The 143,478-nt window shown below is 52.6% G+C and overlaps 1 protein-coding gene across 1 annotated transcript; it reads right to left on the reverse strand.

The window, feature by feature from the left end:
- Nucleotides 1-6,743: 6,743 nt before the first annotated feature.
- On the reverse strand, nucleotides 6,744-92,765 carry VSTM4 (V-set and transmembrane domain containing 4). The gene is made up of 8 exons (XM_084904715.1): nucleotides 92,670-92,765; nucleotides 84,356-84,760; nucleotides 60,512-60,577; nucleotides 52,549-52,656; nucleotides 47,683-47,716; nucleotides 32,942-33,048; nucleotides 31,587-31,648; nucleotides 6,744-7,175 (listed from the first exon to the last, which is right to left on the reverse strand). The coding sequence occupies exons 1-8, from the start codon at nucleotides 92,722-92,724 to the stop codon at nucleotides 7,050-7,052; spliced, it is 963 nt and encodes a 320-aa protein (XP_084760841.1). The 5' UTR covers nucleotides 92,725-92,765; the 3' UTR covers nucleotides 6,744-7,049.
- Nucleotides 92,766-143,478: the final 50,713 nt, after the last annotated feature.

Below are 143,478 nucleotides of genomic sequence, written 5' to 3' on the forward strand. Positions count from 1 at the left end.
GGCTGCCCTCTAACTGCCTCGCTCTCCCAGCGCTGCTGGGGGGCTGCAATGAGAGAAGGCAGGGCCCGCAGGGCGGGGAAAGGTCTGTGTGCCAGGCCTGCCTGCCCGCGCTCAGGGGCCAAGCAAACACCAGTGGATGGTTCATCCCAGAGAGGCTGAGCACCAGCTCATGGCAGAGCCAGCCTGGGATGGCGCCTGGGCCAGTGGGTGGCTCCCCCTGAGGGCAGGCCCCTCTGGGAGCCCTCACATGCCTGCCCCTCCCCTACGGGCCCCCGAGGCCGGGGTCCAGGGCTGAGGCAGGAGCGCACCATCGCCCTCCAGGCCCAGGAGGACCTGCTCCTCCGAAGGTAGTTGGGTGTTGGCCAGGCCAAGCACATGAGGGCTGAGGCCAGAGCCCACCAGCTTCTCACAGACGCACAGCAACTGTAAGGCAGCCAGGGCTCGGTCAGATATTCTGACTAAATGCTTGTGTTCCTGAGCAAGAAGGGCCAGAACAGCAGCAAACAAGCCAAACTGAGAGCAAGGCTGCCAGCCCCTGACCCCGAGCCCAGCACCTGAGCCAGGGAGAAGCCGGTGTGCTTGCTCGGTTCACAGCCGCTTTTGGCACCTGCATAGATCATCACTTTATTTGCAAATGGAACAGAGGGACAGAGAGCACATAAGAAGAGAAGGGTGAGCTCGGATTAGGAGGAAAGTGGGAATGTGGAGGAGAGGCAGAGGGGATGGCTGTGGAGAAGGGCAGAGGGTCCCGGTGAAGCAGGATGAGCAGAAGCGAGGGGTCCTCATGTCCTCGGGGACGGCCACCAGGACCGTCAGCCAGGATGAGCGGAGCTGCTGCCAGTGCTGGCTGAGCGGGAAGGAGGTGGGAGGAGCCTGAGGAGGGCACCATGCCGGTGTCACACCTGTTCACTCAGGGAGACCACACCCGGGCGACACCCTCACAATGACCACTCTCACCAGTTCGATGTCGTCAGGCCCCACAGGAGTATGTAAATCAGCAGCCGGTCCCCTCTCTGCTCCCCTCTTTATTTTCGGGAATAGACCCGGGAACAGCAACTTGCACAAATCCCTGACCTATCCGAGTCAGGACACAGCAAAGCCAGAAGCAGCCAGGCCACCACGCTCCCCACCCTGGGGCTGGGAGTGGGAGAATTCCAGGGTTTCAGGAGCCTTAGGTCTGCCTCTATAATGTGCCACGCCCTGGGCTTACCACGTTACCTTCCCACCGCAGCTCTCCTCCCTTCCCGCAGCCCGTGCCCTCGTGGTGCCCGAGGGGTCCCCGGGGCCGGTCGTGAGGAAGAGCAGGGAGGCGGGCAGCCTCTGTATGTGTGCTGTTGCAGGGCCTGTGCCCACCTCCTTTCCCGGTGGCCTCTGTCCTCGGCCCTGCAGTCCCCGGGGAGGCTGAGGAGGGCCCAGCACCCTGCTCTCTGAGGCGCACCTCCCCCAGGCGATCTGCGCGGAGGGAGTGAGAGCCAGGGAGGCCTGACCTCTGCCTCCTGGCACATCCTGACCCTGCAGCCCGGCTGCTCAGATAGACTCCAAACTCTCCGGCCTGACCCTTCCCCTCCGGCTCCCGGCACTCTGGGATTGCTTCCTATCGGTTATTGTCGATCACAATAGGCAGTAGGACAGGCCTGAGATGGGCTGGGCATCCACAGGGCACCCTGAACTAGGACCCTGAGAACCAGAAACTCGAGGGTGGAGTCAGCACAGGCCTGCAAGAGGGGTTGATGTGGCCGGGGAGCAGCATGGAAACCAGGGGCACCCAGAGCAGAGCTGGACAGGGGCACGCAGTGTGGGAGGCATGGAGGCTGAGGCTGCACCCTGAGAGCCGGTTCCAGCTGGGCCCTGCCACCGACTCACCGCCTCCCTGGGAAGCAGGACCCTGCCTAGCTCCTCACTTTCCCAGGGGCAAAGTCGCAGACTTCATCATGCTGTTGCTGGGCCCTTGCAATGGGACCTGCCAGGGCCTCTGAGCACCATGCTCAGAGGGAGCCTCAGACGGGCGCACTCACGTGCTTCGGCACAGCAGTGCCTGTGTTGGCGGCGCTGAGGTTCCGTCACTCATAAATAGGAAGCAATGTGTCTGGCCTATCAGCAGTGGGGAAGCCAATAAAGGAGGCCAGAGGCGGGTCCTCCAGCAGCAGCCACGGCCCCACGCAGTCCGGCCGCTAATGAGTTTTCCTAGTGCGCTGATGGAGGACACTCGCAATAAAGTTTAATGTGGAAGAACAAGGTGCATTTAACCGAGGCTGTAAACATCTCTAATTCTATTTAAAGCTATAGGGTGCAGTACATTAACATTTAACAATCAGACACTGAGCTGGTGCGAAGCTAATCGAGCTGTGTTTATTAGAATGCAGGCGCCGAGGCGTCTTCCATCAATGACACAGAAGGAGGGGTGCTGGGGCCCCCGCAGGCTGCTGGGAGGAGGAGGGGACTCCCCAGGTCAGCGCCGCGGGACGGCGCTGGCTGCTGTGAAGGAAGGGCACCGAGCTGCGTGGTGGCAGCTCAGTGCCAAGGCGGATAGCTTGCCACCTTGGGAGTTACTTTCCCAGCAAAACCAAGTGGTTTTTAAAATGTGAAATGTGTGCCGAAACCAGTTTGGCTCAATGTATAGAGAGTCTGCTTGGGGACTGAAGGGTCCCGGGTTTGATTCCGGTCAAGGGCATGTACCTTGGTTGCGGGCATATCCCCAGTAGGGGGTGTGCAAGAGGCAGCTGATCAATAACTCTCTCTCATCGATGTTTCTAACTCTCTCTCTCTCCCTTCCTCTCTGTACAAAATCAATAAAATATATTTTTTTTTTAAAAAGAAGAAAAAACTGCAAAAAAAGAAAAATAAATAAAATGTGAAATGTGTAATTAATTCAGAATAAGCAGAGACTCACCCTCAGTTCTACCGGACGTCTGAAGAGTGCACACTGCCAGCGCGTCCTCCTCAGAGACACTCCAGTCCCGTCCCTCCCACCCTCCCGACCTGCCAGCAGGGCCTCCCCACCACCCAGACCTCCCCCAGGGGCTCAGGTGCACATTTCCAACAGCTTCCCTCCTGCCACTCACCGTGGGGCCGGGGACCTGAAGCACAGCCCTCCCTGGGAGCTTGTTAGGAGCACAGACCGCCAGGCCCAGACCTCCTGGACCAACACCCACTCCAAGGAGATCCGGGGTCACGCTGCGCTAGCCTAGGAGCGTTAGTCACCTGGCCCCAGGACTCCCCACCGCACCTGAGGCTCCCTGACCACCCTGAACCAGAGCCTCCTCCACCCATTTTCCATTTCAGGGAGCAGCTTGTGTCTAGTGTGTGGGGTGGGGGGGGTAATCAATATTCCCACCAAGAGAAGATCTGCAGAAAAGAGAAGGGGCTGAGCTAGAGGCTGGGAGCCAGGTCTGTGTGTCCAGGGCCTCCTCCCTGCTTCTCACTCAGCGTCTCCTTTCTTCTTCCGGGCTTCTCGCAGCTAAGACATTGCTGTGGGCAGATGTGATGGGTGGCATCCCAGCTTAGTGGCCCAAGGCGGGAGATCACTTCTTTCTCCCAGGACTGGCTAGCCAGGCCGCCTCAGGCATGCTCTGGACCCGTCGTGGCCCAGCTCAGGTTGTAGACATGCCTATAGGGCTGATGACGAACAGACCCCAGACAGCCCACAGAGCACCAGCGGGGTTAGTGTCCTCATCACAAGCGAGCACTGTGGCTTCTGGGTGTGTGGGTTGGTCCAGAGGCCTGCACACTGAAGAGTGTCCCATGCCGTGTCATTCTAACAGGGACCGGGACACCTGGCTGTTGCCTACCCTGTGAGCTAACAGTCATAGAGAGTTAAGGAAGTGGTGGCCCTACAGAAATCCCAGCCCTTTCCCAGCACGGCTTCTTCAGTTCAGGCTGGGGGTGCCTCTTCTCAGCCCCTTACTCCCCACGGTGTCTCCTGGCCACGGGTGGCGCAGGCCACAATTCACCACCTCGCCGGAGCGCACTCACTCTGCCTGCACGAACCACTGTGGTCTGAGCAATAGGCCCTTACTTGTTCTAACTTTGCTGACACGTGCAAGCAACCGTGCGTGTGCACACTTCTTATGCACAGCTGTTCCCACAGACGCCGTACAGTGAAAGCATGCCCAAGAACTCTCTAACTTCCCTTTGCATGAGTCACTTCTCATGTGTCCTCAGAAATGTCAGTGCGTGTTTGATGGCGAATTTAGTAGCAAATGAATGGGTAGAGCATTTTTTAAGTTTCCTGTGACAGTAACGTCAAGATCTTTCCCCCACAAAGGAGCACTAGCAGCACATCACGCCTTGCTCCCTGTCGGCCAGAGCGAGCTTGGAGTCTGGAGGTCAGAGCTGGCTCCTCAATCCCTTGGGAAGCCGGTCAGTAGGGGCCTTGGTCCCGCAGCTCCCTGGCTCCTCCGCCAGCAGCCCCTCGCACGCCTTAGCGTGCACCTGTGAGGCTGAGACGAGTTTGGGATAAAGAATCTGAACTGAATATATCCAATGGCTTTTAGACCAACTTGCAACTGCAGCTCTGAGAGCTGCTCTTCTCGGTGGGATGAGTTTACTTCCATGTGCGATGGCCCTACGCTCCCCGGAGTGTGAGGGCTTGCTCTGGGTGATTTAAGTTCAATCCAGTTCTGCAGGGGCCTGGGCTTCCTCCCCCATGGCCGCTCCCACCATCTCCTCTCCACATGCCCACTGCCCCTGGCACCCCCAGGGCCCATGTGGCTCTTCGTGCAAACTAGGAAATCCCTTATTTCCTCAAAACATTGAGTCCCCATGCCCTGCTGCTGCTGTGCTGTAGACACACGACATGCTGCCTGTGACACATGTGAGGCTGTCTAACTGCATACCCTCCTCCCCAGCCATGCTCTGCGAAGTTCCAGAGCGGCCTTCCAATGGTCTTTCTCCCTCAAACACTGGGGTGTGCTCCTGACCTTTGACACCTGGCAGAGAGGGAAGGGGTGAGATGCAGGTGTAGCCAGAGTGGCCTCCTCTTTGCAAAGTCAGGTTATTTTTGCTTCTGGAAAGTCATTATCTGCTCCAATTTGGACGCTTTCCAAGAAAGCACGAAGGGCTCAATTCTACTGGAGGCCTGCAGGGCACTCCTGGCCAGTGTACTCCTCAGAGAAACTCCGGCGCCTTTGGCTGCCCTCGGGCTCAGACACAAGCTAGCCGGGCCTTTGGGAGTGTCACTCAGAGTGCCACATCCTCCTTGTGGATGGAAATGAGGACTTAAATGAGATGATGTATGTAATGCTGACCTTGGAGAAGGTGCTGAATGAATAAATATTTTGGCATCATTACCTTCTTACTGAAAAATTGGTTAAAATACTATCCAATATTTGCTAAGTTCATGGGCAAATATTTACGTTTTCAAGTTACTGCAAGAGAGCCTTTGATGGTAATTTCATTTTGAAAAATGCAAACTGGCTTTAGCTTGAATGTTAACACAATGTATTTGTGTAGCAATTTACAGTGTCCAGAATATCACAACATCACTAACCTATTTCAAGAATTCTCCGAGAGGGTAAGTCACCTTTATATAAACATGAGTCTGAGACCATTAGGGGATGAGGCACTTGGCCAAGTGACATCCACATGGTTGCACAGGGGCACAGCTCACACACAAGGTTGTGTTTACAGTATGTAATTCATCACAGGTACATGGTCCCTACGTAACCAAACAATGTCTGTGGTGGGCGATAGTAACCACCAGGCGCACTCACACGGAAAGCCGTGTCCTTAACCACAAAGTTGGCAGGATGGCCCTCGCGAGAATGAGTGGGCCTCAGCGAGACCCTGGGCAACTTCCCCGCAGTGTCTACATCACAGGACCTTGCCGGACCCCCACCCAAACGCACAGGACCCTGCCAGACCCCCACCCAAACCCGCAGGATCCTGCCGGACCCCCACCCAAACCCACAGGATCCTGCTGACCCCCACCCAAACCCACAGGACCCTGCCATACCTCCACCCAAACCCACAGGACCCTGTCAACCCCCACCAAAACCCACAGGACCCTGCCAGACCCCCACCCAAACCCACAGGACCCTGCCATAACTCCACCCAAACCCACAGGACCCTGCCAACCCCCACCCAAACCCGCAGGACCCTGGCAGACCTCCACCCAAACCCAAGGACCCTGCAGGACCCCCGCCCAAACCCACAGGAAGTGCACGCACAGTTGAGGACCTGTGCCCGGTGTAGGACCGCCTTCCCTGTGGCGAGCGCTCCCACTCTTCCTGGACGTGTGAGCTCTGTCCACCACACGCCCTCCTCCCTAGACACGTGAAGCTCCACCCTGGGCGGGCAGCGCTGCTCTCCAGGATGCAGCCGTCGTCAGAGTGGTAGCCCAGGCCGTCCCGGAGGCCGCCTCCTCAGTGTGGTGATGCAGCCCCTGCGCCTCCATGAAAGATAAGCCTCCTTCGTGGAGGAAGCCCGTGTCTGTTCGAGGCTGGTACACGCTGCCGCAGGCCGGGGTCCTAGCAGAGCTCTGCTTGTCTGTGGGGGGCCTCGGAGGCAGCGCCTTGTCCGTTAGACCTCAGACTTCCCCCCACGTGCCTGTCTCCCCTTAAATCACAGGCCGGGGCATCAGTTTACAACAGGCGCTGTGTGGAGTGTCTGGCAATGAGCCTTCTGCTCTGCTCTGCTCTGCTCTCGGGCCCTGGCAACGCTCTCTGGTCTGAACACCCATCCGTCCATATGTACCGCTCAGCCTTGGCCTACAGTGGCATTTCCTCTAGTATCACAGACACAGGAAGAATACAAGATTAATATTCAGATTTAAAAGAATTAAAATCCAGAGGAAAAAGCTGAGACCGGGAAGGGGCTTGGCTCAGCAGAGCATCTCCTTGGATACCCAGAGAACACTGTCCAGAAGACTTGTCCCAGCCCATGGCCCCGCTCTGGAGCTGAGGAGCCCGGCACCGCTACAGGCACCCGGGACGCCCTAAGACAGGGACCCCACCTCACAGAAGGCACACGTGAAGATACAAAACGAGGACTTGGCTTCCCAGGTTCATAAATAACGGTGGCAGGCTGACACAGGGCCACGGGAGGAGGAGCTACAGCGAGTTCTCCTGGAAGAGGATCTGGGCGTAGACAGTGCTGGTGGGAGCACCCTTGGCCGCCCGCGGGGGCTTGGTCAGCTCCAGCTCGGCATAGGTCAGGTTCTCCTCGGCGATCCGCGGCTGAAAGACAACACAACATGGCCTTGTGTGACAGCCCGGCTCCGCCACGCTCCCTCACAGGTGCGCTCTCGTGGCACACAAAGGGAGCAAGTGCACAAACATGTACAAGGACATATAAAACCTGAGCAAAGTACACACATCTCATTCTCATGCACAGACCACTGCGCCCTGCAAAGAGACACGATGATTTAATTTCAAGTCAACACAGAACACTGGCAAAAACTAATTAACCAGGAGGCCAAAATAAACTTTAATTCTGAAAAGTAAAAATGATATCACTAGCAGTCTCTGATCCAAAGGAAAAAAGACAGGAACAAAAATCTTAGAAATTAATAGCAAAACTAGAATGCTACTATCTAGAAATTCTCTGAAATGACTTAACCCATATAAAACTAAAATTTCAGGATATCTTAAAATAATGATAAATAAAATAATACTTGCCAGAACCTAAAAAACACAGTACTCAGAGAAAAATCAGTCTTAAGTATTTATATTAAACAATATGAATTAAATGAAGCATCCAACTGAAGAAGTTAGAAAAAGAACAAAATAATTTAAATAAAAACAAAGAACCAGTAACATTAAAACCAGGCAGTGTGAATCAGAAAACAAAAAGACAGTCGAGGTAGTAGAAACATCAAAAAACTTGTGCTTTGAAAACAATAAAATAAATAAACTGAAAATAGCCCTAGCTGGTTTTGGCTCAGTGGATAGAGCACTGGCCTGCGGACTGAAGAGTCCCAGGATTGATTCCGGTCTAGGGCACATACCAGGTTATGGGCTCGATCCCCAGTGGGGGCGTGCAGTGGCAGCTGATCGATGATTCTCTCTCATCACTGGTATTTCTATCTCTCTTCTCTCCCTTTCCCTCCTCTCTGAAATCAATAAAAATATATTTAAAATAAATAAAAATAAACTGAAAATATATAAAAGGAAAAAAACAAATAAAATATGAAATAAGAAAGGAAACATAATGTAAATGAAGAAAAATTTTGAAATTAAAAAACTACTTTGCTCAACTTATTGCAAAAAATTGGAAATATGAGATAAAATGGGTAATGTCCTGGAAAATATAAATTAGAAGCATTAAGTCCAAAAAATATATGAATGTACTAACTATCATAAACAAAATAAAAGAAAGTGATAAAAGGAAGAGAGAATAAAGGAGGAGAAAGGAGAAAGAAAACATATTGTCAAAAGCTCTCTCTCACAAACAGGCAGTTCTATATGAGGATTTCTAAGAAAAAACTTTCTTTAGGGAACAGATAATTCCAATATAATTAAAATTATCCAGTACATAAAAAAATAAAAATTTGCATATTTTAGAACAATTTCATTTATTAATATAAATTTTAAATCAAATTTACTCAGTGAAAATGAAGAAGTATATTAAAAGTTGGATAATCATGTTGATTTTCTTTCTGTAATGCAAAGAGAAATCTATTACTATAATTCATAATAGTAATAGATGAAAAACCATTTTGTTATCTTTATAGATACTGGAAATTCATCTAATAAATTTTAAAAACCCTTTCAAAATTTTTGAATAAAATAGACATAAATATGTATATATTTACCATGTTTAAGGAATATCATTGAAATAAATACGTGGTGATCCAATTCCAATAATTTTAGAAGTATAAACTGCAATCATTAAAATACTGTGGTGCTGGCAAGTGAATAGACAAATGGGACTGACAAGAAAATCCAGAAATTACCCAAATATTATTTTTCAATAAATGGTGGCAGTATACTTGGGTAGCCATTTGAAAATGTATTATATCCCTGTACCAGTCTTTATACCAGAGAAGTTCCAGATGAATTTAACATTTAATGCGGAAAATAAACTCATAAAAGTGCTAGAAGAATGTATGAACAAATTAAAAATGATTTCAGCATATGAAGTGTTTTTTTTTAAAGTATGATACAAAAATTGGAAGCAATAGAGAAAAGATAAGGACATTTTCATGCTATATATGGCAAAATAGTCTCTAAATAAAGTCAAAGGCCATTAAAAAAAGGAGGAAAATATGTGTAACTCATATCAAAGGACTTTGCAATCCAACAAAGAAAAAATAACGGGCTCACAGGAGCAGAGACACACATGACTGACAGCGAAGTGAAGCAGCTTTCCCCCTAACAAGAGAACTGGGACTTCCTATCACACTTTCACCTCAGCGTCTTTCAGGAGAAGAAGCTGATGGCTGCCTGAGGGAAGGAGGGAGATGGTGAAAAAGCTGAAGGGAATTAAGAAGCACAACCTCTAGTTATAAAATAAGCAAGTGACGGGATGTAACCCACAGCACAGGGAACATATCGCAATAACTCCGTGCTGGACAGATGGGCACTAGACTTTGCACGGTGATCACATCATGAGGACTACAAACGTCAAACCATGTACACCTGAAACTGATATAGCATTGTATGTTATTGTACTTGAATCCATTTTAAAGAAAGACTGCCACAAGAAATAAAGGGAAGCAGACCCTCTTGCACATTGCTGCTGAGGGTGTGTACTGGCGCAGCAAAACCTGAGACAGTTCAGTGAGCATCCACAGAGACATTCTACATGGAGCCATGCCACAGCCTCGCCAAGCAATGACAGCACTATATATATATGAGTACCGTGTGCTTTACTGTCCTTGTGTGAATGTGTGTGAGGAAACAGACCTGCATACATGTATATGCTCAGAAAACCCTCAGAACCTGCTGGAAACACCAGAACCTGGTGCCCATCGCGCCCCCCCTTCCACACACACATACACACACACACACACACACACCCCGGGCCAGGGAGGCTCCCTCCACCTCCATCGCATACTTTGTTTCTTCTTCCTGAATTTTGTGGTAGGCGCATGTATTTAAACAATGTGCTAATTAATTCTAATTCATAATTAGAAAAATTGGCTAATTTACAGTCCTGAAAGACACATGATTTCCCATAAGCAGCCACAGGGCTGCTTTTTGTTTTCTGGCTTTGGTTGTGCTGTTGTTTTGGTTTGATTTCTGCTCCTTTGTGCTATGTCTTGGTTACCTCACAAAAATTCTGGGCAAATGAACCATCTTTGAAGCTTCTTAAAAGCACGCCCAAAGCAGAAAGCCCCCTTTCTTCTGAGTGAAACATCATAATAGGGACAGGGAGCGGGAGACAGAGAGCAGGGCAGAACTTGCGGGGCCGACTGCTGAGCCACCTCCACAGACTGGCCACGCTGACATTTCCTCGTTCAGGACATTTACAGGGATGAGAGCCCCCGTTTGTCTTCTGACACCCAAACCCTACCCTGCTTCTCAGTCGTCATCTCTCACCAGCCAACAAAAAGCCCGTCCCGTCCTGCCGTCGGTTTAATTACATTTCCCATTACGGTTCCATTTAGAAATGCCATGTGTCCTCAGATCAGCACTCAAAACCCAACTCATGTAAATTTTAGAGCCAAGATTTATGAAATCATATTGTCCAGGTGTTTTATTACATTACCGTGAAATCGCATTGTTTTCCAGTGTAGATTATCTGTTTATTCTTAAGTTATCCCATTACGTTTGGATATGAAAAATAACACTAGCTCTCTCCACGCAGGTCGCCAGGCTGGCGTGGCTGGTGTGTTGTATTCATACATTTTCATGATGTTCCTATAGTAAACATAATCTAATAAAGCCAAAGCACACTAAATAAATAATTGCATCTAGAAAAGCAATAAAAACAAATAAAATTAGTACTTTCATAAGTGGGAAGGTACTTCAATTACCGCCACAAGTGCCAACCCCCGCCCCTATAGAGCGTGTCGAATCATTTCCCTTATGCATATTTCTAGGTATAATAATTTGATTGAAGATATGAGGCAGCACGCAGGAGGCTCCAAATTGTGAAGTGTATATACAGTTTCCAACAGAAGATGCATGATGTCAGTCCCTGGCACCCTTAAAGAGCCTCTTGTTTCTGGCATGCTCCCTTGGCTGGCACAACCAACCACGTGCTAATTACCTTTCCCAGCGTGCTTCACTGGAAATGAACTCCCAAAGGCCAGGCCAGGGGGCCAGTGGAGACTCCGCACAGTGGTCACCATACTGCCCTCTTGTGCACCCAGGTTCGGGGAGGGAGGGTCAGGTGCATTGAGAAGTAGCTCAGAGAAAAGCCTCCCCGACAGTACGACGAGGAAGACTCCAGGGAAGGCAGTACACCCAGGAGCAGGTGCAGACGTAAGGTAAGTAGCTGCACGGGCGGACCAGGGGAGGACCTGCCGCGGAGCCCTGCTGGTATGGCAGGTGACGACTGTAACCTTGGCAACACGAGCGGGCCCTGAGCTTAGGCTAAAGCGTCACTCCTCCTGCCTGAGGCAAGGGGTTTCAGCAGATGGATCAAGAAGTTCCCTGGCATCTGCTGGCCCTCAGAACAACTCCCTTGGACCCCCTTCCGCTTGGCATTGCAGGAAGTGCAGTGCATGGGCCATTGGCACGCAAGCTGCAAATGGAAATGCTCTTCAACTGGCTATTTGCAAATGCTCTAGGTCCGTGGTCGGCAAATTGCGGCTTGCGAGTCACATGCGGCTCTTTGGCCTCTTGAGTGTGGCTCTTCCACAAAATACCACGGTCTAGGCGAGTCTATTTTGAAGAAGTAGCCTTAGAAGAAGTTTAAGTTTTAAAAACTTGGCTCCCAAAAGAAATTTCAATCATTGTACTGTCGATATTTGGCTCTGTTGACTAATGAGTTTGCCGATCATTGCTCTAGGTCCTGCTGAGACGCCAAGGAAAGTACTGGAAGCAGGGTTTCCAGGCCTCAGGCCTGAGCCTGACTCTTGAGCCCAATGTTGCCATCTTTACTGGCCGGCAGGTGCGGGGAGGGGCAGGCAGCAGATGTGGACCAACTGCTGGACCCCCAGGGGGGTTCTTTAGAAAAAGCCTGGAACTTTCTGAACCTGTGAGCAGCAGGTCGTTTCCTCTTTCCCAGGACTCTTTGGCTTTACTTGTTTCCTTTATATCAGCCAGAGGCTCCTGGGCAGCTTCCCTTTCTGTCCTTCCATTTGTGTTCACCTGCCTGGCATCTTGTATGCTCTGAGCCCCACTGTGTACTGTATCTTTAACCTCACTTTTCACACGTTCTCTCCGGGCCAGGTAGAACCTGCTCCTTTGTCTGCAGGGGATTCTGTGAGCAAGAGGGATTCCTCTGCAGGGGATTCTGTGAGCAAGGGGGAAGCGGTTCCGATAGAGACGCGTGGCGATGCATCCGAGGAGGAAGGGAAAAGAAAGGTCTCGGAACTCTCAGGTCAGGGGGAGTGGCCACCACCAGGTGAGCGGAGAGGCCCTGAGCCGTCACCCTGCGGCTGACCACAGCGTGCAGGTACGAGAGGAACCTGGACCTCCATGCAAACGTCAGTGGGGTGACCTTGGCCCAGTTCAATCTCAGGCCTTCAGGGATCCTCCTTGTGGATGTAAAAGAGGACTTAAATGAGATGATGTATGCAACGCTGACCTCGGAGAAGATGTTGAATGAATAAATGCGTTGGGCGTCATCACCTTCTTACTGGAGAATCGGTTATAATAATATCCATCTGTCTTTGTTCTCAATTATTTATGTTACAAAGAACTACCTAAAATATCCCTGGAAATGTTTTGACAGATAAGAAGGCAATTCTATGGGCTCAATTGTGTTCCTGCAAAATTCATAGAGGAAACCTAACCCCCGGCACCTCAGAATATGACTTCATCTGGAGACAGGTAATTAGGTAAAACATGGTCATTGGAGTGGGCCCTAGTCTAACGTGACTGACGCTGTGTAAGAAAAGGACATTAGGACACAGACACACACATCAGGAAGGTCACGTGATGACACAAGGAGAGGAAAGCCACCCACAGGCCACGGCGAAGGATCAGAAGACAACCTCTAACGCCCGGGCTCAGACGCCTGGCCCCCAGGCCTGTGAGGAGTGACGCCCGGCTGCTCCGCTGCCCCGTCTGCGATACTTGGCTGTGGGGCCTGAGCACACTGAGGCGTCAGAGAGGGCAGGAGCAGGACCGCCTCCCTCCCGGAGAGGAGAGGGCTCCTGCTCAGGGTGGTGTCTACAGCACTCAGCATCTTGTGTGGACCCAGAGGAGGGGCTGGTGCACTCACCCGTGTTCACTGGGAAACAAGCCCAGAGCAGAGAGGCGGGGGCCCTCGCAGGCAGAACCCCCGCCACAGCCCCACCCTTGCAGTGCCCCACAGCTGGGCTTGCCACTGGACACCCAGCCCTACGACTGCACTTCTCCTCGACGTGCCTCTTGCTACATCTTCCCGTGGCACCAAGAGGACTTTTAACAAGTTTTCAATTTAATTTCCTGAAGTGACATGCGGTAAACATGTTTTCCAGGTGGACATATCTACACTGTAACACGCGTACAGATGAGTGCCACCTCCATGCAGTCACACAGCAGCTCCGTCCCCCCTCACGCTACCCCTGTGGCCACGTCTTCTCTCCAACTCTGCCCCGGAGCCCCCGTCGGTTTGCTGTCACTGCGGTCAGTCTTGTCTCTTAGAGAACATCACAGGAAAGGACTCATACTGTGTGTAGCCTTTTGAGATTGGCTTTCCCCCCTCATTATCATCCCAAGTGTCGCCTATATGAACTATCTCTTCCTTTTGAGCACATTGCATGTGCTCATCCACTCGCATGCTGAGGACATTTGGGTTGTTTCAGGTTTGGGGCAGTTATGAACAGAGTTGCTATGAATCTTCACATGTAGGTTTTTTAATATGTGGCGTTTTCACTGCTCGGAATAAACACCGTGAGTGAGTTTGTTGGGTGAGGTGAACGGTATGTTTAACTACAAGAGACCACCAAAGTGCTTGTCCAGGAACCGCCTTCCTCCCCTCCTGCCAGCAGGTCTCAGAGTGCCATTCGCTCTCCTACTCGCGCACATTTGGTGCATCAGGATTTCTTCTTCGGGATTCTAGTAGGTGCCAGCGGTGTTTCCTTGAGGACCTCGCTGACCCAGACAGGAACCCCCTGCTCACCGACACTGAGTCACATTCGGTCCCTACCCAACACAGCATCGCCTCAGGAGGACCAGGAGCATGGTCACAGAGTCCTTCCTACCGCGGCGAAGGCCTCTGGCCTCCTCACAAGTGCCCGGGTCTGGAAGGCATGTCTCCCATCCCCGTCCACCTGCCCCGCGGTGCTGAGGGAGGCAGCAGCAGATGGCAGCCCGCAAGCTGGGCCTCCGCCTCTAATGTGAGCCCTTCCCCCAGTTCCAGGGAATGGGGAGGGTGTCTACAGGAGAACTGACTCATGGGCCTAAAAGTAGGAGGTAGATCCAAAGACTCCGGAGCGGTGCACTTCCGCAGAGGCTGTCTTCGAGCCCCTCACTGGTAGTTTTGAGTGTTTCATTTTGTGGATGTGTTTCCAGGATTCAAGCCAAAGATGAACATTCCTACCGGAGAGAGAGATTTCAAATTCTGTGCAGACTCCAGCAAAACCACCCTTTGTCGTAGGGACCACAGCTGAACGCGCAGGTGGAATTAAGATGCAGGAATAGAAGAAAAATGCAATTGCAGCCCCTGCTAGTGCTCCGATGTCAGAAGCTCAGTGGTAACACCATTATCCCAGCTCCGATCGATACCCAGGACATGGACGCTTATGCTGACGGCACCTCGAGTTAAAATGTGATTGCAGTGCTCCTGGAGCTGACTATCAGGAATCCATTTACCCAAGAGAGAATTACATAGTGCCCGGGCAGACTTCCTCTTCCCCCTCGGAGATAAGTGCTCATTTTTTATTCAGCAGAGTAGTACCTGGTAAAACAACTTTCCTCATCATGCGAGGACGCGGAGAGTCTGGCCACTGAGGGGCTGTGCGCTCAGTGAAGCTCCGTTTGATGAAGGGCCCTCGATGGGTCCACTCAGGAGGGGAGAGGTTGCTGTGGTCCCTGGCGGTCCTGTTGGAATCAGTGTGTCTTGGATATGAATGTGACTTAATTTTGAGTTCCACAAGCCTGCCGACTGGCGTATTTATTTATGCTTTAACATATTATGAAGAGAAGTTGAGTTCCTTGAGATGCAAGTTAAGTGAAAGAAAATCAGAATGAACAAAAGACACATCTTCCCCAGGCAGAGATGTTAAACAATGACATAAAGGACACGATCCAAAAGGGGCTTGGGAAGTGACAGAGTGGTGGTTGAGAATCAGAACTCAGCAAATGTTAACTAACCTTCACCGTCTCATTTGGCCCTCACTCCAGCCTTGTGGGGTGGCCCAATGGTCATGCCCACTTCAAAGATGAGCAAACAGGCTGGAAAGGGCAGGTAACTGTCCTGCCAGCGTGGTTCAGTTGGTTTGAGCATCATCCTGTGTACTAAAAGGTTGTGGGTTCGTTTCCCGGTCAGGCCACATGTAGGAGGCAACCACTAATGTTCTCTGTCTCTCTCTCTCTGTCTCTCTCTCTCTCTCTCTCTCTCTCTCTCTCTCTTCCCCCTTCTGCTTTTTCCCCTCTCTAAAATCAATAAAAGTAAAATGAAATAAGATACAGGCAGGTGACCTGCTCAAGGTCATGCAGCATCACTGGCTGGTGTCTGGATTCTTACACGTGACCAGGACTCTGTGGTGAATGCCTGGACCCAGGCGAGCCAGCCAGGCAGACACAATCCCCAAGATTCCAGGGGGAAAAGGCGACCTTCCAAAGACAACAGGAAAGCTTTAAGGGCACAAACCCTCACCGTGGAGAGTGGGTTCCAGACGGGCCTCCACTGCTCTGTGGGTGGCTAAGCGTCAGCTCACCGGCTGCGGAGGAAGGCAGCTGACCCGCCCCGCAGAGGCGGGGGCCTGGGGTGGGGTCGGGGCCGAGGGCCTAGGAGTGCAGCCCTGAAGACCCTCTGAGGGCAGACACAGGAGGCGCTGATGGAGCGGACAGTGGGGAGCAGGAGAGACACTCACGGAAATGCCTGCAGGTGACCCCAGCTTCCCGCCAGGTTCTTCGCCTCCGAGGAAGGAACAGATACCTCCGGGCAGTGCAGCTGGTCGGGGTGCAGCTCCGAGTGGAAGGCTGGGGGTGAGGTGCCCACCGACTCCTGATTAGAGGTGACCGCTGGTCAGGTGGAAGCGCGAAGCAGAGACAGGTTGATGGCATAACGGAGACGTTCTGTGAGTGACCATGGAGCCACACCCAGGTCCACGCATGCGTCTCCTCGAGGGGAGCTCCGTGCCCCGAGTGGACCTCCGGCTCCAGCAACGTAAACTGATCCCAGCTGCGCCCTCAGAGCCGAGGGCTAGGACTGCTGCCCCATGTCCAGCACCTGGTGGCTGCGGCCCAGGCTTCCCTTAACACGCTGAGCCAGGGGCCAGGACCTTGGTCACTGCACGTGGAGACACAGGTGCCTCAGAGAACCAAATGCAACTTCCTCTGCTGCTTCAGAAATCTGCATCCGAATCCATACCCGGGGTTCTGTCTGCAGACTCCCGCCCCACATCCAGCCTTCACAGGGTTACCCAGCGACTGACAGCCAGGAAGTAACAGTGTTCTCTGGGATTGCATAGACTGGAAGGAAGGATCTGACGCTCGGAGAGGTCCCAGATGGAGATGAAGATTTGAAATTCCTATCTAGGCTTGTTGGCACCTGAGGCTGGACAAAGTCACTCAGAAATCTTGAGCAGATCAAGTTCACATCACGCTCTTGAGTCTGTAGCAGTCAAAGGCTGCTTAGCAAAGGGTGTTCCCTTTGCTAAGGAATTGGCAGGACAGACGGTCACGTGCCCCTGGCTTAGGGCTCAGAGGTGACCGAGTGACCAGGCACAGAAAGGCCGAGGCTCTGCAAGTCGTTGGAGAGATGAATGTCCCTAGAGCTAAGCCACGCGTGTTTGGGAAGCGAAAATGTCATTATAGCTAATGCTCTCGGGAGGTCCCGATACATGAGACCTGCTGATGGCACAGGGCCCGCTTCGGATCGAACAGTCGAGCTCTCATTTCCTCTCCCCCCGGGAGCAGAGATGAATGCTTCCCAGCTGCCTTCCCAGCGCCTTCCTGGCAGTGCTGCTGAGAACGCCTGTGCGCAGAGAATGTGCGTGTCTGGGCATCGGCTCTGTGCCGGCTGCACTGCCACTCCGGCCTGGAACACTCTCGGTCCTCCAGTCGCCTGTGGCGTGACGCTCTCCGATCATCGGACTGTGCCAGGCCGTCCAGGTCACCAGAGAGCATGGCTCTCGGACACAGGACTTTCACGTATGAGCTGTGTGACCTTGGGCCAGTCACTGAGCCTTTCTGTGCCTCCACTTCCACACCTGTAAGGTCAGATTCAAAGTATGCCTATCTCACAGGGTTATTTTGAGGATTAAATGCATTGATAAATGTAATATAATTAGAAAATGACCTAATAAGTAAATGGTAATGTTACCTAAGTATGAAATTATTATTCCTATGATAATTATTATAAAGTAAATGTCGCTTTAATAGTTGGTCTCTTTGCAATGTTTAGAGGCAGAGAGAAGAAGACACTCAGAGATCGTTTGGAAAATGTCACGTAACAGACTGATGGAGGCCGCTGGCCTCGGGCCGGTGCCGAAAGGTCCCTTGGTATTTTTTAATAGCAGGAGAGGTAATCCTTCTTAACAGACAGACCACGCCGTGCTGCTCACGGCTCTGCGCAAACCCTCCAGCGGTTTCTCATGGCACCAAGAATGAACCCCCGAGTCCCGGTCAGGCCCCAGCCTGCCGCGATCCTGCGTGGCACTCTGGCCTCGCCCCCACACAGAGCTGCAGCCGTAGGTCGCCTGTGTCTTGGACACACCAGGACGGCACCGCTGGGTGTTGGCCAGGCCGTGCTCTCTGCCTGGAATGTTCTTCCCACGCAGCAGAGTGGCTTTGCTGCTGTGAATAACCAGCCAGGCCTCTGCACCAAGGAGACCCCTCCCCACAAACACCACCCTCTGTGGCTCCCTTGCTCCCCTCCATTGCCCCGCAGAGCACGTATCACCTCAGCATTACAGCATCCTGTCCCCTGGGATACCTCCTGCCTTCTCCCACCAGATGTAACTGTAGCCCCTAATATCTACTTAGCCCACGGACAACTCTACGCAGAAGGTACTCCTGCATCTCACTGGACACACGTGGCAACGGAGGCACAGAAAGAACACGCCTTGGCCAACAGTGGGGACGTGGCCGCGCCGGTGCTGCAGAGGGGCAGCCACCGCGGGCAGGGGCTGGGCCGCTGCTCACTGCTGCAGCTGGCGGTGCTGGGAACTGCTGAGGAACCTGCTCTCCGAGAAAAATGGCTCTAACTTTCCACGTTTGGTGATTCCACGTGGAAATCCCCCCACAAGGGCTGCTTTCAAGATGCCGATAGACTTGCCCCTCCTGGATAGGAGTGGGCTGGAGCACGCCGCTGACATCACTGAGCTCTTAGGGAGACATGCTCAGTGCCACCTGGCACATAGGAAACAGACATTTAAACAAGGAATGCTGCCCGCCGGCCACAGTTTGACATTCTTGGAGGGTTTCCTGAGCATTTCTGCTGAGACACAGCAGAGCCCAGAGCCCAGTGGGGGAGAACAGGGACCTAAAGCCAGGTGTCTGGCCAGACCAACTCTGGCACTTCCTGTTGCAGCAGCTTGTGCTGTGCTCTTACCTCCCTGTGCCTCCCACTTCATTTATGAGACGGAGATAATAACAATGCAGAGATGCACCGATGTCAGCACTGGGGTCGTGCCTGCTTTGGGAGGTAGCATCATCACCATCACTACCTTCATCAGCATCATCACCACCATCATCACCACCACTGCAATCACCATCTATCATCATCATCATCTTCATCACCATCACCACCACCACTGCAATTCCCATCTATCATTACCACCACCTTCATCAGCATCATCACCATCACCACCTTCATCACCATCATCACCACCATCACCATCACCACCACCACCATCATCATCACCACCTTCATTACCATCACTACCACCATCACCACCTTCATCACCATCATCTCACCACCACTACAATCACTATCACCATCATCATCTTTATCACCATTACCACCACCATCACCTTCATCACTATCATCACCACCACTGCAATCACCATATCATCTTCATCATCACCACTACCATCACCACCATCATCATCGTCATCAGCATCATCACCACCATCATCATCATCTTCATCACTATCACCACCATCATCGTCATCAGCATCATCACCACCATCACCACCATCATCACCATCACCACCACCACTACAATTCCCATCTATCATTACCACCAGCATCATCACCATCACCACCTTCATCACTATCATCACCATCACCACCACTGCAATCACCATCTGTCACTATTACCACCTTCATCACCATCATCATCACCATCACCATCACCACCACCATCACCATCACCACCTTCATTATCATCACTACCACCATCACCACCTTCATTACTATCATCTCACCACCACTGCAATCACTATCACCATCATCATCTTCATCACCATCACCACCACCATCACCTTCATCACTATCATCACCACCACTGCAATCACCACATCACCTTCATCACCATCACTACCATCACCACCTTCATCAGCATCACTACCATCACCACCACCATCATCGTCATCACCACCATCATCATCTTCATCACCATCACCACCACCATCACCACCATCACCACCACCACTGCAATCACCACCTATCTTCACCACCACCTTCATCAGCATCATCACCATCACCACCACTTGCATTATGTCATGGACACAAAGTACAGGGCATAAACCAAGCATTAAGAAGAGATATAAACAGCAGTAGGTATGTGAGCTCATTCATCGAGTTCATATGTAATGTGGGCAATGGGTGCATACGAGTGAATTCATGTTTGTATTCGTATCTCTATGCACGCTCTAATCAGAAATTCACTAGGCTGCTGCCTTGGGCATCCCACGTTGCGTTCATAAATTCAGCTTCAGAAAGTTATGATAATAAATTAGAATTGAATCAGCCAGAGAAACAAAATCCTCTTAAAGGTAATGCTACTTTGTCATGAATTCAGAATTTCACAGATTTCCTTCTTGATATAAGTTCCTCGCTGGATTTAACACATACAATGATAATGTTTTCCTTTTTTTCTGAAATGGCTCTTCATTTCTAGCATTCTCAATCTAAGATTGAAAAAGTCTTTTAATATCCACTCTGAAGTGCTCTGCATTCAAAACTGAGGTTTTAAATGAAATAAGTTTTTTTTTTAAATATCAAATGTGAGCACAAATGATATTGTTCCATGAGATTACAGAAATAAAATAGAGTGGAAAAGTTAAGAAACAATTTCCCAGTAGGGCAATGCCTGCGGCAATGAGGTGCCCAATTAAGGCAGCAGATCCGCTGAGCGGAGAGGGAAGCACGCTAGCACTCTGCAGGGACGCTGCCTGCAGACACTTGGCCGTCCCAGGCCGGCGCCCTGGCCCCAGGGAGGCCTCCCGGCCAGGTGGGGAAGCCTGAGCGGCCAGGGGGGATGTCTGAGCGGCCGGGGGGCAGGCCTGAGCGGCCAGGGGGGATGTCTGAGCGGCCGGGGGGCAGGCCTGAGCGGCCGGGGGGCAGGCCTGAGCGGCCAGGGGGCAGGCCTGAGCAGCCAGGTGGGGGGAGGTCTGAGAGGCGGGTACGTTCATGGGCGAGGTCCGCTGGACCTTGGGCCTGGTGCACCTCTCTGCCACCTGTTTGCCTTCACCGGGTGCTGCGAGGGCCATGCTCCCGTCCCCACGGCACCGTGCACACTGCCTTCAGGGCACTCAGTAACCGCCTGGACGGGCGGTGGGCTGCAGTGGCCACGTGAGTCAGTGGTGTAGGACGGGGACACGGCCAAGGCGGTCAGCCCAGAGTCACCTGTCCCTCCCCCCCAGCACAAACCACCCAGCGGGCGGTTCCTCACAGCACTTTTGGGGGAGGGCCCTGTGTTCTCTGGAGTCCTCAGGACTACTGAGGCATCAGTCTGAAGGGCTGCCTGGAGTCACAGCATGGTGGCCAGTCGTTAATAAAAGCAGCCTCCACCAGCCTCCGAGTGGCTGAGGAGCCCCACCTGGTGGCTGTCTGTGGACGGGGTCGGGGCAGGGCTGGTAGGGCGGGGGGCTCACAGCAGCCTCGTGCTGCCAGGAAATGCCAGCCTAGGTCAGTGCCAACAGCCCTTCATAGATGCTCCCACTTCTGCTCCGGGAGGCCTGGTCCCTTCTCCCTGACGTCGCATTCCACACATGGAAGGGCCCCCACTCTCTCCGATTGCAAGAAGCCCGGGGACCAATGACTTCGTTCCCCCGGGTCCTCCCTGCGGTCCACGCGCTCCGGCCCTGGACACCGCGGGTGCAGGCCCGAGGGAGCGGGAACGCCGTCTCCGAAACGGCAGCAGCGCGGCGCGGCGGAGCTCTTACTCGGGTAATACACTGTACGTGTGGTTGTGGGTTTCTTCCTTTTTAATTTTAAAGCGAGATTATGAACATATTTTATGCAGGTTAATATATCCTTTTCATGCGCATCTAACTGAAAGCAGTTCTATCGAGCAAATGAACGACAAGAGGGATTCCCGGGCTTATTATAAACATCCCTCAGAACCTGAGGCGCGTCCTCCGGAACGTGTTGCTGGGATTTGGGTTATTACTGCAACCCTCCCCAGCTCTCATGGTGCCGAGTGCCTCAAAGTCCTCTCCGCTCCCGCTCAGAGCCGCCCTGTCCTGGCCGTGTGCTCTCCGCCGTGAGGACCGACGGCGAAGGGGCTCCTTCCTGACCCGGGCCAGCGCTGACCGGCGGGGGGCTGGTTCCCAGGCAGGTTTCCTCTCCAGGGTCATGCAGTGCGCGCTTCTGTTCCGCCCGCTGCGTGCCCTGGCTGTGCGGTGGGTTTGCCACAGACTTTACACCCGACAGACAAGCAGGTCAGATTCCACCTGTGAAAGGCCCTGACCACTGGGCGGCTGCCCCGCTGAAGAGGGGACACGCTCTCCAGGAAGGGTCTCAGGATGACGGAGCCACGGTGCCCTTTGGGAGCAGATCCTCAGGTTTACATTTCTTTGCGGCTTAAATAAGAAAAGCCCACGGCTCCCTGGGGCTCACCTCCCTTCTGACAAGGTCAGCGGGTCCTGTCTGGAGGCAGCTGCCGCGATGTGTCTGCTCTTTGATGGTCCTCGCATTTATCTGGGGTCGTTTGGCGTGCTGGTGCAGATGTGAGTTCAATAGATCCAGGATGGGACTTACACCATGCGGGGGACTCCCAGGCTGCTGGCCCACGGACTTCACACGGGGTAGTGAAGAGTTAGAGCTCCAGTCTCAGACACCTACCCTCACTCATCCCTTCATTTCATGCACACGAGCCAGGTTCTCTATTGGGGACACAGGAGTGGGAAGACAGGTCCTTGGTGCCTTTAAAACTAGCACTAATGAAAATGGAACACGTGCATCAAAGGACAATCAAGAGAGGGAAAAGCAATGGACAGAATGGTGAAAATACTCGCAAATTATGTGTCTGATAAGAGTTGAATATCCAAATATCCTATATAATAAAAGGCTAATATGCAAATGATCAAATGGTGGAATGACCATTTGATCATTTGCATATGATGAACACTGACCACCAGGGGACACTCAATGCAGGAGCTGCCCCCTGGTGGTCAGTGTGCTCCCAAAAAGGGACAACCACTCAGCCAGAAGCCAGGCTCAGGGCTGGCAAGCACAGCAACAGTGGTGGGAGCCTCTCCTGCCTCCAGGGCAATCTAAGGATGTCTGACTGGTGGCTTATGCCCAGTAAGCTAGTCAGACATCCCCCCAGGAATCCCGGACTGCGAGAGGGTGCAGGCCAGGCTAAGGGACAACCCCCACGTGCATGAATTTGGTGTACTGGGCCTCTAGTATATATATATAAACAACTCCTACAATTCAACAACAAAAAGAGCACCGCTGATCATCAAGGAAACAACAATGAAAACCACAGTGAGATGCCACCTCACGGCCATCACGTGGCTTTTATAAAAAAGCTAAGTACTTAGTGTTGGAGAGGCTGTAGGAAAATCAGAACCTTACGCACCAACATTCCCTTGGTGGGAATGGAAACTAGTACAGCAGCTATGGAAAACAGTATCGTTTCATTTCCTCAAAACATTAAACAGAATTACCGTATGATTTTACTTCAGTGATTGCACTTCTAGGTATATATACCAAAGGATTGAAAGCAGGTACTCAGAGAGGCTTGCACATCCATATTCACAGAAGCACTATTCCCAGTAGCAACCCAAGAGCCCACTGACAGATGGGTGAGCAGAATGAGGCGTGGACACACAATGCAGTATCCCTCCTCCTTGGAAAGAAGGAAATTCAGACACATGTTGCAACATGAATGATCCTTGATGACATCGGACCAAGTGAAATAAGCCATCACGGACATACACTGAGGGAGGCCACTCACGTGGGACGCCTAGAGGAGCAGTCAGAGTGAAGGAAGTGGAGGGTGGTTTGCGGGCTGCGGAGGAGAGAGAGCTGGATGAGCACAGATCGGCAGGATGAAAGATTTCTGGAGATAGTTGGCACAACAACGTGAATGTCCTAACACTACTCGACGTCCACTTACAACAGGACGGCAGATCTTAGGCTACTATTGCAGCACAATTAAAGAACAGTTCCTGCGTCTGTACTGCTACATGCATCTGGCCTGCGCAGAGTAAGAAAGGGAGGGTCACATGGTTCCCGCAAGGAGAAAGTGAGGTCAGGCGGGTGAACGCGTCAAGGTGGAGGGGGAAGCACTGAAGTACGGGTGAGTCCAGGTGCTGTGGGCCCAGGAGAGGCCCTGGCGGAAGGTGGACAGGGAGGTGGTGAGCGTGTGAGCCAGCTGGGCAGTGACAGGAGGAAAGGGTTGAGGCTGGGCACCCCAAAACGTAACAGGCAGGCTGGGTCCTCAGGAACAGGGCTGAGGGAGGAGGCAGCTAGACCCGGGACAGGACAGCCACTCCGAGGAGGGCTGCAGGCGCTGCAGGCGGCAGTGAGGAGGTGCAGTGTGCTAGGCCACTGTAGCCGTGTGACAGCTCCCAGGGGAGAGTCCCACAACCAGTCAGAACCAGTTTGGAAGTATCTCGCAGACCCAGGTTGGAGAGAAAACGGGCTGCATAGGTTGTGCATTCAAGGGGAAAGGAACTGAGCCGCCAGCACTGTCGAAGTAGGGAAGGCAGCAGCCTGCCCGCCTGGGAGTGGCCACCGGCCGGAGGAGTGCCGGTAGCTGGGCGATGGCCGGGAGCCATGTTGCCTCCAGGGACAGGGCATTGGTGCATCCAGGAAGCAGAGAGAACAGATGAACTGAGACGTGTCACCAGGGCTGGTGGTGGGAAGGGCGTGGCCCACACGGCCATTAATTCTGACCTCTGGGCTAACCTAGGTTTGTGGGAAAGTGGCCTGAGGGGCGGGAGGCCTCACACAGCACGTGGTGAGTGAACAATCTTGCAGGGGAGTTGCCAGCCCTGTGGGTGGGCAGGACACAGGCCTTGGGGCCACTGGGAAGAGGACCTGGGCCAATGGGGTGCCAGGCAGAGCAGGAGACAGATGCAGGCCTGTGTGCCCTGCCTTCACAGCAAGCCACGCCTCCTCCTGGAGGGGGAATGACATGGACAGAGCTGGGATGCAGGCAAACCCCTAGGCAGCCACGTTGGGGAGGGACGGGAACAAGAGAGATAGGATGCAGGAGGACCCTGGGAAACAGACGGGACCACAGCCCAGGAAGTTCCAACTTTCTGTCTCCGTCTTTGCTCACAAGAATCACCTTCTCCTGCAGCAGGAGTGCGGCCTCCCTGCACCCAGGGCTGAGGGCGCCAGGATGCCTTCCCTGCACCAGCAGGCAGGGCCACCTCCGTGAGGAGGGCAGAAAAGTGATTTAGCCCCGAGGTGACAGCTCTCCCCTCCCGATCAGCTTTGGTGTCTTAAAGTGATGTGTCCTTGGCTGCTGGCGGCTGGAGGCTGAGGTCTGCCTCTCTCCCCTGGGGTCTCTCCCCCAGCCCGGCCCATGAGAGTGAATAAACAGGGCCCGGCCTTTCTCAGCTCTCTCCCAGACCGGAGGCAGGGACAGCCTTTCCTGACACGTGGGAATCAGGGGGAATCAGCACCAAGGGTGCTGGGATCTGGAGTGCGGGGACACCCACCAAGGGGAGGGAAGGCGTCCCAGGAGGCTCCCAGGGGCTCCCCAGGGTCCCTCCCCCGATGAAGGGAACACTACACGTGTGAACTGTGTGGAAGCGCTCCCTGCCCGGAGGATGAGGAACACGGCACTGGGACGAGAACTCCTGCTGCACAGGCGCGGACCAGCTGAGGGCCTCAGGCCAGCTGACCGGCAAAGCGCCTGCGCGGCCAGTGGCCTCAGCACCTGCTGGCCAGCTGTGGAGGCAGGTGCTGTGTTTGGCTGTTTTGTTAGAAATGTGGAGGGCAGTTTCCACACCTTGATGATAAAATGTTTACAATGCCTTTCTTGCCTCTCTTTGCTTCTCAAGTCCTCTCATTTTAACTTGCAGCCACGGTCAGTCGCTGATGCATATGCTCCTCCCCAGCCCCACTCTGCCGTGGACCTTACGCAGGGCTGCCGCTCGCTAGCGCTTTGTGGGTGACACACAAGGCCCAGCTCCTCGAGTCTGCCTGGACACGGAGCTCCACCAAGAGCTGATGTGCACACTGAGATGGGAAATGGGCCATAAAGGCCCTGGCAGAGGAGCTGGCACCCAGTAGGTGCTCAGTGAACTGAGCTTCTCCCTCCCCGTCAATGGGTCCGTGGAGGCAGCGGGCAGGCTGGTCTCTCCTGTCAGGTCAGCCCGTATCACCATCATGCCAGGCCAAAGGACTACTGGGCTCAGGCCTGGCCGCTCCTGGAAGATTGTGGAAAAATGAAAAACTACAGAATTAAATGCCTAAAGTGGCACCAAAGGCCCCCCAAAAAGATGCCTCCAAGCTATTTTCTGAATTACCCACCAAAGTCTGCGTGAGTCAAGTAACTATTGACTTTAGTCTCAGTGGCATCAAGCCTTATTGATCTGAGAGGCAAACATTGACCAGCGTGAGCCGGGTCGATGCTGCCTCCTGGGAAAATAAATCTTAGTTTAACTAAAACCTGCAGGCAAGGCCTGGACCACTGCTCAGACAGCGGCATCTCCCATCAGCGCCTCCCGACTGTGCTTTGTAGTAACTGAAAACCAGTTCCCAAATTCACTTGTTTCTTGTTGGTAAAGAAAATGTTAAGTCTTTTTATATCTTGGAATTTAAAACACTATTCTTGGGAGCACTTCCATAAAACAAAGACTCTGAAGTGCTGAAGTGCAACAGAACTGCCCAGGACTTACTTCCCGTGAAAAATCTCAAACACACACACACACACACACACACACACACAAAAAAAAAAAAAAAAAAAAAAAAAGTCAACATGGAAACCAGTAGTCAGGACCAGCATCAGCTCTGAAAACACTGTGGAGGCCACGGTTTTAAAATGGCTGGAACTGCTGAGGCAGCATCCCAGGCCCAACAGGCAGGTGCACAGCTGGTGTCTATGTAACGGATCAATGAACGTGGGGACCCCCTGGCAGTGGACAGCAGAAAGTGACCCATTCATGACTGAGGACACCGCAAAGGGCCGTCCACGGGCGGCACTGTGGCCCCAAGAGGGGTCCTGCCCTGGGAGTCGCAGGAACTCCCTTTCCTTACACTAGGGGTGTCGAACTCAATCAGAGAAGGGGCCAAAATCTAAAATCCAGCCTAAATCGCGGGCCGAATGGTTTACTGAACAGTCATAAACTGACAATGTCATAAACTGACAGCGGAATGCAGTGATGACAGCGCGGTGCGGGCCACATTGCAAGGCCTGGCGGGCTGGATTTGGCCCGCGGGCCTTGTGTTTGAACATGTGCCTTACACTGTGTCCTCACACGCAAACCCAGGGCGGGCGGGGCTCACTGCGGGGTTAATGTGATGCCATTAAAAAGTATCTCTGCGTCTCCATGAGCCAGTGAGGGGACTCATTTGCACGAGCGTATGGTATGTGCACCTCTTCTTTATGACGTGCACGTTTCTGACTCTCCCGTGTTTTATGACGCTGTCACTTCTTGCTTCATTGGTGTCGTGTATTCTAGTGGTGAGAGTAAGGGCGTGAAAAGGTACGGCGGCAGACATCAGCAGTAGCTGCTCCTGTTGTTGCCGTGGTGAGAGCTGGATAGAAACAGCAGGTCTTTAGGCTCCTTAGAGAGGATGGAAGGCGCGACATTTACAAGGCACAGCCACTCATGAGACTAATAAATATCCGAATTAAAAATGAAAGAGCTGAGAGATACGTGCAGGCCCATCCTAACCTGCCGTGGCCTGCACAGTTGAGAGGCGGTGGGCTCAGCCTGTCCATCTCAGGGAGACTGTGTCTCAGGGTGGGACGCTGGGTGCTCACAGGCAGAGGGAGGACTGGCACAGGAGAGGTGCTCCTTGTGTTCAGCCTGGCCCCGAAGGCCGACTGTGTGCCTGAGATCTGCTGGAACCGGCGAGACCTCTGCCGCCGCACTCAGGAATGAGTGTCCACAGAGCAGAACTGGTGAAGAATGTCTGATGAACTCACACTGAGCCCACAATGCACGGCGGGCCAAAGGCTGCCTTTGGAAAACAGGTGAGCCAGCTTCTCCAACAGAAGGGGGGACCGGGGCCCAGAGAGGCAAGGGTGGGCAAGGCTGGACCACTAAAGACATCAGCCGAACACAGAGACCCGGATTCCACTCCGAGGCCAATCCTCCAGGGAGCAGGTTCGCACTTTACATTCCGGTTCAGAAGGACCCAGGTTCAAGTCTGCCTGCCACCCATAGCTGCTGACCTTCCATAAGTCACCGCCTCTCACCGTCCCCACGGGCAAAAGCAGAAGGCAGAGCTGGCATCAGCATCACCGACACTTCCACCTGCTGGCCATTGTGCTGGGCATGGGCACCAGCCCCGGCCACAGGCGAGCTCCCTGCCTGCGCAGACTGCATTCTGGCAGGAGAGCGGAAGTGAACAGGTAAACATACGTTTGTGAGGGCGCCTCTGAGGGGCGAGCCATCAGCAGTGCCGTGTTTGAATCAGGATCTTCAAAAGCTTCTGCACTGAGTGTATGTGAATAGAGACCAGGGGCGGGGGGTGGGGGAGAGTGGTAAGCCACAGGCGGAGGGTGGGCAGGAAGAGTGGACAGCGGCTGCAAAGGCCCTGGCAGACCTTTTGGGTGTTTAAGGACTAGCAGGAAGGCCAGTGTGGCCGGAGGGGAAGGGGAAAGGGGAGGGGGAGACAGTAAAAATTGTGTCCGAGAGGTAATGGGGTCCAGACCGCGTAGGGCTGTGCTGACTGACACGGCAGCCTCCAGCCACATGCGGCTCCTGAGCACCTGAAGGGTGGCCCTGCCCTGAGGTGCTGCACGTGGAGCACGCACACTGGGTTCTGGAGATTCAGCAGAACAAAAGCTGTCAAACGTTTCACTATAACTTTATATTGATTGTATGTTTGAGTGATGATATCTTTGAGATAATGGGTTAAATAAGCCATATTATTAAAATTGGTTTCATCTATTTCTTTTCACGTCCTTACTGTCACCACTAAGAACATATGACTTACATATGTGGCTTACATGACACAGGGGTTGTAGGTCAGGTAGGAGTTGGGCGTTTATTTTGAGTGGAATGTGATATAAATGGGTGTGCACATATCACACTTAGCACGTTTCCAGAGCACAGTGGGAACATTTGTGATCTGGATTTCCCTCCAGACAAACTCCTCAACTGTAACAGGCAGATGGTGATGAAGGGGAAGACACTGAACTCCAGAAAGTAAAGGCTAAGTTTAAACAGTTGTTTACAAGGTAGTGCTAAGACCAATGAAACTAGCAAGCAAAGATTACTGAAATCTAAAACAAAGAAAATAAAAAAGAATCTGACAAACAGAACTGGTTCGTTCCTAAATTCCAAATGGCTCAGAGAAAAACAGACATAAAAGTGCAAGTATTCTGTGTTAGCCCCCTGGTGGAGTGAACTGCTCCGTGCCTTCCACCTGTGTCTCCATGATGCCAGTGAGGGGAACCATTTTCATGAACTTATGGTATGTGCACCTCTTCTTTATGATGTGCACGTTTCTGACTCTCCCCTTTTTGTGACGCTGTCACTTCTTGCTTCACTGGTGTCCTGTACTCTAGACTGTCCTTTGTCAGACATTCTCTGGCCTGTCTTTTCATTCATGTATTCACAGCTTTAATCAGAACAGACCTTCTAAATTCCAACATAACCCAAATGCTCCCATCTTTTCTTTTATGTCTAACAAACCTGTGCCTACCCCGGCGTTCGGGAGACATGCTATCTTTAGGAAACTGTTTTTTCCTTGTTCCTTCAGTCTCTGCTCCTTCTTTAGTCCGTGTGTGGTGTGAGGTAGGGGCTCTGCTACTCCGTGGCTTAGATGGTCCAAGAGGCCCATTACCTCACCCCACACTGTGATGCCACTTCTGTAGTCAATCAATGAGGACAGACATGTAGATCGGTTTGGAGTTGTTGATTCTGTTCGTTGGTCTATTTGTCTACCTCTGTGCTAGCACCATACTGAATTATTGTGCTTCAATGTAATCCTTTGGAGTTGGTATTAACTTCTGGGTCCTTTTCCTTCAAGAGCAGCTTGGCCCTTGGCAGCTCGTATAAATTTCAGAATAGCTTTGCCAGTTTCTCTCCCTCTCTCTCCTGCACAACCGATGAACAATAATAAGCAACAGTATGATTAGAAACGAAGACCATAAAATACCCAACACGAACACTGATATAAAGAAATTAGTGAATAAATAGATAAGGGAAGGGGTCCATCTGCTCCTTTGAAAAGAATTTCAAATAGTAAATGCGGACAGATTGAGGAAAATAGCAAATCACCATTAACACACCGTAACAACTTCCACCGATGAATGCTAAGGTAGTGGACCAAGAATATCTGCATAGCCTTGATGGATCTCCCCTAAAATATTTACTTATTTTAAATTTTTATTGATTGATTGATTTTAGAGACAGAGAAAAAGAGCGAGAGAAACATCGATTTGTTGTCCCAGTTGTTTATGCATTCATTGGTTGCTTCTTGTATGTGCCCTGACCAGGGATTGAACCCACAACTTTGCACATCAAGATCTGGACTACCCAGACAGGACAAAATATTAACTACTGTGGTGGTTTTGACAGGTCTACAAATTCTTTGCAACTGCTCCCTCAGGAGGTGGAGCTTAACTCCCCTCCTTTTGTAGGGGTGTCGAACTCAATCAGAGAAAGGGCCAAAATCTAAAATCCAGCCTAAATCGCGGGCCGAATGGTTTACTGAACAGTTATAAACTGACAATGTCATAAACTGACAGCGGAGTGCAGTGATGACAGCGCGGTGCGGGCCACATTGCAAGGCTTGGCGGGCTGGATTTGGCCCGCGGGCCTTGTGTTTGACACATGTGTTTTAGAGTGTGAACTCCAAGAGTGGATTCTAATAGACCCTGGACCAAGAAAACAGTAACTTGACACTGAAGAGGCCTGCAGACAGCACCGCAAGCGGGTGATGAGGAGTGACACAACTCCCCCCCCAACCCCCCACCCCCCCACCCCTACCCTCCCGCCGGGAGTAAGTTGCAGTGGCATCATGCTCCTCTGGGCTGTTCTTCCCCAGATCTACAACCCATTAACCCATTCCAGTCATCAGAGGAGCTCAGAGGAACACAAATCAAGGACATTCTGAGCAGTGTTAACTGGCTACTGCTCTTCAGAACTCTGAGGCCTGGGCGGACAGGACAGGGCAGGGACTCCTGAGGAAGGCGAGGGGTGTGGCACCGACTGCAGGGCCTCTCCGGCTCCGGTCCAGGGAGACAGCAGTGAGGGACTGCTGGCCTCGGTCAGATCTGAGGTGGTGAGGGACAGATCTGAGGTGGTGGACATGATGAGCAGGGGAGTGCCTAGCTCTGAGGGCGCCCTGCGGCTGGGGAAGGCGCTCCCACAGGGGAGTGGGGCTGGGGGACAGACACGGACTAGCTCACCTCCTCTGTAATCTACAATTATTTCAGAATATAAGTGACACCATCATTTAAGTTCTTCACTGTGGTTACGGGTACATTTATACAAGCAGGTCCACTTCCTACTTACATATTCGTGAGGGTGACTTCTTCCTTCTCCTGAGGAAAGCAGCCCTTAGGGTAAGGACTGCACTTGGATTGCAGAGAAGCCGGGAGGAGACTAGGCAGGTAGAGGAGCGGTGCCAGGGCTGGTGAGCAGGCACAGCGCCCCCACCTGGGCACAGCAACCACACTGGGCATAGTGCCCCCTGCCCAGGCACAGCAACCACTCCTGGGCATAGTGCCCCCCGCCCAGGCACAGCACCAGGAGTCGCCACAGGCTTCGGGTCAACAAGGGACCACTGGGCCTGAAGTGTGTGCAAGGCTCGGGGACAAGGAGCCACACTGGTTCACTCACCAAGGCGTCTCTCCTTTGTGGCTTCAGCAGCTTCAGCTTGTGGGGCGTGGCGGTGGTGGGCGCTGTGGGAGTCAGTCAGCGTTCAGCTCGGGATTCCTCCCGGGCTCCCCACACCCACACACCAGGAGCACCACAGATACCCTCTGTGCACTCCTGGACTCCTCCCGCCCCGTGGAGAACTCTGGGCTGGGATCGGGGTACCGGGGGTGGCCCTTCTAGGCTTTGGACATGCCCATCCCTCCCGTCATCCAGTCCCGTCAAACACTGCTTCTGCAGGCGGTCAGGTGGTCAGGCGGTCAGGCAGTCAGGGAGAAGGAGGAGGGCAGGTCGAGGCCGTGTGGTACCGTCCTGCGGGCCTGCTGCACACCAACGCGGACAGCAGTTCTCACTGGTCACCAGGGAGGGCGGAAACTGAGGGAGACACTGAGGCCTTCCCCACGTAACTAGTTTATGGATGATCTGAGGCTTGAACTTGGCCTTGAAAGTCAGGCACGCTTCACTTCAAAGCCAGGCTCTACTACATGGCTCTTGGGTCACTTCAGCCCGGCCTGCACCCTCTCACACTCCGGGACCCCTCAGGGAGGGCACCCACTGCGCTGACTGAATGGGACATGCAGCAGCTCACTGTCGCCGAGGCAGGGCTCTGCCCCTCCCCTATCCTCACTCCTGTGCCTCGCAGGCACAAGCCCCTCCGGGGACAGCTCAGACCCAGCCCAGGGCTCCGAGTGTCCCTGGAGGACACCCTGGGATCCCAACTGAGGGACAAAATGCATCGTGCCTCATTTTTAAATGGTTCACTGGGCAATCCTGGTCCTTCCAACTACACTTCCAATTCCCTGAAGTCTGGACTTCTCTTGCATTGGCCAGTTATTTTCTCTCCTCCAGAAACACCCATCCTCCTCGTTTATGTTCCTCTAAGTCACAACTGGAATCAAAGAATAACCTTCCTTTCATCCTCAGAACGAGTCCAAAGTAAGTTACCTACAGGGCTTACGTCTCTAAAACAATCAGAGGGCCCCCTTCCCCTGAGCGAACCAAGAAGATGGGCCCCCCTGCCCCTCCCCACTGTGTGCAGAGCGGGCTGGTAGTTGAAAGTGAAGTCCACTGCGGAGTCAGTCTGTGGATGTTAACCTCCCCTCCCAGCTAACGCCACGCTGGCCCAACGGACCTCCCCACCCACCCCGGGGATGGGGCTCGGCTGTGACCAGAATCTCGGTGGGGTTCTCTGGACCGTATGATCACAGATGTCATGTCCTCCACCGCCTCCTCTCCCGATCCTGACGCCATGTCACACGCCTGGCCCACTGCCGGGCCAGCCACGGTGCCTTCTGCCGGGAAGGCATGCCGCTGCCTACCTTTGGCGGGGACTTCGGGGGGAACGTCAGCCTTCTCCTTCCGCCGCTTGCCCTTCTTGGGCTGCAAGGGGGCCAGGCTGGTCACGCTGGTGACAGTCTCCCCTGAGCTGTGGAGGAAAAGGGTCCTGGTGAGGCAAAGGCGTTCTGTTCCAGGGAAAGGGAGGACGCAGTAGTGTCCAGGCTCCCAGTGTACCCCGTCCTCACGCTGAACTGGGACCGGCTCTGCTCATCTCAGGGATGTGTGCAGGTCTGCCCTGACCCTGGGCCAAGGTGGGACAATGAGATGAGAAAGTCCAGTGTCCCTGGAGACACTGGGGCCAGCCCGTCCACACTGTCTGGGGGCGGACAGCTGTGTGGCTTACACCTGGTCCCACTGGCTGCACAGTCTAGCGTGGCTAGTAGGATATGAGAATCCCTGTAAACTTCTGCCTGAGCGCCCAACTCACAGCTGTGTGGTTCATGAGATCAAACCCCAGCAGTTCCCGTCTCATGAGCAGGACCTGGGAGTGGTCTGGGAGCCCCGAGGGGCCCATCACTGTCCGTGCTCGCTCCTGCTGCCGCCACCCGGCCTTCAGGAGGCTAAGTGAGGTCACCCGAGAGCTGTCTTCAATCACAGAGCATCAGCTCCTTCCCAGGATCACCCAGAGTGGCGGCTGAGGAGCTGCTGACACCCCCACCCAGGGAAAGGCACTCAGCATCCGGCATCTTGGTTTTCTATGTAAAAAGGCAAGATGGTGGATGTCCCCACCCCTGAGCTGGCCCAGAGACATGAGGCTTGAGTCCCTGACCCCTATGCCAGCCCAGAGATATGAGGCTTTTTCCCCATCCCTGGACCCATGTGCCAACCAGGGGGCATGAGGCTTTTGTCCCTGCCCCCCTATCTATTTGGGGCAATCCACAGAGGAGCCCTGGGTGGGTGGGCATGGCCTACCTCTTTGGGGTGATGGATTGCAGGGCTCCCGCACTGTGACAGGGCGATGGCCAGGCTGGGGGATTCCCCCCCCACCCCTAGTGCACAAAATTTGTGCAAGAGGCTCAGCCCTCACAGCCCCGGCTTTGCCTGGAACATCATCCAGTCTAATTAGAATATTACGCTTTTATTATTATAGACTAGAGAACTAATGCACAAAATTTGTGCACAAGGGAGGAGTCCCTCAGCCCAGCCTAAAACCCTCTCACAATCTGGGACCCATTCAGGTCTGACTGCCAAATCCCTGTGGGATTGGGCCTAAACTGGCCATCAGACATCCTCTTGCAATCCAGGACCACTGGCTCCTAAGCACTCGCCTGCCTGCCTGCCTGCCTGCCTGCCTACCTGCCTGATTGCCCTTAACTGCTCACCTGCCTGCCTGATCATCCCTAACCCATCTGCCTTCCTGCCTGTCGGATCACCCCTTACCACTCGCCTGCCTACTTGATCACACCTAACCTCTCTGCCTGCCTACCTGATAGCCCCTAACCACTCGCCTGCCTGCCAGATCACCCCTAATCACTTAGCTGCCTCCCTGATCACCTGTGGCTGGGGCCCAAGACTCAGGGCCCACCCAGCCTGAGAGTGGGCAGCAAGGGAGAGTAGCATGCTCCTGTCCCTGGAATTTTCTGGAAGAAGGGGTGCCAGTGCCCAAATGGAGGCAGGCAAGGGAGAGTCCACCTCGCCCTTAGAGCTCAGGGCTGGGAATCAGAAAACGCAAGTGAGGCAGCATAAACCGAGCTGCCCTGTGAGAGAAGCCAAAGCCCAGCCACAACCCCTTCCTAACCGAAGGCGAGAGGCCTCACACTAGCTGCCTGGCTGTGCTCCGGCCCGGGTCAGCGCAGCCTCACTCTCTCAGGGTCGTCCTCACTCCCTCGGGCTCACCTGGGCTGCACAGCTGCTCTTGGAGGGGCCCTGGCCCTCATACATCTAACTGTCACCCCATTAGTCCAGGGCGATCTCTGGCCTCAGCACAGGAGCTCAGTCAGATGCTGCCTCAAGTGCTGTTCAATCTTCCTGCTGCTGCTGATGGGCACTCCTCATCCCTGGCACAGTGCCTGTCCCGGCTGCAGAGATTGGCGGGTCTGACCGGACGTTGGGATGCCAGGACCATCCCAGGAAGCCCGTGGGAAGCTGTGAGTGGGGCAGAGGGAGGTGAGCGCTCGTCCTGCCAGCATTGTCCAGACCGGCGTCCCGGACCTCCTCCGCCTGATCCTGCGACTCCACAAAGGCCTTCAAAGTCGTCCTTTAGCTGATCCCATTACCTTCCGGAGCGCCCCACGCCTCCTCCCTCCTGCCTGCACTCCAGGCCGCACCCGGGGACCCTGACCCGCGTCCCGGAGGGTTGGGCCCCTCAGTTCCTTTCCAAGCTCTCCGTGCTCCCTCTGCCAAGGCTGCATGCGGCTCGCTCACTACCCCACGGCCTTGAACCCCACACCGGAAAGTGCCAAATGTCCACGGAGGAAAGCTGGTCTCAGCAACTATGGTGGCAACTCACTGGCATCAACAATAACAGGTCTCCACCCCCAGGGCCGCTGCCATTGACCAAGGCCAAGGCTCAGACAAACAAGGCAGGCTTCCTGGCATCGCACCGGGCTCCCACGGCCCCTCCTGCCACTGGAATACACGAGGCCAACCGATGCCACCTGCCAGGAGCTGCTTAAAGGGGCAGAACCTCACTTTCGAGGTGGATGAATGGTGCCACTCACTCCTGTGACGCCCCTGAAATGTCTTACATAGTGAACTTTTAATGACATCTTACCAATAATATTGTTATTATGTCATTATCATCATTATTCTGGAATCTTCTCTGAGTCCTTGAATGCGGGGCCAGGCACAGGCAGCTCTGCACCCGCACCCACAGCCGAGCCCTTCCCACTGCTCTTTGTGCGGCCCGCCTTCCTACAGCACCTCCTCCTGGCTCCTGTGTGTGATGACTCACAGGGCGCCCAGCTTCCATGCGCACCTGGGGCCGCGTCAGCTCTGTGGCCAGGGGCCTGAGCGGGCATCATCCACTCTCCTGTCAGTTCTCATCTATCGAACAGGCCCAGCCCAGCACCCACTGACGGGCTTGTGGGAAGTGAAGGCGGTACATGTCCTTGCTGGGCCCTGTGGCCCGAACGTGGATGGGATAACAGTGAGGCTTGGTTACTGTTGTTAATAGACTGCCGTCCCGCTGGAACCGGTTTGGACGTTTCTAGCTCTCTATCTCTCTCCCTTCCTCTCTATAAAAAATCAATAATATATATATATATATATATATATATATATATATATATATATATATAATAGACTGCCGTCCCCAGGCACCCGCCTGCCCCCTCCCATCTCCTGCCTCCTGCTCTGCCCAAACCGCCAGGCTCTTTGCTCCAGGAGCCATCCCTTCAGCCCGGCCTTTTCCCTGCTTCTGCGCCTGCCCAAGCTAGTCCTCTTCTCCTGGGACACTCATCCTTCATGCTGGACCCACAGCTCACCTCCCCTGTCACCCAGGCCCCTATACTGTTAGGAAAACCTCCTCTGGGTGCCATGACAGCTCTGTGGGCCCCAAGGTGCTGCCATAACATTGCCTCTCTGGGTCTCCCATGTGACACAGGCCTCGAAAGTCTGGGCCGTGTTATTCCGACCTTGCTCTGCAGCCTTACAGGCGTCCTGTGCAGAAGACTCACTCATAAGTACTGACTGAATAACAGAGCCACCTGCATGGATCTCACCATTCACCAGGCACTAACTCATTTAATCCGCCCAGCAGCACTATGTGCTAGAGCAGTGGTCCGCAAATTCATTAGTCAACAGAGCCAAATATCAACAGTACAACGATTGACATTTCTTTTGAGAGCCGAAAACTGACTTCTGCGCATGGGCCACGAAGTTTCAATCACACTGTATGTGCACACCCCATGTGATATTTTGTGAAAGAGCCTCATTTAAGGGGCCAAAGAGCCACATGTGGCTCATAAACTGCAGTTTGCTGACCATGGTGCTAGGGCATCATCGTCGCATCTTATCAGAAACAGTGACAAACTGCTCAACGACACACAGCAACCGGATACAGCACAGGCAGCCCGGCCGCAGAACCCGGAGCTACCACAGCAGATGCCTGTCAGGGAAGGACAGTAACACTGCGTTACTCAGTCCTGCACCAACAGAGCGGGGCGTACACATCCACCTCCGGGCACACAGCTTCGGATTCTTTTGGAATTGTAAGCCTGCTTTCATTCCAAGATCCTGAGTGAATCATTTGTTAATTAGATCCCATACTTCGATTGTTGGGGTAGGTTTACAAATATGCCATGGCTCAGAAAATGCTTCAAACTGAGCTCAAAAGCAGAGAAGCTGTCCTGTGGCTCAACCAACACAGGGAGTCTCGCCCACGTGTGTGAGAAAGTGGGCACCAGAAGCATGCAGAAGGCTTGCCTGCTGCACCTGTAGCTGCCATCGGCACAGGTGACATCGTTTAATGTCTCCCGTTTGCAAATACTTTGTCATCTCAAACCCCGAAGAAGAGGTCAAACTAAGGGTCAGGAAATGCCCAGCTGGGGACCGCCTCTTCCGGGCCCTTGTCCATTCTCGCTCAACGGGCTTGCACATGACCTACAGGAAGGAAGACATCTGAACCCACTCGTGTGTGGAGGGTGGGGACCCATCACAGCTGCATGCACATGGTGCATGGCGTTTGAGCTGCTTCGCTGGGCGGCGGGACGTCAGGCTGTGATCAGAGCTGTGTCCCTGGGAGGCGGGTCCAAGGGGCAGGCTCTGCTCCAGGACACTGGCCGTGGGAAAAAGCGCTTCCCATCCTGAAGGTCAGGGCAACTTCCGACTTCATGGGTGACACAAACTCAGGATGAGACTTGTTTTCTTTCCGTTAACTTCTCTCAACAAGCCATAGAATTCTCTAGAGTCTCCGGGTTCTGGCCCAGGCACTTGACAAGGCCCCACCAGTGACTGCAGGCTCCGCCAGCATTTGGTCCCTTCCTGAGGATCCCTCCCCCGGCACCTAGCGCTGGTCCTGTGCTCGCTGCCATTCTCCCTTCAGAGGACTGGTTAGAGGACCGAGAAGGACATTTGTCTGGATCAAACCTGAGACACCTGGGTCCCCGCTGCCCACTGCCACAGCTCAGATGATGAAGCCAGGATCTGCAGCTGCTGGCCAGACAGGGTGGGAGCACACAGCCGAGGCACAGCCTGACTGTCACAGTGAGGTACAGTGACAAGCACCTGGGCTGCATCTAGTCAAATCGGCATGAGGTTCTAACCAGGCTCTAATCTACGCAGACAGTGGAAGTCAGTGCAGCCCATTTCCAGGTTTGGGGAGCAGGGCCAGCCCCTTAGGGTTCGGGGTGCAGTGGAGTACAGGCAGGCTTTCCAGAGGCATGTAGGCCTGTGGCTGGCCCAACAGAAGCCAGGACCACAGGGAGAGCTCAACACAGGCCCCCAACCAGTCCTGCTGACGGCACCCACTGGTCGAGGGGACAGCATTTAGGGACTGCGGTCAGACCTGACCTCTAGTAGGAATCCCAAACCCCAATGAGGGCAGGCTGGGATAATGCCCTCCCTGTACTTCCAGCCTCGGTCAGCACCAGCTCAGAACGGGGCAAGAGAAGGAGGAGGCCGGGAGGGGAAGGGAGCTGCCCGAGCCCCTGGCACCGCGTGGTAACGTGGAAAGGCAGACAGGAATCTCAGCATCCCCAGGAACTCTGCAGGCTGCTCTCCAGCCTCTGGCCACCCAGCCACAACCCCCCACATCTCCAATGACGGTCCTTGAGGCCCGATGGGGCATATGCTCTAATTAGAAACACGTAGATTTCTTGAGGTGTAATTTACTTACCATAAAGTTCACTACCCTAAGTATACAATGCAATCATTTAGTGTACTTATAAAGGTGGGCAACCGTCTCTACAATACAGTTTTAGGACCTGCGGTCATCCCCCAAAAGTTCCCTCTAATTTACAGTTAATCTTTATTCCTACCTTCACGCTAAGCAACTACTAATCTACTTTCTGTCTCCACAGAGTTACCTTTTCTGGGCATTTCAAACAAATAGAATCATACCATATGTAATTTTTTGCATTTGAGTTCTCTCAGTGAGCTTAATGTTTTTGAGACCCATGCAAGTTGTAGCATACATCAGCAGTTGTTCCTTTTTTATCAAATGGCATTTCCTTGGATGGATGTACTAAATTCTGTTTACCTCCACAACAGTGGATTCATATATTTAGGTTTTCCCAGCTCTGTTACTATGAATATGGCAGCTATGAGCAGCTATGGATGTCTATCTGTAGACACCTGCTTTTCTTTCTTTTGGGATAGATTCCTATGAGTGGGATTGCTGGGTTATTTGGTAAATTTATGTTTACTGTTTTATGAAACCACCAAACTGTTTGTCAAGTGGCTACACCACTTATCATTCCCACCATTTAGCAGTCCACAGGGTCCCAGCCTTCCCCATCCCTGCCAAGACGCGACACCGCTGACTTTTCTACGTCAGCCATTGCAGTGGGTGCACAGAGGCATCACATGTGGTTTGGTCTGCATTTCTCTGGTGGCTAATGATACTGAACGTATGTTCACAAACTTGTTAGTCATTTGTATACATCCTTCAGGGAAATATCTACTCAAATCTTTTGTCCATTTTTAAATGTACTTACCATCTTCTTACTGAGCTGTGAAGAGTGCTTTATTCATTTTGTCCCACACCATCTGCTTTCTCAAGTTTTCTCAAGGAGTTTGGGAAGGACTGGCATTCATTTTATTCTGTAATATTTAATATACTTCACCAGTAAAGCAATGTGGGTCTGGGCTTCTCTTGGTTGGAAAGTTTTAACTAACAAATCAATAACAATTCAATTTCTTGACTTATTACCGGTTTATTCAAATTATAGCTCTTTTTTAAAATTGGTTTTGGTAATTTGTCACTTTCTAGGATTTTTTTTTTTTATTTCATCTGTGTTGTCTACTTTGTTAGAATAAACTTGTTCATAATTTTTCCCTATGATCCTTGAAATTTCCATAGGGTCTTATTTGTTTTCCTTCCCAATTTTGGTAATTGTTTTGTTTTGCTTTTTCTCTCCTTGCTCTCTCTTATTTATTTATTTATTTTATTTTTCACAGACAGTCTAAGTTAAGGTTTATAAATTCTGTTAAACTTTTCAAAGAACCAACTTTTGTTTTCATTATATTTCTACTCGGGGCCCAGTGCACGAATTTGTGCACCTTGAAAGGAACTGTAGGCCACGAGGCTGTGGTAGGCACAGAGTAGGTCTCAGAACATCCCCTGCAGCCCTCGGCCACCTGTATGCCTGAAGCCCTGCTCCCACCACAGCCACTCCCACACGCTGATGGTGCTGGCCCTACTCTCACCCGCTGAAGGCACAAAGCAATTGGGACCAGTGCCGTCAGTGGGTGCAAGCTGCAGCTGCTGCCCAGATCACCCCTCAGGAGCAGGGGAGGTGGAGAAGCCCTGAGGAGCGACTGGGGCTGGAAGCTGCTGCTCACAACCGCTGATGGTGCCGAGCGATCAGGGCCCACACCAGGTGGCAGCAGTGGGTGTGATCAGCCACTTTGGAGCTGGCAGCAGGTGCAAGCGCCAGGTGGGACTGCAGCAGCAAGAGCAAAGAATTTTTAGTAACCACCAGAGGCTCACCCTGATGACAGTGACTGGTGGCCTGCCTTGGTCTGGCACTCCCACTTATCTACTCCACCATCCTGCCACGGCCGATGCCCACCATGCTCTTCGCATGCCCCCTAGTAGTCATAGCAACCGGTTATTTGTTTGTTCTGTTGTTCAGTCTATTTGCATATTAGCCTTTATAAGATGTATGTGTGTTTTCCATATCATTGATTACTGTGGGGGGGGGAGGGGTTCTCTTAATTGATTAGAGTACTGGAGATGACTGCATGTCCCTCCCCGCATTGTATGCTCCTCCCCATTCCCACACTGCCCCAGGCCTTCACCACCTTATTGTCTGTGTCCATAGGTAATGCATATGCCTATAAGATCTTTCTAATTTCTTCCCACCCTCTATCCCCCTTCCTTCTAAGATTCATCAGTCTGTTCCCTATTTCCATACCTCTGGTTCTATTTTATTCATCAGTTTATTTTGTCTATTAGATTCCTTGGCCACTTATTTTTATTTTTAGATTTAATTGTTCATAGGTGTGTATTTATTGGCAGCGGCTTTTTCTTCTTCTGCCTCCTCCTCCTCCTCTTCTTCTCCTCCTCTTCTTCTCCTTTCTTCTTCTTGAATACCCTTCAACATTTCATGTAATACTGGTTTGGTGGTGATGAATTCCTTTAGCTTTTTCTTGTCTGTGAATCTCTTTATCTGACCTTCAATTCTAAATGATAGCTTTACTGGGTAATCTTGGTTGTAAGTCCATGCTATTCATCACCTTGAATGTTTCTTACCACTCCCGTCTGGCCTGCGTAGTTTCTATTGAGAAATCAGCTGACAGTCTATGGGTACTCCCTTGTAGGTAACTAACTACTCTTTCTCCTGCTGCTTTTAAGATTCTTTGTCTTTAACCCTTGGCATTTTGATAATGATGTGTCTTGGTGTGAGACTCTTTGGGTTCCCCTTATTTGGGACTCTCTTTGCTTCCTGGACTTGTAAGTCTGTTTCTTCCACCAGGTATGGGAAGTTTTCTGTCATTATTACTTCAAATAGGTTTTCAATTTCTTGCTCTCTCTCTCTCTCTTTTTCTTCTGGCACCGCAATAATGTGAAATGTTGGTACATTTGAAATTGTCCCAGAGGCTCCTTACATTATTTTCATATTTTTGGATACTTTTTTCTTTTTGCTCTTCTCATTTTTACTTATTTTTTGCTTTCTCACATTAAAAATTGCTGATTTGAATCTCAGAATCCTCTACTCTCCATTTGAATCCCTGTAAATTACCCCTTATTTCAGTGTATGCTTAATTTCTGACTGGACCTTTTTCATGTCTTTGAAATTCTCACTAAGATCCTTGAAAGTCTCACTAAGTCCCTTGAAGCTCTCATAGAGATCCTTGAGCAACCTTATCAACCATGAGCAACCATGGTTTTGAACTCTGCATCCAATAGTTTGCTTGCTTCCATTTCATTTTGCTCTTTTCATTGAGATTTCTTCTATTCTTTCATTGGTGACATGTTTCTTTGTCTCCACATTTTGTCTGCTTTCCTGTTTTTGTTTCTATATATTAGATCTATGTCTCCTGGAATTGGTAGAGTGGCCTTGTGTAATAAGTGTCCTGTAGGGCCCTGTTGCTCAGCCTCCCCAGTCACCTGAGCTGGGCACTCTAGGTGAACACCTGTGTGGGCTGTGTGCACAGTCTTATTGTAGTTGAACCTTGATTGCTGTTGATATCACTAGGAGGAATTGACCTCCAGGCAAATGGTTATGAGGAACAGCTGTGACTACAGTTTAGGAGCTGATGCTATGCAAGAGACACCCCTACAGAACAGGATTTGCTTCAGTGTGACTTTGGTGCTCAGTCCACACCTTGAATGTGTCCTTTGTGGATGTATAGCATTCTAGTCTGGCATGATCTGAAACTGTCCACTGGGTGCACTGGCTCTGGGACCTCCCAGGAGTTGCAAAGTCAGCCACTGCCTTACTTTGTATCTAAGGCTCTTTTTTAGGTCCATATCCATCACAAAGAGCAATCTTCAGATGGCTGCTACTTATATTGGGCTTGGAAGTGCCCTAGCGAGGTCAAACTGTGAAGGAAGGAAGGCTGGTTCTATTGCTGGATCATGGACCTCTTATTGATAGGTAAAGGGCATTACCACTTGCTGCTTAGTTGAGAGATTTTAGGAAACTCTGAAGCCTGAGCCAGGGCAGACCATTTATATGGAAAAGCCAATGCAAACAGTTTAGTTGGAGCTGCAAATTGGATGGGACAGGATCTCAGGGGATCACCAGGGTGGAACAAACAGTGTGAGCCAGTTTGATGGAAACTCAGATATGGCTTCCCATCAGCTCTGCAATAGGGGAAGTCTCAACATAGGAACTATGACCCCTGTGAGCACCCCATATGTCCCTGGATCCCCCAAAACCACTGCCCAGTGCTGGAGCTCAGAGGGAGCTAGCCTGTACAAGTTTGTGTTTTGGCACTTTAAAAGGAACTGCCTGGGTCTCCAGCAGCCTCTATGTCACTGAGGCACAATCCCTGCTGGTTTTAACACTCCAAAGTTACAAGGATTCTCTTCCCAACTATGAAACTCTGGACTTGGGGGCTGGAGTGGGGCCAGAATCCTTTGCTTCTCATAGGAAGCCTCCACAGTGAAGATATTCTTCCTGATTTAAAAAAAAAAAAAAAATGCCATTTGTGTGTCAGACCAGCCTGTTCCACATCTCTACCCACTTCTACTAGTCTCAATGCACTTTCTTCTTTACTTCTATAGTTGTAGGACTTCCATTCAGCAGCATTTCACGCAGTTGGGAATAACGGTGATTCTGTATTTCAGTTGTAGTTTTGATGTGGTTGTGGGAAGCAATGAGTAGCCATGTTTATCTATGCCACTATCTTGGTTCTCCCTGAGTTCTGTTCTAATCTTTATCGTATCCTTTATGCTGCTTGTATTTTATTTCACTGCTCTTTTTTCCTAGTTTCTTATGGTGAAAGGTTAGGTTACTGATTTGAGACCTTTCCTCCTAGCTAATATAGCTATTTAAATCCATAACTGTTTTCTGTAAGCACTGCTTTTGTTGCATCCTATACTATACGTTTTGGTATACAGGGTTTTCATTTTAACCTGTTAACCGAGCGGGACCTATAAATACGTCAAAGGTAAACAATACTGGGAACTGGTAGGACGTATGAATTTTAAAGCGCCCTGAGAGGGATGATATATATTTTTTGTAATCTTTATAATTGTTTGTAAAATTTATAATCTTTTTTTTTAATATTGTTGATTTTTTACAGAGAGGAAGAAAGAGGGATAGTTAGAAACATCGACCAGCTGCCTCCTGCACATCAGGGATGTACCCGCAACCAAGGTACATGCCCTTGACCGGAACCGAACCTGGGACCCCTCAGTCCGCAGGCCGACGCTCTATCCACTGAGCCAAACCGCTTTTGGCAAATTTATAATTTTTTAATTCGATGTTTCCACTTTTTTGTTGGTATTCTTTTCTATTTGTTTGTAATTTTGTATTTTCCTTTGTGCTATATATATATATATATATAAAAATAATAATAATCATATGAACTTAGGTCCTCCAGGCGTGACGTACTGACACGTCTAGTGAAAGAGTGCGCGCCCGTTACAGGTTGCGTAATTAAAAAGGGAACTCCCCGGTTAACAGGTTAATTAATTCAAAATATTTTCTAATTCCTCTTGTGATTTCTTTTTTTGGCCCAGGTATTATTTAGAAACATGTTATTTTAAATTTTAAAGCATTTGGCAATTTCCCGGATCTCTTTCTGTCATTGATTTCTATTTAATTCTGCTGTTGTCAGAGAACAAACTTCATATGATTTCTAACATACCCTGGGGCTTGCATACCCTAGACATTCTTAGGAAGGATGGTATTGAGGAAATCTATTTCTAGACCCTCACCTTCCATGGTATTCTTTCTTAAGAATTCTTATTTTTTGTTTAATGGCCTAGCATTTGGCATATTCTGAAGAATGTTCCAAGGACACTTGAAAAGAATAATCCTGTTGTCACAGGGTAGAGTATTCTTATGTGTGGGGTCAAATTGCTTGATCTTCTGTGCCCTTATTAATTTTCCGTCTAGCTATTCTATCAATTATTAAGAATGGAACAATAAAATCAACTATTATTCTAGAATCATTTATTTTATCTTTCAAATGTCTGTGTTTGCTTCATGTATCTGAGGCTCTTCTTTAGATCCATATCCTATCTAGTAAAGAGGAAATATGCAAATTGACTGTCACACCATCACAAAGATGGTGGTGACCACAATGGAAGCAGGGTTTCTATAACACAAGATTGCTGCACCCACAGCAGAGGTGGGGTTTCCGTAACACAAGATGGCGACAACAGCGGAGGCCGAGTTCCCATAACAAACCTTAATGAGCAATCAGCAGGGACCTGAGGCTGCACCCCTGCCTGGCAGGGCTTGACAGGGGACCTCAGGCTGCCCCGCCCCCCCCTGACCCAGCACCAGGCCAAGGGACCTCAGGCCCCATCCCCTGCCTGGCAGGGATTGATGAGGGGCCACAGGCTGTCCCCCCTGCCCTAGGCCAGGGGATCTGAGGCTGTTCCCCCTACCCCAGCACTGGGGGACCTGAGGCTGAGCCTCCCACCAGGTGGGGCTTGACAGGGGCTCTGAAGCTGTGACCCCCACCTTGTGAGGCTTGACAAAAGTGGAGCTGACTGGGTCTGGATCCTACCTAATGTGGGTGGGGCTGGCTGGGGCTGAGTCTCCTGAGATTTTGAGGCACTGTAGGTGGGCGAGGACTTGACTCTGGGGCCCAAGGTGCCCCCCAGACTTTGACAGAAGGGAGATTTTCATATACATCTTACTAATTTTCTTTCATCTCTGACACTTTTATTATAGACAAAGGGCAAATAGCAATATTAAAATATTACCTCTTGCCTGACTGGTTTGGCTCAGTGGCTAGAGAATCGATCGGCCTGTGGACTGAAGGGTCCCAGGTTCAATTCCAGTCAAGGACATGTACCTTGGTTGGGGGCACAGCCCCAGTAGGGGATGTGCAGGAGGCAACTGATCGATGTTTCTCTCTCATGGATGTTTCTAACTCTCTATCTCTCTCCCTTCCTCTCTGTAACAAAAATCAATAAAAAATATATATTTAAAATATTACTTCTAATTAATCCTCTTTTAATGTGTACAAATTTCATGTACCAGGCCACTAGTAGATTTATAATGACTATATCTTCCTTATGTTTAGACCCATTGTAATTATGAAACTTTGTCTCTTGTAACATTTCTTGTCTTAAATTATCTATTATCTTAAATTAATTTAGCTATAACCTCTCTTATTATTAATATTACTGTTTGCATTGTCTATCTACTTCCATCCTTGGGATACTATCCATTTACTGCACATGCATGTTGCTTCATCCAGAAACTTGCTTGCCCCAACTGTGACCATGCAACACATGGTGTTGTTAACTCCAGCTCATGGGAACAAAGAGCACCCTAGGGGGAAAGGCAGTGCAAGGCCAGGGATGAGGACAGAGCAGCAGGAACACTACAAGAGAAGGAGGCTCGCCCTCTGGTGCTGGCTTCTGGGATGGCTTTCTTTATCTCAGGGTTCAATGGGGATCACATCAGGCCTAGGGACAGCTACTCTGATGTTCTCTTTCAGACTTAAGGAGTGGGATATTGAAGTCTCCTTATACCAATGTTCTATCACTTTCAGTGAAGTATAGAAACATTATTCTATTTAGGTCACTTGACCTTTCCCACTTTTAAATATCATAATGCTCTTCTTGAGTATCAGATGGCTTTATAATTTTTGTTTTAATCATCAAATATTATTTTTAAAACTTCTGAGGAAAAATTAGTCTACTTAACTACCCATATTTATGTTCCATTATTCCTTTTTCCTTTCTAATGCACCAAGATTTTCTCTTTTATTTCAAGAATTTCTTTAAAAGTAAGCTGATAGTGACAGGTTTCTTAGGTTTCCCTTAATCTGAAAATGCCCTTATTTCCCCTTTTTCCTAAAGGATAATTTTGCTGGATATCAAATTTGTGGTTAAAAGTAGTTTAAGAAAAAATTTTTTTGAAAAAAGTGATTCCATTTCTTTCTGTCCTCTATGAATTCCGATGAAAAATTTGCTGTCATTCATATTTGTGTTCCTTTAATAGGTAATACATTATTTCTCTCTGATTGCTTTTAAGATTTTTTTTCCTTTGTCTTTGGTTTTCATAGTTTTCCTTTAACCAACTTTCAGAGTCCTCCTTTGGTGTCTCATATTATTTGCAATATTTATGTTTATGCTTAGCAGGGAAGAACAGGGACAAATTGACCTATGCCATTTTGCCTGGATCACATTTTTGAACACTATAAGTTTGCAATATTTACTATAACTATTATGTTACCTATGAGGTTTGTCCAACCAGCTAAAGCTAGCATTTTAGCACATATATTACTAACTAGAGGCCCTGCACATGGTATAGTCCCAAGGCCTGACCTGCGATCAGGGCCATCTTCCTCAGGTGCCCACAGCTGGCCCTATCCCCCGTCATCACCCACCCCCAGTTCCCAATTCGCCATCGGGTGATCAGTGCCTAATGGTGGGGGAGAAGGGACCGAGAGGTTGGTTGTTCCCACCCGCTCGATGGCCCCACCCCTGCCGCAGGTGGCCATCAAGCAATCAGAGCCTGCCCAGCAGAGAAAGGAACCAAGAGGTGGTCAATGCACCTCATAGTGACTGGTCCAGCAGTTGTTCTGGTCATTCTGCTGTTAGGGTCAAGTTACATATTATCCTGTTATCATATAGGATGTCTGTGTTCTAAAGAGTGAGGCATACAAGCAGCAAGCATTATTGGGAAAAGATTAGGAGTGATTATGGTCAGAAGGCATCAAAGTGGGTCAGTCTAGTTCCCAGCCTCTTTCTAAATGAGGGACCGTCCTCCAGAGCAGGTGCTGGGCAGCATGAAACCACCTGTTTTCTGGATCCTCTGGGGATGACAACAGAGCATGGAGTCTGGAAATATGCAAATGCATGTGGGACACACATTTTTAGGCCAATTTGTAGGCTAATATGAAGACCTTTAAGTAAAGATACAAATGAAACCAATTTCTTGGTAATATCTAAAGAAAGTAAAAGCAAAAATATTCTTACCTGTTCTGAGGGCATTTCACCAAATATTTTCTCACTGTGAAAGGAAAAATAAATAAAAGATGGTAAGTAAATGCTACTTTAGATATACATATATACTCCAGGAATTAGGAGAGGTAGGCGCTCAGGTGTTGACCAGGCGTTGGTTCAGGCCACCTCTCAGGCTTTCACACTTCTCTTCGGATGAGTACAGCGGAGGCAGAACATGACACCAGTCACGTGATACTGTTCCACACCCGGATCAAGCCAGACAGGAAGCCATGCACTGCTGACTCCCTGATTACTCAACCCAAAGCATTCAGTTCTTTTGCTGGTTGAGTCTGGTTCTAACCTGAAGGGCCCAGGAGTAACAGCACCACCCAATGTCTAAGCTTTGCCTCAATGATGAAAAGACATTTTCGGGGCCACCTGTTTCCATGTAGACTCTACTCTCTATAAAGTGGTTTCTATTCTCCGACCAGTGCTTTTCCAGGGCTAACAGCATACCCATGGAAAGAGTCTTAGAGCAAGATATTCTACGAAGTAGGTCTTCTTGAGAAAAGCAAGTTCTGGCTGTAGAGGAGAAATAAGAACGCCCAGGCAGTTATCCTAACAAGTGTCCAATCTAAGCTCACAGTTGGGTTCACATCAAATAGAAGTAAGGCTGAGGCAGCCACAGGCGCTGGGGTTGTGCGGTGGCACCAATGGCCCCATGATCACACCTCCCTGTATCTATCCACACCCATGTGGCTTGGCCACAAGGCATGCTTTGGCCAATGAAACAGTAGCCAAGCAGAGACCTAAAAGAGGTTTGCACATGCATGCTCACTTGCTCTCCCCCTCTTTCCCCTTCTCCCGTCCTTCCCTTCCTCCCCTCCTTCCCTTCCTCCCTTCCCTTTCAGTCCTCCTCCTCCTCCTCTTTGACTTCCCTCCCTCCCTACCTCCCTCCCCCATCCTTCTAAGGAATTCTTCTGCTTCCACATGAGGAAGCCTAGCTAGCCCACTGGAAGTTGATACCACATGGAACAGATGCAAGTTACCTCAGCTGAGGCCCCAAAGCAGGACTGCAGCTGCTGATACCAGGGTGCTCAGCTGAGGCCCAGCCCAAACAGAGGTAAAGCTGAAGCCCACATAATTCGTGCCTCAGAAGGAGACTGTATTTGAAGGCAGGGCCTTTAAAAACGCTGGCCTGCAGTATTGTGAGCAAACAAAAGGCTGTTTGACCCTGCACGTATGGAGTATCTGTCAAGCAGGTGACCAGTTCAGGGTCCAGACCAAGACGATGGGACCAGCTTTAGAGGGGCCCCTTTAGGCCAATCTGGCCCGGCCTCTGCTACAGCTAGACTCTCTCTGCATTCCAGTTACTGTATAGATAAAGAAGTAATGAAGTCATAGTTAGCATGTAAGGGACACAACATGAACTCCTGGCACTGTTCCAAGCTTATTATGTAGATCAGTGGCTTGCATACCCTGGGGTTTGCATGTCCTCGGCATCTTAGGAAGGATGGTTTTAGGGAAATCTATTTCTAGATTCTCACCTTCCATGATATTCTTTCCTAAGAATTCTTCCTCCTGAAACACCCGAGATCAGACTGTACTCATTTCCTCCCTCCCTGTCACATTACCCTTTCTACTTCAGAAAATCTAGGCCACCCTCACCCGCCCTGACTTGAGCTATGAAGGCCTGTCCTGGGGGCAGAGACCAATGGGCACCAAACAAGAGATGATTTGAAATATTGATGCCAGTGTGGAGAAGGTGAATGACGAATGACGGGGCCACTAAACCTTTCATGGGGGAAGGTTTCCAATATTTTGCTTTCAACAAAGACTGAATGATGACCTAAGCCAGGAATCAGCTGGTGGAGTATTAAGTCATTTTCGATGATAGATTATTATATGACTTTGACTTATAACTGGGAAGCAGTTTAGAGTATTGAGTGGTATCAGAAAACTTGGTCCATCTCAGCCTCTGTGCCTATTGAGCACAGCATTTCAGAGCTTACAGCCATTAAAAACAGGACTAAAATTGATGCTAAAGTCTATCACTAACCAAATTTATACAAGGGCATGTGAAGTAAAGTAAAAATCCATTTCAATAAAATCCATTTCTAATAAAGTTTTACTTCTTGAGATTATTAATTATTTATCTAAATTTTGTATTTATGTGGTTTTGATTAATTTTAGTCATTTTCCAAATATTACTAATTGTGCAATATTGATAACTTAATCCAGAAAAAAATTAAAACCTAGAGAGTTATGGAATAAGGAAATGAAACTTTTAATTTTAATTTTTATACATATTATTTTATCGAAGTATAATATAATATGGAAATCAATAAATGATTTTCAAAACAATAATGTACTAAAAAGCAGGATAAAGTTTTGTTGGGTAAGTGATTGAAAATAAAACCCTGGGGGGGAGGGGGAGACACATAAAATTCCTGAAAGCTGAAACTTATTTATGAGCCTTTTTAAGTCGGCAGAGGTAGTTACTAAATTCTGGCATGTAGCTGTAACAGAGATTTAACCATTTCATTTTAAATGTCAGTATTTGTGATGCTGTGGGAATTACATCCTTTGCAACAATTTATATTTGTCAACAAAGCACATTCGAGGGTTGCATAGTTGAAATGATTTGGGAATGGTGTGAGCAGAGTGTTTGGGACCACCCTCTGTTCTCCCATCTCCTCAGTGACGTTGTCATCACATCTGTGTTATAGCAGGACTGAGGCACAGAGCGGTTAACAGCCTCGCCCAAGACCTTGCTCACTTCTCCTCCCCTTACCCCCTCTTCCCGTCCTCCCCTGCCCTCTGTCCTCCTCCTCCTCCTCCTCCTCTTTGTCCTTTCTTCCTCCCTCACGCCTCCATCCCTCTGAGGAATTCTTCTGATTCCACATGCAGAAGCCTAGCTAGCCCACTGGGAGAAGACACCACATGGAAGAGATGCAAGTCATCTCAGCTGACTTGAGACGTTACGGGCTAAGCTATGCACTTGCATAATTTGTACCTCAGAACTACGAAGGCCTTTAAAAGTGTGATTAAGTTCAAAAGAGGCCATGAGGACGGCCCCCATCCACCAAACCGGTGAGGAGGGAAGGAAGGCGCACGGCAGCCAGGCCACAGGGGAAGGCAGGCGGCCACCCACAGCTCTGCACTGGCAGCTGAGCACAGCCCGTGGGAGGGCAGAGCCTCTTGTAACCCCTCTGCGCTGCTCTGAGTCCGGGCATCGGGAGGCAGGGCTCCTGCAGGTGAAGAAACTGAGTCACAGGATAAACGCCGCCATTGGCCGCACTGGCTGGCCTGTGTCTGGGGAGTCCACTCCAGCCGCAGCAGCGAGGTGAGCAGCCTGGAGCCCAGGGAGCCAGGGGGCAGGAGGCAGAGGGGCTCCGTGAGCACGGACCTCCCGCACTTGTTTATGAGGCTGCACCCAGGTGAATGGGGCCTGTGTCCCTTTAACAAAAGAGCTGCCCCAGGGGCCAAACGTGACTCAGAACCCACAGGCCGGACCTCAGGGTCTGAGGGCTAGCCCTCACCCACCTGGCCTAGGGCAGCAAAGCACACTCAGTGCCGGCTGTGCCCCTGAGGGAGCTGTCTGAGCCTGGGCTCCCAGAAGCAGAGCCTGCAGACAGATCCCAGTGCAAACTCTCTGTGGGAGGAGGTCCTGGGAAGGCCCTGGGGAGGGGAGAGACTCGGCAGAGACCCGGGTTCGGGGAGATCCCGGAGGGCGACACCCTGCCATCTGGCCTCGCGCACTGGACCCCGAGGCCCGCGCCCAGAAAGGCCTCTGCTCCGCACGGAAAGAAAGGTGCAGGCGCAGTCCACCCGGTGTGGCTCAGACGTGGAGGAAGGACTCTGAAGGAAGGGCGGTTCTTCTCACCTCCTGGCCCGGAGATGGCTGTGAGCACCAGGCCTGGCGCCCTTTCTCCGCGGTGGCCGCACTGCTCCCAGCCCCACCTCATGGCCAGCTCTCCCGAGTGACGAGCCCAGGCCCCAGGCTTTCTCATCCCCACCGGGCTGTTCCTGACCTCACCATGCATGCCCTGGGGATGATTTCCATCCTATCAGACTCCCATCCTATCCCATCCTATCAGACTCCCATCCTATCAGACTCCCATCCTTTCAGACTCCCATCCTATCAGACTCCCATCCTATCAGACCCCCATCCTATAAGACCCCCATCCTATAAGACTCCCATCCTATCAGACCCCCATCCTATAAGACCCCCATCCTATAAGACTCCCATCCTATAAGACCCCCATCCTATCAGACCCCCATCCTATCAGACTCCCATCCTATCAGACTCCCATCCTGTCAGACTCCCATCCTGTCAGACTCCCATCCTATAAGACTCCCATCCTATCAGACCCCCATCCTATAAGACCCCCATCCTATCAGGCTCCCATCCTGTCAGACTCCCATCCTATCAGACCCCCATCCTATCAGACCCCCATCCTATCAGACTCCCATCCTATCTTGGAGCCCTGTTGGGGCCTCCCCTGGTGGCGGACCTTCCCATACCATCTCTCCAACCCGCTGCACCCTCTGCAGACTCCCAGGCCCCACAGTGACCCCTAGATGAGGCTGTGGGTGACCCTGCACTCGTGGGAGCACCTGGCAGCCCGCACAAGCCCTGGCGTTTGCATTCCCAGCATCCTCAGCTGCAGCACAGGCAGGAGCCCGGCAGCCGGACGCACCTTCCTGCCAGCCCTCCCCTTTGTCCAGCCGTGGTTCTTCCCGTGCCACCGCAGGAGCCAGTCCCTTCCCTTCGGGAGGCAGCCTGTCTCGGAAGTGATTCCTGCCTCAGGACGTCTTTTCCAGCCCGGGCGGCTCAGCCCGCACTCTCCGTGCCCGCTGGGCCAGTGCTCCCATCCCAGACCTGCGGTCTCTTACCTCTGGGTTTCCTCTTGCTGAGCACAGACTGCCAGGCGATGGCCAGGGTGAAGAGCAGCACGCTGAGGATGCCGACGCAGCACAGCAGCACGGCGCACACGTACAGGTCTGCGGGGAAGCACAGCGTCACCGCGGGGACCCAGCAAACAGGCCTCCCGTCACACCGAACCACAACCCCAGACGTAAACTAGAAACTGGAAAACGTTTAGAAAAAGGCAGGAGAAAAACCTGAGGGATCTAGGAGTAACAAAGCCTTTTGAGGCTTGACACCAAAAGGGCCATCCCTAGAAGGAAAAGTTAGCACATTTGTTGTAAGCAAACTAACACTCTTTGCTCTGTCAACACCCACGTGAATAGGATGAAAAGACGAGCCACAGACTGGGAGAAACCGCTTGCAAACCACAAATTGAGCAAAGGACTAACTAGTATCTAGAACACATGTGTCAAACACAAGGCCCGCGGGCCAAATCCAGCCCGCCAGGCCTTGCAATGTGGCCCGCACCGCGCTGTCATCACTGCACTCCGCTGTCAGTTTATGACACTGTCAGTTTATGACTGTTCAGTAAACCATTCGGCCCGTGATTTAGGCTGGATTTTAGATTTTGGCCCCTTCTCTGATTGAGTTCGACACCCCTAATCTAGAATGTAAAAGAACTCTCAAAACTCAACAGTCAAAAATAAACAACCCTATTCGAAAATGGACAGAAACGTAGACATTTAACCAAAAAGAACATGCAGGCGGCAAATAAGCACAAACAAAACAAGCACACAGCAGACGTTCTCCGTCCACAGCCACTGGGAAGATGCGCAGGCACGGCACAGTGAGCCGCCCACACCTAGCACCTCCGCTACAACACGGCAGCGGCAACACCAATGCGCCAGGACAGAGCGGGCCGGTCAGACTCCGCTGGTGAGGCTGGGACGCGATCCAGTGCAGTCTCTTACAAGGCACAGCTAGCTTCCGCCTGCATCACCGAGAGGTGGAGACCGCAGTTCACCCAGAAACGCGCACGTCTGTCCACAGCAGCTCTGCAGGCCACAGCCAAGCTGAGGACAGTGCAGACGCGCTGCCGGGCACGGGGGCAGCTGAGCTCCCCAGTGTGGGCACGCCTGGCAGCAAGGGGAGCAGATACTGAGCACACCAACCGGGAGGAGCCTCCAGCGGTCTGCGCTGCCTGAAAATACCCAAAAAGGTTACAGACGTGAAATTCTATTTTGCATGATGTTTACTTTGCATACCATTCTTGAGATGACAGCTCTACAGAAATAGAGAGCAGGGGAGGGTTGCCAGCGGTTACGGAGGGAGTCAGCGGGAAACGGGCTTGGCTATAAGGGACCCTGGTAGTGACGGAACGGTCGCCTCCTGGCGGTATCCGTGTCAGAATCTTGGCAGCGATCTTGCACTAGAGTTTTTCAAATGTCACCATGGAGAGAAATTAGGCAAAGAGTAAAAACCAATACCAAGAATCTATCTCTGTATTGCTTCTGAGAAATACAGGCTAATCTACAATTTTCTCAAAAATAAAGGTTGTTAAAATAGTTAAACCATGTTCATACTTGTCTTGGCCAGTTTGGGCTACTGTAACGAGATATACTGGGTGGGCTAAACAACACACATTTATTTCTAGAAGATGACGGTGCTGGCGGCGCTGGTGTCAGGGAGAGCCCTCCTCCTGGTGAGAAGCACCCTCTCCTTCCTCCCACGGGGGCCGAGCAGCAGGCAGGCCTCAGGGGCCGCCCCTGACAGGTGCCTAATGCCCCACGTGGGCCTCCATTCCCACCGCCTCATCACCGCACGGTTCTCCTCCTGACACCACCCCCTGAGGGGGTGGGATTGCCACATGAAAACGCGTCCATTTCTTAAAGTCCAGTAACCACCTTCAGCACCAGTCTGACAGGTCACGTGCTCAGAAAGGGAAGAGGAAGCCCAAAGCTTTATTATAATCTGCTCTTCAGCAAAATGCTGCAGATGGCTGGCTCCGGGAAACGTTTAAACTTAGCAGCAGTGTCCCTCTGCTGACTTAAATTTCTCTGGGACAGACAGACGCCACGGGCCACGCTCAGCACACTCCTGGGCGCTCGGACTGTAACCAGGAGCGTGCAGGCGCCCTCCCTGAGCCCGGAGGCTGCGGGGCACCTGCCACAGGAGGACTGAGTGCCAGGACCAGGCCAGCAGAGGAGGCGGGCCCAGAGGACGGGGACTCTGCTCCGAGTCGTCTCTGACATGACAAAGAGAATGCAAAACTATGTAGAGACACATGTATGGAGAGAGAGAAACCAAGTGCTCCGTCTCCCTCACCCTGAGAGCACTGCTAACATGCGGACACTTCCTGAGGCGAATGTGCACATGTGTGAGCTAAGATTGCGTCGCTTCATACCTTGCTTTTTGTTTATTCTCACTTTCTCTTTAAGCTCTCTTCAAAAAACGATTCTGGCCTAGCCAGAGTGGCTCAGGTGGTTGAGCATCATCCCACAAAACAAACGGTCACCGGTTTGATTCCAGGTTGGGCACATGCCTGGGCTCCATCCCCAGTTGGGAGGCATGCAGGAGGCAACTAACTGATGTTTCTCTCTCACATCCACGTTTCTCTCTCTCTCACTCCCTTCCCTTCTCCTTAAAATCAATAAACGTATTTTTAAAAAATGATTCTAAACTGCTTTTAAAAATGTGATAAAAGTTTCTCATACGTGACTTGATACCTTATTATTGGCTACTAAAAGTGTTTCTGACAGTTCTTTAAAGTAAACAATCTATGATGGACAGTTATAAACATAAATTATAATACATCTCTCTCTCTCTCACACATTATGCTCTTCAGATTAAGTTCCTGGAAGATAAAATGCTTAGTCAACAGAAGTTCGCCTTGGAAAGCCCTGGAGCCAGGAGTCGTCAGGGAAGGGCTTGCCCTGAAAAGGCAAGCGTGCTGGGCCGGCCTGGGGGGCAGTGAGGCTCATGGTCAATGCCACAGATGGCGGGAGAATCAGATGGACTCAGACTCCCGGCTTCCTCTTGGCTCTGCCTGGCAGCCGGCCCCAGGGAAGCCCAGTGCCGGTCTGGTCAGCCAGGAGCCCGTAGTGCCTGCAGGAGCAGCTCCCGGAGCTAGGGCCTGGGCACCAGCTCAAAAACCCAGCAGCAAGGTGGCAGGTGAAGGGAGCCGCGGACACCTCAGAAAGCAGGGGCAGCGGCACAGGCAGCGCCTCCAGGACAAGCGTAGGGGGGGTGCAGGGAGGGCAGCGGGGGCTGTTGAGAGCTCCCTCGGCCACGGACTCCTCAGAGCACTGGGTGCGCAGGAGAACGCCGCTGGTTTCTTTTCCGCACAGGAATCCACTCAGACCGACCAGCCCCAGATCCCGGGGACACCGTGCAGGGGATGGGGCGCAGGGCAGGCCACCGGGGTCAGGAGTTCAGATACGTGAGGAGTTTGAGACAAAACAGAGAAAACTCCCTCCTGGGACCAAAACTAAAGCAGCTTCCCATAGCCACGCCTGTGGTCCGATGGGCGGCTCTGTGGTTAATATGGGGGGGGGGGGGCATCGGGAGCGGCCATGGGGAGGGAGGCGTGGCCTCCATTTAAAATAACGAGGCCCAGAGGGACAGAAAGAGGCCCCGCAGGAAGCTGGACAGGATGCAGCGGGCCAGAGTGCGCGGTCATGTCACAGTCCTGGCTGGTTCTGGGTTGTTAATCCTCACTCTGGGTTTTAGAGAAGGAAGAAGGGAGGGAGGAAGAGGGAGGGAGGGAGGGAGGGAGGGAGGGAGGGAGGGAGGGAGGGAGGGAGGAAGACATCGAGAGATACATAGATCAGTTGCCTCTAATATGCCCAACGGAGCCACACTGGCCAGGGCGCAGTCCTGGACTCTCTGCCATGGAGCAAACTCGCCAGGAACAGGCTGCAGAGCCGAGCCTGGGACAAAGGGATGGGAACAGTGAGGGCCCAGTGCCCGGCAGACAGATGTGGGCCAGGTGGACACATCTGCCTTACAGGGATTCTGGAGAGGTGGCCCCTGGACCAAAAGGCAAGGAAAATGCGGCCTCGGTGTCATTCTTGGGTGGAGAGAAGCTGTCCTACTGTGTGCCGCTGGAGCAGGCACCATGACGCACAGCCAGCCTCTGCATCTGAACTCTGCGCTTGGTCCTGGGACTGCAGAAACCTCGGAAGGACAAGGCCAGGGTGAGACGCTGCCAGTGTCCCCAGAGCACGCTGCAGACGTCTGAGGCCACTCCGCCCGGGCAGGAGGCCAGGGGCTCCAAGGGCCCATGTCCGGGTTTCAGATAAGGGGGGCCCTCCACAGGCAGCCGCGGACACAGGTCATAAGCATCTGGCCCGCCTGGAAGGCTCCGCTACCACCAAGCACTCAGGCCCTCCAGCCAGCAGGCACCAGGCGCCACGTGGGCCTCACGGGCTCCGGTGGCCGCCCGCGCTCCGGGAGCCCTGAAGCTGTGCGCACCTTAAAACGTGCGGCCTCCGGAGGAGAGAAGCCAGAGCACTGAGCTTCCCCAGGCGGGGCAGCAACCGGCACCCCCAGGTCCTCATGTTTTCCTCCGTCCCAAGCGTTCCTCTCGCTGCAGAAAGACTGCCGGAAACAAATCAGTTTCACTAAAAGAGAGATGTTGACAGGAAGCCAGGAAGGCTGGTCAACAACCTTAATTGCTCTGACCACTCACCCTTTAGCTGAGGCATTGTTAGCTGAATCAGCCCCCATCTTGTTTGTCTCGTGTAAGTTTCTGTTATTTCCTGCCTGAGGGCTACGTGTAAATTTCTGTCTATGTTGTCTAAGATGTTTTCCCCGGAGCCTCAATAAAAGGGATGGCAGGCCCAGAGCAGGGAGTAGTTCTCCCACTAGAGCTGGATGGACTACCGCCTGGCCCCCCACATCGCCAAATTGAACTTCTTCAAGTCTCTTTTAATTTGTGTGCGGCCCTTCTCCAGAACTCGAACCCTAAATTGGAACCCTTTCCACGTGGGACGTGAAAGAGATTCCTACAAAGACTACGAGAACCAAGGTCCAGCCTTGAGCCTGGGAGCCAGGGCCACAGACGCCTCGGGACGCAGGGTCCCTGGAGCGAAGCTGTGGCCGGGCAAGCAGGCCGCTGGGTCCCCGACAGCGCGCTCAGACCGGCCTGTGGGCCCCACTCCTTCAACCCCGATGTAAAGGCCTACCCAGTTAGGATGCCGCTCCAAGGCTTTAGAGCAGGCCAGGCCAAACAATGCTGCTCCAGACGGAACCCCAGCCTTCAGCTCCAGACGAACAAACTGTCTGTGGCTCCACTAAATCTGGGACTTGCTTTCAAGATACCCCACTTATCTGCACATTCAAATAATCCCCAAAACCTTCTCACATCCCCAAATCCATCTGCACTTTTGTCTTTTGCCCTTGCACCTTTAAAGGCACCAATGCTGTTTTTAGGCTCAGTTGCCAGACACGGCCCCCAGCCTAGGCCTCCCTGAAGCAGATGGCGGGCGAGCAGGCAGGCGGGAGAGAGGGTCGCCCCGCAGGGAGGCTGAAGCGGTGCTCAGGGCTGCACGCCTCTCCCGCCCTCCCAGGAAGCAGGCCACACAGGCCCGCAGCGTGGCCCCGGATGGCAGGCAGCACCTGTTGCTGGGCAGCCCCACGATGACCTGGGTACGCAGAGCTGCTTTAAACCTGGCGAGACCAGCACCCCTCAGCTCAGGCAGGGAACCCAAGTCGCCCGAACCACCGAAGCTGGAAATCCGATGCCGGTCCTCCCACTTCCAGAGCCAGCGCCAGGCCTGGGAGATGGCAGCCCCGTGGAGGAAGCTGTGCGCGCCGCCATTGTTTACCCCACCTGTGAAATCTGAGCAACAGCGTCTCCTGAGAGGCTGACAATGCCTTTTTGTGCTGTGGGGGCACAGCCGGGCCCAGCCAACCCCGGAGGATGGATGGCCGCCGGCAGGCCCCACTGCAGCTCTCCCAGCCAGGAACAAAAGGGCAAAGGCCTGGGATCGAGGGCCAGGGAGCTGCCACTATACCCCTGACCTCACCAACGCAGCGCCTGGGTTAGAAAAGCAAAGCTCAGAGGAACGGCTGCCGGAATCCCCGGGAAAGGGTGCCATGGAAACAGCCGCCTGCGGCACTCCTCGGGGTGGGAAGACCAGGCTCCTTTCCAGTCGGGAAGAGAAGGCACGTTGGGCTGCCCGCACTGCGGAGAGCTAAGCAGAGAGTTGCCCTGATGCTCTGTGGCCACACACGAACTGCAAAGTGTTCCTCCTACTGAGTGCTTCAGAGCTGCCGATCGAGCTTCCAGGCTGTGGGGACCAAAGGCTACAATCCTCCCAAGCTCATCGTCTCCCCTGATGCACTCACATTCTTCCGTCCTCCCTAACTGTAATCATCAGGGTTTCCCTGGAGCGCGGAGTCTGCGTTACTACTCCCAGACCCCCTGGTGGTGGAGAGGGCTCCCTCTGTCTCCGCGGCCCGCCGCCCGCCTCAGGGCCTCCCGGTCCCCCATCCCAGTCCTGGCCATGGAGGCATGGGCGAAAATCCACCGCTCTTCCTGCCGCTAGGAGTCAAGTCGCTCTCATGTTTGCTAATGAGCAGACGTTCACTGAGGGAAAGACCCAGGGAGGAAACTGGAGATTAGTTGGCGAGAGGTCGTAAATAAAGACAAAGGCCGCTGCAAAGCATGCAGAAGCAAAGCGGGGCACAAAGAGTCACTGTTGGAGGGAAGTTCCACCTGAGAAATAGTGTCTGTGACTTCGGGAGGCAACTGTAAGCCCCAGTGGCCTACCTGAGTGACGCCTTATGATTCATAATTATGGCTGCGTTTTCCCAAAAGAAAAAATGCTTTAGAGAGAGAGGAAGAGAGAGAGAAACACCGGCCTGGCCCACTGCTTTTATCTAGCTCCCACTGCTGTCCCCTAGGCAAGCTCTGCTCCCATCACTCCGAGGAGTGACCTGAGGGGATGGTGCGGCCCCAGAGCACAATCTCCCGGGATCCTTGTGGCACGGTCACTCTCACCCGCCCCGCCTGCCCACCCTGGAGGTGGCCCCTCACCATGTCCCCATCACCTCTTAGTGGGACTCGGTTCAGTGCTGACCAGAGCCTGCCTGGGAGCTGGTGTTTATGGTCCACGTCCTCCACTCTGTGGGCATCTCCGTGGCCCCTTCCTGCGAGGCCAGGTGCCCTGGCCGCGGCAGACGTGGCATCGGGGGCCAGAAAATCTTTGCTGCAGGACGCCAGCCTGTGCACTGTAGTCCTTGGCCTCTACCTAAGAGATGCCAGTAGTACCAAAATGCTAGCGGTGGCAACCGAAACTATACCCACCTGTTGGCCACTGTCCCTGGGAGCCAAGCTGCCTCCTGCTGAGCTCCTCTCCCAGGCTCCGGGGAAGCCGCCTCGGAACCGCCCGAGTTTCTGGCTCTGAGCGAGGGCAGTGCCCACCACAGAGCACCCATGAGGGCTCCCGGGGCCCTGGTCTGTGTGCGGTGAGGGGAGGCCAGCCGGGGAGCCACTGCTGTGCGGGCAGCATCCGGGCTTCCCAGCCTTCTCACGCATCAGAACCTCTGCCAACGGGGCACAAGCACCAGGGCTTCTAGCGACCCCTGCCATCCAGACGGGTGGCAGGGGTCACTTTTCACACTTGCTTAAGATTTCAAGCTGTTTCCCGAATCCCAGACTCCCTGTGAATCTGAGGAGGAACAGTCACAGCGGACGCACTGGCCATTTTTGTGTCACTCAAGGTCCCTCCCTGAGAGCACATGAGCGAGGAATTCTGAAGCAAAGCAAAGCTCCAAAGGATGCAGATGGAGCGTTCACCTCTGTTTTCTAACCCCTTGGGCACCACCAGGAATCCCCCTCCTGCTCTGAGTGAGTTTAGGGCAAGGAAATAACTTGATATTGTGGCAAATCTAAGAAGGTCGGGTCCTTTCTTCCTGCTCTGTCCCTTTCCTGGCACCTCAAGGTGAGGTAGATCGGATAATAAAACAGAACGCACGCTTTACCTGCAAAAAACGCCCACGTCCCCGTCTTCCCAAAGGATGCATCCTCAGCAGCTTTGAGAGGAATCACTGCAAGACAAAACGGCATGGCACAGCGTGAGTGGAGCAGCTACCGGCCCAGCCCACCCTGAACCCCAAAACCAGGCTGGACGGCCCCTGCACCTTTGCCAGCCACCTTCGCCTGTGCAGACCATGGTGACCGCCACGGCGCACCAGCCACAGAGAGGTGCCAGGGCGCATGCGTAACCACTGAGCGGTGCTGTCTGCTTAAAAGCCAATAAACAGCAAACCTGGGATGCACTTCAGTGGAAACCCCACTGCCCCATATTCTCGAAAACAGATTCCTCAATGGGGGTTCTGAGAACCAACTCAGTACTGCCTTTACCATTTGGCATCTCCAGACAGAGAAGCCCGAGGTCACGCAGTGACGGGGGTCCGTGCTCGGAGCCCCATCTTCTGTGCAGGACGCCCGCGGAGCAGCAGGACCTCGTGTTGAACTGAGTCGCCCTGTCTGCTCTCAGCACTGACCTCGCTGGGCCTGCTCTGGGCAGGCTGGGAACGGAGCTGCGTTACAATATTACATCTGAACATCATACTGAAGAGTCTTGAGCCACAGAAAGTCCCCTGCAGGAGGTAATACTATCTATGATAATACAAGCACAATATGCTAATTAGACCAGAGGTCCTTCCGGACGTCCTTCCTGATGACTTTCCAGAGTAAGCCGGGCTGTGTCCCGGGTACCAGAGGGAAGCCGGTGAGGCAGCTGGGGGAAGAAAGGTTTACTCTTGCACGAATTTCATGTTTTGGACCTCTAGTCATAAATAAAGATCTAAAAATTAACCTGACCAAAAAACGCAAGGTGCCAGGGAACTAAAATATTGTCCAGTAGAATTTTCGGAGGTGATGGATGTGCTCTCCCTGGGCTGCACACAGTCCACCTGGCAGAGAAGCAGAATTTGTGACTGCATTTCATTTCCCTCAACTTAACTTTTAACAGCACTGTGGTCCATGGCCACCACACTGAAGAGCTCTGGAGATGAGATCTAGGATCTGAATAAAAAGTATCTATCACCTATCTATCATCCATCTATCACCTATCATCTATCATCTATCAGCTATCTGTCACCTAACTATCATTGATCATCTATCATCTATGACCTATCTATCATCTATCTGTCATCTATCACCTTTCTCATCTCTCTATCATCTATCTATGTTGTCTTTCAGAGAACAAGTAGGATAGCTGAAGTACATGTGCACAGAGATGTGTAATTATGTGATACAAATGTATTTATGGAATAAATATGTCATTAGCAAAGCTAAAATGCAGCTTTTGCCAGCTTTTCTAATTGTTCTCAGAGGAGGGCCGGGCCTGCTGTAAGTCAGCCTATTGTTCTGGAGAGAACTCCTCTCCCATCAGAACCTGCATCCTGACACCAGAGCCGTACCTCCCACCTGCACCCCCATCTGCCACCTGCAAACCCCCATCTCCCACCTGCATACCCCCGTCCCTGGCACTCGCCTGGCAGCTGGCAGGGGCCGAGTGAATAAACGATCTCCCCCTTCTAACGGCCCCACCCAGGAGGCACCCAGGCATGGACTCGGGGTGCCTGGTCCCGCACTGTGTTAGGTACGTCAGACTATTTGTCTATCATCCTTCTTGCCTCCTTTGCTCCACCCACAGCCTCTGCACTCACTGACTGGGAGAGCAAACAATCAGTCCCCCTTCCAGACTTTAAACTAAGAAAGCATGCGTGTGGCTGCTGTGGACCCTCGAGCCAGAAGAATCATGGACTTTGGGGCAGGCAGCTGTGTGGAAAACGGGCAAGCAGAACAGAACAGAAGCAGACCCTGCCCAGGAAAGGAGGGAGAGAGAGAGAGAGGACTACGGGGCTCAGAGACTTGATCTTGAGGGCACCTTTCATCCCCAGAGGGCTTATGTGCTGTATCTGCTATCTGAGCATCTCAGGGGCTCCGTGCCCTTCCTCCCCCCTGAATTAGCATGCATGGGTTTTCACTGCTTCACGCCTGCTGCAGGCCGCTCCAGGACCAGCGGCGGGTGCCATGGGGGCTGGTTGGGAGTGCAGGACCACTCGGTGCCAGCCCAGGTCTGCTGGACAGCATCTGCTCTCAACCCAGAGTCCCTGGTGAATCGCAGGCATTTACAGTTAGAGATGAACGGACGTGGACTGGGTTGAGATGCTAAGTTGCCATTTGCTGGTTGTGTGCCTAGGCAAGTCACTGAACTGCCGGTGCCTCGGTTCCTCAAGCGTATGCAGGGACAACCAGGAGCCCCACCTCAGGGCAGTGTGGGCAGGACAGGGGTTCGTATATGTGACATGCTCAGACAACGCCAGAGACCTCGTGAGCCCTCTGTGTTCACAGGGACCCCAGGGCTCCAAGGCAGGGACTTTCTGTTTACCCCTCATTCCCACCCGCCTGCTGCTCCTGCGTCAGCCCGCGGCCTCGAGGTGACCCTTCAGCTGTGCCAATGGCCGTGGACGGCGCACCCTGTCCTTGTGGCCCAATGTCTGCACTCCGCACAGGGTGACCATTCCCGCAAAGCCAAGTGCCTTTAGATCGTTGTCTCTTCATCTCTCTTCTTTTTTCCTTCTCAGAAATTATGGACCCCTGATTTAGTCCAACAGTAATTCCCTTTGCCTTATGGGGAACAGGAGGCGGTCCCCCTTACAGGCGTGTGGGGACAGCGAGCTGTAATTTGTCTTAAAGGAGAAAACCCAGTGCGGCTGCTTTAATGGGATCGCACGGCCACTGATATCTTACCTGTTCCAACAGGAAAGAAAATCTTCACCTAAACTCAGCAGCATTCCCGAGATTTTCCCAAGGTTCCGATAACAACCTCGGTCCATTGTCCGATTCCACCAACCACGAGGGCACACGGAGTGCGGGAGGGGGACCCAGCAGGCCGGCATGACGCAGGGCCCACCTCCTCGGCAGTGCAGCTGCGCAAGGCGGGAGGGTGTGGGGCGACAGGTCAGGGCAGCAGAAGGAGCCGGCCTCAGCGTTAAGCCCTTTCCTCCACGCAGCTGTACCAGGAACCGAGCGGGCACTTGGTTCTGTCTCTCTCCACGGAGCGAGCACATGGGCTCAGGGTGGAGAGGGGAGTGAAGAGCACTCTGGAGCTCACATCACTGGCCTCCTGAGCGCTCTGCCTTTCCCTGCAGACCCGGCACCCGGGGGCCCAGCATCCTGCCCTCTGGGGCTGCGGCCCAGGAGTCTGAGCTGCAGACCCAGCACCCAGGGGCCCAGCACCCTGCCCTCTGGGGCGGGGGCCCAGGAGTCTGAGCTGCAGACCCAGCACCCGGGGGCCCAGCACCCTGCCCTCCGGGGCGGGGCCCAGGTGACTGAGCTGCAGGCCGTCCCGGGCCCTCCCCAGAGCAGGCTGTGCTGTGACAGACCAGGCCTTGGCTCCTTTGGAAAGAGCTGCTGGGAAGTGGCTCCAGATCAAACAGCCTGGAGAATGCGGGCAGAGGCCCCCGGACGCACAGATCCTATCAGCCTGGCGTCTGGCGCAGCAGCCCCGGAGGCAGCCATCGCTCTGCGGTGTGAAACAGGAGCCCTCGCTCCTAGGGGAACAGGATGCCGACTCCCGGAGGAGCTCTACAGGCTGTGGCTACGGTCCTTCCGGCCCGTCCTGGCTCCGGCTCCCTGAGGACACTGACACCTCCCGGACCTGCGGGGAGGGACCGGGAGCACCCACTGGGCAGATGGCTGACGGCGTGCAGAGGCCCCTTTCCTGCGCTCTCCTTCCGCTCACCTGAGTAAAGAACCCTACTACCAAAGACCAAAGAGCTTACATGGCACCCACAGAAAGCTCTGCAGGGTGCAGGCGTCAGGGGAAGGGTGTGCAGGGGGCCCTGGCACAGACAGAGCATGCGGCCACAGGGGCAGAGGCATGTGCTGGGGGAGGCCCGGAGGATGGGGGGGCACACCTCCATGTGGCTCTGTCAGCTGTGCCAGGCTGCCAAGTGCTCTCCAGAGTCCCCAGACCTTGGCTGTACAGGCTTTGCCTCCCTTAGCGCTCAGGGCCTCGTGCTCCTAAAGCCCGGTGGAGGAGGGTTCACTGGGCCTCTCGTAACACGGAGATTCCGGGCGTCACGCTGAGCTTCCGGTGCGAGAAATCCAACCGGAGCCTCAGCACCGCGCGGCGGGCGCACACCTTCACCACAAGTCTGGTCCGAGGCCCTGCCCCACTCGGAAAGTGGGGGTGGAGTCCACAGAGACACAGGGGAGGGAATTCAAGTCTTGAGGAGTCAGCTGTTCCCCAATCTCCCTTCCGGCCTAGGGCAGCGGCCAGGACTGGAAACTAAACCAACCTCTTCAATTTAATCCAGGAAAACAAGACTAAGAGCAAACCTCAGGCTAAGCCAGTCTCAGTGTGTTTACAAAGGAGCCGATACAGCATGGCCCTGTCGCTGAAGCCCCAGCAAAGCCACACCCTCCGGTGCCCTGGTCATGTTCCTCCGAGCCGGCTCTGATGGGCAGCGGGTGAGAAACAAACGCCCGAGCTCCATCTACTTTGCATTCATTCTAAGACAAATTCTAAAGTACAAACCCAAAGAACAAACATAAAACGTATTAAACAGGCTTCCCACAGCAACAAGGCGGTTGGAAAAGCAATCAGATGCAGAACTCAAGGCCGTCAGTCCCCACACCGCGGTGAAGGAACTCGGACACTAGGGCTTGGTAACTGGCTCTCTCCAAATGCAACGCCAGGATCGGTCTCCATTTGTGCTTGCTGTTACCTTCCGCTCCTGTTGCTATGAACTCAAACGGCATTTTACCAAAGGCCTTAGATCACTCCTTCATTCCTCCACCCGAAGGAACTGTGGTGCCCCGCGTGCTGCCAGGTTTGAGGGTGCAGCAGGCAGCACCCAGCACGGTCTCTGGGGGAAGCTCCCTGGCCAGGCCCACCGTGCCAACCGTGCCATTTTCCCTGCCACCTGGCCCGACCGGCCACACACATGACCCAACTCCATCAACTCATCTGCGAATTCCTCTCCTCCCCGGGCCACACCTTCACTCAAGCTATTGGGCCTCCTGATCAGCACGGCCCCTGACTGTCACCTGAAGCCCCAGCAGGAGCCCCCATCCTCCCAGGTGCCATTGTCACAGTCCTCCCAGGAATATCCTGTCTCTCTTACTCCCACGCCAGAGCGGCCTTCTTGTGTGGCCCTGTGCACTCTCGTTTTTCATCAGCCACCTCGATTCTGTCTGTCAGATCTACACCCACATCTACACGCGTCTCCTCCCCCAGACGGAGAGGCGGGCCCCGGGGTGTGGGAATCAATCGGGCAGATTACACATCTGCTCCGTCTACATTTCCTTTCTCTTCAGTTCTTCCCGGACAGGGGCATGGGAATGAGCGTGGGCATAGTGAGGAATTGCTTTACGTGTGATTAAATTGCACTCCAGTTATCAATCCGTTCCCTGTGAGCCTCCGGACCTGTTGACACTTTAAATATTGTGATGTGTGCTTGTTTAATTAAGAAGTAGCACTCAATGTTCAGTTAATCTCATCCCTAATTATCTCTCCCACATCCCCGGAGAAAAAGGAATTATTTAATTTCTTCCACTGAAACTGGAAACATTGGTTCCTGTGGTGGCACTTTGAGAGCCAATCGCTAGGTCCCCTCTAACTTTGTACTATGGCTCATCTCTGCGCCAGCGCCTCCGGTTATAGTTTCCTGTGCTTTGAGGACCCTCACAGCTACAGGTTACATAGATGATCATAAGTCAGCAGCAGCTGGGGTGTTGGACCACGCTCTTCAGGTTGGATGGAAAGCTGGCTTGCTAGCAGGAGCGAGTCTGTGCAATCCCAGCTCTGTCACCATTTCCCACATAGCCTACATCTGAGTCTGGACGGCTGGGCTGACGGGCCACAGAGGGCGATGTTTTAATGATGTCTGGGGACTCGAAGCTGCTGATGCCCTAATGACAGAAGTCAAAAATGAATGGCATGGTGAGGTCACGCTTGTGAACGCTGGAGGCTGTGCTTCCCAGTGAGAGGGGAGTGCCAGCCCTCAGGGGGAGTGCTGAAAACTGGCCCATCTAACCCGCAGGTCTGCTATGACCACATGGCCCTGGCCTGTGGAGCCTGTCCTCCACGGGAACCCTCGGCCCCTCAGACACTCCGCAGACACCGCCCATCCCCACCCAGCCGCCCTCTGCCTGAGAACAGGACCTGTATGTCCTGGAGGGGCCAGGCCAGGTCAGTGTCCACGGAGGACATGTGTGGGCATCACAGGGTATCTATCAGGCAGAACGGAAAAGGCACAAAGGCTGGGAGACCCAGGGTGTGAGAGCAGGGGCCGCAGAGGGAGGCAGAGGGATTACTGAAGAGCAGAGACAGCACACAACCAGAAGAGGCTGGGTGTGGGGACACGGACAGAGGGGCGAGGGCATGTGGAGGGCAGCGAGACCTGACGTCCGGTGATGGGAAGATGGCAGCGCATCTATTAACGCACACTGATGCCCAGCAAGGGACCTGCCAACACTGCTTGTGGGGAGCAGACGCACCTCGGTGTCTACAAGGACAACGAACATCTCCCAAAAGTACCATTCATTAAAAAAAAATTACCATAACTAGTGAAACATTATTTTGTACTTACTGGAGAGGTTTGGACCCCTACATATCAAATCTTCACCTCATTTCAAAAGTGACCTTGGGCCCAGCTGGTGTGGTTCAGTGGTTGAACATCGACCCACACACTTCCCCGGGTTGTGGGCTTGATCCTCACAGCAGGGAGTGCAGGAGACAGCCAGTCAGTGATGGCGTGCACACTGACCTCCTCTGATTGCGGTCAATGTTTCTCGTTGATGTTTCTCTCTCTCTCTCCCCCCACCTCCCTCTCTTTCTAAAAGTCAATAAAAAACAAAACAAAACAGAAAAAACATATTTAAAAAAGAAAAGTGACCTTGAAATTCAACCCAAAAGAGAACAGCTCCCCTCAGTCTCTGGGGACATAGTATGCTTGCAAATTCTAGGAAAGAGATCTATAATAATCTATAACAATAAAAGTGTAATATGATAATTAGACTGACGTCCTTCCTTCAGGACAAAGCCACAGTGGCGGGGGCCGTGGCAGAGGTGATAGAGGCCCCCAGCCACCGGGCAGTGGGTGGGGGCCAGGGCCACGGCCCATGCATGAATTTCATGCATCAGGCCTCTAGTCCTATATGAAATGGTGGGACCCACTATGTCAAAGTAAAACCCATAGCTACTTATTTTGGTTTGAGGCCATCAAGAACCAAGAACACTTGGACATTTCTGCACTAGTCTATTATCTCTTCAATCCAAACCTGGGACACCCCCAAAATAAACAAGTCACCCCTGAGAACAGGTCCTGTGAGCAACTTTGTCTCCTATTGGAAAATTCCCGCCCTCCATTTCCACCCCAAATGCCTGTCCCCCAGCACTAGCCCTGCTGTGCCTCAGCCACGGCTACAGGCACTCAGACCTCCCACAATTCCTGGGCTGGTGGGTTCACTGCAGCTCACCTGCTGATGATGACTGAGCGGCAGGCGGTTACCTTGGAATAGTTGTCACTGGAGCGGAGGGCACAGGCTCCTGGGCAACTGCCGTGGAGGTGGGTACGCTCCTTCCCGCCCAGAACCGCACTCCTCAGGACCGCATGCACACTCACTCCTCTGGACCACGTGCACACTGACCTCCGGACCGCATGTACACTGACCTCCTCTAGGCCTCATGCACACTGACCTCCTCCAATTGTGTGCACACTCACTCCTCTGGACCATGTACACACTGACCTTCTTCGGACCGCGTGCATACTGACCTCCTCCGGACCATGTGCACACTGACCTCCTCCGGACCACGTGCACACTGACCTCCTCCGGACCACGTGCACACTGACCTCCTTTGGACCACGTGCACACTGACCTTCTTTGGACCACGTGTACACTGACCTCCTCCAGACCACGTGCACACTGACCTCCTCTGGACCATATGCACACTGACCTCCTTCGGACTGCATGCACACTCACTCCTCCAGACCACGTGCACACTGACCTCCTCCGGACTGCGTGCACACTCACTCCTCTGGACCATGTGCACAGTGACCTCCTCTAGGCCACATGCACACTGACCTCCTCCAGACTGCGTGCACACTCACTCCTCTGGACCACATGCACAATGACCTCCTCTGGACCACGTGCACACTGACCTCCTCCGGACCACGTGCACAATAATCTCCTCCAGATCATGTGCACATTGACCTCCTCTGGACCGCGTGCACACTGACCTCCTCCGGACCACGTGCACAATAACCTCCTCCAGACCGAGTGTACACTGTTCTCCTCTGATTGTGTGCATACTCATTCCTCTGGACTGTGTGCACACTCACCTTTCCAGACCGTGTGCACACTGACCTCCGGACCCTGGGAAGAGCTGCTGCAGCCTCACCGTCAGTACTGCTCTTCCACTGAGGACACTGGCCTTCTCCAGACGGCCCACAGGCTGGCCTGCAGGAACCTATTCCAGAACCCAAGCCAAGCTAGCTCCTCCCCGAACGTTGCTATTTCCCAAGATGCCATTCTTGGCCCCCACCCACTGGGGGTCTCCATCCCCCGCCCCTGGCTTTACCTGCCTGACTTACAAACCAGGGCCCAGCAGCCAGAGCAGGCAGATCATCGCCTCCACGTGTCTATGTACCTCCCATCGTGCAGCATGGCCTGCCACCGTGTCACTCTCATCCCTGAACCTCCCCTGTGAGCGGCCCATTCCGTGCGGTCCCTGTCAGCTGTGGGCACCACCCTGCATGTACTTACTGAGACCCTGGGGGTCACCCCAAATCTCTCTCCCTGGCCCACATCCAGTCACTTCTGAGGTCTTCTCATTTGTCCTCGTACTGTCGCTCCATCTCTACCTCTAAGTTTAGTCTTCCATCTTCAAGCCTGAACAGCTACAAAGACACTCCCCCCTCACCCTCTGGCCTGCTCCCTCGCCATCTGTGACCCAAGCAGCCAACAGAGGGTCCAGCAGAAGACTCTACATGCCTCCCAGGCTTCCCAGGCTCTCACGCAGGGGTTCCTCAGCCTTCCCAGATCCAACCCCCTGGACTGCAGCTCCACATTCACTTCTATCCCAGACCGACCAGGCTCTGCTGCAAGGCCTGGGCCCTCCTGCCAGCAGTGGCCCTGGCAATGCTCATCAGTAGGTGCAGTTGAGACTACCGGCCGGCAAAGTCAAGTGTAAATCCCTTACATCAGGTCCCAGCTCCCTACCACCAGGCCTGCCTCCTACCCCTACACACCTGGCAGCCCTCCCTGCCCCTGGCTCCCAGCTCAGGCTGCAGGGCCCTGACCCACTGCTGTGAGGCCTCGCCTCCCACTCCATACCCCCGAGTCCCAGTGTCAGCATAAGCACTGCCTTCTCCCTCATCCCAGGAGGACGGATCCCACAATGCCCGTTTGCTCCCTTACCACTGCACTTGCACTCTGATATCATGTCTGTCTGTATATCCGCCACGCCTGTGGGGAGATCCAGGCCTGTGTCCTCATGTTTCCCACATATGAGGGCCAGGTGCAGAGCAGGCTCAACGGTGCCCACTGAGGGAGGCGGAGAGTGAGTCCCCGGGCACTGCTGAGCCTGCAGCCAGTGCCATTTCCACCGCAGTCTCCTCCCTGAGCCCGCACGGCTCCTCGGCCGAGCTTAGCACGTCTCCGCAGGCTGCCGCTCATTTCCTCATCCTGTTTCCCTCTTCTGCAGTTTGAATCTCTTTCTGGAAATGAGGCTCCCCAAATGGACTGTGTCGTCGGCAGTAGTCTCACCAGCACAGGGCACATGACACAGCCACCTGCCTTCCCGGGGACACCGGGACGATTTGCAGGAGGACGGAAACGACCGCCGCCTGCCGCCACATCGCGTCGCCGACGCTCGTCTCATCCAGAGCCTCCGTCGGGCCTCCCAGGGACAGCCCGAGCCTCCCCCGTCCTGTGACGGCCCATTTTCCAAATTGAATCTCGTTCCGTTATTTCCTGCCTGTATTTCTTACCTCTCCGGATTCATTTTTATTATGTTTCACTCCTCACTGACATTAAGAACATTTCCCGATTTTGCATTTTCTGTAAAGTTCATTAGGGTGCAGTGTGCTCCGTTTTCAATGTCACTGATAAAACAATTAAATGAAATCAAACCCAGCACTGACCCCCTGGCATCCCCCGGCCATCTCTCCAGAGGCTCTGGCCGCGTGCCCCGTAGGACATGTCAGGCCATCTCCTGTGCAGACTGGCTTCCCGCTCGGCGACACCAGCAGGACAGCAAATGAGGAGACTGTGAGCATCCGGTGCCCTTTCTTCCACTTTGTGTGACAACATGACACTGACAAGGTCACCGGGCTGGCGGATTCTCAGATAAGCCACGCCCCCCGTCACCGTCACCTGCAGGGTCAGAGGGTCTCATTCTCCGTTACTGCTCACTCCGTCTGCACCCGCCAGCACCAGTCGCCTTCCGGCCCGGATCCCCCCACAATCTCACGTGTACACGGTTTGCAGATAAACCCGTTTAATTCTTCCTCACTCTTCAAAATCCCCATTTCCCATTATATTTTATTATTTTTTTTAAATATATTTTATTGATTTTTTACAGAGAGGAAGGGAGAGGGATAGAAAGTTAGAAACATCGATGAGAGAGGAACATCGGATCAGCTGCCTTCTGCACTCCCCCCACTGGGTATGTGCCTGCAACCAAGGTATATGCCCTTGACTGGAATCAAACCCGGGACCCTTGAGTCCGCAGGCCGACGCTCTATCCATTGAGCCAAACCAGTTTCGGCTCCCATTATATTTTAATAATGTGCACCATTAAACACAAAATGGTGATTTAGGCTTTACCCCAAATTGATACAGCCTGCGTTTCTTAGCCAGACACTTTCAGGGGTGTCACCAGGTAAAAGCGTAACAAGTTCATTCATTTGTGTAAATTTTCCCCAGTAATTTGCTACTTATTTATTATTATTATTATTATTATTAATTATTATTATTTTTGGTCATCACACACACATGCTTAAGACAAACCCCAATTGGGGGGAAATTAAAAAGTACAGAGAGCAGAGCAAGCACACAGTGCTGCTGAGACGGGGTGGCCTGGGCCCCCGGGCTTTGGCTCTGGTGTTTGAACTTGGCCGTGGTTGGTGACGCATTGCACAGGCACACAGCCACCGCCCCGGGCTGCCCCAGGAGCCGGCACTGGGTCCGCAGCGAGGATGTGGCCAGCTGCAGGTTAGGCCCAATTCCTCACCCCCACCCCTAACCCTCATAATGCAACCTTCCCTCTCCCCCCAGAAAAGTAAAGCAAAGGCAAGTGAGAGGGCCTGATGTGACAGCAGCAGACTTGACCCCCGGTAATATGCACAGATGGCTAAGCTGCTGGCTGCGAGCAGCGCTCACGCGAACGGAGCTGCGGCTCTCCAGTAACATCCTGGTTTAGCGCATCCCACTGGCGAGCGAGCCTCCCCAGGAGCGGCCTGTGCAGGGAGGGCTCCCCGCGCTCTCCTGGCTCCGTCCTCGGAGACGCAGAACTTGTCACCCCCCAAATGACCGTTCGCAGGTCACACAGGACCCAGCTAAGGAAAAGCGAGGCGTCCTGGAAAAGCAGAGTGCCAGGGGACTAGGGCACGCAAGGTTCTGGATTTAAAAAAAAGGGGGGAGTCGGTTTTAAAGTGTAGACTATAGGAATGTTCATCTATGTGACAGGTTCCTAGAATGGATTGCCTTTGTTATTAAGACGTTAGAGCGGTTTTAGGTCCAGAGCCTTCCCATAGGCCCCAGGGCCGCCCCCATTGCCCCCAGCATCACCACCCCCAGTGCAGTCCTTACAGTCAGACCCCACCCCGACACACCCCTGCACCGCAGCCCCAGGCTTCCTCGGGGTCCTCTCTTGGTGCTGTAGGCTCTGTGGGTGTGGACGGATGCGTAACCCATGACCACCTTTGTGTATCACACAGAGGGCTCCCTGCCCTGACCCTCCAGGGCACCCACCCCTCTAGTCTGCCTCCCTGCTGCCTTCCCGCAGCCCCTCGTCCTTCTGCTGCCTCCAAGGTCCGCCTTTCTGGGTGCCATAGAGCTGTGGTCACAGAGCGGGCTTTTCCAGACGGGCTTCGCTCACCTGGTGAGGTGCACTGCCCCCCCCCCCAGTCAGCTGCCTTCCCATGCACCCTGGCCGGGATGGAGCCCACAGCCTGGGTGTGCGCCTCACCTGGAATTTACTAGACACTTTTCGGTGCACAGGACAATGCCACACCGGCGGGGCCAAAAATAGATTCTTAAATAAGGACTGCAACAAACTGAAAAGGAAAAGCTATATTACTAAGAGACACTGTGGGACCAAACCCAGTTACATTTACTGGTGGGAATCCTGGAAAAGTCACACCACCTCAAAGCTGGCTTTTAGTGAAGTAACCGACAGTCCCTAACAGCAGCGCAGGGCTAGATGGATGGATACGGTCCAGCCACAGGCTCCAGGGCTGGAGGTAGTTCCTAGTGCTTCCACAAGAGGACTGGCCGGCGGAATCAGGCTAGAAAAATGAATGCAGTATACATTCGCACGTATCAGTGAGAAGCAGCTGAAAAAGACTCTATCCAAAAAAATAAGAGAACTCATTATTTTACCAAGTAAAAGTGAAGAACTCTTCTATGGACCAGGAATAACCAATTTCATGCACACATAAACACACATATGTGTGTTTATGTGTGCATGTGTAAGGATTAGGGACAGATCCTAATTACAAGCATAAAATAAACACAATAAAAATGTTTAAGACATGAAGAAATCTTTACTTAAAGACATTTCATAAAGAAATTAAAATGCAAAATAAATAAATGAATAATAATAATAAATAAATAAAAATAATGAAGATGTTTCAGCCCTGGCCAGTTTTGCTCAGTTAGAGTGTCAGCCCACTGACCAAAAGGTTGTGGGTTTGAATCCCAGTCCCGGGCAGAAGGCAACCAATCCATGTGACACATCAGTGTCTCTCTCTCTTTTTTCTTTCTCTCCCTCCCTTCCTCCCTCCCACCCACCCTTTCTAAAAATCAATGGGAAAAATATCCTTGGGTGAGGATTAACAATAAAACAATAGATATTTAAGGAACACGGGGCTGGGTAGGAATATTAAAAATCACAAAGATGTGTAAGATGTATACATCCACCCAAGGTAATTATAAAGTCAATTAAATCCTAATAAAATCAAACCCTAACATAATTTTTTATAAATAGGTAAAATCACCTGAAGGAAAAATTAAATGTATAAGGATAAGTAAGACATTTATTTACAGTTTACATTTAAATGTATGGATTTAGCTTATAAAATGTGGCATTTCAAGAAAGGGATATTTTATCTGAGCAACAGATAGTGTAGGGAAAACAGAATAGCCATTTGGAAGCAAAAAGTAAATTGGCTACTCATATCTTATATAAAAATGGATTCCAATTAGATGAAGGTGTAATATTTTCTTTTAATCCTTTATACACATTAAAGAAAAATATGGAAAACAGTTTTATAACATTGGGGTGGAAAACATCTTTCTAGATAAGATATAAAACCAAGGTATCATGTGCAATTTGTGGAAAATAAATTATATGTCAATTAAAAAATACGACTGAGAAAAAAGGAATACCATAAAGAAAAAAAATGGCAACTTTGTATAAATATCCTGAAAATGTAAAATGTCTATACGGCAAAAAAAAAAAAAAAGGATAAAGACAAGTAACAAATAGGAAGACAGCTGTGCAGCAGCTAACAAATTAATGATCAGAAAAAACAGGAACCTACTGAAAACCAGGCGAAGGCATGGACAGGCCACGCACAGAACATTTCTAAACAGTCAATAAACACATGTGGAGATGTACAACCTCACTACTAATTCAATACAGCACTTTAAGTGAAATTGTATTGTATTGAACACATGTGTCAAACACAAGGCCCGTGGGCCAAATCCAGCCCGCCAGGCCTTGCAATGTGTCCCGCACCGCGCTGTCATCACTGCACTCCGCTGTCAGTTTATGACATTGTCAGTTTATGACTGTTCAGTAAACCATTCGGCCCACGATTTAGGCTGGATTTTAGATTTTGGCCCCTTCTCTGATTGAGTTCGACACCCTTAGTATTGAATATAATTGAAATCAAGACAATAAGTATTATTTCCCATCACTGAGATAAATAATGGAAAAGATTAATAATATCCATTGCTAATGAAGCTTCAGGGAAATAGATACTATCACGCAATGGCCGTCAGAGTGTAAGTCTGTTACATCTTGAAGAGCATCCGGCACTGTGTATGGAAGATTTGCCTATGGAGAGCCTCAGACTGAGCAAGCCTCTCCCAGCAGAAACACTGAAAACATATAGTAGGATGCTCCCTGAAGCTCTGCTGTGTTAATGAAATATTGGAAGTTCCCTACGTTTTTATCCCTGGGGAATGAGGCATGTAGTGTGGTGTTATCCGCTATGTGACCTCAGTTACACGAAAGCACATACACTATCAGCATTAGGTGTGACGCTCACAGCATTGGGTGTGGAGCTGCTGAACTGTGCGTGTGTGTGTGTGCATGAAGGCCAGCAGGAGAGGGCCCGAAGGGGCCACACCGCATCGCTGACTACGATCGCCGCCGGGCGTTAGGGTGCAAGGAGGGGAAGACAGACTCTAACATCTTGGCTTTGACATTGTTTGACTCTTTTGTAGGTATTTTTACGTCATCTCTCTGCCCCGGCAGGTTACTAAAAAACTCTGGTGTGACTACACTGTGTTGTGTGAGCAGCACTAAACACATACACTACACAGGACACGGGCGAACAAGGTCTCCACAGGCTGGCACATACCAAGAAGGCCTCGTGGGGGAGGAAGGAAGGGCGAGGAGCCTTAAATGAGATGTCTGACTGGCACAGGCCAAGGGGAAGCGGGGTGAGGTCTCCCCGAGAGGGAGGCACTGTCCACCAAGTCAACAGCAAGTCATTCACTCATCAGGCATCATTGAGAGTCAGCTGTTCGCCAGCTACTGTTCCAGGCATTCCTAGTCACCACCACCATCATCCTCACCCCCAAAAATGTATGTCATGAGGACAAGCCATGGGAAAAGGCATTGTCAATGCTGGTGGGGACATAGACTCATTATCTACTCTAGAGGTCAATTCAACGCTCTACATTGTATCAGTCTTTAAATTGAGTATTCCACTGGCCCAACAACCTTATTTCCGGGACTTTATTCTAAGGCAGGGACGCTAGTGAAGACTTACTGACAGGGAATTAGCATCCGTGAGTAACAGTAACGCGGGGGCCACGCTGTGGTCCCCCCATGTTAGGAACATTGTCCCAAGTGAACAGGATGCTGTGGCAGCGCAGCTCACACAGGCAGACGTGCACGCTGCTAGTCACGTGAGGAAAGCCAGTCCCCAGGTGGTATTTACGGAATGAGAGGAATTAGGTTTTTAATTTTTATTTGCATAAAAATGTCTGAAAGGATTTACAATGAAATGCTCAGTTATGCCGGGTGGAGGTATTGCAAGTCATTTCCGGATTTTTCCGTTTTCTCTAATCACCTACATTATTTCTGCAACAGAAAACAACCAGGATGTGGAAAGCAGGGTGAGCAATGAGGGGCAGCTCGCATCTGACCTTGCTCTGTGCCAGGAACCAGCCCGCAGGTGCATCAGTGTGTGTCACCTGGGTGGTAGGGGAGCTGAGCAGAGACTGTGACCGTCATCGGCCTGGCCGGGAGCTCACAGGGACCGAGCTCCGTGAGGGAATGGCAAGGACAGTCCATGGTCCAGGGCAGGAGCTGGGGGTGGGGGGGGGGAGGAGAGAGCTTTGAAGGATCTCAGGAAAGCTGCCCCTGGGCCAGTGGCACTTAGGAAGCGCGGGCTCCAGGGCCCAGGGCAAAGGCGACCAATCCAGCCCGCCTCTGAGCGTCTGGAACGTCTTTGCCCACAGAACTTTCCGTTGTTGTTTGTTTCGCTCTTGTTTTCCATGTAACGACCACTGAGGTGCAGATGCAGCAAAACTAGGCCCCTGGCGATGAGTGAGGTGTGGCATGGGGTAGGCACCCCAGGAGGCTGGGCCCAGCCCTGTGCCCGCCTGGTTCCGCAGCCTGGCAGGCCTACACCCGCAGCCCGCAGCCCTGTGCGCCTGGTCCCGCAGCCCTGTGCCGCCTGGTCCCGCAGCCCTGTGCCGCCTGGTCCCGCAGCCCTGTGCCGCCTGGTCCCGCAGCCCGCAGCCCTGTGCGCCTGGTCCCGCAGCCCGCAGCCCTGTGCGCCTGGTCCCGCAGCCCGCAGCCCTGTGCCGCCTGGTCCCGCAGCCCGCAGCCCTGTGCGCCTGGTCCCGCAGCCCACAGCCCTGTGCCGCCTGGTCCCGCAGCCCGCAGCCCTGTGCCGCCTGGTCCCGCAGCCCGCAGCCATGTGCGCCTGGTCCCGCAGCCCGCAGCCCTGTGCCGCCTGGTCCCGCAGCCCGCAGCCCTGTGCGCCTGGTCCCGCAGCCCTATGCGCCTGGTCCCGCAGCCCTGTGCGCCTGGTCCCGCAGCCCTGTGCCGCCTGGTCCCGCAGCCCTGTGCGCCTGGTCCCGCAGCCCGCAGCCCTGTGCCGCCTGGTCCCGCAGCCCGCAGCCCTGTGCGCCTGGTCCCGCAGCCCTGTGCGCCTGGTCCCGCAGCCCTGTGCGCCTGGTCCCGCAGCCTGCAGCCCTGTGCGCCTGGTCCCGCAGCCCGCAGCCGTGTGCGCCTGGTCCCGCAGCCCGCAGCCCTCTGCGCCAGGTCCCGCAGCCCGCAGCCCTGTGCCGCCTGGTCCCGCAGCCCTGTGCGCCTGGTCCCGCAGCCCTGTGCGCCTGGTCCCGCAGCCCGCAGCCCTGTGCGCCTGGTCCCGCAGCCCGCGAGCCCGCAGCCCTCTGCGCCTGGTCCCGCAGCCCTGTGCCGCCTGGTCCCTCAGCCCTGTGCCTCCTGGTCCCACAGCCCTGTGCGCCTGGTCCCGCAGCCCGCAGCCCTGGGCGCCTGGTCCCGCAGCCCTGTGCCACCTGGTCCCGCAGCCCTGTGCCTCCTGGTCCAGCAGCCCTGTGCGCCTGGTCCCGCAGCCCGCAGCCCTGTGCCGCCTGGTCCCGCAGCCCTGTGCCTCCTGGTCCCGCAGCCCTGTGCGCCTGGTCCCGCAGCCCTGTGCGCCTGGTCCCGCAGCCCGCAGCCCTGTGCACCTGGTCCCGCAGCCCGCAGCCCTGTGCGCCTGGTCCCGCAGCCCGCAGCCCTGTGCGCCTGGTCCCGCAGCCCTGTGCCGCCTGGTCCCGCAGCCCTGTGCCTCCTGGTCCCACAGCCCTGTGCGCCTGGTCCCGCAGCCCGCAGCCCTGTGCGCCTGGTCCCGCAGCCCTGTGCCGCCTGGTCCCGCAGCCCTGTGCCTCCTGGTCCCGCAGCCCTGTGCCTCCTGGTCCCACAGCCCTGTGCGCCTGGTCCCGCAGCCCGCAGCCCTGTGCCGCCTGGTCCCGCAGCCCACAGTCCTGTGCGCCTGGTCCCACAGCCCTGTGCCGCCTGGTCCCGCAGCCCTGTGCCTCCTGGTCCCGCAGCCCTGTGCGCCTGGTCCCGCAGCCCTGTGCCGCCTGGTCCCGCAGCCCTGTGCGCCTGGTCCCGCAGCCCTGTGCGCCTGGTCCCGCAGCCCTGTGCGCCTGGTCCCGCAGCCTTGTGCCGCCTGGTCCCACAGCCCTGTGCGCCTGGTCCCGCAGCCCGCAGCCCTGTGCGCCTGGTCCCGCAGCCCGCAGCCCGGTGCGCCTGGTCCCGCAGCCCGCAGCCCTGTGCCGCCTGGTCCCGCAGCCCTGTGCCGCCTGGTCCCGCAGCCCTGTGCGCCTGGTCCCGCAGCCCTGTGCCTCCTGGTCCCACAGCCCTGTGCCTCCTGGTCCCACAGCCCTGTGCGCCTGGTCCCGCAGCCCGCAGCCCTGTGCCGCCTGGTCCCGCAGCCCGCAGTCCTGTGCGCCTGGTACCACAGCCCTGTGCCGCCTGGTCCCGCAGCCCTGTGCCGCCTGGTCCCGCAGCCCTGTGCGCCTGGTCCCGCAGCCCTGTGCGCCTGGTCCCGCAGCCCTGTGCGCCTGGTCCCGCAGCCCTGTGCGCCTGTTCCCGCAGCCCTGTGCGCCTGTTCCCGCAGCCCTGTGCCGCCTGGTCCCACAGCCCTGTGCGCCTGGTCCCGCAGCCCGCAGCCCTGTGCGCCTGGTCCCGCAGCTCGCAGCCCTGTGCGCCTGGTCCCGCAGCCCACAGCCCTGTGCCGCCTGGTCCCGCAGCCCTGTGCACCTGGTCCCGCAGCCCTGTGCCCGCCTGGTCCCGCAGCCCTGTGCGCCTGGTCCCGCAGCCCTGTGCCCGCCTGGTCCCGCAGCCCTGTGCCGCCTGGTCCCGCAGCCCTGTGCGCCTGGTCCCACAGCCCTGTGCGCCTGGTCCCGCAGCCCTGTGCGCCTGGTCCCACAGCCCTGTGCGCCTGGTCCCGCAGCCCTGTGCCCGCCTGGTCCCGCAGCCCTGTGCGCCTGGTCCCGCAGCCCTGTGCCCGCCTGGTCCCGCAGCCCTGTGCGCCTGGTCCCGCAGTCCTGTGCCCGCCTGGTCCCGCAGCCCGCAGCCCTGTGCGCCTGGTCCCGCAGCCCTGTGCGCCTGGTCCCGCAGCCCTGTGCCGCCTGGTCCCGCAGCCCTGTGCGCCTGGTCCCGCAGCCCTGTGCGCCTGGTCCCGCAGCCCTGTGCCCGCCTGGTCCCGCAGCCCTGTGCGCCTGGTCCCGCAGCCCTGTGCGCCTGGTCCCGCAGCCCTGTGCGCCTGGTCCCGCAGCCCTGTGCCGCCTGGTCCGGCAGCCCGCAGCCCTGTGCGCCTGGTCCCGCAGCCCTGTGCGCCTGGTCCCGCAGCCCTGTGCCTCCTGGTCCCGCAGCCCTGTGCGCCTGGTCCCGCAGCCCTGTGCCTCCTGGTCCCGCAGCCCTGTGCGCCTGGTCCCGCAGCCCTGTGCGCCTGGTCCCGCAGCCCGCAGCCCTGTGCGCCTGGTCCCGCAGCCCTGTGCCGCCTGGTCCCGCAGCCCTGTGCCTCCTGGTCCCACAGCCCTGTGCGCCTGGTCCCGCAGCCCTGTGCCGCCTGGTCCCGCAGCCCTGTGCCTCCTGGTCCCGCAGCCCTGTGCGCCTGGTCCCGCAGCCCGCAGCCCTGTGCCGCCTGGTCCCGCAGCCCGCAGCCCTGTGCGCCTGGTCCCACAGCCCTGTGCCGCCTGGTCCCGCAGCCCTGTGCCGCCTGGTCCCGCAGCCCTGTGCGCCTGGTCCCGAAGCCCTGTGCCGCCTGGTCCCGCAGCCCGCAGACCTGTGCGCCTGGTCCCGCAGCCCTGTGCGCCTGGTCCCGCAGCCCTGTGCGCCTGGTCCCGCAGCCCTGTGCGCCTGTTCCCGCAGCCCTGTGCGCCTGTTCCCGCAGCCCTGTGCCGCCTGGTCCCGCAGCCCTGTGCGCCTGGTCCCGCAGCCCGCAGCCCTGTGCGCCTGGTCCCGCAGCCCGCAGCCCTGTGCGCCTGGTCCCGCAGCCCGCAGCCCTGTGCCGCCTGGTCCCGCAGCCCTGTGCCGCCTGGTCCCGCAGCCCTGTGCCGCCTGGTCCCGCAGCCCTGTGCGCCTGGTCCCGCAGCCCTGTGCGCCTGGTCCCGCAGCCCTGTGCCGCCTGGTCCCGCAGCCCTGCGCGCCTGGTCCCGCAGCCCTGCGCGCCTGGTCCCGCAGCCCTGCGTGCCTGGTCCCGCAGCCCTGTGCCCGCCTTGTCCCGCAGCCCTGTGCGCCTGGTCCCGCAGCCCTGTGCCCGCCTGGTCCCGCAGCCCTGTGCGCCTGGTCCCGCAGCCCTGTGCCCGCCTGGTCCCGCAGCCCTGTGCGCCTGGTCCCGCAGCCCGCAGCCCTGTGCGCCTGGTCCCGCAGCCCGCAGCCCTGTGCGCCTGGTCCCGCAGCCCTGTGCCGCCTGGTCCCGCAGCCCTGTGCCTCCTGGTCCCACAGCCCTGTGCGCCTGGTCCCGCAGCCCGCAGCCCTGTGCGCCTGGTCCCGCAGCCCTGTGCCGCCTGGTCCCGCAGCCCTGTGCCTCCTGGTCCCGCAGCCCTGTGCGCCTGGTCCCGCAGCCCGCAGCCCTGTGCCGCCTGGTCCCGCAGCCCGCAGCCCTGTGCGCCTGGTCCCACAGCCCTGTGCCGCCTGGTCCCGCAGCCCTGTGCCGCCTGGTCCCGCAGCCCTGTGCGCCTGGTCCCGCAGCCCTGTGCCGCCTGGTCCCGCAGCCCGCAGTCCTGTGCGCCTGGTCCCGCAGCCCTGTGCGCCTGGTCCCGCAGCCCTGTGCGCCTGGTCCCGCAGCCAGCAGCCCTGTGCGCCTGGTCCCGAAGCCCTGTGCGCCTGGTCCCGCAGCCCGCAGCCCTGTGCGCCTGGTCCCGCAGCCCTGTGCGCCTGGTCCCGCAGTCCTGTGCGCCTGTTCCCGCAGCCCTGTGCGCCTGTTCCCGCAGCCCTGTGCGCCTGTTCCCGCAGCCCTGTGCCGCCTGGTCCCGCAGCCCTGTGCGCCTGGTCCCGCAGCCCGCAGCCCTGTGCGCCTGGTCCCGCAGCCCGCAGCCCTGTGCGCCTGGTCCCGCAGCCCGCAGCCCTGCGCGCCTGGTCCCGCAGCCCTGCGCGCCTGGTCCCGCAGCCCTGCGTGCCTGGTCCCGCAGCCCTGTGCCCGCCTGGTCCCGCAGCCCTGTGCGCCTGGTCCCGCAGCCCTGTGCCCGCCTGGTCCCGCAGCCCTGTGCGCCTGGTCCCGCAGCCCTGTGCCCGCCTGGTCCCGCAGCCCTGTGCGCCTGGTCCCGCAGCCCGCAGCCCTGTGCGCCTGGTCCCGCAGCCCTGTGCGCCTGGTCCCGCAGCCCTGTGCCGCCTGGTCCCGCAGCCCTGTGCGCCTGGTCCCGCAGCCCGCAGCCCTGTGCGCCTAGTCCCGCAGCCCTGTGCGCCTGGTCCCGCAGCCCTGTGCGCCTGGTCCCGCAGCCCTGTGCGCCTGGTCCCGCAGCCCTGTGCCGCCTGGTCCCGCAGCCCGCAGCCCTGTGAGCCTGGTCCCACAGCCCTGTGCGCCTGGTCCCGCAGCCCGCAGCCCTGTGCCGCCTGGTCCGGCAGCCCGCAGCCCTGTGCGCCTGGTCCCGCAGCCCTGTGCGCCTGGTCCCGCAGCCCTGTGCGCCTGGTCCCGCAGCCCTGTGCGCCTGGTCCCGCAGCCCTGTGCCGCCTGGTCCCGCAGCCCTGTGCGCCTGGTCCCGCAGCCCTGTGCGCCTGGTCCCGCAGCCCGCAGCCCTGTGCGCCTGGTCCCGCAGCCCTGTGCGCCTGGTCCCGCAGCCCTGTGCCCGCCTGGTCCCGCAGCCCTGTGCCCGCCTGGTCCCGCAGCCCTGTGCCGCCTGGTCCCGCAGCCCGCAGCCCTGTGCGCCTGGTCCTGCAGCCCTGTGCCTCCTTGTCCCACAGCCATGTGCCGCCTGGTCCCGCAGCCCTGTGCCTCCTGGTCCCACAGCCCTGTGCGCCTGGTCCCGCAGCCCGCAGCCCTGTGCGCCTGGTCCCGCAGCCCTGTGCCGCCTGGTCCCGCAGCCCTGTGCCTCCTGGTCCCACAGCCCTGTGCCGTCTGGTCCCGCAGCCCTGTGCGCCTGGTCCCGCAGCCCTGTGCCGCCTGGTCCCGCAGCCCTGTGCCTCCTGGTCCCGCAGCCCTGTGCCGTCTGGTCCCGCAGCCCTGTGCGCCTGGTCCCGCAGCCCGCAGCCCTGTGCGCCTGGTCCCGCAGCCCTGTGCGCCTGGTCCCGCAGCCCGCAGCCCTGTGCGCCTGGTCCCGCAGCCCTGTGCCGCCTGGTCCCGCAGCCCTGTGCGCCTGGTCCCGCAGCCCGCAGCCCTGTGCGCCTGGTCCCGCAGCCCTGTTCGCCTGGTCCCGCAGCCCGCAGCCCTGTGCCGCCTGGTCCCGCAGCCCGCAGCCCTGTGCGCCTGGTCCCGCATCCCTGTGCGCCTGGTCCCGCAGCCCTGTGCCGCCTGGTCCCGCAGCCCTGTGCCGCCTGGTCCCGCAGCCCTGTGCGCCTGGTCCCGCAGCCCTGTGCCGCCTGGTCCCGCAGCCCGCAGCCCTGTGCGCCTGGTCCCGCAGCCCGCTCTGGCCTAAGCAAGGACTGGCTTGCAGGCCCTCCCCTTGGGCTGCCTCTCCCTGACCCCTAGCGGAGACCCCGACGAGGACCATTCTAGAAGGGCAGTCATTGCTTCCTAAGGTTTGTAACTTCCTCACCAGAAACCCGCCCAGAGGCTGAGGAGCTGCGAGGACCCTGGAGGAGCCCAGAGCCGTGGGAACAGGAAGCTCGAAGCAGAGCAGACAGGGTGAGGCCCAGCTGCTGGGGAGTTAGAACCACTTCAGGAGGGGGGTGGGGGGGAGGGCTGAGTCCCAGACAGAGGACAGGGACCAAGGGAAGAGGAAGAAGCGAGGAGGCAGGGAGTGTAGAGGGGGAGAGGGGAGAGAGAACAGGAAGAAGAGTGAGAAGAGAGAGGGCTTTGGAGAAGGGGAGGAGGACCAGGACAATTGCGGGGGGGGGGGGGGGGGGAGGAAAGAAGGGAATAAAGGGGGAGGAGGAGGAGAGGGGGCAGCATTTCAACTTCAGGGCATCGCTAGGAACCGCCTCGGGTTTGGAGCAAGTGCACACAGCTGTCCTGGGCACCCCACCGCTGAGCAGGCTCAGTGAGTGAGGAGAGGGCGCTCTCCGGGACGCGGGGGGCTGGTGTCTGCTCCGACGGGCAGAGACTGATGCCGGCCCAGACGCTGTGACCCCAAACCAGGCGCAGTCCTGCTTCCGAGCCAGCAGGCAGACGGGTTCCCTCGGCCGCCGGTCGTCTGCGGCATGTTTCTGCTTTCCGTGCCAAAGTACATATTTATACCAAGATCATTTATTCTCCTGAATTAATCTGCTTACAAAGAAAAAGTGCTCAACATTTTAGATAATACATCATTCTGTGCCTGAGAACACTGCAATCAGCAAAAGGAAGGGCAGAGCCGGGCTGCTCCAAGCCTGTGCCGTAAACTGTTCCCTTACCTATCCCTGCTCCTGCACTACCCCCTCCACGCTGGGTTCATCCCCGGAAAAGCTCGTCAGACATCGCTGATGCCGGGGACACGGTATTGCACGGATGCAATAAAATCCGATTCTCCTTCGTATGTGGGACGGACGGCCCGCTTTATGGTGAGCAAACTCAAAGCAATCCAAGATGTCACTTCGGCAAGTCTGTTAAGATGGTGGCAGGTGTCTCACTGAGTAGAACATTTGTGATAAAACATGATAACCCTCCAACATGGCACTTGGTAGCTAAAACGTTGCGGAATGTGACCACACCTCCCTCCCGTCTCCAGGAGGGGGGGCTACGCTGTCCTCTGCCCTGTGTCCCGTGTCCCCTGACCCCTGACTTTCTCAGGAGCCGCTGCAGTCTGGGCCTCGAGGCAGGTGCTTCGGGAACAGGTCAGAGCCACCATTTCCCCACCCTGAGGCCCCGAGGCCTGACCTGACCGCAGGACCTCCCACTGCGTGCCTCCCAGCCCACCCCTGACCTCCTACCCCTTGCCTGGTGCCCATGACCAAAGCAGCCACACAGCCTGCCTGAGCGCAGGGGTCCCTCAGTCCCATCTTCCAAACGTGAAGGAGGCTTGGCTCTGAGGCCGGGCTGGGCAGCACGGGCCGGGCTCTGCTCCTTCCTGTCCTGCTCCCTGTCTCCAATACAGCTCAGCCAGCATCCCCAGAGAGATCGGCCTCACCGGGCCTGGCCCTGTGGCGAGGCCTGACGGCTGGCTGTGCCCAGCGGAGCTCCTAGAGGTCCCGCCGGGCAGTGATGACCGCACACCCGTCCGCGCCTCCCCGAGGGCGCACAGCTCACCTCTCAGCTCCGTCTCCGAGGAGCTGTTGGACAGGACGGCCCACCTGCTCCTCTGCTGGGTGATCTCCTGCACTTTGCAGACGTAATGCCCCTGATCGGCCGGCCGGAGGCTCAGAAGGGAGAGCGTGTAGTTGTGGAGCCGGCCCTGCCTCTGCTCCCGCAGGCGCAGCCGCTGCTGGAAGGAGCTGTTGTGGAACCTGCCGTAGAACTTCACCGCCCCGTGCTTGCTCCTCCTCACCATCAGGGTCACCTTGGCGCTGGGGCGCCCGAAGAACCAGCGCACGGCCAGCAGGCTGTTCGCCCACCTCTTCTGGGAGACGCGGCAGACCAGGGTGGCGTTCTCGCCCTCCCGGTAGTCCGCCACGGGCCCGGGGGACACGGTCACGTTGAGGGCCCCACAGACGTCTGCAGAGAAACAGGAAGGAGGACGTGAGCACGGCCTGGCCTCCGCAGTGCACAGCGCCCTCCCCGCCCTCCGGAGCGGGAGCTGCAGGAGGGGGGCTGCCACCTCCCGCTCACTGGGCCTCAGGAGGCGGGGCCTCCTTTTGGGGGAGCTCTGTGGGAGCCCATGCATTTTCCATTTCATTTTCAATATTTCACATAAAATTTGGACTTTGAGAATCTCTTAAAAATTTCCAGCCCGCCTCCCCAAGGCCTGCTGGGACCAGTTCGCTGCCCGCCTGAGTGGACGACGCTGCAGCAGGGGGAAGTGGGGGGCTGCCCCTCCGGGCACCGTCCCTGTTCCAGCTGCTCCCGCTGTCCTCAGGCCGCCAGCAGCCCGCGGTTAGAACCTCACCCGCAGCTACAGCCCCGGCTTCTCTGTTCCCTGCCCTGAGCCCCTTGGACTCAGCTTGGAGCCAAAGTGTAGGAAGAAGACTGACCTAGGAAGAGGATGAGAGAAACTCCCAATCCCCCCAGAACACTCCTGACTCCAGGCCCTGCCTGCTACTGGGTGTCTCTGGTTCCTTCTTAGACCCCCAAGAGTGGCCATTCCGGATAGCACAGGGCGACCACCGGCTGCCCTGAGCCCATGGGCGGCGCCGCCTCTGCAGGCAGAAGCAGGAGGACACAGGAGGCCGCACCTCCGCTGCCTGCAGGGCTTCTCCTCACAGGAGCCACTCTGCCCGCACAGCCCAGCGCACAGCTCGGACGCCCCACTCCCTGCCCACCCCCTGCATGGGCAGGCGCAGCGGGCATCCCACACACAGTCGCCTGCGGGCAGAGCCAGCAGGAGCTCTGGCCCTGTCAGTGCTGCAGGTGGGCCCTGAGGAAGGAGGAGGAGACCGGAGACCTGACTCACACTGTGCAGGGGCTGTGAGCGGGGAGGAGGGGGCTATAACCAGCCAATTAGTTCATCCTCTTGTGTGGTTTCTACTGTTGACTTAGCTAACTGAACACCCTGAGCCATGACCTGAAGGTCAATATTCTTCGTTTTCTCTCTCCCCTCTTCGAAGCCAGGCCAGCGGACACTCCGACCCTTGGCGCAATCACACTGAGTGCCTGTGCCAGATAAGTAACATGCACAGGCTCAAGGATCGGGACACACATCTCGGAGTCGCCATGAGCCTGCCACACTGCGACAGTCTCTTCAAACTGGTGGAAGCAAATTCAGAAGAAAGAGGTTGACACTGGCTGGCCGCTAAGTCGCTGTGGACGGCACTGAGGTCTCCTGTGTCTGCAGCAATGGACACGGCCACCCAGGGGGCTGCGGGCTCACATAAGCATCCAGGGAGGCAGGCTCCTGGGACGACCTCTGACAATCTCTGTCCACACGGTCAGTCACCGCGCAGGACGGGGGGACTGCCCCACTGCCTCCCCTGCAGCTCACCCCGGCCTGCCCCTGCCCGTAGGCCCATCTGAGCCGGCCCAGGCACAGCTCCCGCCGCAGAGGCCCTGTCTTTGGGGCGTGTGGTGGGTGTTCCCAGGGAGCACAACACGGCCAGACCACATGGCTGACCCCTCCATTGGGTCGGGGTCTCCCAGGCAAAGCCAAGGGCTGACCCATTCCATGGGGACGGGGTCTCCCAGGCAGAGAGCTGGGGGCTGACCCACTCCATGGGGACGGGGTCTCCCAGGCAGGGAGCAGGGGGATGACCTGCTCCATGGGGACAGGGTCTCCCAGGCAGGGAGCAGGGGGATGACCCACTCCATGGGGACGGGGTCTCCAAGGCAGAGAGCTGGGGGCTGACCCACTCCATGGGGACGGGGTCTCCCAGGCAGAGAGCCAGGGGGCTAACCTGCTCCATGGGGACAGGGTCTCCCAGGCAGGGAGCAGGGGGATGACCTGCTCCATGGGGACAGGGTCTCCCAGGCAGGGAGCAGGGGGATGACCCACTCCATGGGGACGGGGTCTCCCAGGCAGAGAGCTGGGGGCTGACCCACTCCATGGGACGGGGTCTCCCAGGCAGAGAGCCAGGGGGCTAACCTGCTCCATGGGGACAGGGTCTCCCAGGCAGAGAGCAGGGGGCTGACCCGCTCCATGGGGACAGGGTCTCCCGGGCAGAGAGCAGGGGGATGACCCACTCCATGGGGACGGGGTCTCCCAGGCAGAGAGCTGGGGGCTGACCCACTCCATGGGACGGGGTCTCCCAGGCAGAGAGCCAGGGGGCTAACCTGCTCCATGGGGACAGGGTCTCCCAGGCAGAGAGCAGGGGGCTGACCCACTCCATGGGGACAGGGTCTCCCGGGCAGAGAGCAGGGGGCTGACCCGCTCCATGGGGCCTACAGGGTCTCCCAGGCAGGGAGCAGGGGGATGACCCACTCCATGGGGACGGGGTCTCCCGGGCAGAGAGCAGGGGGCTGACCCACTCCATGGGGACGGGGTCTCCCAGGCAGGGAGCAGGGGGATGACCCGCTCCATGGGGACAGGGTCTCCCAGGCAGGGAGCAGGGGGATGACCTGCTCCATGGGGACAGGGTCTCCCAGGCAGGGAGCAGGGGGATGACCCGCTCCATGGGGACAGGGTCTCCCGGGCAGAGAGCAGGGGGCTGACCCGCTCCATGGGGACAGGGTCTCCCGGGCAGAGAGCTGGGGGCTGACCCACTCCATGGGGACGGGGTCTCCCGGGCAGGGAGCAGGGGGATGACCCGCTCCATGGGGACAGGGTCTCCTGGGCAGGGAGCAGGGGGATGACCCGCTCCATGGGGACAGGGTCTCCCGGGCAGAGAGCTGGGGGCTGACCTGCTCCATGGGGACAGGGTCTCCCAGGCAGAGAGCAGGGGGATGACCGGCTCCATGGGGACAGGGTCTCCCAGGCAGAGAGCAGGGGGCTGACCGGCTCCATGGGGACAGGGTCTCCCGGGCAGGGAGCAGCAGGGGTGCAGCAGCTGGCTTCCAGAACTGAGTGCAGGCTCCCCACCCCCAGGCTGGCTCCACCAGAGTCAGGGAGAGCGGGAAGGCAGGAAATTGAAACAATATGGGTGGGATGAGAGCAAGGCTGGGCCCCCACACCCCAGCCTCCTCCTATTAACACTGCATGAAGGAGGGAGTATTTATAGTGACCAAACTGGGAGAGGGTGCCAAGTGCTCGGTCCCCACTGGAGGCCAGATTCCATGCTGGAGGCAAACCAGTAACCCTTCCCCTCCCATGGCCCAGGCCAGGGGCCAGCTCCCAGGAGAGGCAACAGACACCCTCTTCCCAGCACGAGCCTCCTGTCCCCTCCCCACTGCCTCGGCCTTCCTTCACCCCCGTCCCTCACACAGGCTCCCCACGGCCCGCCCACTGAAGTGCAAAGATCCCTCTTCGGAGCTGAATGGGTCCCCCCAGATTCACATCCTGAGTCCCAGCTCCCAGGGCCTCAAGGGTGGCTGTCTGTGGAGTCAGGGCCTTCAAAGGGGGGACTGAGTGAGAGGAGGCCGTTAGCGTGGACTCTAACCCCACGTGACCGGTGTCCTCACAGGAAGAGGCTGTCAGGACAGAGGACGCGGAGGGCAGACCACGCAGGGAGAGAGCGCCATGCACAGCCAGGGCAGGGCCTCGGAACAGGCCAGCTCTGCGGCACCTCGCCCGCGGCGTCCAGCCTCCAGGCCTGCAGATCCACAGGCAGCCGGTCACCAGGAGAAAACAAGATGGGCTCCCACACAGCAGGGCAGGATCCTGACCTAGGTCACAGGGCAGGGAGGGGGCCCGGGGAGGTGTTCGTGGCTGAGGATGAGTTGTATTAAATGACATAAAATCCAGGACAGCAGAAGAAATGGCCTTCCCGGGAGAGGGCCCCACCTGTGCAAAGGCCCTGAGGCAGGAGGCTGGCACAGGGGACCTGGAGCGATCCGCCACTCGGGCTGCAGAGGGGTTTTCGGGAAGGGACTTCCCAGGTGCCCAGGGCTCCAGGCCAGCTCTTAGAGGAGGAAGAGGGCAGTGTGGCAGGAGAGACTGGCCCAGGACAAGGGCAGGACGCTGCTGCAGGAGCCTCCTTCCTTCGACAAGCTCAGGCTCCGTTACTTGGGAGCCTGGGTGCCCCATGTGAGTGGGCATCGGGCTGCTCATGGACCCAAGCCTCCATAGTGTCTTGGGGGACTGAGCAATGCGCCAGGGGTTGGCATTCAACAAAGCCAAGTTGGAAACCTGGTTCTATTGGGAGTTAAGGCCCTCAGACCCTCAGTTTCTTCATCTGAAAAACGGGAAGGTAATTCCAATGGGAAAATAACTTTGAAACGCCCACAGCAGTTTCTGTGCTGGAGAAGTGAGCAGGTGGGACAATAAGAGTGACAGGCCCACTGAGAGGGGAGGCTTCTGGGGTGCCCTGCAGTCACAGGCCCTCTGCTGGGGGCCCCGCTTGGTTTACTCCTGGCACTCTGGAAGGCTTAACAACTTTTGAGTAAGGCCCCACATTTTCATTTCGCACTGGACCCCACAAATTAGATCTCTGGTTCTGACTGTAAGCAAGGTATCTAGTTCCTGTGGGTAACACGGCGGGGGCTAAGCCTCTTGTTCCCACTGGATAATGTTTTCTAAGGGCTCAGAAGACAGCCTGAGGACACCAGTGTGGTCACACAGTCCCCAACCTGTGCAGCCAGCACACACCTCTCCTTGCCAGGGGAAGAGGCCGCGGGCCTTGTGATGGAAAGAAGGCCCGGCCTTGCCTGGGAGGCAGGGCGGACACAGCCTGAGTCCTCTCCCCGGCCTGGCCAGGGTGTGCTGGTGGCTCTGTGCCCTCCCCCCTCCCCTGCTTCTTTTCTGTCCGAGGAGCCTGCCCCACTCGTTTCCGGGAGCAGGAGCCCCTATGTCTCTAAGGAATGCAGATGCTGTGTACCTCTCAGCGGCCAAAATCTCATTCTTACCGAACAGTTAGTCTGTGTTCATAACAAACAAATCTCTACAGATGCAACTGTATCCCTTAAAAGCCCCGGCACCAGGAGCCAGCGCCCGCCAGCCCAGCACCAGACACCCCGGCAGCCAGGCCAAGCACCAGCGTGGCCAGGATGCAGGCTAACATTTGCTCGTGTGAAGCCCATGCCCAGCACTGTTCTAAGCACGTTAGATGTATTTTCCAATCTATCCTCATCCTACGCTTATCCCCCGGTTACAGAAAGGAGGGCTGAAGCCCAGAGAGGCTACGCCGCTTGCTGAAGCTCACACAGGAGGTGGGAGAGCTGGAACTCCGACCAGACGGCTCCAGAGCCAGCTCCCAGCCACCCCTGTCCTACAGCGTGGTATCTCCTAAATATGCCCCTTGGTTAGTTTTGTGTAAAACCGCTAAGGTCCTGCTCTGTCCCAAAATACAGAGACGTTCCAGGGTAAAGTACACGTAAAGTGGCTCCTCGGGCTTGGTGACAAGGAGCCCTGAGTGAGACACGGGGAAGAGCAGCAGCACAGGATGAAGGCAGCGCAGGACGAAGGCCGCACAAGCAGGCGCTGTCGCCATGGCCTGAGGGATGACCTTCACTCAGCCCGCGGGCTCTAAAGAACCCTGGGTCCAGCGAGGCCTCTGGAGCATGAGATGTCCCCCACCTCAAGGGGCCTTTCTCTGGGGCCTCTGTCTGGCAGAACCTGAGGTTAGGAAGGTGGTCGTGGGCCCTGGGGACAGACAGCCCTGTGCCCTCTTGCCTCCCGCTGGCTGCTGGGCACTCCACAGGCCACCTGAGCTGGCCCAGCCGCACCACCCAGGGAAGCTGCAGCCTCTGTCAGCCAAGACAGTGACAGCCCTGAAGGAGCATCTCCCGCACCATGGGTTTCGGGTTCAGTGGGAGCCCCATGGCTCTGGTAGCCTGAGTGCAAAGGTGAGTTTCTTCCCACCACCATGATCCCAGAAGCTCCCAGATTCTGATGGGTGCTCCCCACTTGGTAGCTGGGTCTCCCTTGGAAAATCCTTAACTCTGAGCATCAGCCTTCTTATTTACAAAACTAGTGGCCCGGTGCACAAATTTGTGCACATTGAAAGGAAATTAATTAGAAGAAATATTTTAATATCACTATTTTCCCTTTCTCTGTAATAGAAGTGTCAACCAAATTCACGATTGACAATGACAGATCGAAACACACGCATGTGTTTGGTGCCAGTGAGAGCTTTGTATGTATTACACATACACAAGTCAACCTAGCCTTTTATAGATATAGAATAAACTTGCTTAGTTAGACCTGCTTTTTGATGTAGCTAAACTTTTCCCAGCCCAGTGAAGCACTCCAACTTCTCTTCCAGGTAACTGTCAGCAACACAGCAGTAAATATCAACACAAAACAGATTATTATTGTAGATCACACAGGGAGGACAAAGGGTAAAATATTTAACTGCAGCAGTGTTTACTATATTCTATGAAGTGAGAAAACCTGAAGTCATTTTCAAGGTCCACCATTTCTTACTTCTTTTCAGTCAGGTCAAGTTTCTAAGCTTTCTAAATCCCCATTTTCTGGCTAATGAGAAGAAAATAGAATTCTACTGAGTGTCCTATCTACCTACTCCAGCACTTCTGTGAGGATCAAATGAGATGATATACAGGAAAACACTTCACAGACATTTGGTTAAAGTGTAAAATGTTTTCACTTGGCTATAAAGCAAGCCATGTTCCTGGGCTGAAGAAACTCCAAGGAAGCTAGTCACTAGGGAGAGGAAGCCAGGTGTTGCTATGTGACGTCATTACCCAGGCGCCATTTCTGGGCTGGGCTGGGCTGTGGGCCACATTTTGTGCCATGGGGTCTCAGCAGCGTCAGCTGTGATTTGATGGACTGTCACTCCGGGGTGGTGGCGGGGCCTGTGTTCCACTTGGGGGAAGCCGAGTGTTGCTTTGTGGGCGCCAGGTCTGCAGTGCCGTTTCTCTGTAAAATGGCCAGTGCCCGTCACGGCAGCTGGGGGTCAGTGCGTGTCATAGTGACCAGTCGGATGGTCGGACACTTAGCATATTAGCCTTTTATATATATATATAGATAGTGGCCACTCAGCTTAGCCAGTATGAGCAGGGTCTAGAGCCAGGCTTCCTAGGAGCAAACCCCAGCCCCACCACTCACAAGCCTGTGGCTTAAGTCAAGTCAACGCATGGGCCTGTGCCTCAGTTTATCTCCTGCAGATTGGGAACAGTCACAGCACCTCCCTCAGAGGTCACTGGCAAGTGAGACCGGGTAATGTCTGCGCGTGGGATGTAAGCATCCCTGTCCCCATCACTGTGAAGTGCTGTGAGACTGAGGGCTGTGCAGCCACACCTGGCACCGGATAGGCCCCAGGAGGCCTGACTGGCAGGCGGTACCCTACTGCTGTCACCACTGTCCTAGGCAGCACAGCCCTTCCAGCCCGGGCAGGCAGGGCCCTGAGGAGCGGAGAAACTTCCTCAGCAACTCCGAAGAGAGGGCAGAAACCGCAGAACGCACGCCAGCAGTGTGGGCAGAGGCTGCCCCTGGGCAGGGTGCCTGGTACAGGGGCCCCTTCAGCCAGCAGGGGCACCTTCCCCCCAGGCCTGGTCATGGCAAACCACCCCGGGACAAGTCCCAGCCCCATTCCCAGCAGGACACAGCTCCTCCGGCCTGGAGCCGCTCAGAAGAGCATTCAGAAGTTCTGCCCAGTCTAACCCACAAAAGTTGTGAGTCCTGAGTTTTCTGGGAGAAAGAAAACAAACCAACCAGGGCTCTCGCCCCCTGGCTGAACTCTCCCCGCCCCACAGATCTGGTCCCTTGGGCTGCTCCGAGCCTCCCAGGGAGCTGGGGTCCGGCCTGCGAGGAGGGGTGGGGCGCCCCTGGCAAGGCAGCGAATGGCTCGGGACAGCGCAGTCCGCCGCCAGCGCCCGGGACAGGGAGGCCGGAGGCGCAGCGCCTCCTCCCAGGCCCGAGCCGAGCCCGGAGCCCCGCCGCCCCAACGCGGGTCCCAACCGCCCGCCGCCCCGCGCTTACCCGGGGCCGGAGCCCGCGCCAGCAAAGCGGCCGCCGCCAGCGCCAGCAGCCGCATCTCCCCGCCGCCGCGCCTCGCAGTGCCGCCGGCCGCCTCCCGCCTCCCCGCCCCGCGCCGCCCCCCGCCCCCAGGCCCGGCCCGCCCCCAGGCTCGCCCGGCTCGGCCCCGCCCATGGGCGCCGCCTGCTTGGCGGCTCTGGGTGTCTGGGCCCCCTGCGCAAGGAGGATCTTTAGCTCATGGCCAGTGCATGTCTCATTTTTGCTACCCCATTTCACAGATGCGAAAACTGAGGATCTGAGAGCTGATGCTGGACACAGGAAGTTCGTAGCTGTATGCTAGCATCACACACACCTTTATGGCTAAGGGAGGGCGTCTTGGAGCCTGCATGGGAGGGGTGAGATGGGGGAGTGCCAAATGGGTGAGGCTAGCCAGCTGCCCAGTGGACCGGCCATCGCTCCAGAGGCATCTGTACGCCAAGGGGCTGCTGGGGGAGAAGCCCTCTTCTGCTGTCCTGAATGGGGTGTGGGTGTCAGGGGTGGGGACTGTTGTAAAATGAGAGGTCCATACGGACAAGCTCAGAGGGTGGACACTATCAGAAATAATGGCCACTTAGGGTGCCTTCAGCCACAGCCTGGGCCAGGTACTGGCACCGTGCCACTGAATGCTGACACTGAGACCTGGCACAGCTCTTTAATCTCCATGTGCCTCAGTTTCCCCCATCCGTACCTGGGGAAATGGACATGTTTCTCACAGGTTGTTAAGATCAAGTGAGGCAGTTCCAGTGACGGTCGTGAATGTCAGCCACCTTAGCATCATTGCCACAGACAGGGAGCGGAGGCAGGAGGTGAGGAGCTGACCCAATCACACAGCCAGGTCCCTCTGAGCCCAGGCCTGGCTCTTTCCCACGGCTCTGAGCTCGGGGTCTGAGCCCAGCCCATGTGTCAGCCCGGATCTCAGGAGCAAGAACAGCGCACACCAGGTTTGCTTCCTGTGAGTCTACAGGGCGTCTTCGAGGGGTCCCAGAAATGGTGGGCCCTGCTTGGGACCGTCCTTACCTTGCTTTTTCTCTGCCGCACTCGTGCTGTGCTGGAGAGTTGATGCTAGAAGGTGTTCTCTGTGATCTGTTTGCAGCTGGGTTCCCCCTCAGAACCCTTCAGCTTCCCAGACCATCCACCCGACCATGACCCGGGAGCAGAGACACGCAGGCCCCGGTCAGACCGGCAGGGACACAGAGGCGACCCAGTTCTCAGTCGCTGGACTACAATAGCAGAAGCCTTTGCCCTGCTCTCACTCACAAGCTTAGGGCAATGGGAAAGCCCTGCACTCACTTCATGTCCAGCCCTGGCTCTGTCAGGTCTGCCTCCTTCTGAATCGGAGCAATCCAATCCAATTGCACACATGTAAGTGCTTCTTCTAACGCGCCCCCTGCTGGAGGAGCAGCAGACTCCTGCAGCTGATCCCGGCTCCTGTGGACACTCTCCTCACTCGGTCTGGATTCCTCACGGAGGACAAGCCCGTCCAACCTGGACAGCCGGGAGCCACAGGTGGCCGGCGGAGCTGTCCTGAAACCTGGACAGCCTTGGTGCACACCCGGGGGAGGGAGTGGAGCCCCTGGCTTTTCCCTTACAGGCCCGGAACTGTGACGCCGTGAGCCTGACCATATGTTTACGTGGAAAGGGCTTCTCCAAACCAACCTCACGAGAGACTCTAATAAATTGGGGTCATTCCAAGAAATTAGCAGTGATTGTGGGCTCTGCGGGCTGGCTGAACACAGAGGAAGATGGCCTCCGGAGTCTGGACGTCTCCAGATGGAAGGGGTTGAAATGAGGGAGGTTATCTACATCACTGACCACAGCGCCGGCCAGCCCACTTCCTCTCCTGGTGCTGGAAGCTTTACAGCGAAGATGGACCTGGAACAAAACTGAGCAGGAACAAAACACGCCAGGATCAGCTGCTATGACCAATGGCCCCGCCCTGGAGTCGACCCATCAGTGGAGACCAGGACCCGTAAAGGCACACCTGGAAGAGCTGATGAATATTCTAGTGCAATCCTCCTGAAGACCTCCTTTATGCTCCCAGCCTTTAAACCCTCAACACAAAGCCCAGCACACTCTTTCCCTCCTAGGAGGATACTCATGCCTTCCCTTCCCCTCTCTCCCCCACAGGAGTGCATCTCCTAACCTCAGGCTCCCACAAGGCTTGCAACCAGGCGAGCAATGGCAGCTCATCCTGGGCTTGCCCCCTAAGCCCGTCCCCAAGGCCCCCTTTGCTCTGACTTTCCAGGGAGCAGACAGCAGCCCCGCCCGCCGTGGCTCACTTCTTTCTCATAAAGTTTCTAGAGAGCCAAAGCAGTCTCCTTCCTGTTGCTTATTCTAGTCCTTCCTCTGTTTCCCTCTCCCAGCTTTAATGGGCGAACTCTCAGTCACCTGGACTTGCGTTGTGGAATCTTTCCTGCACGAAGTCAGGAGCCCACACACTGCAGACTTACCCAAGGCGCACCTGCTCCGGGCCTGGGCCCCTCCAGTAAATACAGGGGTGAAGGGACAAATGGGAACAAAGTCCTAGAGGCCCTCCGATGCAGGCAAGGAGTGTGCACTGCAACCCAATGATGGTGGAGGCCCTGACAAGGGGGAGGGGTCCGGAAGTGTAGTGAGAGGCCTGGCTGGGTGCTCAGTGGTTAGAGCGTTGTCCTGATATGCTGGGGTTAGCTTGCCAATGAGGACACGTATAAGAATAACCAATAACTTTATAAATCAGTGGAACAACAAATTGATATTTCTCTCTCTCTCTCTCTCTCTCTCTCTCTCTCTCTCTCTCTCTCTCAAATCAACTTTTTTAAAGAGTGTGTGGGAGTTCAGAGCCAGCCACCTAAGACGTGCCTCAGTGCATGAGGATTTGAGCTAATGGCAGCCTTAGCTGCAGGCTCAGGAGAAATCACTTCCCTGACTACCTGGAAAACGTGAATCAGGAGCCTAGCCCCAGGTGGGAGGCTATCAGAAACAACCTCTTAGGCCTGTTCGAAGAGCAGGAAATTTCCTGTTTACTAAGCGTCTTCTTATCGCTCTGCAGTGACTCCTTGAAGCCCTGAAGGCACGTATCTCACTCCCTGCTCAGTGCAGGGACTGGGAGGGAGAGTGGCCACAGGAGTCTAATCTGCCCAAGGCTGCTGACCGAGGAGCTAAGAGAAATGTTGAACTTTAAAGTCTGCAAAGGGAGAGCCAGAGGCACACCTGGCTCCTCCCCTCACGCCCGCGGAGAAGCACAGAGGCCACTGCCCAGGCCAGTGCCCACTATGGGAGAAGGGTGAGTGCTGAGCCTAGAAAGCCCATTCCGTCCCCGTGCCCAGCTCCTGGAGGGCTGTCAGTAAATATCCCAGGGTGCCTCAGTGAAGTGTCAAATGGAGAAAGAAGGGAAGATGTATGGATTTGCTGGGTGTTTAGGAACAGAATGTTTCTCTCCGTTCTGGAGGCTGGACGTCTGAGATGAAGGGGTCGGGTCCACAGGGCTTCTTCTGGGCCTCGTTCCCTGGCTAACGGGTGGCTGTCTTCTCTCTGGTCCTCACATGTTCTTCTCTGTGTGGGGGCCTGTGTCCTGACTTCCTGTGAACACACTGGTCATGTTTAATGAGGACCCCCCCCCCCCCCCCCCGCAATGAACCCATTTCAACTCTATTGCCTCCTTAAAGTCCCCCCTCCCCCCAATAGTCACTTTCTGAGGTTCTGGGTCTAGGACTTCAACATATGGATTGGGGGGGCGGGGGAAAAATTCTGTCTATGACAGGGGGAAGGGGGGAGGGAGAGGAGGACAGAGGAAGCAGGCATTGAGAGTTCAGGTGAGGGGCTAACAAATGGAGATGTGGATGCAGAGCCAGGAGAGTCCCCAAGGCCACCCATCAGAGAAAGGGGCCAGGAAAGGGCCAAGATGGCTGACTAGGCAGAAGTTGCAATCACCATCCCCATGACCACAGCAAAGTCACCACTGAATTACAGACAGTCGAACTGGACGGCCAGATGAAGACTAGCTAACAGGAGTCATCGGAAAAAGCCAGGTGGGGCCTGGAGGCTGGAGGAGATGTGAGTGCTGCCCCGCATGTGGCAGCTGAGAACCCAAGGGACATCCCAGCTGCAGAGGTGCCCGGGACGGAGGGTTCTCAGCCCCCGGCTGGGCTCCCTAGCCCAGAACCAGAGCCAGGAAGGGGGGTCCACATAACTTCTGACTGGAAATCACTAGGGATCCCATCCTCCAGGGTGAGGTGGAAGGCTGCTGGAAACCCAGGTATCCTCTTAAAGGGCCGGTGCACCAATCCCCACTCATAGGTACTACTCATCTGGGCCACAGTGGAGGGATGGCAGCTCAGAGGATGCCTGAGTTCACAGGGAGAGACAGGGATGTGTGGCTTTAGGGAAAGGGCTGGCTGGAGAGATTGCTTCCAATGCCCATGTGTTGAGTCCTCCTACAACATGGCCCCCGAGCACCATCCCCTCCCCATGTGGCATTAGCCTGGTGAGCAACACTAGCTCCATCCACAAGGCACACAAGGCCGGGACTCTGTCAGCAGCAGTCAGCCTGAGCCCACATTCCAGTAGAGAAATTAGGGGTGAGTGGGGAGGAAGTGTACCAGAAACACACACACACAAACTGAGTTGTATGTCTTCAAGGTGAGCATCACCTTCCTGCACGGCCCACCTTTACTGTGGTAAGCCCTCCTCTACACTAACAAATCTTAATCTTTTTTTATTTTGGTGAACTCTACTAGCTTCACCCCAGTGACTCCCTGAGACCCCACCCACTGCAAAGGTCTCAGATGGGTGGCAGCTGGCCTCCATGTGTTCTGAGAACTTCGCTGAATAGCCTCAGACCCAGCATGAGATTGAGACTGTGTCAATCTGGTGAACTCCACTCACCCCTACCCGCCTCACACAACTGGAATACCACCCGGGCTCTTAAGCTGGCAGAGCCCAATAGACAGGTCTGTGGTGCCGTGGGCCTTTTGCTGACCTGCCCCAGGTCAAGTACTGTGGCAGCCAGACCTGGTTCACAGCTTGGCCTCACCAGTGTGTAGGCAGGTCCAACAGAGGCAGTGACCAAGCATGGATAGCTTTGTAGCTCCTAAGAGGTAGTCCAGGGATGGTCACAGGCAGGTCACATTGACCTGCACTATATACCCTCCCAAGTGGCCTCAGAGACAACACATCTGGGGGCTGGATTCAGACAACAGAACACCTCTCAATTAGCTCCACAAAAAACACATGCAAAGTGAGGTTTGGGAGGGCATCAGACCTTGTTGGGGCAAATTCTGCTATGTGGGGTACTGCACAGAAGGAGTATCCTATGGTTGTGGTAAGTCCTCACAACCAGCCAGCCTGAGGCTCAAAGGCACCATGGACATGCCAACAACAATCAAGGCTTAACTATAACAACAGGCACAACCCATATGAGAGGCACTTCAGGCTCAGGTGATCAGAATGCTGCACCACTAAGGCCCAGCAGACAGCTGCTACATGAGGCCATCCTACCAAGACTGGAAGACATGTGTTTATACCTAATACACAGAAACTAATACAGAGGGGCAAGCAAAATGAGGAGACAAAGAGCCATGTCCCAAGTGAAAGAAAGGGAGAAATCTCCAGCATGAGAACCAAATGAAATGGAGACAATCAATCTACCAGATACATGGTTTAAAAGATGGTTATAAGGGTGATCAAAAAATGTAGGGGAAGAATAGAGGGACTACATGAGAACTCCAACAAGGAGATTAAACTTTAAAAGGACATAGAAACCATTAAAATAACAAGAATTGAAGAACATAATAACTGAAATGAAGAATATACTAGAAAAAAACATAGCAAATTAGATGAAGCAGAGGATCGAATCAGCAATACAGAAAACAAAGTAGCAGAAACACCAAATCAGAACATCAAAAAAACAATATTTTTTAAATGCGGGAAGTTTAAGGGACATCTGGCACAACACCAAGCATAACAACATTCCCATCACAGACGTACCAGAAAGAGAAGAGCGAGAGCAAGGGATTGAGAACCTATTTGAAGAAATAATAACTGAAAACCTCCCTAAACTGGAAAGAGACACAGAGATTCGTGAAGGACAGAAATTCCCAAAGAAGATGAACTCAAAGATATCCACATCAAGACACATCATAATTAAAACAGCAAAGACAAAAGACAAAGAGAGAACATTAAAATCAGCAAGAAAAAGACAGTTAACTACAATATAAGGGAGCTCCCCATAAGACAGTGATTTTCTCAACGGAAACTTTTCAGGCCAGATGGGATTGGCGCAAAAATATTTAAAGTGATGAAAAGCAATGACTTACAACAAAGACTATGCTACCCAGCAAGACTATCATTTTAAATTGAAGGAGAGATAGAGCTATTTAGACAAGAAAAAAATAAAGGAGCTCATCACATTCAAACCAGTATTACAAGAAATACAAAAGAGACTTCTTTAAGAATAAGAAGGAGGAAAAAACATAATTATGAATACTAAAATGGCAATGACTGTGTATCAATAAATCACTTTAAATGTTAATGAAATAAATGCTCCAAGAAAACATAGAGTAGCTGAATGGAAAAAAGAAAAAGAAAAAAGAAAAAAAGATCTGTGTATATTATGTCTACAAGATACCCAATTCAGACTGAAAGACACACAAAGACTGAAAGTAAAGGGTTGGAAAAATATATTTCATGCAAAAGGAAACCAACAAACAAAAATGCTATCATAGCAATACTCAGCCAAAATAAACCTTAAACAAAGGCTAAAATGTCCAACTCATGTGGCTCAGTGGTTGAGCATTGACCTATGAACCTAGGTGTTATGGTCTGATTCCCAGTGTGGGGCATGAAGGAGGCAGCTAATTGATGATTCTCTCTTATCATTGATGTTTCTATCTCTCTCTCCCTTCCTCTCTGAAATCAATAAAAATATATTTTAAAAAACAAAGACTATAATATGATCCCAAAAAGGACATTACATAATAATAATGGGATCGATTCAATGAGAAAGTATAATCCTCATGAAAATTTATGCATCCATCATAGGAACACCTAAATACATAAAGCAAATATAGAGGAATATACAGGGAAAGATCAATATTAATACAGTAATAGACTCTAACACCTCATTTATATCAATGGATAGATCTTCTGACAAAAAAAAAAAATCAACAAAAAGATGGTGGCCTTAAATGACACATTAGACCAGATGGATTTAATTGATACTTTTAACACATTTCACGCCAAAACAGGAGAATATACATTCTTTACAAGTATACACAAAACATTTTTTAGGACAGGCCACCTGGTAATCCACAAAACAAATCTCAATAAATTTTCAAAAATTGAAATAATATCAAGCACCCTCTCCAACCACAATGGTATGAAACTAGGACTCAATACAAACACACAAAGGCTATCTTATGTCTTTTATCCATTCAGCTACCCTATGTCTTTTTATTTGTTTGTTTGTCTTTTTGAGGTTTTTTTTTTTTTCTTGTTAAACCTCACATAAGGATACTTTTCCATTAGTATTTTAGAGAGAGTGGAAGGAAGGAGGAGGCACAGGAAGAGAGAAAGATAGATGTGAGAGAGACACATTGATCAGCTGCCTACCACATGCACCCTGACAAGGACCAGGCCAGGGATGGAGCCTACAACTTAGGTATGTGCCCTTGATCAGGAACAAACCCACAGCCCTTCAGTCCATTGGCTGATGCTCTAGTCTAGTCTAGAGTCTAGTCTATCCACTAAGCCAAACCAGCCAGGGCTACCCTATATCTTTTAATGTTACCAAACAATAAATGGGTTAACAATGAGATGAAGGAGTAAATGAAAAGATATCTTGAAACAAATAAAAATGAAAAACAAACAAACAAACAAAACAAAAAAAACAGCAACCCAAAATGTCTGGGCACAGTAAAAGCAGTCCTAAGAGGGAACTTTATGGCAATACAGGTGTACCTCAAGGAACAAGCAAACAAAAATCTCCAATAAACAATCTTACTTCACACCTGAAGGTACTGAAAAGAGAACAACAAACAAAATCCAAAGTGGCAGAAAAAAAGAAATAAAGATCAGAGTGGAAATAAATGAAATAGCATATAAAAAAAACAATATAAAGTTCAATGAAACCAAAAGCTGATTTAAAAAAAAATAAATAAATAAGATTCATAGTCCATTAATCAGTTTCCTCAAGAAAGAAAAAATATCCAAATAAATAAAATCAGAAATAAAAGAGTGGAAGTAACAACTGACACCACAGAAACACAAAAAATAATAAGAAAATATTATGAATAACTATATGCCAAAAAGTTGAACAACCTGGAAGAAATTGATAAATTTCTAGAAACACACTCTCCCAAGAATGAATCAAGATAAACAGAAAATTTTAATAGATCAATGACAACCAATGAAATCTATTCAGTTATCAAAAAAAAAAAATTCCCAACAAATAAAAGTACTGTACCAGAAGAAGGCATTACGGGTGAATTTTACCAAACATTACAAGAAAAATGAACACCTATCCTTCTCAAGCTATTACAAACATTTCAAGAGGAAGGGAGACTTCCATGCTTATTTTATAAAGTAATTGATGCAAAAGTCCTCAACAAAATATTAGCAAACCAAATTTAGTAATACATGCAAAAGATCATAACCACAATCAAGTGGGATTTATTCCTGGGAAGCCAATCAATTAAGGTGATACATCATAAACAAAATGAATAAAAATCATATGATCAGATTGACAGATGCAGAAAAAGTGTTTGACAACATCCAACATCCATTTATGATAGAAACTCCCAGCACAGTGAGGATAGAGGATACATAACTCAATATAATAAAAGCCATACATGACAACCCATAACTAACATCATGCTCCATGAGGAAAAGCTAAAAGCAATTTCCTCAAGATCAGGAACAAGACAAGGATGTCTGCTTTCACCACTATTATTCAACATAGTACTGGAAGTCATAGCCACAGCAATCAGACAAGAAGAAATAAGAGGAATCCAAATTGGAAAGGGAAAACTAAAACTGTCATATTTGCAGATGATATTATTATGTAGAGAGAGTCCTAAAAATTGCAACAAAAAAACTCTTAGGGCTGATAAATGAATTTATAAAATATCAGGATACAAAATAAATATCCAAAAATTGTATCCAGAAATGCAACTAGATGCCTGGTGCATGAAATTCATGCATGGGGAGGATGTCCCTTAACCCAAACTGCACCCTCTGGGAATGTCTGATTGCCGGTTTAGGCCCCATCCCAGGGATTGGGCCTAAATCAGCAGTCGGACATCCCTTTCACAATCCGGGACTGCTGGCTCCTAACCACTCACCTGCCTGCCTGCCTGTTTGCCCCTAACCACTCTGCCTGCCAGCCTGATAGCTCCCTAACTGCTCCCCTGCTGGCCTGATTAATGCTTAACTGCTCCCCGACCTCAGTTTGGGTGACTGAGGCTGGATGAGGCAGGGCTGAGGGGACTAGGGGACTCTAGCTGGATGAGGCAGGACTGAGGGGACTGGGTGCCACCATCTTTGTGAGGGTGTGCTGGTCAATTAGCATGTTCCTTCTTTATTAAATATGACCATGAACTATCAGAAAGATAAGCTAATAAAACAATAATATTTATAATTGCAGCAAATAAAATAAATTATACCATGGTAAAAGACTTGTACTCATAAAATTATGGCACTGAAGAAACAAATTGAAGAAGATACAAATAAATGGAAACATCTACTGTGCTCATACATAGAAAGAATTAACATTTTTAAAGTGCTATATATCATTTCCAAAGAAATGTATTAATTCAAATGCATCTTTATCAAAATACCAATGGTATTTTCTCAGACCTGAACAAATTACCTCAAAATTTATATGGACCCACATAAGACCCTGAATAGCCACAGCAATCTTGAAAAAGAAGAATGAACTTGGAAGTATCATTATCCTGATATTAAACTATACAAGGCTATAGAAATTAAAACAGCATGGAACTGGCATAAGAACAGACACACAGATCTAAGGATCTGAATAGCGAGGCTCCCCAAAACCCATATCTATATGGTCTATTAGTAGATGACAAAGGAGGCAAAAACATGTAATTATAAGACAGTCTGTTCAATACACAGTGTTGGGAAAATTGGATACATACATTTAAAAAAAAAAAAAGTAAAATTAGACCACTGTTTTACATCATATATAAGAATTAACTCAAAAATGAATTAAAGACTTAAAGGTAAGACTCAAAAAAGTAATTCTCCTGGAAGAAAAGAAAGGACTTAAACTCTCTGACATTTCTCTTAGTGTTATACACTGAGTGGCCAGATTATTATGATCTCTGAACACATAATAGTCTGGTCACTCAATGTATATCATCAGGCAATAAAGACAAAAGAAACAGATAAACAAATGGGACTACACAAACCAAAAAGTTGTTGCACAGCAAAGGAAACCATCCCGAAATACAAAGACAACCCACTGAAAGGAAGAACATATTTGACAAAGACACATCTGATAAGGAATTACTATCCAAAATTTATAAACAACTCAATACCAAAAAACCAGCAATCCAATTAAAAAGTAGGCAGAAGATCTGAACAGACACTCCTCTAAAGAGGACATACAGATGGCCAATAGACTAATGCAAAGATGCTCAATGTCACTAATCATCAGAGAAATGCAAATTAAAACCACCATGAGATATCACTTCACACCTGTCAGAATGGCTATCATCCATAAATCAACAAACAACAATACTGGCAAGGGTGTGGAGAAAGGGAACCCTCATGCACTATTGGTGGGAATGCAGACTGGTGCAGCCACTGTGGAAAATAGTATGGAGGTGCCTCAAAAAAGTTAAAATAAAACTTCCTTGGGACTAGCAGTTCCACTTGTAGGTATACATCTGAAGAAACCCAAAACACTAATTTGAAAGGACATAGGCACCCCTGTGTTCATACAGTGTCATTCAGACTAACCAAGATATGGAAGCAACACAGGTACCCACCGATAGACAAGTGGATACAAAAGCTGTGGTGCATGTCTACAATGGAATACTCTCAGCCATAAAGAAGATGAGATCTTACTATTTACAACAGCATTGATGGGCCTAGACTCAGCAGTGTTTCCCAAAGTGTGGTACGCGTACCCCCAGGGGTACGGGAAGAGCTTGGTGGGGATATGCACTGCACCGTGCTTAGCTGTGCCTAATTCTACGTTCTCATGAGTATGAGAGTTCCTCAGCATTTCGAAAATTATAGAAGGGGTACACATACGTCAAAAGTTTGGGAAACACTGGCCTAGAGGATAGTATGCTATGTGAAATAAGTCAAAAACAAAGACCATATTATTTTATTCATATTGTGTGTGGAATCTAAAGAACGAAATAAACAAAACAGAGTCAGACTCAGAGATGCAGAGAACAAACTGATAGTTGCCAGAGAGGAGGGAGTTTAGAGAAAGGTGAGGAGATTGAGCAGTACAAATCGGTAGTTACAAAGTAGTCACCGCTGAATAGAACCCAGAAAGTTCCTAACCCTCTTATCCTGAACTGGAATTGCACAACATTTCTGGGAGAGGCACCTCTGCCTTGCGTTCGGGTGTTTCTGCATGGCGGCCTATTGGGCCAGGGAGGTCCGGAGCCGGAGGCAGCTCTCATGCCATCACCCTGCTCTCAGATTAGGCACTTCAAGCTGAGGCCCCGGCTGGCCTGGACTTCCTCTGGCATCGACGCTGTTTCTGCCCCCTCACCCCCGTGTCCCACCCCCACTCTGCACTATGGGTGCTGATGCTCCTGGGTAACAAACGAAGGGCATTTTGAAGGAGTTTGACGGGGCCATCCTTGGAGAGATAACCAGTGGCTCCCTTCCCTCAGATAGGAGCACCGGCCCTCAGGGTCCTCAGAGATGTTTGGGGGGGGGGGGGGGGGCATGGTTTACTACTGCAGAACCCTGGGAGTGGGGCACCCCTGGCCTTTAGGACATGATGGCAATGCCCTATAAAGCAACTGCATGGGAAACACCAGTGCTGCCCCCCTGAGAAACGGGGTCGGGGTGAATGGGAGCCACTGACACAGCACTCTGGTTCAACCGAGGCCTTTGCGAGAAAGTTTACAAGATTCAGAGGGTCTTTCCAAGTACACATTGGCTGTGGATTGTCTTACAGCAGCTCCAGGTCAGCACCTTCTTGGCACCCACCTTGCCTTTTGCTGGTAGATTATTAGCTACCGTCAGGCTGAGGACCCCTGCTGGCCTGGCTTTCCTCCGGCATCGGTGGGACTCCTGCAGTAGGTGCTTTCCCTCCAGCCGGCCCTGGCCAGCTGAGTGCTGTTCGCAGCAACCCTGACCAAGAGCAGGCCAGAAAAATCAAGTTCAGGTCCGCTCAGGCTCCTCCCAAACACTGACCCAAATCTAGCCAGGGCTGGCCACAGGGGAGCCGGCTGACAGCCTCAGAGCCCAGGCCGCTCTAGGCCGAAGCCTAGGCCTTCCTCACAGTGGGCCAGGCTGCTTCTCCTGCCTTCCTGGTTATGAGCAGGAGGTAGGACGCTAGTCCTTTGTGCAGCATCCAGAGCAACCTCCTTCCAAGCAGAGGGAGTAGAGGGAGCAGAGGGAGCCCAGAGAATAAGAAGCATCCACCTAGCCTTTTGCTCAGCTCCCTGCACACATGTGCACCCTCCCCACATGTGGCTGGATGACGATGACATCCTCAGTTGTGTTTCCCTCTTGTTGGCACTTACTGGTACACACACATGTGTGCACACACATACACACATGTGTGCACCCAGGGTCTGCTCTAGATGTGACATTTCATTAACTGTTCCCTTTCCCATACAACTCAGCAAACCCAAGTCCTCCTTGTCCCTCCCTGCTCAGCTCATTTCTCAGGGGGGCCTTAACCAACCAATGTTGTCGCGAGCTCACACCAGACTCCCCTCCCGGTGCCCAAGGCATACTGAGCGCTCAGGCCTGCGGCCAGCACGTTGACCAAAAGTCACCTGCATGTTCCCAAAGCACGTGTGCCTTCGGGGTGGAATCAGCAGACGTTCCGGCGCTCTCAGTGAGTGCCTGCCTTCTAGGCCGGGCCAGAGAGGCTGCCTTTCCTCACGGAGCACTCAGAGACACGGGCTCCCACAGGCAGTCCGTCACACGCTGCTGGGACGCTCACCTTCCCCACCAGCCTCCTACGGACCCTTAGTGATGTCATTCCCCAGACAGCGTGCTCTCCTTTACACCAGCCCTTTCCCTCCATCCCTCTAACCAGGGGTCCTCAAACTTTTTAAAGTGGGGGCCAGATCACGGTCCCTCAGAGAGCTGGAGGGCCGGACTATATGAACTACTAATTCCTACTGTAACACCTCGGCTGCACTCACTGCCCAAAAAACCTGGCGGGCAGGATCAGACTCCTCTGCGGGCCGCATGTGGCCCGAGGGCCATAGTTTGAAGACCCCTGCTCTAACTCCTCTCCCACCTCCTCGGCTTTGCTGCACCCTCGGGCACCACCTTCCCCTCTCACTGTTTCTTCCCAGCTTCACCATCTTCGCCTCTCCCTCTGCTGGGCTTCCACCACCTTCCCTCTGAGATCTCCCGCCCGTTCCCCTTCGCAGCTCTCAGCCCTTACAAGAAACAAAGACGTACACAAAAAAAGCTTTGTAATGAGCTTCCTTGAAGTGGCTCCATCCTGATCCATTATCAAGTGCACTTAAATCAAAGCCGATTTACTTCCAAAGGACCAAGGAGTGAGATATTAAGAGCTGAAATTCTCAAGGTGTGGTTTGTAGGCCGCAATGTGGATGGGAAAGGCCCCTACAGTTGTTTCTAACCTGAGTAATAGTGATAAACGTTTTATTGCCTTTTTATTATAAAAGCCATGCTTGCTCAACATAGAAAATTCTAAAAAATAATACTGCAAATTACAGAAAAATCAAAATGTATGGTTATCAACTCAGACTAATCATATTGACAGTTCCTTGCATTTGCAGTATTTTCATGAATACCTGTTTATCTAAATGGAATATTTTCCATGTTGTTTCCTAATTAGTTTCATCTAACACACAAGAACATTTTTAATGTTCATTTACAGCTCAATCCTTTGATTACCTCTTTTTTTTTTTCAATAACATTTAGATAATTCATTTAAACTTTCAAGGTAAGTATATTGTCTGCTTCTGAAAAAAATCACAATTTTATGTCTACTATCCATAAATTTTCTGTTTTCCTGTTTTATTGAAATTGTTGTTACTTCCAGAACAATGTTAAATAAAATTATTAATCAATGACATATTTTAGCCGAGTTCAATGGAGACACCTATAGATTTTTTTCTATATGGTTTGAGATAAATAATCCATATCATCTGAAGAAAATTCTATTCTTGGTGTCTAAAAATTCATAATAGGAATGATTGTTGTTTTATTATATGTTTTTTAAATTGAAATATATTTGCATAATAAAATTCAGCTTTTTAAAGCATAAAATTTTAGTGATTTAGTCACAAAATTATGTAACCATCACTGTTATCTAATTCCACAATATTTTCAAGAAGAAACCCCATACCCATTAGCAGTCACTTCCCATTTTCTTTCTTTCTCCGAATCCCTGGCAACCATCAATCTGCTTTCCGTCTCTACAAACTGCCTCTGAATATTTCATATAAATAAAATCACACATTTGTGTCTGTCCTCTTTCACTCACCATATTTTCAAGGTTCATCCCTGTTGTAACATATGTCAGCACTTCAGTTCTTTTTATAGCTAAACAACATTCCATGGTATGGAGAGACCACTTCTGTTTACCCATTCATTATTTGATGGACATGTGAGTTGTTTTTACTTTTTGTACTATGAATAATGTTGCTAAGAATATTCATGTACAAGTGCTTGTGGGAACCTATGTTTTCAATTATGGAAATTGCTGGGTCATCTGATAGCTCTATGCTTAACTTTTGGAGAAACTGACAGAGGTTTTCTGAAGTGACTCTATCATTTTAGATTTCCTCCAGCAAACATATGAGGGTTCAAATATCTCCACATCCTCACCAACTCTTATTATGTCTTGTTTATTCTAGCCGTCCCAGTGGGTATGAAAGAGTTTCTCATTGTGCTTTTGATTCACATTTTCCTAAAGACTAATGATGTTGAACATCTTTTTATTGGACATTTGTAGATCTTCTTTGAACAAATCTCTATTCAAATCTTTTGCTCCCTCTTTAATTAAGCTGTATTTTTATTGTTGAGCTTTTTATATATTTTTTATACTAGGCCCTTATCAAATATATGATATGCAAGGATTCTCTCCAATATTTTAGATTGTTTTTCACTTTTTTGTTAATATCCTCTCAATATAGAAGTTTTTAATTTTGATCAAGTGCTTTTTATATATTTTTTGGTTTTCTTGTCTTTTGGTGTTGTACCTAAGAAAACATTACATAGTCCAAGTCATGAAGATCTATGTTTTCCTCCAAGTGATTTATAGTTTTAACTGTTACATTTAGTTACCCTTCATTTTATTTGATATATGCCGTGAGGTAGGGATCCGACTTTACTCCTTTGCATACAGCTATCCCATTGCCCCAGCACCATTAGCTGGAGAGGTTATCCCTCCCCCACATTGAATTACCTGGGCACCCTTATTGAAAAAACAACTGACAATAAATGTGTGGACTTATTTCTGAGACAATTATTACTAATATAATCATAATATTTTTCTTCCAATATGAAGTATTGCTAGATTTAATAATGTTTGTCTTTATAGTCATGAGGTGACCCCAAGTTAATCATGGTAAATTGCTCTTTTCATACTCTATTAAATTTGATTAGCTATTATTTTGTATTTAGAAGTGAGATTAACATTGTTCATTTTTTAATAAAGAAAAATTGGATTTATTTAAGGAAAAGGGGCTGGGGGAAGGGGATATCCAAAGGGAAGGACTACACAGCACTGAGCCAAAGGGTAGAGGGTCCATGCTGGCAGGGAAAGTATACATAGGACAGAAAAACAAGGAAAGGCATAGAAGACTCAACAGGAGGGCCTGGGCTGGCTGCCTCCCTCACTGGGAGGTCAGGGAAAGGGGGGCCTTGGAGACAGGTCAGGGGGTGAGCCCAGGAAGAGCTGCCACTGCCCAGTGCTCCCTGGTTGCAAGTCTCCTGGGTCCCTTAGGGGTCGGGGGGCATGTGCCTGTGGGGGACGGAGAGGGAGAGGGAATGGCGCAGGAGTGCTCCTTGGAGGGAGATCGTGCACTGGGTCCTTTGTCCTGAGCATATTTGTCTCTTTCTTGCAGGTGGATATCTTAGGGGGAGAGTCTCAGGGGAAAGTCTTAATAGAATATTCACCAGCTTTCCAGGGTGCTCTTTTGGGGTCATCTCCACTGATTGGTCGGAGCCAGGGCAGGGGGTCACTAGTCAATGCAGCGGTCCTGAGGCAGCCACAGCATCACTTATCTGTTTTGCTACTTTTCTGTGACTGGAGCTGAAATGCAACTGAGGCCTAGATGTTATCTTTTTTTAGTATATTTTTATTGATTTCAGAGAGGAAGGGAAAGGGAGAGAGATATAGAAACATCAATGATGAGAAAGAATCATTGATTGGCTGCCGCCTGCATGCCCCCACTGGGGACCAAGCCTACAACCCAGGCATGTGCTCTGACCAGAAACCAAAGCATGACCTCCTGATTCATAGGTCAATGCTCAACCACTGAGCCATGCAGGACAGGCTAGATGTTATCTTTAGGGAGGAAAAGATGAGGGGGTCCAAACTGCCTTAACAGTGATATGGAAGACCCGGGTCCAAGCTCCATGACCAGCAGTACGCTAAGGGCGGAAAGGTTACCGGGGTGGGGGGTGGGGGGCTCTTGTTTTCCCAGTTTTGCCCCTTGATAGGCATCTGGGATTTCTGTCCTGGTGAGTTTCTGTACTTGGCCCCTCATCCTTGCTCTGATAGGTCTGTCTAACATTCCCCCTCAAGGATTTTTGGCACTGAATTACTTTAGATATCGGGGCATAGGATCTCTTAGTATTATAGGGCAAAAGCTAGAATGACAAAAATTATGACAAATGGTCCAATAGAAAGTAAATGTTCCAGGTGTTAATAATTCCAAGTCAAATGATGAAAGGAAAGTGAAACATCAGTTTGGAGAATTGTAGTCAAATATTTAAGGAAACTAGAAATAAGTCAGGATCTAGTTTAGGTTAGCTCATGGTTGAAAAAACAAAACTTTGAAGATAATGAACTGAACTAGAGCCTCACATTTACAACTGTGTATATGGAGTCTATACCGTTTCCCTCAAAAAAGTATCCCCATTTTTATCAAAGAGTATTCTATCAAGTTTAATTTTCATTTGGCCTAATTATTTGCATGAACACAATAAAAAGAGCAATTGATTATCTAGACTCTTTCAGGCTTACTTGGCTGGGATTTCACTTACAGGAATATTCAGATTGAGCTTCAGTCAGCCCTTCAGGGTACAGAAGCCAAGTCACATAACTGCCACCTGGCTTTGCCTGCAAGGGTTTAGGTGGATTCCTTAAATTCTTAAGGTCCCCAAAATGTCTTGAGGTTCTCTCTACCATCTGCCAGGAAAACAACCTTTGTTCCTTACCTGGAAAGGTTGCTGCAAACCAAGTAAACAACCAAGGTCCAGGCCATTTCTTGCAAGTGGCTTTTGATGGGCTTTAATCAGGTAGAGTGTAAAGGAAGTCTGAGCATAGGGAATCTCGGACTTTTTCCCTAGGCAGCAGCAATATAAGTCCAACTGGAGAATCCTATATAATAAAAGCCTAATATGTAAATTGTTTTGTCAACCGGGACTTTGACCAAGGAACGGGACTAGCTGGCCAACAGCCTATGGCCCCTCCTCCCAGCCTGCTCCACCTCAGCCTCAGCCAGTGGCAGGTAGCCAAGGGAAGGAAGCCCGCCCCCCCCCCCCCCCCCCCCCCCCGCTTATAGCCTGCAGCCTCTAGGGACCCTACCTGTGCAGGAATTTCATGCACTGAGCCTCTAGAGGTGAGATCTTGGGAGGGTTAAGGTTGAGTTGCCCATGGCATCACTCTGAAAGGGTGACTGCAGGAGATAGAGTCACAGCCTAGTGGGAGGGAGAAACCCATGGGCTGGCAGCCCAGCCTGGTTGCTCCTCTTTCTGTGTGCTGATACCAATTCCAGGAGGTGTCCCCCACTAGGAAGATTCAGGTAGGGGACCCAGTACTCCCGTGGCTAGGGATAAAAAGGAGTATCCTTGCTACTTAATCCCTAGTATGGGTCTGGTCAGACCCAGTGCTGGGATTTGCCAGTGAAACCCTAATGTGTCACAAACAGTGGATGAGTGAGCTTCTCCCCTTGAAACACCTGAATTGGCAATGTCAAGACTCACAGTCCCTGAAATAAACCCTACAGGGTGTTTTGAGCCAGGGTTTGAGTGAGGGTATTGCTTGAGACTGGCAGGCTGCCTAGTGCAATCTTGCCTGTCCCAAGTCCAGTTTATCCTGTCATGGAGTCTTTGAGGGGCAGCCACCCTAGTGGCTTTTAAGTGGTTGATGCATGCCTGTAAGTGGTGGCCCCGTGGGAGCTGAGGGTCTTGGGCCCCAGTGCCCTCTTCCCAAAAATAAAGTGACACCCCCATTATAGGAATCAGAAGGTCTGATCATCTGGCTCTCCTGCTGCCACTCAGGAGTCCAGAGGGACTTGGTCGGTCCTGAACCCCTGAGAAGGAGAAGAAATGGCAGCTTCTCTTCTGGATATCCACGTATGGGCTGTCAAAATGAAAGGCTAAAGTCAGTGGTGTGGGACAGGCTAGGCAGCTCAGATGGTGAATAAAGAAAAATTGGATTTATTTAAGGAAAAGGGTTGGGGGAAGGGGATATCCAAAGGAAAGGGTACATAGCACTGAGCCGAAAGGTAGTGGGTCCATGATGGCAGCAAAAATACCCTTAGGACAGTAAAACCAGGAATGGCATAGACGCAGCAACATCCCAAGGACTAGGCAGGGGTGAGGGGCCTCCACTTGCCAGCGGCCAGCTCTGGGGTTAGCTGGTGGCCATATCTTCTGATGACTTCCCCTAACAATGTCCAGTCATTACTCTACCCTGAGTCAAACTCTGGCTAAATGAAACACTGTTAAATAACTTAGTTTTTAATAGAAGAATTCACCTACTTTAATATGCTATACTCTTAATATTAAACTTACATTAAAAATTATGAGGAGGCAATGTGTAAATGTGACACCATATCTATTGGAGTGTGCTTATTTTTGTATTTTCCAAAATTTCAAAAGCTCAAACTCTTATTATCTAGAAAGACTCATAGGATTAGTCTCTTTTTACATGATAATATAGTAATGTATATTCTCTTCTGTAGGGAGCGGCTCTAGGGTCAAGCCTGGGGCTGACCTGGGGCAGGGCCACAAACAACTCCCAGCCTGGAGGGCAGAGCTCTCCCAGCATAATTAAGCCTGACCTTGCAGCCCTTCCTAATTCCTTCCTAAGTAGTCAATGGTCTGTGGGAGATACAGAAAGTATTGCCAAAACAGGAACATTTGTATACATGTTAATCTACCCTTGTTGTAATAACTATAAAATTAAGCGTCAGCTTGCAGGCTGGGTCTTTTGTGTCCTCATCCAGGCACAGGAGATTCACCGAGCCCCATGTGTATTCTCTTGTCTGTCATTTCTTCAATCCTTCACCACCCCTCCTCAGGTTCACCCTTGGCCATGCTGGCACGGCACCCTCTTTGTTTGAGGTTTATTATATACTAGAGGCCTGGTGCATGAAATTCATGCATAGCAGAAGGTCCCCTCAACCCAGCCTACACCCTCTCCAGTCCAGGACCCCTTGGGGGATATCCAACTGATGGTTTAGGCCTGATCCCTCTTACAATTCAGGACTGCTGGCTCCTAATTGCTCACCTGTTTGACTGCCTGATAGCCCCTAATGACCTCTGCCTGTCTGTCCAATTGCCCCTAACTGCCCCCTCTGCCAGGCTGATAACCCCTCACTGCCCCCCACTGGCCTGGTCACCCCCAACAGCCCCCCAGCCCCCTGATATCCCGGTTGCCCCTCTCTGCCCCTTCCTGATGGCCGGCTCCCCACTCATCACCGCCCCCCCCCTCCCCCCCGCCCCGGCCTGGTTATTCCACAGGCAGCCTGCTGTTTGTTCCTTACATGAGAAGCATCCTGACCAATTTGCTTATTACCATTTTATTAGAATAGATGATGTAAGGGTGGCTTGATATATATTATTCCTTATAGGAAGAAGCAACAGAACACCCTGGGCAGGGCTGCCTTGGCTCATTAAGGGGACCTTGGAGAGAAGGGGACCTTGGAGACAGGTTCAGGGGGTGAGCCCAGGATGAGCTGCCACTGCCCATTGCTCCCCTGGTTGCCATCTCATTGAGTCCCTTAGAGATTAGGGGATAGCTGTACCTGTGGGGGAAGGAGAGGCATGTTCCTTGGAGGGAGAATATGTCCTATTGTTTAGTTTTTTTAGTTTCATTTATTTTTAGTCTTTGTTATCAGGTTTGTGTAGTTTCATAAAATGAGTTCTGCATTTTTCTATGGATTAGGAAAATAAGGGTCTAAAGTGGTTCAAGATCTAAAATGTTTGCTCTCCCTTGAACTCCCCAAGGGGTTTCCCTTACTTACCCTGCTCCTTGCCTTACTTGGTGATGGTCTGAGGTCTCTGCAAAGTGATGTTTAAAGCATGAATGAATACTTAACTCAGCTGAGTTTATATTCTACAAACAAGTCACTATCTTAATAATAATTTCATCCCCTTCTTTCCCCATGCACATCAGCTAAGGTGATCCTCTAAATTAAAAGTTTGCTTACCTAGGGTTCTTCTCACCTTTCATTTGTCTTGAATGCCCATCATTCCCCCCTTATTTCCAGTGGTTGCTACTTAATCTAAAGAAAATATGGCCTGTGGAGTTGAGATGTTTGCTTTTCTAAATATCTCGCACCTTCCTTACGTTAGCATATTGTTTCTCTGTATGGTGGTCAGAGCTTAGGCTCTGGGATTGGAAGCCTAACTCCCGTGTACATGAGCTGAACGGCCTTGGCAAGGTGTTAGCTTACTCACCTGCAGCACAAAGCTAATCACAAGGACCATATCCTTGGACTGTGGAGAGCATTGCATGTCATAATACTTTTTAAATATTTAAATACATAAAGTGTTTACAACAATGTTTGGCCCTTGGAATGTCAGAGTTTACACATAAACACCCATGTCTTTTAAAAGCTGAAACTCCAGAGCGTAGGTGCTCTGCCTCGTTTCGGTTCCCTTGCACGCTGATTTCCACATGGAATGGTCCTCCTCTCTTGTGCTGTTTCCGGTTCGGCTGCCTCTCCTCCCCTTCCACTGTCCTTGGGTTCTACCTGCCTACTGGCCGTGTTTAAGGGGGCTCAGTAGGCAGGTAGAATTATAAATTCTCTGCCCCATTTGCAGAGAATTTATAATGTTCGTGCGTTTGCTGCATGTGGAAATAGTGATAAGGTGTCATCCCCACCAGCTAATGTCCATTCTAACGTGAGCTCATGGCTCCTCTGGCACTGGGGCCAGCAGAGAGAGTATCCAATGGGAGGCCCACACCAGGCATACAGCCCTGCTTAACCACACCGCAGCTCTCCTTCCACCACTTCACACTCTGCTAAACCGGGTCCTCTGACCAGCCCTTCGGAATGTTTCTCTCACAAACCGAGCTCACTAAAATGGCTGACTGGCACCCAGAAAACCCTGGCCTTTGTGCTCCACATGTGCAGGAGGCCTGCCTCCCCCAGTCACCCAGGTGAAGCCTGTAAGTTCCTCTGGACACCCTCCTCTCACCCTCATCAAGCCCTGGCCATGGTCTCCACCCTCCATTTCCTCAGCAGCTCCTGCCTTCATCATCCTGCCTCAGGCTGCCCAGCCGCATTCCTGAGGCCAGGGTGCTCTCATCCACCCTCATGCTTCTCACCGTTGTGATCTTCCACAAAAGCAAACCTGGCTGCTTAGAAGTCCCCAGGGGCTCCCTGCAATTTTGGGGGGGATGGAGGGATAGATGCAATTTCCATAATTTTGGATCCAAATCCTTAACTACCTATGTTGGTACAACAGAGAAACTAATTGTGCCAGTTTCTCCATATCTGCTCAGGATTCAGCCTGCTCACCTGCTCACCTGCTCACTCCTCTTCTTAGCCCTCCCACTTTCCTCTTGCAGTCTCAGCCTCCAGTCTCTGCTGGGTTTGTCTTGTGTTCACTGCTCACCCACCCCACCTGACTCGGGCCGAGACTGTGCTTACAGAGGCCAGCAGCCTCCGCCTGCCCAATAAGATGTTTCCTGGGCAGCTCACGCTCACTCTCCGCATCAGCACTGCTCACCCTCCTGGAAACCATCTTTCTTAGTTTTGTTGACTTTGAAGAAAATTTCTTAAAAATTCCACCCCATTTCTCCTTCCTTCATAGGCCACACTAGCTTTACCTCAGCACCTGAACTAACCTTATCCACCCCTTACCAGGGTTCCATATGGTTCCTCCATGTGTTCTTAGCTTCCTAACTTATTTCCAACGCAGACTTATCTTCTGAGTTCTAATCACAAAGCACGTCCCCTCCGCATCTCCATTTGGATTTCCTATTAGCACTGAGAACTGATCACGTCTTAACTGACTGTGATCACCCCACACTCTCAGCACTTGGACCTGTACCTCCACAAGTAGATGTAGGCACATGAGTGCACACATTTACACACATATGTTCACACACACAAACATGTGTGCACACACATAGCTGATCTTCCTCCAAATTTCCCCATGTCAGTTACTGTACACCCACCCACCATTTGCTCCTACTAGGAACCTGGGAGTTCACCTTGACACGCCCTCTTCCCCCACCCCCCACCCCATATTCATCCTCACCAAGCCCTTTGGATCTACTCCCCAGATGTGTTTTGAATGCATCCACTCTTCCCCTCTTGGCTTGTGAGCAGCTTTGTCCAAGCCACACTGTCCTTGCTGGGACTTCTGCAACAGCCTCTTAAGTGACCTTCTCACTTCTTTCTTCTTTTGCCGTTTTACCTATCTGATATTCCCGTGCAGCCAGAATGAGCTTGTTAACACATAAATCTGATCATGTCACTAAGGCAGCATGATTCGAAAAAATGACCAAGCTCAAACCTCACAGGTGAACAGGATCACACCAGGAGAGCGACAGAGAAGGTACTTGGGGGCAGAGCAAGTGCGAAGGCTGGAGGTGTAGCCGCTTGGAGCATGGAAGACGGTCAATGGGACCAAAGGGAAGCAGCAGATGCTAAGAAATGGTACTGGAGGTTAGCAAAGGCTGGGCCATGCAGGGCCTTGTAAGTAATGACATGGGCACTTTCTTAATTATTTCTAATTTCAAGCCAGTGGCTGGGACCTGCCCTAATACGTGTGCCAGCCCTTTTCTAAGACCCCCACTTTTATCTAGCTCAGGGATCCATTGTCAGCCGAGGGGCCATTCTGCCTCCAGAGACATTTGTTGGTATCGGAGACATTTGTCATTGTCCCAGTTTAGGGGAGAGTGTCACTGGCATTTGGCGGTTAGAGGCCAGGGATTCTGCTGAGCATTCCACAGTGGACAGCACAGCCCACTGCCCTCCAGACCGTTGTTCAGCCGAAAACGTCAGTGGTGCTCAATGGGATAAGCCAGGCCTCACTAGTTCCGCCTATCCTCAAGCCTGTGGGAACACTATCTTCTTTTTCATCGACCGGCATGGGGTTCCCTCTGCTCTGCTCCCCAAACCTGCTTCTTGGGACAAAGCCCTTTGCCTTGTCATCGCCGGTCCCCCTGCCTCTCTCTGGAAGCCTGGTGGTTGCATCAGTGTGCCAGCACAGTGGGCCATTTCCTCAAATCGGGGCAGCCCGCAGCACATTTTGTGTATACCATTATAAAACACAGAGATGACATATCTGAACGTGTGGGTCTGCAGGGCCCGGGCAGCCCGCAGCTCCGCCTGTGGGAAGCCCCTGTCTCTAGGTGTCTGCCAGGGAGTCACCCTCAGCAATGGCGGTTTCCTGCTGGCCTGGCCTAATAACAGGGTTCAAGCCATTCGTCATGGCCGCAGACGGTCAGCCATTCTAGTCTGATCCCACTGAAATGCGACGCAGAGCCAGGGCCTAGGAGGGCTCCTAACAGGGACAGAGACAGCCAGAGCTCATGTGCCCTTGTCCCTGCTGAGCGCCCGGCCTGCTTGGTCTGCCAGCCTGTGGCCTCGGAGCTGAGCGCCATCAGGAGCACCTGCCCCCGGTGGGCTCTGGAGTAGGTGTAAAATGGGCTGTGCTGCCCGGAGGGCACCCGCCACTTCTCTGTCTCTCCTCTCTGTGCTCCGCTGGCTGCCCACTGGCCTCCTCTCCTCTGATCCCGCTGGTGGGACACATCCTGAGCCACAGGAGGGGCGGCAGGGCGGGCACAGGGTTCACTGCTCCTGCTGCTGCCACGGACGTGCCCACCATGGGTCTGTGGTTCTGCTATCCCAGGGGCTCCCTTCTTTCTCCTGCTCTGGCCCTGAACTGCCTGCTCTCCGGCATCTTCTCCAAGAAGCCCTGGTGGCTGGAACCCTGGCTGATGAGGGTCTAGGGTGTGGGGAAGGCCTGCAGAGGCCACACAGCACAGCCTGCGGTTGGTGGGGACCAGCCAGTCTTGGGTCCTGAGGCTCCTGGGGGGGCGGAGGGGGGAAAGGGAGTGTTAAGGTGGGAGAAGGGAAGGGGCAGCTCTCCAAGGCCCCAGCAGCGCCTTGCCCTCCTCTCTGGACAGCTGTGCTTGCTGCTCCCAGGTCCCCATGGGTCCGGGCTGGGAGCCATCTTGAAGGAGAAGCTGGCCTCCACTGTCCCTTGATGAACTCGGCTTCATGAACACAGGCTCCCGCTAACAGTCCCCCAGGCCATGGCCACACCCTGCATGGGTCGCACGTGGGTATAGGGTGCTCCCACTTCGCTGGGCCAAGGCCTGGCACCACACAGGCAGGAGGAGTAAGCCTGGCACTGGGGCAGGACTGGGATGAGGAGGAGCTGCTTCAGCTCAGAACCAGAGCCCTTTGAGGCTAAAGAGCCTCCTGCTGCTGGGAAAGGGCGGCCCTCCCTGAGGGCTCCTCCCCCTTCACAGCACTGAGAGCTGGGAGGTCTTCACCAGTGTCCCAGCCAGAGCCCACCGCCCACAGCACTCTGACAGGTGCTGGCTCCAGGGACCCGTGTCCATTTATTTCCCCATGAAATGGGGATAATACCAACACTGACCTCGTAGGGTAATGAGGAACCCAACAAGGGTTTGCATACGTTATGGATACCATGATAAAGATCAAATAACACATGAATGTAGTCACACAAAATGACCAAACCCTAAAGGCCATCAAGTGGTGAATGAGGAATGTGGTGCAGCCATACAGGGCCCCTCGGTCACTGGCGTAAAGACATGAACTACTGTGCCTGCAAACACCACGGAGTCTCCGCTGAACACCTCTCAGGGAAAGCCCCGGGTGAAAGGTCACAGAGCACAGGGTTGAGTGGAGATGCTTCTAGAGAAGGCCAAGCTCCAGGGAGGAGGGCAGGTCTGGCTGCCGGAGGCTGGGCAGCAGGGAGAGGACCACAGAGGGTCACAGGGAACTCTCAGGGTGACGGGAATGTTCTGTACCATGACGTGGTAGTGGTTACACAAGCTGACATGAGTCAGCATTCTTCAGATTGTATACTTAACATTGGTCCCGGGCAGGAGCAGCTGGGGAGAGGTCAATGGGGGGAAGGGAGACATATATAATATTTTCAACACTAAAGAATTGAAATTTTAAAAAAATGGTCAGGTTTGTAGGTGGAAATTACAGCTCCATAAGCCAATCTACAAAGCAGGCCATGGGAAGCTCTTCAGCCAGGCCATGGAGCCCCACTTCCCCTTCTCATTTATGTCGAGTCTCCATCTTGTCCCGGAGAACCTTGCCATTCCTTCAACACTCACTGTCTTCCCATCATCGTGGAAGTGTGCCATGTTTTAAAGTTATCATTGTTGACAGTATTACAGATGCCCCATTTCCTGCCTCTTTTCCTTCTCCCCCAGACCTTCCCCACACTTCTGTCTGTGTCCATGAGCTGAACATAGATGCACATATGCCCTTGGTTAATCTCATCCCATCCCCCCTCCTCCCCTCTGAGGTCTGTCAGTCTGTTCCATGCCATCCATGCCTCTGGTCCTATGTGTTTGTTCATTAGATTCCATGTATAAATGAGGTCATGTGATAGTTGTCTTTCTCTAACTGGCTTATTTTGCTTAGCAGAATAGTCTCCAGGTCCATGTTTTTAACTTCTTTGATACTCAAACACCTCTAAGAAATAGCTTGTTAGATTCCCACCTGACAGATGAGAAAATTGAGGTACAGAACATTTTTTTTTTTAATATATTTTTATTGATTTTTTACAGAGAGGAAGAGAGAGAGATAGAGAGCTAGAAACGTTGATGAGAGAGAAACACTGACCAGCTGCCTCTTGCACACCCCCTACTGGGGATGTGCCTGCAACCAACGTACATGCCCCTGACCGGAATCGAACCTGGGACCTTTCAGTCCGCAGATGGACGCTCTACCACTGAGCCAAACCAGTTTCAGCCAGAACATTTATTTTTATCTGTTTACTAGAGGGAGGTCCATCAGCCCGGCCTGCCCCTCTCACAGTTCGGGAGCCCTCAGGGGTGGGAAACAACCCAGTGGTCAGTGGAAGGTGAGGTGACACTGCATCACACCTCTGCTGTGGCCACTGTGGACAGGGCAAGCCTCGGCCAGCCCTAGTTACCTGAGCCTCAGGCGGCCCTGGGTGGCTGGGCAGCCACCATACAAGGTTGCCTGCATCCTGGGCCAGGCCTGGGCAGTGGGGGGCTGAGGAGACTGGGGGACTCTGGAGGCGGGCATATGGAGTGGCAGGGCCCACCTGGGGGTGGGCCCAGCAATGCCACATGCCTGCCACCCTGGCAGGGCTGAGGGGACTGGGCACCACCATCTTGTGGCTGTGGGTGCCACCACCTTTGAGGGTGTGATAGTCGATTAGCATATTCCTTCCTTATTGGCTGTGGGAGCTACCATCATGTGAGGGTATGATGGTCAATTAGCATATTTCCTTTTTATTAGATAAGATTTTATTTTATTGAAATTAATGAGGTGACATTGGTTCACAAAACTACACAGGTTTCAACTACATAATTCAATAAAACCTCATCTGCACACTGCACATGTGCCCATACCCTCAGCAGTCTCTTTCCATCTCATCCCCCTTGCTACCTCTACCCCCACCCTCTCTCTGGCTGTCACCACATTGTTGTCTGTGTCCAAATGAGATGTGGAGAGCCTGAAGCCAATGCTGTGATGCACGCATGTAATGTGGTTTTTGGCTTCATCACTTTGAGGCACAGAGCGTCTATTGACTGGTGGTGCCTGAGCTGTGCTGTGCTGCCACTCAGCTGGAGAGTCCACGTGTTACACTTGGGTGCTGCTATCTCACAGTGGCCTGCACATAATGTCCTAGATAAACTTCAATCAATTTTCCATGAAGTAATTTTTATATCCCTGCTGAAACCACAGGCTCAACATGTCAACTATTTCTTAATGCACATTAGACATAATAAGGGATCCCACAAGGCTTGCTACCAGGCAGCAATGGGCAGTGGCCACTCCCCTGAACCTGCCCCACAGCACCTTTCCTCTGACTTCTTAGAGAGCCAAAGCAGCCCAGCCAAGCTCATTTCCCCACCTAAGCCCTCTCCTGTTATCCTAGGCCCTCCCTTGTTTCACTGTCCTGAGCTTTAATAAATGTCTCCTAAAATTAAAAAACAAAGCAAAAACACAGTGATTAACATTTTGTATCTTCATACTCATATATCCTGAAATAACCTCATGTTCTCACAGCATTGGCCTCTGTCATACCCACCATCCATTTTTATGGCCAATGCAACAATCTATGGCCAATGCAACAACCTATGGCCAACGCAACAATCTATGGCCAATGCAACAATCTATGGCCAACACAACTATCTATGGCCAATGCAACAATCCACAGCCAAAGCAACAATTTGGTAGCAGCTCTGAGGTGACCTTGTGCCCAGCTTCCCCCTCTAGGACCTCCCTTCCAGAGAACACACCTGGCTCAGTCTCCAGCTGGTTTTGACCCAGCCAGCACACCTCTACATTCTCCTCCATGGAACCTGGGCTGGCCAAGCGGTGGGTGGCCCCATCTGTAGGTGGCTGATGTCCAGTGTGGTCCGTGAGGCAGCGTTTCATGACTTGATAGCAGGCCCAAGGCATCTGGTGTTCCAGTGGGTCGTTAGGAGTTAGCTTGGGCTGTGTTAAGCCTTCCCCAGGCCCCAGCCTGAGTGGCCCCAGGGGCTTCAGGAGTCACCAGGATCCTGGCTTTATTCTGTGACCTCATGAGTGACCTTGGTGGGTTCTGTGAACCATGGCAGAGCAGAGACCCACCAGGATGCCAGGAGAAGCTTCTCACTGGGATTGCACTTCCCGTTGGGATCCTTCCTACCTTGTTTATTCCCAGGACACACAGAGATGCACACTCATAAACACACAGCACGCAAAGGCACAAACACACATACATACCCGCAAGGCAGATATGAACACATATACTCACACCAACACACACATGCATATCAGACACACACTCAAACATACATAAACACACAACCATACACTCACACAAATATATACACACATTCACTCAACAACTCACTTTCACATGTGTGTGTGCACAAATTCCCACCCCAGCCTCGTGAGGCCTCCTGGCCCGCTGTGGCCTGGTCCCAGGCCCTCTCAGGTCTCCTCCCTGGATGCTCACCCTCACTTAGCTCCCAGGACTCAAGCACCCAGGCATGCTCCTACCTGGAGCTGTGCGCTTGTCCTTCCTTCTCCCAGGAACACCCTCCCCGAGGCCCCTGGGGTCACTCCCTCACTCATTTTCTACTGAAACAGCACTTCATCGGAGCAGCCTGCCTGGACACCCGAGGCCCCTGAGGGCCTCCTCTCCATCTGTCACCCCACCCCCTGCCTTGCTTCTCATGGCGTTTGTCACCCTAGATGCAGGTATCTGCATAATGACTGTCAATGCAGGCTCCACATGGAGACTTCATTCTCTTCTCACTTATACCCCTGACATCTAAAATAACACGTGACACATGAACTATCACTCTAGAAATAATTGTCAACTTAGTAAACAAATAAATGGCCACTCTGGCTGCTGGCAAGGGCTCCCCGGTGGTGACGCTGCCTCCGTCCTGCCCAGCAGACTCTGTGGCCCTTGGGCTGGCTCTCGGCCACGGCTCTGAGAGTCCCCTCCATTTCTCCACCTGCCCAAACCTCCCTCCAGACACTTCCCTCCAGCACACCGTCCCACCTGCCACCTCTCTCTCCTCCGGGAGGTCCTAGTGATTGAACAGTTCAAAAAGGTGATGGGCTCGGAGTTACTCCAAAAGTCACCCAGAGCCACCCACACCCAACACCCAGGATCTACTCCTCTCCAGAAGGAGGGGCCGCTGTGCGCACACGAAGTCAGGCTTACAGGCCGACGGACTGCACACTTGTCCCAACAAAGACAGGGTGTCCTTGTGGACACTAAAATACTGTAAATGTGTTTTCTTCCAAATAAACCCAGTGACCTGCTTTATAAAGACAAAGGGGCACCAGACAAAACAATAGATCAATGGGAGATAAAGGCAGCCCGGAAAAAGGTCACATTTCATAGTCAAGTTTTTAAGGGACAAAGTAAATAACAAAAGACTCAGTATATGATGGTGAAAATCTTATTCACCACTTTTAAAACCAACTTTGGTCTCATCTCACATGAAACAACTAGAAATATTTTCATACAGTTTGGGAGTCTGTTTTAATTAAAAATGTTTACAGTCAGGCCAGTGTGGCTCAGTAGTTGAGCAATGACCCATGAACCAAGAGGTTACCATTTCGATTTCCCATCAGGGCACATGCCAGGGGTTGCTGGCTCAATCCCCAGTAGGGGGTGTGCAGGAGGCAGCCAATAGGTATTTTTCTCACCAACGTTTCTATCTCGCTATCCCTCTCCCATTCTCTTTCTCTAAAAAAATCAATAAAGTGTAATTTAAAAATATTTACAAAGATGTGACCGATAATGTAAATGGAGCCAGAGCTGCCGAGTCAGAGGAACTGCCTTGCGTGTCTTAGGCCTCAAACCGTGGAATGTCAAAAACTGGGCAAAACGACTTTTGAACTGGGCTGAGGAGCCTTGTGTCTCAAAAGCACTGTTTGCAAAGTGTAGAAGGCCCCCTGGAAATGCACATGGATGACCTTTAAATTAATGTCAGCCGAGTCCAAGGTGACTGGCATGGCCATCTCCCAGAAACAGCCTCCCAAAATGTCGGAGACTGTTATCAGCACCGGTTTCTTATCTTTTCCATGTGCTTGAAATGAGGAACGAATAGGACCTTGACTTCCCAGGTCTTGATATGCTAAATCCCGTCCTTGTACCAGGAATGAGGAATGGATAGGACCTGGGCACACCCAAAACTCCTTTGACCTTAACCCTTTGGAAATAAATAAATGTGCTGTGTTGTCTGTGGTGGGTGTGACTGTCCCTCCATCAGAATGACAGTCTCCCGGGTCCCAGCTTGTCTCTATTTCTGTGTCTGGTCTCATTTTTTTCTTTAATCTCTTAATCCCCAGCTCCTCCACTCAGGAACCTGCCGTTTTCCATGCGGTCGTGGAAAACAGAAATAGCCCCCCACAGCAAAGAGGACAAGAAAGCAGATGTGACTCTGGACTGATGACCACTAGACGAAAAGCTAAAACCTTTGTTTAGAATTAGCATCACTGCGTCCTGGCACCTGCACCAATAGAAACGCTGCCTGCCTTGGATGTAAGGTGCCTGCCCCTCCCCCACTAACACCCGGGCCTTGTGTCCTCATGGGAACATGGCCGGCCTTCCTCCTGAATTAATGATGCCTGAGGAGCTCTTCTTGATCTCACTTTGAGTGGCCTTTTTACTCTTAAGTTAGCAAAGAAAGTGTAAGTTAACATTTGTGATTAAAGGGTAGCTTTTCTAAACATAAGTGATAGCAATCTTCACAAGCATCTTTGCCATCTTTTTATAAACTATTGCTTTAAAAATCTCAGTTTCAATTTGCATGCCTCTGACTTGGAGTGAAAGGGAAATGAACAGTTCAGTAAGGAAATGAGAGGCAGTTCCCAGGAGAAAAATGCAGAGGGCTGGTGACCACGTAGATATTCAATCTACTGTCACAAGAAAACGACACATGAAAACATCATGTGATGCATAACATTTTCACCCATAAGGCAGGGAGAATAAAAGTATTGACAGTTCTAAGTCCTGGTGAGGAAAGACATATGGAAATAAATACTTTTATACCCTTTTGGTAACAGGGTAACTTTCTCAAAGAGAAGTTGGTAATACTCATTAATATAGAAAGTGGCTAATGCTCTCTCTTTTATTTTATTTTATTTTATTTTATTTTATTACAAAGCATACAAGTTTACTGGGTAAAATTCATAGTACAGGTAACATTTGTGGTTTGCTTCCTTAGTCCATTCACCTCTTCTACTGCTGATGGGACCCCAATTTTCTACGGGGTATTTACCATCTCAGTCATCCAAGGGATGCTGAGCTAAACTCTAGCTCCAGAGATGAGCCCAGACTGTTTGCAGCCAACCTTCTGTACCTGTCTATGTTGACAGTTCCGAGTTGGGCACACTTTTATCTAGGCATAAGGAACAAAACCAGGACATCCTATATAATAAAGAGGTAATTTGCAAATTGACCCTCATGCCCTCGCACAGATGACTGCCCCCATCTGGTCAAATATGGCCACCACAAAATGGCCAGCAGGGGAGGGTAGTTGTGGGCAATCAAGCCTGCACGGAAGGGCAGGTGGGGGAGGAGGGGCAGGAACCAGGCCTGCAGGGGAGGACAGTTAGGGGCAACTAGGCTGGCAGGGAGAGCATTTAGGGGCAACCAGACCAGCTGGGGAGGGCAGTTGGGGGCGACTGGGCCAGCAGGGGAGCAGTTAGACGTTGATCAGGCTGGCAGAGGAGTGGATAGGGGGTGATCAGGCTGTCAGGCAGATGCAGTTAGGGGCAATTAGGAAGGCAGGCAGGCGAGCTGTTGAGAGCCAGCAGTCCCAGATTGTGAGAGGGATGTTTGACTGCCGGTTTAGGCCAGATTGTGGGATCAGGCCTAAACCAACTGTTGGACATCCCCCAAGAGGTCCCAGATTGGAGAGGGTGAAGGCTGGGCTGAGAGACCCCACCCACCAGAGCACAAATTTTGTGCACCAAGCCTCTAGTTAGGAACATTAAGAAGAGCCCTGTTCTACCTGACTGGTGTGGCTCATGTGGTTGGGCACCATCCCCTGTCCCAGAAGGTTACCTGATTCCCTGTCGAGGCATGTGCCCTGATTGCAGGCTCAATACTCGGGATGGGGAGTGCAGGAGGCAACCAATCGGTGTTTCTCTCTCACACTAATGTTTCTCTTTCCTTCTTCCTTCCTCTCTCACTAAAAATCAATAAAAATATTTAAAAAAAAAGAAAAAAGAAAAAAAGAGGCCCTTTTGTTCCTCTGAGTGGGAACAGGACTGCAGAAGCATTGGCTATGTGAAGGTGCCCCTCGGGCCGGGGCCCTGGTGGGGAATGAGTATGAAGTGGGCACTGGGGAGGGCACCTACTGGTCATGTTTCCTGAGAAACAACCACATTGGTGATGTGGGTGTAAAATAGTGCACAGAGAAATGCTTAGCGCAGAATAGCTCATATTAAAAAATGTAGGACACACTCCAAAGATCCATCAAAATAAAGAAATGGTTAAATAAATTACAACATAAGCAAATTGTGGAATATTATACTGCAGTGAATAAAACCAGAGCAGGAGATCTGCTTGTACTAACAGATTTATATTAAGTGAAAAAGGGGAATCCCACTTATGCAAAAATTAAACATGCTAACTCCCCCCTCTCCCCCTGAAAAGCCCCAAGCCAAGCCCCACAGTATCTATGTCAGTAAAGGTCCAGAGGCGACCTGAGGAAATGGGAACAGTGGTGATCGCGGGAAGGGAAGAGATTAGGGGGGCTGTGGGAGATTGCATTCTCCAAGGGGGTCCCACCCCACCAGTATATGTCCCCTCCCACCCTGTGTGCTCCTCTCGCCAAAGCGTCACTCTGCATCGAGAAAGACAAGGTCCCTCTTCCTGAACCGGGTGGATTTGCCTCAACCAATAGGATGCAAAGGGGTGATGCTTGGAGGTAGATGATCAATGCGAGGTCTTAAAGGACAATATGGCTTTCTCTTTGCTCTCTCCCTCTCTCTCACCCACCTTTGGACTCAGCCGCCATGCTGTGAGGAAGCTGCATGAGAGGTCCATGTAGGTGCTCCAGCCAGCAGTTCCAGCAGAAGCCCTGGTCAGCCACCAGAGGTGTGAGGGGAGGAGCGGAGCCTTCAGACAACCCGTCTTCCAGACTGGGTCTTCCAGCTGGGGCCCCAGGCAATTAGAGCAGAGAGCAGCCACCCCTGTCAAATGCAGGCGCCTGTCCGGCCTGCATGCCTGACCCTCAGACACCGTGAGCAGAGTACCAGGTGTTTCACATACTAGGTTTGGGGCAATTTGTTATGCAGCCACAGTAACTGGATGGACTGTGACGGTCCTAGCCATGTTTAACGTTCTAGGGAGGCAGCATCTGACGGCAGTGAGCCTCCTGCCCCTGAGCACTGCGAGCGTCTCTTCTCCCACCCCCACCCCCCCCCCATCCAGGCACTTATTTGTTCAGTCCCATGTGCAGGCACAGCCCTTACAGAACTGTGAGCCTGCACCCCGAGGGAATCCAATTTACAGCGCTTACATACAGTTACTACTTTCATGTTAGTCTTACATTTTCCAGTCACCACCCCCTTCCCACAGTTCCCCGGGTCAGCCCTCTTCCCCAGACTCCACACAAATCCTCTCCAGGCCTTTAGGACTCCTGCCAGGCCCATCGCTAGCCCTGTGCACAGCGGGGGCTGGGCTCTGGGTTAGGGGAGGGTTAGTGGGGAGGATGGGCTGGTCCTTACAGAGCCCAGGGGCCAGGCTGTCTTATGCTGTCTCTGGGTGGCTTAGAACAAAGGCCCCCACTCTCCCAGCTGTGCAATGTCCGGCACCCTCACGTGGCTGCTGGGCTGCTCTGGCCGGGGCCACAGGAAGACCCTCTCTCCCGGCCCCTCCTCTTGCTCGGGGCAAGCATTTAGCGGAGGCCACCCTCACAGGGGCCTGACCCCGGGTGGGAGAGGATGTCTGTGGCCCAGGCGGCCCAGCCCCCATCTTCCAGCTGCTTCGCAAGCTTTGCCAAGGCTCGTGCTTCACTGCACAGCCAGCAGTGTCCCTGCACAAACCCCAAAGGACGCACACAGCGCTTCGTTGGCGCGCTGACTCCTGCCAATTCTTCCCACACAGCACGTGAGCCTGACCCTCATCCAGGAGGCCGGGGTACTTTCCAGTCTTCGCTTTTTCCTAAAACTCTTCCAGAGGCGCCACCCCCTGCTTCCGGTCCCTTCTCGCTCGGAGTCAGACGGGCTTGTGCTGCAACCCAGGCTGCAGGGAGAAGCGAATCCTTCCCCCCAGAGCACCGAGGGCCAGGGCCCGCCGCCCTGGCCAGGGAGCCTGATGCCCCCGGGCCCACCGGTGGTGGCATTTCTCCGGCTGAGCTGCTGCTGTCAAGTGTTTCAAATGGGCAGCACTTCTCTTCACACTGGAAAGGGGGAGACTGACTTCCCTTCCCACCCCCTCCCAAAGCACCCCGACTGCCAAATGAGAGGGTGAGCCGCCCAAGTGCTGCTGGTGCAGGGCGGCCCGGAGTGGATGCCTCAGTCTTTGGGCTAAGCTTTCGGGGAAATCACCAGAAGCTCAGACACACGGCTTACAGCAGGGAAGAGTTTTGTGTGTGTCCATTTTCTGTTGCTTCTCGTAACAATGTGAGAAGACATGAGTCAGTGGACCTCATACGGAGCACTCAGCCGCAGAAGAATGGACTGAGCCCTCCCTCCCTCCGCCCGGAACTGGGAAGGAGCTCTGTTTGCCTCCAGAGGTAATCACAGGCTGCTGCTGCGGGTTTGTTTGCAGCTGCCTCTGGGCTTTGGCCACCTCAGCGCGCCCACACAAACAGCCTGGCTCCTCTGTCCCCGGAGGGGGGCACCCCTCAGGCTGGGCCCTCAGCATGTCTCTGGCTGCACTCCAGACCCAGTGCCCCCCGCCGGCCCAGAGCAGCCTGCCTGGCCCAGCTCTGGCTCCCTGGGACCAGGCGAGTGTAGTGAGGATCTGGATGCAGAAGTGCCTTTTCCCAACATCTGCTTCCCTGGGAGGGTGACCTCAGCCTGGAGGAGGGGCTCCCTGGCTGGAGGCCCTGGCTGGAGGCCATGCATGTGACCAGGACTCTGGGATTCCAGGGCGACTCCCTCTGCGTGTTCTTAGAGAGCCACGCTGGAGCTCTGGGGCGGGGGAGGGTCTTCCCTCCCTCTATGTCCAAAATGTGCTGTGGCCACCTTGGGGGTAGCTCTCAGCCGCCAGTTGCTCACTCATCCTGAGTGGAGGAACCTCGGGAGCATTGGCTCCCGCTTGCAGGAGAGACCCCGGAGCCCCAAGGCCGGCAGTGAGCGCCAGAGTTGCTAAGTGCGCCTGAGGCTGAGACCCCCCACTCTCGCTCCCGCTCAGTCCCAGGCCTCCGCAGCCCCCACGCCTGCAGCACGTGTGCTCCCATTTAAACTGAGCAGAACTGGGAGGCTCTCTTTCTCTTTTAATATTTTTATTGATTTTTTGAGAGAGAGGAAGCGGGGGGGGGGGGGGGATGGAGAAAGATAGATTGGCTGCCTCCTGTGGGCCCCCTACTGCAACCTTTCAGTGCATGGGATGGTACCCAACCAGCTGAGCCACCCGGGCCAGGGCTGGGGTGATTCCTTTTTATCGGCACAAGTAGAATGGCTTCTACAGGCCTCATCCTCAGACTGGCTTCTTCCCATTCAGTCCTTCAGAGAAAGTGTCTCCTGTGGGATGAGGAGGAGGCCAGCCATTGCCCCTCCCCAGCGCACTGCCAGCCTCCTGGCTGATTCCACTCCGGGGTGAAGGAGGGGTGAGGTGAGGACTTCTGGGAAGGCTGGATAAGGCTGTGTGAATTCCCACAGGAAATTCCCCAGAAAGGAGTCTGGCCATCATGTAGGGGCCCGAACCTGCAACGGTCCATTCAGACATACACGGGGTTTGGAGCGTGTAGTTTTCAGTGTACAAATGTTGCCTTTCCTTGGTTCAATTTATTCCTAAATACTTTATTCTTTTTGGTGCTATGTTAATGGAACTGTGTATATATATATATATATATATATATATATATATATATATAGTACTATTTATTACTGTTGTTCAGAAAACAACTATTTTTGTTATTCAACTTTGATGAATTTGTTTATTAATTCTAATAGTTTCTGTGTGGATTCTTCAGGGTTTTCCATATATAAAATCATGTCATCCTATATAATAAAGAGGTAATATGCAAATTGACTGTCACTCCAACACACAAGATGGCCACCCCCATGTGTTCAAAGATGGCCGCCCCCATGTGGACACAGGATGGCCACCACAAGATGACCAGCAAAAAAGGGCAGTTGTGAGCCATCAGGCCAGCAGGGGAGGGCAGTTGGGAGCAAACAGGCTGTCAGGGGAGGGCAGCTAGGAATGACCAGGCTAGCAAGGGAGGGAAGTTAGAGGTGATCAGGACAGCAGGGAAGGGAAATTGGGGGTGACCAGGCCTCTAGAAAAGGACAGTTAGGGTGACCAGACCAGCAGGGGAGGGCAGTTAGGGGCAATCAGGCTGGCAGGGGACACCTAGCTACTCCCCTGCCAGCCTGATTGCCCCTAACTGCCCTCCCCTGCCAGTCTGGTAGGGGAGTGGTTAGGGGATGATCAGGCTGGCAGGCCGAAGCAGTTAGGGGCAATCAGGCAGGCAGGCAGGCAAGCAAGTGGTTGGGAAACCGCAGTCCTGGATTGTGAGAGGGATCCCAGATTGGAGAGGGTGCAGGCTGGGCTAAGGTACACACAAACCTTCCCCAACCCCCATGCATGAATTTTGTGCACCGGGCCTCTAGTCTGTAAATATAGTTTTACTTCTTTTTCAATTTGGATGCCTTTTATTTCTTTCTATTTCCTAATTTCTCTGATAAGAACTCAATAAAATGTTGAAATGAAGCCCAGCTGAGTTGGCTCAGTGGATAGAGCATTCAGCCTGCAAACTGAAGGGTCTCAGGTTTGATTCTGATCAAGGGCACATGCCTGGGTTGCAGGCTTCATCCCCAGTAAGGGGTGAGCAGGAGGAAACTGATCAATGATTCTCATCATTGATGTTTCTACCTCTCTCTTCCTCTCCCTTCCTCTCTGAGATCAATAAAAGACATTTTTTAAAATGTTGAAATGAAGTGGCAAAAGCTGGCACCCTGGTCTTGCCTGGGTCTGTGAGGAAAGCGCCCAGCCTTGCACCATGGTGCCATGTCAGCCGTGGCCCTTCACAGGAGCCTTTCGGTGTTGAGGAAGTGCCTGCTGGTCCTGGAATCCTGAGGGTCTTTATCAGAAAGGGCTGCTGAGATCATTAAGTATGTGGGCTTCTCTTAATGAGGTGCCTCACGTTGCCTGGTTTTCTAACGTGGAGCCAGCATCGCACTCCCAGGGTGGCTCCCCAGCAGGGAGGTCTGGTCCCAAAGGCCCAAAGGCTCCCTGAGCTCAGCCAGGGACTTGGGAGGAGCTCGTAGGGGCCGGGAAGGTAGGCGCTCCCACAGCCACAGGGCAGCGCCTGAGCATGTGCCGCCCTGACCATCTGTCACAGAGCCAGCCAGCACCGTGGGCACTGCCCCCTGGCCGGGAGGAAGGAGAAGCCCTGCGGATGCTGCGGGAGAAGGTCGCCCTCGCTCTGCTCCTGTGCCAGGGGAGAGGCTGTCCTCGGAGGCCTCGCTTGGTGCACCCGCCCAACCTTCAGAAAATCAGCAAATACAGCAGCCCCTCTGCTCCCCCGCCCCCACCATGGTTACGCTCTCCACAGTTTTAGCCCAGCCGTCAACCACAGTTAGAAATATTACATGGAAAGTTCCAGAATAAACAATTCAGAAGTGTGCAGTCGCCCGCCGTGCTGAGTGGCGTGACGGCATTTCCAGCGTCCTGCTCGTCCCTTGGGATGGAGTCACCCCTTTGTCCAGCGGGTCCGTGTTGTACACACGTTACTGCCTGCTGGTCCCTGCTGTGGGGTTGCCTGTTCCTGCCACATTGCCTGCTCCAGCCCCCTTGTTTACAGAATAATGGACTCCGAGCTGTGATGCAGGCAATTGGCATGTGCACAGAGAACCTCACAGTGCCTGCTTCCAGGGGAGAGGGGTGTGTGTGTGTGTGTGTGTGTGTGTGTGTGTAATGGTTCAGAGGCATGTGTAAGTTCAGGCATCCACTTGGGATCTTAGAACATATCCCCCCATAAATAAGGGGGCTGCCATGTGATGAAGGTCAGAAGCAAACACATAAGAAATTTTATTATTTGTAGAATAACACTATAAGCATGAGCATATTATTTACATTTTTATTTAAGTTTTAAAACAATTCCCAAAATTAGAGATAACCCAGCACAGTGGTCAGCAAACTGTGGGCTCTTGAGCCACGAGGCTCTTTGGCCCCTTGGGTGCGGCTCTTCCACAAATTGCCACGGCCTGGACGAGTCTATTTTGACCAAATGGCATTAGAAGTTTAAGTTTAAAAATTTGGCTCTCAAAAGACATTTCAATCGTTGTACTGTTGCTATTGAGTTTGCTGACAACTGACCTAGCAAATCCATTATTGCTTTATTGGCTACCACACATCATAGGCTATTCACAGAACTCATGGGCAGTGGCACGCTCCAGTGAAATGGAGCAGGCGATTCCTGTGTGCTATTTACATCCCTTAGTGCCAAAGGTATGAATGGCTCTGACACACAGATTCCAGGCGGCTTCCTGGAAGCGCACAGCCCACAAGCGTTAGTAACGTGACACGGGGAGGTTCGCTGTAGGATTCACCACCCAGCCCACAACAGGCTCAACTGATCACAATAAAGCCAAACTAAGCTATCGATAATTAAAAAGCAACAGCGGCCATTGGAAACTGATCTCTCTGGACCGCTGATGAGGTTCTGGAAGCAGAGCTGTGTGCTTCCTGACCACAGCCTTCCCTCTGCCCGAGGCACATGCCCGCGCAGCATGGGCGCCAGATGTCCTAGCGCCCCGCACCGCAGTGCTGCAGCGCCTAACGCTGGGCCACCTTCAGATGCAGCCACCAAACAGCTGGAACCAAACATTCACCCTGCCAACGCACAGCCCGGCTGACCGAAGATGGAGGGCAGTGTGAATGGCTGTCCTCCGTGCGATGGAAAGGGACTTTGATGCGATGAGCCGTGCGAGGCCTCCGGGGTGCTCTGGGCCAGCGAGGACGGCCAATGACAGCCCATTAGTAAGTCTTTCAGTGACTCTTCTTTTGCAAGCCAGTTGTTTAATATAGTCATTATCAAAATTAAAGTTATAGACACTTTTAATTAAATAAAGTACATGAAACACAAAAGTATAAATACGTACAACTCATCAGTCCCTAATTATTTCACTACATCGTGTGACACACTGGCAGCTTGTAAGAGGGCTTAGCGAGAGAACGGACCTGGGTAATTGGCAAAGGCTAAAATCGAGGCTGTACCTCCCTCCCTCGACCCTGCTCCCTGCAGGTTGTGAAACATTCAACATTATTCTGCACCCTGTGGCAATTTGTGGAAGAGCCGCACTGTTCACAGTACAGGCAGTTACTGGAACCCACAGTTCAGGTTGCAAAGACCAGCCCTTTAGACAACTTCTCCCCAATAACTACTTCCCAGAAGTCTCCACAATACAGGCCATGTCCTAATCCTTCTGAAAGGCTCTTAGGACCCTCCCACCTACATGTTGGCGACAATTTAGGACGGGCTCTCTCACCCATCACTGTGCAATCCCACAGCAACCTAGACATGTGGACAGGGGAGTGTTCTTTCCCTCTTAATAAGGGAAGGAAGCGAGCCTCAGAAAGAGGAGCGGGGCTCCGGGCTCGCACACCTGCGGGATGGAACTAGCTTTCGTGACTACACAAGGAGGGGAGGTGGGCACGTTTTACATAAAACCAGGTTAAATGAGCAGGAGGTGCAGAACTGGCGTGCTCTGGAGGGGAAATAAATGGAGCAAATCCTCTGGCAGTGAGTAACAACAACCTTAAACGAAGATGTGTCTGTCTTGATCATCCTGCTTCTAGGAATTCGTTCCCAAGGAAATGAGAGGCGTGCTGAAGGTTTTGCTGGCCCGTTTTGAGTGGGGTTATTTATACTCCTGGGCGCAGAAGAAACCTGTGTCCCAAGGCGGGAAGTTGGGCTACGCCGATTGGCTGGCATGAGCCTCACTGAGAATTTGTTAGAAAAGCAAATTCCTAGACTTCCCCCAGGGTGGACCAGCAAACTGTGCTTAAAGAAGCCTGCCTTGCGATGGACTCAAATGCCCTGTGACTGATTCCAACGCCTGCTGGAGTTAGAGAACCCCCGGGTTAGTTAAATTGGGGACAGCTAGACAGTGGATACAGTGTAGTTCATGAAGAGCATGGAAAAATACGTTCACAGTATGATAAGTAAAACATATATCATGCAATTCTGGTTCTGCAAGCCTGGCATATGCATATATGCATGCTCACACAAATGAAGCATGCCAAATGTGAACAGTATTTATGTTTGGAAAAGGGGTTCCCCATCCTTTCATCTTTATTTTCAAATTTTTGTACAATAAACACAAGAAAATGTTTTAAACATAAGCAATTCATTACTTCTGGCTTTGTTTAAATGAAATGAAATTTAAAAGTAAAGTAAAATGTAGGTTTGCTTTGTAAAGCCCCTTGGCCCCGCCCACCATCTCTGGGGTGGTCCACGCCGGGTCCCCTGCACTTCCGCCCAGGGCAGCAGCCTCTGCGTCCATACAGGGTTAAAGTCAGCTGGCCAGAAAGAAGTCGTGGGAAAGACATGACATTTGTTTGTAAGGAAACATAAACAAGGACAAAGGAAGACAGAGAATGTGGCTCAGGGAGATCTGAGCAGAGCCAGCTGGCAAGCAGGCCTGGTGGGGAGCAGAGACAGGGACGAGAGCCCCGTGGAGGGAGCTCCTGGTGGGGGAAGGGAGTAGCAGGCAGGCAGCCTTTCTGCCAGGAGAGCTGCCCAGGGGTGTGGCCCAGGACACAGAACACCTGGGAAGCTGGGCGTGACCGGGCCAGGATGGGAGGAAGGCCCACCAGAGTCCATCCTGTCAGCCCCACGCATAGCACAGAAGAGAATCAGGACTTACCGACCACGGACTGGGCCAGACACAGAGCAGGTGTTTCATTATGTCATTCAGTTCTTATGATGGGCCCAGAGGAGGCCACTGCCTATGTCACCTCACCTGCCCCCGGGCCCCTCAGCCCAACTCAGCCATGCCTGCCGCTATCCTCACCATCTCTGGGCCCTCTCTTCCCTAATTCTGTTCCTACCATGTTGCTTCCCTGTTTGCAGAGAGGTTTTACACGTCATTGTATCCACTCCCCTCCCCTCCCTGGGATGGGACTCTAAGCCAAGGTCACTGTGATGACCGCCCATGTCCGAAGAAGCAGCTCTCCGGCAGCCTGGCATGGATGCCAAAGCTGAGATGCAAATTGGCACAAAGAGGGCAGGAGGGCCCTGCTTCCAACCCAGTGTCGGTCCAGCAGCCTCCTGGCCAGGCTCCCCACAGCACGGGGGATTGCACCATTATCCCTAACACTCACTCACACCATCATCCCCAACACTGTCACTCACACCATCATCCCCAACACTGTCACTCACACCATCATCCCCAACACTGTCACACTCACAACATCATCCCCAACACTGTCACTCATACCATCATCCCCAACACTGTCACTCACACCATCATCCCCAACACCGTCACTCACACCATCATCCCCAACACCGTCACTCACACCATCATCCCCAACACTGTCACTCACACCATAATCCCCAATACTGTCACTCACACCATCATCCCTAATACTGTCACTCACACCATCATCCCTAACACTGTCACTCACACCATCATTCCTAACACTGTCACTCACACCATCATCCCCAACACTGTCACTCACACCAACACTGTCACTCACACCATTATCCCTAACACTGTCACTCACACCATCATTCCTAACACTGTCACTCATACCATCATCCCCAACACTGTCACTCACACCAACACTGTCACTCACACCATCATCCCCAACACTGTCACTCACACCATCATTCCCAACACTGTCACTCACACCATCATCCCCAACACTGTCACTCACACCATCATTCCCAACACTGTCACTCACACCATCATCCCCAACACTGTCATTCACACCATCATTCCCAGCACTGTCACTCACACCATCATCCCTAACACTGTCACTCACACCATCATCCCCAACACTGTCATTCACACCATCATTCCTAACACTGTCACTCACACCATCATTCCCAACACTGTCACTCACACCATCATTCCTAACAGTCACTCACACCATCATCCCCAACACTGTCACTCACACCATCATCCCTAACACTGTCACTCACACCATCATCCCTAACACTGTCACTCACACCATCATCCCTAACACTGTCACTCACACCATCATCCCTAGCACTGTCACTCACACCATCATCCCTAACACTGTTGCACACACCATCATCCCTAGCACTGTCACTCACACCATCATCCCTAGCACTGTCACTCACACCATCATCCCTAGCACTGTCACTCACACCATCATCCCTAGCACTGTCACTCACACGCCACCCGGCCAGGTGCACACACACTGCAGCTTTACGAGGAAAATTCTCTGCCCTGGAGAAACGTCCATGCCGGTGCCAACAGACAAGACTTTCCATTAAGGTGTTTACAGCAACAAAAATTAGAATGATGCACACTGAAGACCAAGTGTAACTGGAAATGATTTCAATCAATAAAAAAGGAAAGTGTTTAAAAGGCAAAAAGCATTGGTGAGTGGGTGGAGGAAGGCTGAGGCTTAGGTCCTGTGGGGTGGGGAGTGAACTGAGAGAGGCTCAGGAACACGAGGCAGTGCCTGCTGCAGCTTCTGCCTGTAACACCGGGGAATTAGCCTCCTCAGTCCTCAGCTTCCTTCAGGGTAACATATTTGCATTTCCTGGGAAAACCATCTGTTGTATCTAGACTTTCAAGTTTACTCCGATGAAAGTCTTCTTTGTTATACGTACACTGTTAATATTGCCAATGTCTGTCCATCAATAACAGTAACTGCTTACTGAGCACCTGCTTCCTACCTGCACTGTTCTGGGGGCAGGGACACGAAGTGAGTGAGACAGATCCGGCCCTCAGACGCTGGGTTCCTCCGGGGACGGTAACACAAAGACCCTGTGCTCGGCTTCTGCTGTTCAGGTGTTGCGTACGCCTGCCTCTTTGGACGTGTGTTGTTGTTCCATTAAACTAGGGGTGTCGAACTCAATCAGAGAAGGGGCCAAAATCTAAAATCCAGCCTAAATCGCGGGCCGAATGGTTTACTGAACAGTCATAAACTGACAATGTCAGAAACTGACAGCGGAGTGCAGTGATGACAGCGCGGTGCGGGCCACATTGCAAGGCCTGGCAGGCTGGATTTGGCCCGAGGGCCTTGTGTTTGACACATGTGCATTAAACCATGGACATTCTGGATGGCCCACTCTGGGGACTCTGGATACGGAAGAGTGTCGATTTCTAGTTGTTGTGTTTTCGTAGATTTCGTATTTGTCTATTTAGCATCCATTGATCACAGAGCCAAACTGACAGCCGAAGTTGCTCACACCCTGCAATCCAGCTTTCACAAGTTGGTGAAAATCGTAGCGTAAGCCCTCCAACCAGTCCTGGGTCTGTAGCCCCAGGCCTCTTGCATGTCCCTGTCACACATCAAGACAATAGTCCACCTTCAGTCACCCCCCTGGGTATCAGGAAACGAGACAGCGACAGCCAGCGCCTGCCGACCTCACCCCAACCGGGCCGTCCGAGCGGTTCCCCTGCCTGGCCTCGGGTGGGAAACACTGCGAAGGCTCCGATCACACTCTGCCTTGTGCCCGTCCCTGACCGAACGGGGGCCCCTGGGGCTCCGCATGGCACGGGGTTACACTCTCCTTCAGGGGAAATGTAAGGAGCACATTCATTTGAAATGACATTGACGTGTGTCATCATGCAGTCACCTAAAATGTGGGCACAGTCATTCCTCTGTCAGTTAAATCATGGCAAGTGGTTGGGTCCTTAGACCTGGGCCTGGGTTTGCAGGTGGGCCTACCCCAGGTTTCCCTCCAGTCCTGGGCAGCACCCTCCGGCTTCAGTGGAAGCCAGATTTGTGACAGGCGTACAGAAGCCGGGTGTGCAGAAAGCGTTTTCTGTCGGTAACTGGCGTGGGCAGTGATGGAGTCGATAATCCACACCTACAGGGCGGGCACTGCCAGTTCAAGCCTGAAGGCTGTGCCGTGAAGCCTCCTTCTGGGGGAGCTCATCTGGGGGCTCACACCTCAGCTGAAGGCAGAGGCCCACCACATCATGGAGAACAGGGGATATAAATGTTAATCTCATCCACACACCCCAGGCACATCCAGAGAGGTTTGCCTGCCTATCCGGACACTGCGGCCCAGCCAAATGCCACGTAGCACCAAGCTTCGCACACGTTCCTCTAACACACATGTGTCAAACACAAGGCCCGCGGGCCAAATCCAGCCCGCCAGGCCTTGCAATGTGTCCCGCACCGCGCTGTCATCACTGCACTCCGCTGTCAGTTTATGACATTGTCAGTTTATGACTGTTCAGTAAACCATTCGGCCCGCGATTTAGGCTGGATTTTAGATTTTGGCCCCTTCTCTGATTGAGTTCGACACCCCTACTCTAACATGTCAGGATTTGAACGCCACACTGTCCCTCAGCTGCAGGGCAGCTGCTCGAGCCTCTGCTCAGCACTTCCCAGGGCCCAGCTGTTGTTTTCCCGGGACCTTGGCTGTTGCTCTCTGCTTGCCCAGTGAGGAGCCACAGGGATTTCCAGGGATTTTGAGCAGCATTCGGTCTCCTGCTCTAAGGCTACTTCCTTCTGAGATTGCTCCCCTAAGTTCCTAATCATGATGAATGTCTCAGCCCTGCCATGTCCTCCCGCCCAGCAAGATAGCCTCTTTCTGCTTAAATTCCATGGCCCTGTGCAGAAAGCAAGTCAGTGTGGGCCCAGCTCAGTGCGGGGCAGTGTGGGCCCAGCTCAGTGCGGGGCAGTGTGGGCCCAGCCAGCGCGGGGCAGTGTGGGCCCAGCTCAGTGCGGGGCAGTGTGGGCCCAGCTCAGCGTGAGGCAGTGTGGGCCCAGCTCAGCGTGGGGCAGTGTGGGCCCAGCCAGCGCGGGGCAGTGTGGGCCCAGCTCAGCGCGGGGCAGTGTGGGCCCAGCTCAGCGCGGGGCAGTGTGGGCCCAGCTCAGCGCCGGGCAGTGTGGGCCCAGCTCAGTGCAGGGCAGTGTGGAACCTCCTATTTCTCTTCTGTTAAGGCTCAATGTCCCTCTGGCTTCTTCCTGCTTTGAGTGGCTCTTCTGTGCCTTTCGATGCTTTTTCCTGTGTTTTCTGCTGTGTTTACACTGTTATTGAGAGAAGGGTTAGAATGATTCATTACTTTGTCATTTCCAGCTTCAGAAACCCTGGAGATTTTGTAAGAAATATTTTGTGATTTGCAGCTGAGAAACCTTGTGTACTAGCATTTTACTGATTTTTAGATTTTTATTTTCTTGGGGTCGGTGAGATCACTTTTGTTTCCTTTGGCTTCCTAGTAGAATTCCGTGCCTCTGCTGCTGCTTCTGCCTTCTGGTAAAGCTTCCTGCTCCTTCCCTGTGGGCCTCAGGGTGGACTTTATTTCATAGCTACGCCATCAGGTACATAAAGCTTCATGATGCTTCCGTTATCAATGTAAAGCATCCACTGTCCCTTGACAAGCTTTTTAATTGAATTCAGTATTTTTCCTGATATTACTATTTCTACATCTGTCATATTTTTGTTAGCATTTGCCTGGTATAACCTTTTTCCTCTCTTTATTTTTCTACCTTATTATAATTTTTATTTTAGTTATCCTAATATATAAAAACCCAGGGTCCGTAATGTCCAAAGCGACCAAAGGCTCGACCAAACACCGAAAGTCAGTCCTGCAGTCAGTGCTGGGTTGCCATGGTGACCTAGCACTGACTGCTGCTGTACGGGTGCAGCAACTCAGCACTGACTGCCTAGAGGGCAGCGAATCAGGCCCAAAGAGAGGCCCAGAGAGAGAGAGGCAGGGTCTGATCTGCAGCCTGTGTGGCAGCTGTTGATCAGCCATTGCCTTTCTCTTTCTCTCTGGGCTTCATCAGCAGCCACACCTCTGTTTCTCTCCTGGTCTCCATGGGGGCTGCTGATCAGACCCACCTCTCTGATCAGGCCCAGAGAAAGGCTTGGAGATGCTGACTGGCATAGAAACAAACCAACCAGAACCAAATTGGCCTGCAGGGGAGGGCAGTTGGGGGTGAGATCAGGTTAGCATAGGAGGGCAGTTAGGGGCAACCAGGCTGGTAAGGGAGGGCAGTTAGGGGTGATCAGGCAGGCAGGCAGATGAACAGTTAGAAGCCAGTGGTCCCAAATTGCAAGAGGAATATCTGATTCTTGTCTCCAATTGGAGAGGGTGCAGGCTGGGCTGAGGGAACCCCCCGCCCCTCCATGCACAAATTTCATGCACTAGGCCACTAGTGTTTCTTATAAATACTAGTTGGCTGAATTTTAAATAAAAATAAATATGTTTTAAATAGATTAATTTAACTAATTCATGCTTATTTTTATATGTTTAGATGAGTACATATCTGCCTCCCTGGTTTGTTATCTGTTTATGATGCTTTCTTTTTGTTCTTCCTCCTCCCCCTTCTCCTCCTTTCCTCCTCCTCCTCCTGGTACTCCTCCTTCTCTTCCTCCTCCTTCTCCTTATACTCCTGCTTCTCTTCCTCCTCCTTCTTCCTCTTCTTCTATTATTTCTCTGAGCCCTGTAATCACTTGGAAGCTTTCCATCCCCACCCCCTGTTAATTCTAGGAGCTTCACTCAAATTTATATCTTACAAATTTAATACTATATGTTTCTATCAATATTAAGAATTAATCAACATTCTATATTATGGCCCTAACAATGTAAGGCTTTTACTTCTCTCCCTCATTTTTCTCTCATATAACTTCCCATGCTGATAGCATGTAAAATTTAATGTACTTAATAGTGCTGTAATTTTGAAAATAATCATTACCTATTTAAATTTAAAAATAAATGTTAGAGTTTCTTGGCTTGCTGCCACTTCTTTTATTCCACATATTCCTTTAAAATTTGTTTCAGCCAAAGCTGGTTTGGCTCAGTGGTGGAGCGTCGGTCTGTGGACTGAAAGGTCCTGGGTTCGATTCCAGTCAAGGGCATGTACCTTGGTTGCAGGCACATCCCCGGTGCGGGGTGTGCAAGAAGCAGCTGGTCGGTGTTTCTCTCTCATCGATGTTTCTAGCTCTCTATCTCTCTCCCTTCCTCTCTGTAAAAAATCAAATATATATATATATATATATATATATATATATATATATATTTTAATGGACTGTTTGGCAGCCAACATCCCCGGTGCGGGGTGTGCAAGAAGCAGCTGGTCGATGTTTCTCTCTCATCGATGTTTCTAGCTCTCTATCTCTCTCCCTTCCTCTCTGTAAAAAATCAAATATATATATATATATATATATATATATATATATATATATATATATATATATATATATATTTTAGTGGACTGTTTGGCAGCCCAAGCTAAAAAATGTGATGATTTATGAATTGTTGGAAATGTGGATTTTTAAAATTTATTTCAATTTTGCTGAAGTTCATCTTCTAGTCATGGAGCCCTCCTGCAGTCCCTCACCAGCTGGCCAACCTCCTGCGTCCCTTCCCTGGCCCCAGTCGTACACTGGCGGGGTCCCTCGATCTAGCCTGCATCCTTTTGTAATCCAGGACCACCTGGAGAATGTCAGAGAGCCAGTTTCAGCCCCACAGCAGAACTACCAGTCACTATGATGCGCTCAATGCAGGAGCTGCCCCCTAGTGGTCGGTACACAGGGGGAGTGCTGCTCAGCCAGAAGCCAGGCTCATGGCTGGCCAGTGCAGCAGTAGTGGTGGGAGCCTCTCCAGCCTCCGTGGCAGGCTAAGGATGTCCAACTTAGGTCCATTCCCCGTGGGAAGTGGACCCAAGCCCACAGTCAGACATTCTCCCAGGGCTCCTAGACTGCAACAGGGTACAGGCCAGAATGAGGGACTCCCCCCACAAGAGTGCATGATTTTTGTGTACCGGGCCTCCAGTTCCACATATTTATAGTTCACTTGTTTTTCTTTGTTCTTGGTAGCTTCAAATTTTACTTCATTTTTCTGGGTATAGCTGGCTTTGGATTTATCTCACTAGATCCTTCCTTTAAACTGGGTTTTTGCAGCTTTCTGCAGCGTGGTAGTTTATTCTCTCTTTTGATATGTCTCTTTGTTCTGCTTCTTGCTTCTCCTAGCACACCTGCTACTAGAGCACCAGCAGTTTGGAATCCTTCCCCTTGTCTCTGACCTTCTGTCATACATCCACTCACTGTCTTCATGCGACTTGCTTTGTGAAGAAGAAAACAGAGCTCACAACATCCAGACAAGCAGGGCACTGAACATCTTCCTTTTTTTTTTTTTTTAACTTAATGAATCTTTATTGCTCAAATTATTACAATTGTTTCTCCTTTTTTCCCCTTCATAGCTCCCCTCCACACAGCTCTCACCCCACCCTCTGCCCTTACCTGCCCCCCAGTCCTCATCCATAGGTGTACAATTTTTGTCCAGTCTCTTCCCATACCCCCCACTCAGACACCTCTTTCCCCCTGAGAATTATCAATACCCTCCCATTCTATGCTCCTGATCCTATTATATTCACCAGTCTATTCTGTTCCTCAGATCTTCTATTCACTTGACTTTTAGATTCACTTGTTGATAGATATGTATTTGTTGTTCATAATTTTCATCTTTACTTTTTTCCTCTTCTTCCTCTTTTTAAAGAATACCCTTCAGCATTTCTTACAATACTGGTTTGGAAGTGATGAACTCCTTTAGCTTTCTCTTATCTGTGAAGCTCTTTTCTGCCCTCCAATTCTGAATAATAGCTTTGCTGGGTAGAGTAATCTTGGTTGTAGGTTCTTGCTATTCATTACTTTGAATATTTCTTGCCACTCCCATCTGGCCTGCATAGTTTCTGTTGAGAAATCAACTGGTAATCATATGGGTGTTCCCTTGTAGGTAACTGTTTTTCTCTTGCTGCTTGTAAGATTCTCTCTTTGTATTTTGCCCTTGGGATTTTAATTATGATGTGTCTTGGTGTGGTCCTCTTTGGATTCCTTTTGTTTGGGGTTCTGTGAGCTTCCTGGACTTGTAAGTCTATTTCTTTCACCAGATGAGAGAAGTTTTCAGTCATTATTTCTTCAAATAGGTTTTTAGTGTCTTGCTCTCTCTCTTCTTCTGGCACTCCCATAATTCTGATGTTGGTAAGCTTGAAGTTGTCCCAGAGGCATTTACACTATCTTCAACTTTCTGGATTCTCTTCTCTTCTTGCTTCTCTGGAGGAGTTTCTTTTTCCTCTTTGTATTCCAAATCTTTGACATGATTCTTGTGTTCCTCTAGTCTGCTGTTGGGTCTCTGTATAACATATATATATATATTTTTTATTTCAGTAAGTGTATGTTTAATTTCTAGTTGGTCTTTTTTCATATCCTTGAAGGTCTTGTTAAATTTATTGGCCTTTTCTGGGAAATTCTTGGAAAAACTTTATAACCGTGGTTTTGAACTCTATGTCCAGTCTTTTGTTTTCCTCCATTTCTTTCATTTGTGACCTGTTTTCTTGTCTCCTCATTTTTGCTGCTACCCTGATTTAGTATGGTGGCTTTGTGTGCTGAGTGTCCTATATGGTTCAATGTGTCAGCCTCTGGCACTGAACATCTTGGCACCTTGCCTGCATCACAGGTTTCCTGCCCCTCCTCCCGGGCAGCCCAACCCTGGCACAGAGGCTTCCTGGCCCTCCTTAGCATCACCATGGTCTTTCACATTGGGTCCCAGGACACTCTGCCCTCTTCCCTGGCACAGAGCACCCTGCATCCGGGCACCACTCTGCTGTGGTCATGCATCTTCCTTCTTTCCTGGTCCCTGCCGTGTCCTGTGCCTGCCTCTGGAATGCCTGTGCTTGCCCTGCTTGCATGCAGCTTCCTCCACGTAAGCACCACACCTGGTTCTGCTCCCACCACAGTGGGTACACAGCTTATAGCAGGAAGCATTATAGAGCTTTTACAAGTTCTGGACCCTGTTCTGAGTGTTTCCTATGGATAACCATTAGAAACTCATAGCACCCCGCTGTGGCCACTCTCCCCAGGTGACAGAAAAGGACACTGAGGTCAAGCTGAGGGATTTGGCAGAGTCATGCACAGAGGAAGTGGCAGATAGACAAACCAGAGTTTGGCCATCTGGATTAGAGCCCATAAGCTTAGCCATGCCCAGAAAACTGTCCCACCATTAAGGAGCACATGGGTTGCTATGGTGAATGCAACTATGTCTTAAAAGCTTGGCTTGGAGGTGCAGACAACTTAAATGAGTGAAGTATCCATAGGGTCCAGGGGATGGTGGCAAGTGCCTGAGCA

This window comes from Pipistrellus hanaki (assembly GCF_964339955.1).
Source record: "Pipistrellus hanaki genome assembly, chromosome: 14".
Taxonomy (NCBI): domain Eukaryota; kingdom Metazoa; phylum Chordata; class Mammalia; order Chiroptera; family Vespertilionidae; genus Pipistrellus; species Pipistrellus hanaki.

Coding starts and splice junctions, on each gene's coding strand:
- VSTM4 (XM_084904715.1), bottom strand. CDS start 92,724: ATGCGGCTGCTGGCGCTGGCGGCGGCCGCTTTGCTGGCGCGGGCTCCG. Junction 47,717..52,548: donor CAGCAAGAGGAAACCCAGAG/GTAAGAGACCGC, acceptor TTCCTTTCACAG/TGAGAAAATATTTGGTGAAA. Junction 7,176..31,586: donor CACAAAGGAGAGACGCCTTG/GTGAGTGAACCA, acceptor GTTGTCTTTCAG/CCGCGGATCGCCGAGGAGAA.